Source organism: Ptychodera flava, chromosome 19 (assembly GCF_041260155.1).
Source record: "Ptychodera flava strain L36383 chromosome 19, AS_Pfla_20210202, whole genome shotgun sequence".
NCBI lineage: Eukaryota > Metazoa > Hemichordata > Enteropneusta > Ptychoderidae > Ptychodera > Ptychodera flava.
The window spans coordinates 17287959-17403466 of NC_091946.1; the positions used below are offsets into that span (position 1 = coordinate 17287959).

General features: G+C 36.8%; 2 protein-coding genes across 6 annotated transcripts; both read right to left on the reverse strand.

Annotated features, from left to right (window-relative positions):
* Positions 1 to 5567: 5567 nt before the first annotated feature.
* Positions 5568 to 62559, reverse strand: LOC139118750 (uncharacterized). Of its 5 annotated transcripts, none has more exons than XM_070682175.1 (24): positions 62216 to 62559; positions 49643 to 50024; positions 48113 to 48254; positions 46081 to 46200; positions 44686 to 44811; positions 41969 to 42085; positions 39014 to 39220; positions 38475 to 38687; positions 37897 to 38118; positions 33959 to 34168; positions 32970 to 33200; positions 32120 to 32338; positions 31112 to 31399; positions 27657 to 27809; positions 27004 to 27298; positions 26382 to 26485; positions 26046 to 26209; positions 25369 to 25482; positions 24998 to 25103; positions 24604 to 24676; positions 11107 to 11164; positions 10811 to 10881; positions 8543 to 8618; positions 5568 to 8007 (listed from the first exon to the last, which is right to left on the reverse strand). In XM_070682175.1, the coding sequence occupies exons 1-24, from the start codon at positions 62308 to 62310 to the stop codon at positions 7867 to 7869; spliced, it is 3927 nt and encodes a 1308-aa protein (XP_070538276.1). In that variant the 5' UTR covers positions 62311 to 62559; the 3' UTR covers positions 5568 to 7866. The 5 variants fall into 5 exon arrangements, with proteins under 5 accessions (XP_070538276.1, XP_070538277.1, XP_070538278.1 ...); XM_070682176.1 differs by lacking the exon at positions 62216 to 62559 and adding an exon at positions 56249 to 56570; XM_070682177.1 differs by lacking the exon at positions 41969 to 42085.
* Positions 62560 to 64338: 1779 nt separating this feature from the next.
* LOC139118748 (uncharacterized) lies at positions 64339 to 110069 on the reverse strand. Its single transcript, XM_070682172.1, has 24 exons — positions 109746 to 110069; positions 101121 to 101499; positions 99781 to 99922; positions 97637 to 97756; positions 96892 to 97017; positions 94217 to 94333; positions 87911 to 88117; positions 87377 to 87589; positions 84082 to 84303; positions 83093 to 83302; positions 81141 to 81371; positions 80347 to 80565; positions 78089 to 78376; positions 76225 to 76377; positions 75666 to 75960; positions 74936 to 75039; positions 74593 to 74756; positions 73740 to 73853; positions 73413 to 73518; positions 73010 to 73082; positions 72289 to 72346; positions 71990 to 72060; positions 70660 to 70735; positions 64339 to 70095 (listed from the first exon to the last, which is right to left on the reverse strand). The coding sequence occupies exons 1-24, from the start codon at positions 109829 to 109831 to the stop codon at positions 69922 to 69924; spliced, it is 3948 nt and encodes a 1315-aa protein (XP_070538273.1). The 5' UTR covers positions 109832 to 110069; the 3' UTR covers positions 64339 to 69921.
* Between the last annotated feature and the right edge of the window lie 5439 nt (positions 110070 to 115508).

Genomic DNA, 115508 nt, shown 5'->3' on the forward strand with positions numbered 1-115508 from the left:
CGTAGAAATTTGCCATAGTATGACTTTGTTCTAGAGACGACCGGCCGTGCGGTGGAACTTTGCAGCAAAGTTTCCATATCTGAACTGACGTACTTGAATGATAGGCACAGGAAACGATGGCCAATAAAAATGCATTCTCGTTGCATTTTGATAATAATGTATCAATCACAACGACACGGACATTATGCCTCCTCCCAACAGAAGGGCCAGGGTCTATTTTTAGCCCTGCTACAGTATATCTCAGTGCTGAAAATGCCATATTGTTGTCATGTTGTCATGGCGACTTTTAAAATTTGCATACAACTGTGAGAGTGAAACGGGTTGTTTATAGGTCGCAAAACTTTTGAGTCCCACTGTCGTCCATTACACCTGTTTCCTTGAGCATTAAAGGTGTGCAAGTATACACATCAAAAGACTAGAAAATTCACTTCATGGGCAGAACCTTGTAAAATAGCCCTTTCTTGTCTGGTTAACGAAAAATGATACCCCTGATCTAAAATATGCATGGGCTAGCAGCCAGTGTCATCGGCCTACCACATTCAGAACATGGTTGCCAAAGTGGACTACCAGGGAAAAAATTTCGAGCCCTGGGCAATATTAAACATGAAACATTTAACTTGTAATATTTCCCCTTGTCTTGGCCTGCTGGGTTTAAAAAAAATGTTTAAAGGTATACAGGGACCATGTTCAAATTTAGCCATTGCTCCCATGGAAAGGGGGATCTAGCTAATCATCAGAATCATAGAGTTTATGGGGTCACTCCAGGTCACACAAAAAATAATGCAACACTACATGGCCATAATTTTACTTAAGTTAAAGAATCAGAAATGATTTGTTTTCATTATTGTTCCTAGAATGAGGAAAAGAAATCAAAATAAATTATTATAAAATGAACATTATTATACGTCGTTAATCATAAATCCATAAATTAAATAAGTACCAGTGAATTATGTTTGAAATAAAACAAAAAAAAACTGTTACTGCTTCTGATAAATAATGGTACATTGGGTGATAAGGGGAATTGGGTTCATAAAATTAATTAGAATTAATTTTAGCACATAAAATTAATTTGAAGGCATAAAATTAATTCGATGAATGCATAATAAGTTGGTACTATACTCTATAACACTTATTTGGGATGACTGCATGAAACAAAATTAAAATGCTTGAAAAATTTTTTCTGGTCTATATAAAATTAATTTAAACACGCTAAAATAAACGGAAAACAATTTTGACAAGAATGGCCTCAATGTACATTATCTTTATTATTCTTCCTAGAATGAAGGCAAAGAAACTACAATTATTATTATTATTATAGAACAAACGTTAAAAGTTGTTACTTAGAAATCCATAAAATAAATAAAAAATACCGCAATTATTCGGTGTCGCTGAAATTTGATCAGAATTGGTATATACCAGTATGGGTTCCAAAGATCAACAATACATATTGTTTCTATCTGTTCAGTGCAGGAAAATTCTACGCTGATGTTATGACAATGATTTCTGCACAGTACAACCAGAAAAACAACAAGAAATATTTAAACCAGCAAAAAAAGAATGACAAAAGTAAATAAGGTCTGAAACTTTAGGTACTGGAGTTCAACTTTAGCAACATGCATAGCAGAAACAGTTAGTCCCTCTTAGTTGGACCATAGACAGTCTTCCCCCTCTACTGTCTATGGATTGATCTGGTCTGTTAATATGTAACAGTTCATAAACAATGACAGGAAATGACTCAAGCCTGTTTCAGACACTGGCCATCACTCCTGTACATTTGCAGGATTTCGCTTTTTCTTACCTCATATGCACATTTTTGACACTGACAAGTTCATTTGAACAAAATCACATCTCAACCCCTGCATCTACCTGTACACCAAATACTGAGATGGTAGCTTTGGCGGTATGGGAGCCTTTGTGTGTGACGGACATACATCCGCTAAAGACATACAGACGCCACTCAGACTCATCATATAAGCTCTTTTTGGTATTTATATACAAAACCAAATATGAGCTAAAAACAGTGAATTATGTTTTAGCATAGACACACTCAAGGGTCTATTGTTTGAAATAAAAAAAAAGTTGTGGTTCCCAAATAGGTTACCATGGCAACATAAAACAAAAATGAACATTGAGTTCATGCTGTGATAAATACACTTAGGAGAGCATTTGCATAGTTACTAGGATTACTTTTAATAGAATTTAAAAACAAAATGAAATTTTAAAACGCAAATAGGTTACTATGGAAACACAGGATAGGTAAAAATGGATATCATATTTTGTCTTTCTAACCTAAAATAATCCTTTGGTATAATATTTCTGTTGATTTAATGGATTTTTACACTGGATATTTGGTCTTTCTAACCCAAAATATCACTTTGATATAACACATTCTGTTGATTACTGGATTTTAGGTTGAATCTTTTAAAACACCGGTAATTTTTACTCCTGAATGGTTGCCATGGAAACTTCTCACATGAAAATGAGTGTCATTTTTTTGGTGTGCTAACCAGAAAAACCCTTATTATCAATTTTTTACATCAATCAATAGTTCTTTAATAGGAATTAGGGAAAAAGTAACATTTTCAATCCTAAATTGGTTACCATGGCAACTCGAAACATTAAAATAAGTCTGTTTTTTTGTGTTGTCTGACTCGAACTCCCCCACTAGATAATTTTCATAACAATCAAAGTAACTTTTCATGGGATATTAGAAAAACTGGAATTTTCAACCCCTAAAATGGTTACCATGGAAACATGGGGCAGTGAAATAGATATCATATTTGGTCTTTTCGACCCAAAATACCGCTATGGTGAAGTTTTCATGGAAATTGAACCTATTATTATTCGCATTATTATTTCTATATAATACTTATATTAATTATTATTATTATTACAAGATTAGGGCTATAAGTCTTATATAGAAATCTAATAACAGTTCATTGAAGCTGTGGGAATTCTGAAAAAGAGGTGTTGTTTATTTTAATTTTGTCAATAGGGCTGACTTCTAATTGTCGTACGTATATTCTCTCTGCCCAGTTAGGTGTTCCTTTTGACATCACTACCCTTATGAATATTCATGTACTTGCAAAAACTGACAGTCGCTGTGTCTGGCAGCGCGTGCTCACAGCTGCTGAGCTGCACAGCGTAGCCTTTGAATGCAGGCCCATCGTGGCAGTCGTGGGCGTGCACAAAACAAGGCACAACGACTGAGGAGAGTCTATGCCCGTGTAATTGGCCTTGTAAACGTATCTTCAGCATGCCATTTGTAGTTGTGGCGAAAACCATAAACCCTCTCACTATGCTGACGTTGTTGGTTTTATTTTGTTCATGTGCATTAAATGTAAGCAATCAAGGAAGTTTTGGGATGGAAATAGAGCAAAGGCATGAGTTTCCGCGAGATCTGTGCTACAAAAATAACTTTACGCATGCGCACTCTTTTGCAAGTGTAGTCTGCCAATATGAGCATGCGCGTGAATGTGTGGTCTGTACACTACGTCTCGTGCTATAATCATGTCGTTCAGCTTTGCATGTTGACAGAAACTGGATTACTGCAGAGAATACTTTTCAGGACATCACATGTGAGTCTCTAAGGTAACAAGTAGGACGTTTAGGAAATCCTTTCAGAAAGTTCACGCCGCCTGTGGCCATTTTGTGGAGTATAAGCTTATAGTTATACGTACCTGGAGCGTATATACAGTATTTCTACTGTACAGTGTACATATTGCCGGATAATATGCGATGGAATTTCGCGTTTCACGTCGTTCAATCATTCAGATGGAAATGCCGCCCTTCTCCAAACTTTGAAAAAAACAGGGTGACAGATTTGGAATGCTATCTCTTGTATTTTGATGTAATTTAATGAGAAGACATTTGTATTCGAGCATGGCTACAGTTTTTGATTCGAGAACTCTCATAATGGACCGTGGTTGTATTCAACAATCGAGAGGGCTAGGGTGAGTCGAACTTTTTTCTATGTCCATGTAGCACTTGTGCAAAAATCAGCGAATCAACAGGCCTTTGGCGAATCAATAAATGCATTTTTTACCAAGCTGAAAGGTTGAAAGATCCGTCCGTCACTTTAGGACGAGGTAGATAACTGCAGTCAAACCCAGCTGGGCAAATAATAGTGACTTTGTTCTGGAAATTACGAAGACGACCGGCCGTGCGGTGGAACTTTGCAAGTTTCAATATCTGAACTGAATGACAGGCACAGGAAACAATGGCCAATAAAAACGCATTCTCGTTGCATTTTGATAATAATGTATCGATCACAATGACACAGAAATTATGCCTCCTCCCGGCAGGAGGGCCTTGGCCAATTTTTAGCCCTGCTACAGTATGTCTCAGTGCTGAAAAGGCCATGTTGTTGTCAGGTTGTCATGGCGACTTTTAAAATTTGCATACAACTCTGAGAGTGAAACGGGTCACAAAACTTTTGAGTCCCACTGTCGTCCATTATACCTGTTTCCTTGGGTATTAAAGGTGTGCAAGTATACACATCAAAAGACTAGAAAATTCACTTCATGGGCAGAATCTCGTAAAATAGCCTTTTCTTGTCTGGTTAATGAAAAAAGATACCCCTGATCTAAAATATGCATGGTTTTAAAAAACTGTGGTTACCTAAATGATTACCATGGCAACATGAAACAAAAATGAACATGGAGCTCATGCTGTGATAAAGACACTTAGGAGAGCATTTGCATATTAACTGGGATTATTTTTACTGGAATTTGGAAAAATTTTGAAATTTTAAAACACAAATAGGTTACTATGGAAACACAGGACAGTAAAAATGGATATCATGTTTTGTCTTTCTAACCAAAAATAACCCTTTGGTATAATATTTCTGTTGATTACTGGATTTTTACACTGGATATTTGGTCTTTCTAACCCAAAATATCCCTTTGATATAACATATTCTGTTGATTACTGGATTTTAGGTGGAATCTTTGGAAAACTGGTAATTTTTACTCCTGAATGGTTACCATGGAAACATCTCACATTAAATTGAGTGTGATTTTTTGGTGTGCTTACAAGAAAAACCCTTATTATCAATTTTTTTACATCAATCAATTGTTCTTTAATAGGAATTTGGGAAAAAGTAACATTTTCAATCCCAAAATAGTTACCATGGCAACTCGGAACATTAAGATAAATAAGTTTTTTGTGTTCTCTGACCCGAACCCCCCCCCCCCACTAGGTAATTTGATTAATTTTCATATCAATCAAAGTAACTTTTCATTGGATATAAGAAAAAATGAAATTTTCAACCCCTAAAATGGTTACCATGGAAACATGGAGCAGTAAAATCGATATCATATTTGGTCTTTTCGACTCAAAGTACCCTTATGGTGAAATTTTCACGGAAATTGAACCTATTATTATTCGCGTTATTATTTCTATATAATACTTATATTAATTATTATTATTGAGCTCGAAAATAGTAAATGCAAAATACAAACAGTAGTACAAACAAAAGTGCACGAAACATATGCGTTCAGATCAGTAACAGAGTTTATTTGATTAATGACTTTGCGGCAAACGAAAATAAAGCAAAATTTGGCCAATGTCGCAGATGTGTGTGAGTGGCACTTTTTTATGCATTCGACAAAACCTTACTTATTATTTTATTCCATTGTCAATATTCCATTGCTTTCTTATTTCAATTATACAGTATTGCTTCAAGATCGTTTTAAGATTATTGAAAGTTCATTAATTGCAATTCTTCTCTCCGATCACGTAGATGTGCATAAAAAGGTTTGTCAAATGTTTCCTATTTCAATCTCCTCGTAATTCGTCTCTATCATGGGCTTTATCTTTCAAACAAGCTTACATGGTAAACATGGTTTGTACCTAAGTTTTGTTTTTCTCAAAAAAACCTAGATATCATAGCGGACCGATCTTTTCGATGTTTTAAATGTGACAAGCATATTTAAATGCTTCCCCTCACAACTTGACCATAAACCGCTCACAATTCACGGTATGCATGCCGCCCTAGTGATTGGTTGCTCAAGTGGTATCTTTGGGATATCTGTATTAGAATTAAAGAGATTGACAATCATTCAAATAGCGAGACAACAAGATATATGAAATCGATGGCAGGAAATGACATTCAAAGGGAATTGGCAAGCAAGAAGATCCGTACGCGTGCGTTGACTTTGTCACCGGCCACTACTTTTAACCCTCTGAGTTCTGTAATTTTGAACACTAAAATTTTAGTGCAATATTTCACCAATTTTTATGAATTTAAGAGCTATAGAATTTGTGTTCTTCAAAACATTATGGTGAACATATATCATAATAAATATATCACAATCTAGGCACTTAGAAAAAGACAACATTTATTGAAATAACACGATATATAAGAGAACTATTACAAAGAGGGGGAGGAATTAGTCTCGAAGTGGTTTCTACCTCAACTTCAGTCGATTCCTTGACCTGATAAAATGGTACGGAAGACAGTAATATGAAAATACTTCGGTGACATTTAATACAACGAGTAATGATTACGACAAAGCGTGCCTTTGAACAGTTCTTAACGTGTGTGGGATTGTTTGTGAAGCAGGAATTTTCGAGTTCAAGTGACGGAGGCAAAGACGGCGGCTTTATTTCTTCAAACTTTATTACAACAGCTACAATTAACTACTGCTACAATAACATAATGCATCAGTGGGTAGATGACTAATGACCAGTTCTAGGGGTGAGCTGTGCGCCCTGGGTGTACGCATACACTGTGTTGCTTACATACACAATACATAAACAATAGTAAAGTGGTTTATTCAGGCTGTGATATAGACGGTTTTGGTGGGAAAGTAAGAAGTGTCTTTGACTTTAATTGGTTAGAGTTGAGTCACGTCAGAAAGAATTAAAACTATGTGTAAATACAGGATATTAAGGAGAAACTGACGAGATAACAATCCGCCTTCATTCATAGCTATCTTTGCATAACGTTTCTCAACATAGCGTCCATAACAATAAAACAGACAAATGATTCATGCCATGTTTACAGATTGATTGTATTTAAAACAAATTAAACATCCTGATGCTATGTAGAATCTTGACAGTAAACTTCACATTGAAAAACGGACGAGAATCTGAAAGAATGTATGAAACTTCATTGTTATCGACAGAGATTGATCTTGTTAATTTTGTTAATATCTGTCCATAACATGTTCTATATGTGTCGCCACATATGTCTATTTTTAGGATATCATTCTGGTAATACCCTCATTTGACCGACGCATGTCTTATGAAATGACCAGTTTAATTGAGCATTACGTGTTAGCAAAATTGGACAAATTCTATGGAAGGGTAGTGATAAGTCAAGGAAATTTGATTGGCGTATATATTCTAAAGCAACATTTCTCTATATTATAGATTACCATGGATCGATTAACTTACTTTGTAAACCGAAAAGTGAAATTATTTAATATACATGTAACTGTTTAACTGATTGTTCGTGCTCTAAATCTAACAAAATTTTTAATCGCTATTTATTCTAATTACCATAGATTTCATTCCAGACAAATGTCTGAAAAATTCTTCAGGGCTTGAAAACCATTGCAATATTGCATTGATCAACGGATCATTGATCAGTGGAAGTAGCATTAAAGACTTTTAACCATGGGCAATTATTCACTGGATGACAATTCTTTCTAGCCAGACTGCCTCGACTTTGCGGTGCTCATAGACTATTTACGACAACGGCAAAGAATGATTGTCCCCCCTCTCATTTGACACATCTTTGGTGCGTAATAAGTGCACTGCAAACTCAACACCCGTGACCTTTAGACAATTTTCTGGTTATTAATGTCCTTCTGTAGGTCCATCTGAGTTGGTTATCAAGGTTCCTTTCTGGTGCTATTATCATCCCCTCGTTTCTTGCCTCTTGGAACAACCTCTTCGGCACAGACCCAGAATAAGTCTCATAAATTCACAGACCGTGATGACTGAAAATCCAACGTACAATCCGAGAGTACCGCCGATATCGCTCAGTAGGTCTTCCCACTGCATAAGTCAGGGCAAAGGAAAAACTAACATTAAAAGTTGGTTGACAAAGTCGTATCCGCTTTTCCAAACTTTCATAGCTATCTTTATAATAAAATAGCAACGGCGTAGCGCAATACCTTACCTTACAATGGCATGCAAATTTGTGTGCTTACTCAATTTATTTCTAATGAGTATATCAGATATATTTTCTTGTGTAATGTCTGTAACCCTACACAGCTTTTAGAGCGCACGTTTTGTATGTCCCTAACAAAGAATGATTGGCACTACATATACATTTACAGGAGACCTAGATTATAAACATAAATGTCATTAAAAAAATCTGTTGACAAAATTCTCCGCCGCGGAGCATGAGGCGATAATAATACAAATATGTGGTAGCAACCAATCTTTTAATTTAATGTAAGACTCTTCCAATGGGACTGACTCTAAAATTGTATTGGCTGTTTTGAAGGAATATTTCGCCATGTCAATCTTTCTGCCTGGAAACCCCCTCGAAGTTAAAGATATTGTACGGAACAGAACTACATCTTACCGTATGGGCGGGCAACTCCGACGTCAAGTCGTAATTCAGAGTTTCGAAATACACCCTTAAGCGGACTAGGTTAGCTCTAAACATGGAAAAAAAACCACGAAAACACGTATTAATGTTTGTAGAAATATATAGAGACATTAAACTCCAACCCTTTTATGTTTCTGCATTCCAGTAAAACACTATCGACGATTGCTTTGTAAATATCGATTTGCAATGTGATAGACCTTCTTTCTATGATGTATTGAGATTACACATCTGCGATATTCATACAGATAAACCTGCAATACATTATATGAATATAAATATTTGTATGCACGTACGCGATGTCTTTTTTTGCATAAACAATAATAAGTCTATGTAAGGACTCAAGATAGTGCATTTGCAAATATTTCGGCAACTTTAAAGGGACAAAGTCGCTAATTTTTTGTGAATTTGTTTGATACAAGATTCTACTTATATTGTTAGACATGTTGAAAGATACTGAATGAATGGGTGACTATGCATATATTCGACCCCGGTTTTAGACACGATACATGGTCATGACCATTAATTCATTTTCGCGATGGTTTCACTCACTGTGTCTAAAACCAGGGTCGAATATATGCATAGTCACCTATTCATTCAGTATCTTTCAACATGTCTAACAATATAAGTAGTTTCTTGTATCAAAAAAAAAATTCACAAAAAATGGGCGACTTTGTCCCTTTAAGTCTAAAGGTAGTAGACTACACAGGGGCTATGCAAAATTAGCCATGGCATAGGATTGCATGTAGAAATGTCAGAAAACATACTAGGAATATTGTCAATTTCCTGAAAAACTTTCAAAAATAGTTCATTGAAAGATGCTCTATTGAAAAAATGTAATACAATTACTATGTCACCTAGCTTGATTTTAGAATGCACCATAATTGTAGGTTTTCATTTGAAAAGCCGCAGATACAAATGTGCTGACTCGGCATTTTTACAAATTTCAATATATGGAAAAGGTGGCATTTTCGTTATTGGCTCAGTAACTGCAATGCCATTGTTTATATAGGAAATACTACATATAGTAGACGTTTTAGAATCAAATGTGTAAGTAAATAACAATATTCTATCAACATTCTTTTGTTTTCTTTGACAGGGTCAAATTTGCGAAGTTGTGTGTGGTGCTCAAATCATCGGGTAATGGGTGATTATCTTAAGCGAAGTTGTGTGTGGTGCTCAAATCATGGGGTAATGGGTGATTGAATGTAAATTATCTTAAAAAGCAGAATAGTAACATCCAATTTTTCTGGTCATATTTTTAATCCGCACCCTTACAGCTTCAAACGATGTGATTTCAAGAAAAATGGCAATAATCTTGAGTATGTATGTCCCTCTGGTACGCAGCGCTATCGAATTCTGTTCTCTCATCTAAAAAAGGGCAAACGAATCTTGTCGATAAAGTTTAATGTTCTTGAAAAAAACTTTGAAACATTTGTTTTTAACCAAGTATGCGCCATTGTTCTTCAAGATACACACAATTCTGCAAATTTTTCAAATTGTCTCTCTTACACAAGCATAGGAAGGCTTCTGATCTTAGTTTTCAATAAAAATGTGTTCATTCTGTGGTAAATTGTTCTTGACCTAAATCTCACAGAAACTACACGTTTTCTTCCGTTTCTGGTACGCTTTCCAAGAATAAATGTTCGTAAACACATCTTTATACCATTTGTCTTTAGCACTTATAAAGATATATCAAAATTCAGATCGATATTGACATTTTTGACAAATTTAATCTTTTTAAATTTAGGATGACTAATTATTTTCATTCGTGATTTGTATGTTCATCGTTCATGTGTAATTTGTTTTTTTTTACTTTTGACAGTTGTATGTTTGTGTGTAATTGTATTTTCCATACTCTGCAATTTGATATTTACTCCTGTTAGTCATCGAAGTAAAGAAATACAAAAGATAAACTACTACTTTTTTAAAAGATGAGGTTGACTGTATATAGTGGTGTAAGTGTAATTGAAAGCTAGTCGACTAATTATTGAATGTGCATACACAGCATATTTATATTTCAAGTACGTCCCTATTTCCAGTGAAAAGTAGGTGGCATTTTGTACTTAACCTTTGGGCCTCAGGATTAGACTGCAAGAACTCACTCTAAAAATGTTTGATGTTTCTGGGAATGTGTACAGCCACAAGGCATTAAGTTCAAACACAGCGAAAAGATTGAGTATTTCAAGCTACAACTAGATGCTTATTTTTGACTCGTATTGCTATTGAACTTGTCAACCTTACCTGGTAGTTTCCAAATCATACAAAATGCGAGTTTTGGGGTTATTGGCCCTCACTAGCTTGAGTAAATTTTTCTGAAATATTTAAACAAAGAAAATCAGTATATAAATTTAAGAGCATGCGTACCGTTATATTTCTAAAGTGACATTTTATATCATTGTACTATCACTTTTACGAATTATCCATGTAATACATTCAAAAACACAAAAACACTAATTTCTGTAGGTAGTGAGCATGCGCGAGTTTCCTGTTTTTATATTTGCAAAAAATTCATTCAATAAGATAAGACTTTCACTCACCAAATAAGCATGAGATGGCCACTGTGATTGCGATATCGTCATGAAGAATTTCGATTCGCTGGAATTTAAGTATTGGTTAAATGCCGTCAGTGGTGTGTGAAATAGATGACAAATTTACGAGTCATAATGGATTATTGGTAGAGTTCCATCTGTTGTGTTATGGGCGGTTACGATACTTATCATGAAAAGATGGCGGCGAAGACAACTAAGACGATGATAATGATGATGATGATGATGATGATGATGATGATGATGGCTATCATGATGATGGCTATCATGATGATGATGGCTATCATGATGATGATGATGATGATGATGATGATGATGATGGTGATGATTATGATTATGGTGATGATGACTATCTGATGATGATGATGATGATGATGATGATGATGATGATGATGATGATAGTGGTATTATAATTTTGCCGAAAGCAATTACAATTAGAATAAAAGAGTTTATTGTCACTGTGGTTGCGATATTAATATTAATATTGGTTATACAAGAACCCAATATATTTATACTGATGTTTATTGTTACCATGATATTCAACTGCAATGTCGCTACATTGAACTTGAAAATAACAAAGGAAAGAAGGACAGAATCTTCCAGGCGTAAGTCATATAATTATGTTGAACATATTAGGTTAAAATTGCATTATTATATTCAGCAGGTTCCAGGAAAGTTACCAACCAAACAAATTCTCTTAGAACAATCGCCACCAGACATTTAACCCCCCCCCCCTCTCCTAGTACCAACAACCATTTACCATCCAAGACATCTACCATCCGCATTATTTACCCCCTACAAATATGTACGAAAATGTGGCCCTGTCGAAATGATGTCAAGTGTGTCAAGTGGTACGTTCTAAAAGGGGCAATGATGTGTTTGGGGGCAAGAGATTAGAATGGGGCTCGGATACTTGGAGAGAAATGATGAAAAAATAAGGGAACCCAAACGCTCGGGAATACTTCGTTTTCAGCTCGTATATGGCTAACTCCTGCTTGGTACATTACTGTACGCCTCGCGATTGGATTTTTCTAAGTAACTAAACTTTCCATTTTTTCGAAACTATGCCTTCAGTGGTTCGAACTTGGCTTACCTGAACTAATAACCCCACTCTAACCACTGCACCACGCTGAGTTGTCTGCAGGTGTTCGTTTGAAAAGTTAATCTTGAACTTGACATTGTACATCTAATTATGCATTATATAACCCAAATTCTACAAATGACACTAAAATAACTACTATATCCTACAATAATGTCTCTATGTGAATCATTTAATTTGCTTTCCCTATACCTAACCTTAGCCCTGACACTGAGCGACAAATAGAATTTGTCTCTTGTTTGATTTTGACTTTTTTTGTCAAAACCGGGTTGTAAACGATCGCATCGAAAGTTACATACATCATCAATATCACGTTTTACAGACAGTATGTGTGTTAAATGTTTCATGAAAAATTTACTAATGCCATCAGCAACATATAAAATACACTGAATAAGGCTGACTACTTTGCGGAGGAAATTTTCAACTGATATTGTTCGCTTTCCGTGGCAGTCGAAAAAGGGACGGTGAGATTAGCTATTCAACTTGTAGGAAACATTTCACATAAAAAGACGATGTCTATGAATTTTGACAAGATGAGATGGCATGTGATTATAAGCAAGGCCATTGAAAGATTTTAGGCCAAAAAAAAAATGAAATGTTTCTGGTCAGCGCGCGCGTCACTTGAACAACAGCGCGTCACCCTTTTTTTTCCTGGTTTGAGGCCGGCGGCTGTGGCACACTACATACTGAGTACTATAACACCAAACCAAAACGGCTGAAGAGAAAGAAAATTCTTTGGGGCACATGATCAGTGACTGCATGAACAGTTTAAATGTTACTATATTGATAAAACCACAAAACTCAGTGTTATCCCCAGGCCATAGCGGTCCCGCTACGCTTTGGCCTCCCCCCCCCCCGCTACGCTTTGATTCTCCCCGCTACGCTTTAAAATATTCCCGCCATCCTTTAGTTCATACGCTCTGCGTAGCTACCAGCTGATGCATGCATTGTCTACACATAAGCGCTCACTGTAACTTTTAACCTGGTGAAAGAGTGGAAGGTGTGAAGTATGGTATGCATCAGATAAGTTGTCCGGAAGTGTTGAGAGGAACGTTAAAACAATAGAAGAATCGGCTGGGTTGTTCACAAATTTTCATTCCAGAACGACTACTACGACCAACAATAGACAGTATACATCGCGGACAAGTATTCACAGAGGTAGCGGTGTAGCACTAGCAGGGCCTTTGATCACATTCCATGCTTTGATCAACGAAATGGACCGCAAAAGAAACAAGAGTTGACTGGTGAGGTTGATTATGATTGTACAATGATGAGTTTTGTCTGAGTACGATCACGATCGCGATCGAGTTCACATTGCATAAATTCAAAATGGCGGCGGCCATGTTGGTCGACAGGTTTATAACGTGTTGACATAGATCCTGGCGTCGCGTGTGGTTCCACTCTGCAGACTCTGACACGTTCTCTGAAAGATTTTACACCTGATTTTCGAGGGATTCTAGTTGTACTTAGTTCATGTCTTGTGATCATCTTGGTGGTATTTTTAAAATCAAGAATCGAACGACGATGTTCAGTGGAAGTAGAAGTTATGCGGCGGGGGGGGGGGGGGGGGGCGTAGTTGAAATCTATCCCCGTGATGAAAAATTATTCACGGTGTTTGTCGTTCAAAAATGATATAAAACTCAATTATATTTGAATCGTGTAAAGCTTAAACTTGTGAATTTTCCTCTTTGTTGGCAAGTTTTGACAATTTATGAGCAATATATGTATTAATGAAACTCTAATCAGACGAACCATTTCTTGCTCTCAAAGTTTCAATCTGAATCTTCTGTTTTAATTAGGGTTTCGACACCATGGGTGCGAAACCCTATAGTAATCGTTCTGTTTTTTATTATTATTATTCTTCTTCTTCTTCTTCTTCCGCTTGCTTTGCAACTACCACGCAAACACCGTTGCACCTAGAGACTTCATATTTGGTACACAGGTACAACTCAGCAAAAGTAATTTTTTGGTCACATGACCATAACAAAAGGTCACGTGACCTTCACCCATTTTGAAAATAAACTTTAAATTGACCTAATTTGCATAAAAATAACCAATCAAAATTCTGTCCTATATTTTTGTAGACCATAGGGTTAGGCCCCTTCATGCTAAATATCAAGGTCACAGGTGTTGCCGATTTTTAGAAGAAGATTTTTAAAGTATTATTTTTCATATTTTTCAGTGACCTTTGACCTCCCCTATGGATTTACAAATGCCCATTATAGGCTAGCCAATAGAGCTAGGAGTCTGGTTCTTTTTTGACATAGACGATCATTGGCTGTTAATGTTCACCAAAATATTTTGGGTCAGGTCACGAGACCTTGACCTCATAATTATGCGCATATCTAATTCTAGGGTAACCAATAGGGCTAGAGATCCGAATTTTGGTACACAGGGACTACTATGGGATAGAAATCTATTGCAAATATGTCACGTGACCAGACCTCATTAATTATGCGCATATCTAATTCTAGGCTAACCAATAGGGCTAGAGATCCGAATTTTGGTACACAGGGACTACTATGGGATAGAAATCTATTGCAAATATGTCACGTGACCAGACCTCATTAATTATGCGCATATCTAATTCTAGGCAAACCAATAGGGCTAGAGATCCCAATTTTGGTACATAGGGACTACTATGGGATAGAAATCTATTGCAAATATGTCACGTGACCAGACCTCATTAATTATGCGCATATCTAATTCTAGGCTAACCAATAGGGCTAGAGATCCGAATTTTGGTACACAGGGACTACTATGGAATAGAAATCTATTGCAAATATGTCACGTGACCAGACCTCATTAATTATGCGCATATCTAATTCTAGGCTAACCAATAGGGCTAGAGATCCAAATTTGGTACACAGGGACTACTATGGATAGAAATCTATTGCAATATGTCACGTGACCAGACCTCATTAATTATGCGCATATCTAATTCTAGGCTAACCAATAGGGCTAGAGATCCGAATTTTGGTACACAGGGACTACTATGGGATAGAAATCTGTTGCAAATATGTCATGTGACCAGACCTCATTAATTATACGCATATCTAATTTTGAGTCCAGCCAATAGAGCTAGAGGTCTGATTTTTGGTATATAGGGATAACTTAGCAATACAATTTTTTTGACAAAATGTCATGTGACCTTCATGACCTTTGACCTTATATATACATATTTGGACATAACTAAGTAACCCCAAGTGCTAGACCCTTCATATTTGGTATGATGGGAGACCTTATGACACCACATCCTGTACCTAATTAATTATGCGCATATCTAATTCTGAGCCAGTCTATAGGGCTAGAGGTCTGATTTTTGGTATATAGGGATAGCTTAGCAATAAAAAATTTTTGACAAAATGTCATGTGACCTCGATGACCTTTGACCTTGAATATACCTATATGTCCACAACTTGGTAACCACAAGTGCTACAGACTTCATATCTGGTATGATGGGAGACCTTATGACACTGCATCCTGTACCTCATTAATTATGCGCACAATCTATTTTTTTTTTGCTCTTATGCTGCCACTTGTGTCGAAACCCGGTCATCGCTGCTTGCAGCTATATTTGCAATTGTAATTACAATACTGTGATGATTTATTTAAGTGTAATAAAGAGTTTCCATGATGTTCAAACTGCACACTTGTGTGTTACCATTGCATTTGTTGTGAGTGTACATGTATAGGATAAAGCCCAAGTACAAGGGCTCTTCTGGTATATAAAGTCCAAACCAACGATAAAATGTCGAGGCCGCAGGCCGAGACATTTTATCATAGGGTTGGACTTTATATACCAGAAGAGCCCGAGTACGAGGGTTTTATCCGACTTAAAAACTATCGCCCCTAACTGATATGTTTTCGTTTTCAATGTGTTTACGTCAACCGTCCCCTTTGTCAATGTAACATGTTTAGGATATGAATTAAAACTTTTATTTGTGAAATAGCCTTCCATGTAATGGAACATCTATAAATGCCCTAGGGCACATTAGTTTAAATGCCCTAGGGCACATTAGTTTATGTTTGTACCCAGCAGATGTTGTGTTGCAGCTTGTTTCCGCTGTGTTACCAAATTTGAATATTAAAACGTACCAGATGTCTACAGAATATGACATTATCACTTTTGATTGGACAGTACTTTACTATGGCGCTGTCATTCGTTTCTGGAATTTGGTGACCAAGGCTTTACGAGTAGATAAAACACCCTGAATTGAGCACTCTGATTGGTCAATCAACAATAGATAGTTTTTAAGTATGTGTGGATGCATGTGCAAGCTTACATCCATATGCAAATATAAATTAATGATATGCAAATGATATGCAAATAGCCGCTAAGCTTTGGCGCTTTAACTGACCCTGCTCCCTCCCTTGAGGAGGAGGAAAAAAAAAAAAAAAAGCCGCGTCGCCGCACCATTTTTTAAAGAAAGGCCTGACCAGAAACATTTCTTTTTTTTTTTTGGCTTAAACAGGTGTAAAAAAGTGTCGACATCTCATTTTCAAATACTTTTCGGTAACAGTGTGTCACCCTGATTCATATTTAAACTCAAACAAAAGTGGCACAGTGTCATAAAGATCCACATTGATCGGTGACTTGTCTTTGTGCGCAACTGTCGTCATCGACACAGGAACTGACAGATTGTATACAGTAGACAATTTGTAGTTGTTCAACTACGGAGTTTGTCAGAAGTACCAGAGGAAAAGTCCTGCACGGCCCTAGTAAAGACTTTAAATGACAATTACATTAGTCTAGTCGGAAGGTAGGGTTCCCATGCACCCCATGGATGTATTTTTTTAACCTACATTTTTGTAATCCTTAGGGTCTATATTTAATGAATTTTGATGTTCCCAAAATCAAATCGTGTCCCATGGGGTTCATTTGGCGCCATCTTTGCCGCCATTTTGGCCGCCATCTTGGATTTCAACAATGGGGTAGGGGTCACGTATTTACCGCTCGACGGAAACAGAAACAATAAAATACTATAAACCTTACATTTTAGAAAGCCAAGATCATGGCCTTTTTATTGATATATAACTTAATAGGGATTAATTAATATCGAACGTCGATTAGACTTTATATCGGCCTTGGCCGTAAATCGTAAAATTTGCGAAATTTCACACCCAATAATTAAGTTCCCGTTCCTCCAAACAATTTTTCATAAGGTATTTATATATTTTTTGGAAGAACTCAGTGCAATAAACAAGAAAAACAACATTAAAAGTATGTGTCTTGAGATTGAGTGGGTGCATGAGCTTGTTTCTTATTACGCGTTAAGCCACATATCCGTATGTAACATAAGGGGTAGGGGTAATGTTTCCCTTTCTGTTTCGAATCATGAATGATGAAACCATATAAATGTTACATTTTGTAAAAGTGCTGCATCAGACCTTTCTAAAAATATATAGATTTATGGGGATAAGTTGCATATTTAAAAGTTACAAAGCTTAAACCTTTCGGTTTGTGTCGATTTCAAGTGATTTTTAAGAACGAAATTACAACATATGGGGTAGGGGTAATGTTTCCCTTTTGCCTCGAATCATGAATTACGAAACCATATAAATGTTTATTCTTTAAAAGCTCTGAAATGGGCCTTTCCAAACATGTATAGTTTTATTGGGAAAAGTCCATATTTTAAACTTACAAAGCTTATGCCTTTCAGTTTGTGTCAATTCTAAGTAATTTTTAAGAACAAAATTACAACATATGGGGTAGGGGTAATGTTTCCCTTTCTGTCTCGAATCATGAATTATGAAACCATATAAATGTTATACTGTTTGAAAGCTCTGAAATTGGCCTTTCCAAACATGTATAGTCTTATTGGAAAAGTCCATATTTTAAAGTTACAAAGCTTATGCCTTTCAGTTTGTGTCAATTTTAAAGTGATTTTTTAAACAAAATTATAATATAAGGGGTAGGGGTAATGTTTCCCGTTCTGCCTTGAACCATGAATTATGAAACCATATAAATGTTATACTGTTTGAAAGCTCTGAAATGGGCCTTTCCAAACATGTATAGTTTCATTGGAAAAAGTTGCATATTGAAAGTTACAAAGCTTAAGCCGTCCAGTTTGTGTCAATTTAAGTGATTTTTTGAACAATATGCACAAAACAGTTAGTCCGTTGGCCAGGTATCGAAATCATCCCCTCTAAGGCATTTTACCCACTATGATTTTCTGTTAGCTAGTATTCTCAGCTGTCATAATCTGCTTATTTTCCATTTAACTGATGGTGTGTGAGAGTGTAACGACTTGTTTGTGAAGGGCTGTCACGCCCTCAGTAGTAAAATAGGAATTGGTTAGGGGTAACATATTTACCGCTAGTCGGAAACAAAAACAAAAAGTACCATAAACAATACATTCTTAGAAAGCCCAGATAATCCCCTTACCATTGGTATACAACTAAATGGGGATAAATCGATATTCAAAAATCGATTAGATTTTATATCGGACATGAAATGTAAATTGTAAAATTTGCTTAATTTCAAACCCAATAATTAAGTTCATGTTCCTCCAAACAATTTTTACAAGGTATTTATATATCATTTGAAAGAACTTAATGCAATAGAGAAGTAAAAAACATTAAAAGAGTGTATCTTCTTGAGACTTATGGGGTGCGTCGATTGTTTACCTAATATATGGTATGCCGTACATCCCTCTATACTTTACATTTAAGGGATAGGGGTATGGGTAATGTTTCCTCTCCTACCAAACGCAGCGAATAAGGAAGCCACATAAATATCATATCTCTGAAACACTAACGCAGTTGTTTTTCCAACAAGATATGGCTTGATGGGGTAAACTCAAAAATTATGCAGTGACAATGCCTAAACTCAAAAGTTTGTGTTACTTTACTGACATTTACTTGTTAAAAGGAACATAGAAATATACTCTATAGGCATTAAATAGCACTAAAAAGTTAAAATGGTGGTTAATAAAAGACGTTTTACTCATTTCAATAACTCAAATTAGGGAAAGAAAGTTAACAGCTATAATATGTCAAAATTATATATTCCAAACCCACAAACACTAAATTGGATGTCATAGTCGTCATGCAAAGTTGATATGACAGCAGCAACAATCAATCCCTTTTTTAATTGTATCGCGAGAGATATATAAGCAATAAAGCACCACTTTGAAAGGATACCACACGGTTTCGACCGGTAAACAACATATACGCACGAACTTCAGTGTGTATAAGGAGTGAAGGAGTGAAATGGTCAAAACCGAGCTCGAGTGGTGTACCACACTTATAGGGGCTGTTTATCGCTATATTATATCAGTATATTGAAACTTGTGATGAAAATACAAACAATGTGAAAGAAACCCACTTTGGAGATAGGAATGGCCAACTTTACAGTATATCGTAAATACATGCACAGTCACGTGACCGTCGGGCAAATCAGAGCTCACTATTATAGTGTTACTTTTAATATGATTGAGGTAAGCGACCGTTTACTTCCCATGGGGTCATGCTTAGAATGACGGGGAAGCCTAAGCCTATCTCTTCCAATCTAAGATTTGAGATATTTGACAACAATATATATGCAATTTTCATATTTTTCATAGGCCTAAATAACACAAGAAGAAAGTCATACTCAATGTTTTGTCCAATTGAAAGTCAAATTTTCACCGAAACAAGAAGAGGTGGCCATCTGTAAGCAAAACGAGAATTAATATTAGCAAAGATGGATATTAATTAAGCCTTTCCCTTTCCGATCCCAGTTACTCATACAACGGGGTATAAGCGAAAGCCAAGAGTATCGAATGTGTTGAAACCTAAGTGGCCCCTATTCAGTACCACGTAGCCTACAGGTACACCTTACAGAATACTTACCAGGCCAAAATACCGAGTGTTGAATTCCTTCAAAAGTGGCAACACCTGGAAAGACACTGCGGCACCAATTTATCACCCTGATCTCTAACTATTTACCTCTACACCCAATAAAGCACCGGGACTCAAGACAGTTGTACATCACAAACTTAAGAGAGCGATCGAAGACACTCGCTACACAGAACGCAGGATGGAAGGCTGCAAAGACGATTCTTCAAATAGGCAAAAAACGAGGCTAAAAAAACACAAACATTCACAGCAACGACGACAGGTCGGGTTTTCTTCCTATACTACGGTACAAAACCAAACCAAAGGGTCTTTCAAAGGCCACGCACTTCCCTTAAAGCCCGGCTCGAAATGGACTGGGATCATGATTAGTGCCAAGTATGGTTGGGCGTTTTGGGGCACGGCTCTGCATAATGAGTCTGTTGGTAACGGTATCGATCGTTCGCATTATCTGCGGATCTGTTTGCTCTCAGATCACGCTCAGGCTCGGACTAATATAGATACTAGTACGTACAGCCTTCGTTTCAAGGTTCGTTTCAGTCATGCCATGGCAAACACTCGAAATAAAAAAGAAAGGAAAACTATCAACTTAATCAAACAAGAGTTTGCTTGAATGAATTTACCGAAGTTTCAGGCCATATCAACGTTCGTTATGTGAATGATTTGGCTACTGACCGCCAAATACATACGGAATATTGGCGCCATCTAAAGTCGAATAATTATCAAAAAAGTAAAAAGCTTATATCTGGGCTTTCTAAGAATGTATTGTTTATGGTACTTTTTTGTTTTTGTTTCCGACTAGCGGTAAATATGTCACCCCTAACCATTCCTATTTTACTACGGAGGGCGTGACAGCCCTTCACAAACAAGTCGTTACACTCTCACACACCATCAGTTAAATGGAAAATAAGCAGATTATGACAGCTGAGAATACTAGCTAACAGAAAATCATAGTGGGTAAAATGCCTTAGAGGGGATGATTTCGATACCTGGCCAACGGACTAACTGTTTTGTGCATATTGTTCAAAAAATCACTTAAAATTGACACAAACTGGACGGCTTAAGCTTTGTAACTTTCAAATATGCAACTTTTTCCAATGAAACTATACATGTTTGGAAAGGCCGATTTCAGAGCTTTCAAACAGTATAACATTTATATGGTTTCATAATTCATGGTTCAAGGCAGAACGGGAAACATTACCCCTACCCCTTATATTATAATTTTGTTTAAAAAATCACTTAAAATTGACACAAACTGAAAGGCATAAGCTTTGTAACTTTAAAATATGGACTTTTCCCAATAAAACTATACATGTTTGGAAAGGCCCATTTCAGAGCTTTCAAAAGGTATAACATTTATATGGTTTCATAATTCATGGTTCAAGGCAGAAAGGGAAACATTACCCCTACCCCATATGTTGTAATTTCGTTCTTAAAAATGACTTAAAATTGACACAAACTGAAAGGTTTAAGCTTTGTAACTTTAAATATGGACTTTTCCCAATAAAACTATACATGTTTGGAAAGGCCAATTTCGGAGCTTTCAAACAGTATAACATTTATATGGTTTCTAATTCAGGGTTCGAGGCAGAAATGGAAACATTACCCCTACCCCATATGTTGTAATTTCGTCCGTAAAAAATCACTTAAAATTGACACAAACTGAAAGGCATAAGCTTTGTAAGTTTAAAATATGGACTTTTCCCAAAAAACTATACATGTTTGGAAAGGCCCATTTCAGAGCTTTTAAAGAATATAACATTTATATGGTTTCGTAATTCATGATTCGAGGCAAAAAGGGAAACATTACCCCTACCCATTATGTTGTAATTTCGTTCTTAAAAAATCACTTAAAATTGACACAAACTGAAAGGTTTAAGCTTTGTAACTTTAAAATATGGACCTTTCCCCATAAGACTATACATGTTTGGAAAGGCCAATTTCGGAGCTTTCAAACAGTATAACATTTATATGGTTTCATAACCCAGGGTTCGAGGCAGAAATGGAAACATTACCCCTACCCCATATGTTGTAATTTCGTCTTAAAAAATCACTTAAAATTTACACAAACTGAAAGGCATAAGCTTTGTAAGTTTAAAATATGGACTTTTCCCAATAAAACTATACATGTTTGGAAAGGCCCATTTCAGAGCTTTTAAAGAATATAACATTTATATGGTTTCGTAATTCATGATTCGAGGCAAAAAGGGAAACATTACCCCTACCCCATATGTTGTAATTTCGTTCTTAAAAAATCACTTGAAATCGACACAAACCGAAAGGTTTAAGCTTTGTAACTTTTAAATATGCAACTTATCCCCATAAATCTATATATTTTTAGAAAGGTCTGATGCAGCACTTTTACAAAATGTAACATTTATATGGTTTCATCATTCATGATTCGAATCAGAAAGGGAAACATTACCCCTACCCCTTATGTTACACACGGATATATGGCATACCGCGTAATAAGAAAACAAGCTCATACACCCACTCAATCTCAAGACACATACTTTAATGTTGTTTTTCTTGTTTATTGCACTGAGTTCTTCCAAAAAATATATAAATACCTTATGAAAAATTGTTTGGAGAAACGGGAACTTAATTATCGGGTGTGAAATTTCGCAAATTTTACGATTTACGGCCAATGGCCGATATGAAGTCTAATCGTCGTTCGAATATTAATTAATCCCTATTAAGTTATATATCAATAAAAGGCCATGATCTTGGCTTTCTAAAAATGTAAGGTTTATAGTATTTTATTGTTTCTGTTTCCGTCGAGCGGTAGATACGTGACTCCTACCCCATCGTTGAAATCCAAGATGGCGGCCAAATGGCGGCAAAGATGGCGCCAAATGAACCCCATGGGACACGATTTGATTTTTGGGAACATCAAAATTCATTAAATATAGACCCTAAGGATTACAAAAATGTAGGTTAAAAAAATACATCCATGGGGTTCATGGGAACCCTACCTTCCGACCCGACAATTACATCGGCAAGACAAACGAAACAATAGAGATTCTAAAATGCAGAGCCGCAATGAAACTCAAACCACAGAATATCCTTGCCAGGCAACAATCTTTGGTCAATGCAAAGTTAGTAAAAATATTTAAATACGTATCAGTTATGCATGATTTGGTGAGAGTAAATATGATCATGTAACACTTCATATAAATATCAACAAACCAGTATATTTAACTAAGAATTGCTGAGGCGTTCCCTTTGCAATACCCAAATTGATTCCTTTCAAAATTTTGTTTTCGTCTACTACTTAATTTCATCAGCTGTATATGGCGTTTCAGGAGACCCAAAAATTGATGACTTACAAGACCCTCACTAATTTACCGGAATGCGCTGCCGCAAGGATTGCCCAGTTAACGACGATCCGCAGTGATGCAGGAAGACAAAAGAACACTATAAACCACACTCCAAATGTGCCCCATCAATTCATGAAAGGTTTTACCATTCCTCATGAAGATACGCTTACAAGTTATGGGGAACAGTTTCTACAATTTGATATCGAATTGGCTACCCAGTGGCCACAATGCGGTAGGGAACCTATGGTATATTTTAAAATGTATTGTTGTTTTGCTAGGGGTATTTATAATCTGAAATAAAGATATAATAATAATAACAATAAAGTGAAGGCCTGCAACAGAAGTATATCAGCGGCAACAACTTTAGAGCTAACATACATATGACATCAGCACTTGTATTCGTACCAATAGCGGATGCAGTTAGGGCATTTGAAAATCTAGTCAAGAATTGTGGTGATGACGAACAAACGATTCCGGACTACTCTGCGACAGTTTATATTGGTGAGCAACGTCGGGGCAGAAGACGAGACCAATTATTTTGCCACAAATTGTGGAACGTTCATGATCGCAACATTGAAGACCTGCCAAGAATCAACCATGCCCTTGAAGGATGGCACAACCGTTTTACTCGTGCTATCGGCTCAGCTTATCCATCGATCTGGAAATTCATGGACTGTATCAGAAAGGAGCATGCGACTACTCGTATCACCATAGCACAAATTAAAGTGGGACAAGAGCACCTACTGTAAGAAATAAAAGAATACAAAGTCGCATAGGAGCACAAAAAGGTCATTGTTAATGATAATCAAAATAAAGAAATATAACGTATCTAAGGGGTGTCTCCAACAATCTTACCATGTCGTTTGAAATATCATAGAGTCTTTGCAACGGACAAACAAGATGAAACTGTTTGAAAGTGAAGATAAGTATCTCTTTTAAGAGAGAGGGGTGGGTAAATGTCCGGGTGCAAAATGTCTTTTATGGTAAGTGTCCGGTGGTAAATAGTCGGGGAGGGGGAATGGTAGGTGGCAAAGGTCCGGAGAATATATGTCCCGGGGTTAACTGGCCTGTTACCTAGGTTGCACGTGAAAGGTTAGTTAAATCACCAGTAAAGAGTTGAATTTAACAAGAGCTTCTTTCATTAGGGTAGATTTCTTAAACTCAATGTCCCTTCTTCACGTTGCAACACTGTTGCGATGGATATTATTACCTGTTAATAATTAGGCTCACCTGCAAGGCGGGGGACAATTGCACTCGAGTAAATCCTTCTGGTACAGGTAATAAATCAGTGTTTTGCAAACAACTTTATGGACAAACAAAAATAAACAACATATTAGACGTTAACTACGTAAATATTACACATGTTGTTTCTCTGAAGTATAGGCAGAGTTTGGCAATTATTTATTATCACAAACATAAGTTACAGAATAAAGTGGGTATGATAAAAGATAAGCAATATCAATGTGCTCTGCAAAGCTGATAATTAAGTAGCCTTCGGACAAGTTGACATAAAATTACGTCAAAAAGATTTGAGTATGTATAATTACATGAAAATGCAGAATAGATGTGGGCAATTCATACACAATGACCAGCCATAAGGACACGAATGCTTGCTAGACTTTACCTTGCGTTTCATTCAGGATTAGGCACTGCTGTGCATCGATGCCCAACGTGTCTGTGCAACCGCAGTATACCACTAAGGCATTCTGGAGGCACGCCTTCTCACATGACTGCAAGAAAAAGGAATTTGTCTTGAAAAATGGACGGGGCTACTGTCAACTTAAGTGACACGTTAAGCAAATTGTTCGTGTGATGGTCGTTGAATATTGTCAGCTAAAGTGTAACTTTTACATACACGACCTGAGGAGAAACGGTGGTTAAGATACAGTATCATTCTTATGCAGGTGTCCTTATATGGCGACGCCTATGAAAATTTCATCACTTCTGTTACAACAAAGAAAGAAAGAGTGACAGCTAAGAAATAATTCTTCTTACCGCAAGAGTGTATTGCTCTGACTTATACCTGGAAGCTACGCGATCCTCCAGGCCACTGTCGACCATTTCGTTTGTACAATTTCCATAGGGATACTTTTGACGATTAAGTTTACCCTGGAAGGTAAAGACGCCGTCTTTTATGATATTGCTACAATCTAAATAAGTAAACATTGGATGCAGCTTTGAAGTTTGTAGCAGCTTATGTTGGTGTCCATCTGTTTTTATATCTATGTTTTGGCTTTCCTGTCAGTCTGCCTATATTTTGTCTTTGTCTGTCTTTGGTTCTTTCAGTGGCTTAGCGACTTTTTGGGCTGAAGGTTAGCTAACCAGGAGGTTTCAGATTAGATACGTTATTTCATTGGCGTCTATTGACCATCTGGCCATATCCATAGATAGATAACCAGATCAAGACTAATAAGTCTCTATTACCATTTTTTAGAAAATGATTTGACCCTTTCACGGCTGAACTTGTTCGGTATTGCCTGTGCGTGTCACTCAGCCACCTCGTTTCGTGGGTGTAAGACGGCTGGTTTGCTAAAGAGGGCCTGTAACGGAGTCTAAAAAAGACTAAAGGGTGTATCAGCACATTTGTTTTGTGCTTCATGATCGTCGACAAGGCAAACGTGTCTCCTTTATAAACTTGATACCTAGTTTCTATATAAGGTGAGCAAACTTACCATTGAAAGCGATACTGACGTCACTGTACCTGGCAATGCAAAAAATCCTTGGTCTTCCGGGAAATATTGACTCCCTGGAGGCGTTATTCCTACTACTGCGGCAGAGTCTTGCCCATAAATACTCAAATACTCGTCTTGTTCCGTGAACAACGTCAAAGTCAAACCTAAATATGAACGTAATAAATCAATTTGCATTCTTCTTCTTCCTTTCACAAACTCCATGCAAGTTAACGTTGACGCATGTATGGTATCTAAGGAATCACTCGAAAATGCAAGAATAAACATTCAGACGTAATTGTCTCAATCACGGACCACAGGAATGCCTGTTCTGATTACCTTGGTCAGGTCCAGTGCCTGTCGATTGTCTAGTACTTTTTGGATCCATGTTAAAGTGAAAACAATTGCCATATCGTTGGTCTTGCGAAACTGTAAAATCCTTTCTGAAAAAAATATAGCGAAAAAATGTAAAGCTTACTGTCCAATGTCAAAATTTCAATCCTCGTTAAAAATCTTTAAATTGCAACAATGAAAAGGTTTATTTCAATGCTTTTGCTTATCGAACGACAATAGCCACCCATAATATGTACATTAGAACACTTGTAATCATGTAAGAGTCAATTTTATTAGTCTTTCGGCCATTTGATTTATGTTTCCCAAAAAAGACACAAGACATAAGATTTATGCAGTCTTGTGATGTACACTTTTTTATGGCCGTACGTTTAACTTGAGTGGCTTTGCCTGCAACTGTACTTAGGTTATTTTCTCAGTCGCACTGGTCGCATAGAAGCTTAGGCAGAAAATAACTGGTTTTAAGGTAGAGCTGTGCAGGAAAGTTATGTCTTTATGAGCTCTCTCTCTCTCTCTCTCTCTCTCTCTCTCTCTCTCTCTCTAAATACACCAACAGAAAAACAAGCAAACAAAACAAACAAAACAACACATTTAGCTCATTAATGCTTACTTTGGATCACACTCTTCGCCTGCATACGTACACTGTAGAATGAAATCTTCAGCCTGGTGACCTAACTCACTTATCTCACCAACGCTGAGTTTTAAAACCCTCTCCAGTTCAGATAAATCTGGCGATTTACTAAACATTCTAAATCTTGTCCAGTCGGGTGGATCTTCTCCTTTCACGCGATCAAAGTCGTGGTGCACGTAGACGTTTTCCTCGAAGTACTTGTAGACATCGATGTCATCAGTTATCGACAAAAATGGTGCGTTCCAGCCAGGATAGAAGTGAAACAAACGATTATCTGGACAAAAGCAAATCAGGTAAAATCCTTCAAACAAAGGACAAATTCAATAAAATAATTCTAAGTCAAATGTTCCCGAAACGTTTTAAGCGTTATCTATGATAGCTAAATACTCATAAGCTCGCTTCACCCTGTCGTAAGATTAAGGAGAAAACAAACGCGGTAGGTTACTAGTTAACAAAGGGGCGCTACATTTGCATATGTTGAGAGCGCTAAAAAACAATACTACGTGAAATGACTTCATTGATGTCTGTGTATGTGCTCAAAAACGAAGGCGAATCTTTTAGAATGATTCTCTGTTTATCATGATTGCAAAGCAACATCAAAAGTACTATAAGAAATCGGTGTTAACTCTTACTACTTGACTCTGTATTTGCACACTCAAACTCATCAAAACCATCAACACAGTCGACTATTGTATCGCATATCTGATAAGGGTAGACGCATTCCCCAGACGTACATCTGACGTAGTCAATTGGGCACTCCGTTTCATTGTCTGAAGGAATGAATGCTGCAAAAAAGAAAGAAAATTCAAAACAAAAACCTGCGATGACGCAAGCCATTTCAGATCACATGATAAAAACCAGATATGAACAGAATATGCTCACGTGTTTTACAACAGGTTCATTAATAGTAGTACGCTTCACAGAACAATGAGATATATGTTATCACTATATGTAGCAGGTTTTTTTAAAACTTCGCACAGTACTCTCAGAGTTTAATCACTAATTACAAAACTTTATTTAATATGCGAATGAGCTGTCAATTAACTTGACACTGCTCAATGCTTTATGGGACAATTAGATATCCATCAGATCAACATTTGTAGCACGTTTTATTTAATTTAATGCTGTAATTTTAGATTAATATCACTTATTAAAAAGTTCATTAAATACGCAAATAAACCCTACATTAACTTGACACTGTTCAATGATTCATAGCACAATGAAATATTTATAAAGTCAATATCTGTAGCAAGTTTCACCAAATTTTAGTGCCGAAATTTCAGAGTTATATACCTAATTACAAAGTTTATTAAATATGCAAATGAACCCTTTATTAACTTTATACTACTAAATGCTTTACAACACAGTTAGATATCTGTCGTATCAGTATGTGCAGCAGTGTTCATCACATTTGATGCAGTTATTTCGGAGTTATATGACTAATTATAAGACTTCATGGAATATGCAAATGAGCTAATTATTAACTTGACACTGCTCAATGCTTCTCAGTACAATTTGATATTTATCAGATCAACATCTGTAGCAAGTTTCATCAAATTTAATGCTTTAATTTTGGAATAAAATCACTAATTACAAAGTTCATTAAATATGCAAATGAACCCTTAATTAACTTCACACAACTAAATGCTCTACACCACAATTAGATATCTGTCGGATCAGTATCTGCAGCAGGTTTCAGCACATTTGGTGCAGTTATTTTGGAGTTATACCACTAATTACTAAACTTCATAAAATATGCAAATGACCTATTTGTTAACTTGACACTGCCAAATGCTTCTCAGTACAATTAGATATTTATCAAAACAATATCTGTACCCAATTTCACTGACTTGGGTGCTGTAATTTCAGAGTTATATACCTTATTACAAAGTTCATTAAATATGCAAATGAACCCTTAATTAATTCTACACTACTAAATACTTTACACTACAGTTAGATATCAGTCGGATCAGTATCTGCAGCAAATTTCATCACATTTGGTGAAGTTATATCGGAGTTATATGACTAATTACAAACCTTCATAAAATATGCAAATAAGCTATTTATTAACTTGACACTGCCTAATGCTTCTAACTATAATTAGATATATATAAATCAATATTGTTGCAAGTATCATCAAGTTTAGTGCAGGAATTTCAGAGTTATCTCACTAATAACAAAAGTTCATTAAATATGCAAATGAGAAGATAATTGACATGACACTCACAGTATCATCATAATGTTCTTAGATTGTCATCTGTGAAAAGTTTCATGAAATTTTGTGCAGTATTTCTTGCTATATGTCTACACTGTCATTACCGTCTCCATAGGGAAACCATTGTATGGAAAATTCGATATTGCATAACTTCATTAATATGCAAGCCACACTAACCAAAATCTAATCAGTTCTTGCAAGTAGCATATGGTACATGTCTACCAAATCTGACTTGAATCCGTTCAGGCGTTTTTGAGTTATCGTGTAAACAGACAGACAGACAGACACACACACACACACACGGACAGACAGACAGACATCGCTATGACAATAGCCCACGTGTTTACACACGTGAGCTAATGACATCAAACTGTTGCCAAGGACTTTGGTAAACTACTTAAAAATTGTGACTGCAAATTTTGTTTAAGTGCAATTTCATGAATGACTAGAAATGTTTAGCAATGGTAAAACCCTTGACACTATGAACAAGTAAGATAGTGCATGACGGACTACTAAAAGCTTAAGAAAGTATATGCTTAAGACTTGAAGGTAATGCAATTTTTGACCTTAAAAACCTAGAGCTGCAGTGGTATGAAAAGGGGCCTGATCCTTATCAAATGTACCAGTATGTTTTTCGAATCTCAATAACGTACTTCATCTTTGCAAAGACGGTTACATTTGTGTTGAAATGATAGCACTCTGTTTTTCGTCCAAATTTGATGCCGGAGGCATTATCGAAACATGCTGCTTGTAATACAGGTTTGCAAAAACGCTGATGTATTTTAAGGCGAAATCATACATCTTTATATGAAAGGCATACTACCTGGGCTGTTATTTCTATTTTATGACACATCGGGTGATATTTCATGTGTCGGCATAGGTGAAGGAATTTTTAACGTTCTACCCCTGTTCCGCTTGTCGTTGCATTATATAAGTAATTTAAAGAAAAGAACTTTTCTCCCATTTAGACCTTACTAAGGTTCTGAACATGGTTAGCAGGGGAAATTATTATTAATACTTCTAAAAAGAACGACAGATCATAGTCGAGAAGCTAGCAAAGTTGTTCAAAATAGAGGAAATAAAAAAATTAAAAACTTGCTCTACCGGCATTACCAATAACATGGCAAGAAGGAAGTTCCTCATCATACGATTACATAAATACAGAAACACTTCTCATCGCGTTAAAGATATCACTCTGGTTTGATAATTGAGAAGAGGAAGTGCGGAAGCATGCTGGGCATCGATTTCGAAGACGGCGATGATGAAGATGGTTGGTGAATTTTTCAACTGACTTGTTATGAAACCTAATTTCGTTAATTTTTTAAATTGACAACTGTAATACTAAAACATTGCTGTATAAATGGACTCTGTGAATAGCAACCTCAGGCTACATGACGGTATGTTTCATTGGCGCAATTTTACTCATATTAGTTCGCCGGAAATTATCAATGAAGTCTGTTTACTCTAATATTGGACTGACTAATGCGATAATTTTTGTTGAAGAAAATGTCACTTCCTTGGACCATGCCGTTTGCATAAAAGAAAGCTTATTACCTATTACACCATGCAGTATATCGATGGCGCTAATGCAGCGAACTGATGATTGGTCTAGACGTACAATTAATCGTAACATATTCGCAATATTACTACTCTTTATGTACTTTACACGTCATGCTAGGTTCAAAAGACAATAGCCTTTGCTTTGGCCTCTCGTCAGGGCAGGTCAAATGATTGAGACGATGATACGTCAAATAACTATGTGACCGCTGCCGTCAAATTAATATGTGACCGCTGCCAAAGTGCTCCCATCTTGCAAAAAGGATTAAAACAACAAGGTCAAATTAGGATTAAAAAGAGAATATCTTTTCATACCACTCATACGTAGTTTCTGATAATGCACGGTTCCAGGAGAGTGAACCACTTGTAAGCTATCCATCCCGACCTTCTTGCGATGGATTCTGCATGTCTTGGAATCATAGTGGAAATCAAAGGAGTGACATTCGTATCGTTTCCAATTTAAGCACTCAGAGAGACATTTATCCAGCGGAAGATTTGAGAACACGTCCGATGAATTGACAGGCAGTGCCTTTTCCTCCTGGGGTTCGAACATGGCAAACATCCGAGGCTTAAGGATGTCTATGGATTCGCTTGGTATAAACTCTACAAAGGAATGGAACAATTTTATCTGAAGAAGTATGTAGGTCAAACAGCGCAGCGGTATAAACAACTTAACTGCTGCGTAATGAGGATCTGCCAAGCAAAAAACAGAATCTAAAATATTAAACCTTGATTATGAGTGTGTTAATGAGTTGATAGAGTTATTCAAATGCGGAAAGTCCGTGGTTTACAGCGAACGCTATAATATTTGGAATACTAAAGTTGATAAAATTATATCAACATCCGCTATTTTCTTTCTAAGATTAGAACATTACTCCAAATACTGATAGGGACTTATCAACTTTGCCATCCCAAACATCATGCATCTACTGTAACGTTTTTGGTGTTATTCATGTCAAACACAGCTCTATTTGATGCTTGGAGAGTTCTTGAGATTATTATCGAATAAAACGACCGTATAAAATTTAAAACCATTCGAACACATTTTGTCATACTAAGGTCATGTTTCAAGGGAATTTCTGCATGAGGAATTTTCTGACAAATGCGAAAGACGCACTTGGTCGCATCAAAGAACATATGCTCGCTGTCCGAACGATAATTTTGTCCTGAACTTATATATGAGCTTCTCTTTCTGCATTTTAATAAATGGTGCCTTTAAAATAATAAAGTAAAATCCCAATAATATTTTGAGTGACTGTTGTACTAAACACAGCTGTGCACTGCAACTCTCTACATGTGCATATGATTAACTAGCAAACATACCCTTCGCATAGACTTTGACTTCGCAGAAATGTAGGTAATCCACTCTTTCAGGGTCGTTTTGAACGATGACATACCGACCCAAAATGGGAATAATACAGTCTCTGGTTATGGTCTTGTCCCACATATCCTCATCCGTTATCTGCCCTCCACATTGGATGTTTTTGGTTAGTTCTTCTCTATGGTAACCAATTCTTATTAAAGCTCCCAAAATTCTTGATGCTTAAAAGGTAGAAAGGTAGGATTGTAGTCTGTCTGTATGTCTGTCTGTATGTCTGTATGTATGTATGTCTGTATGTCTGTATGTCTGTATGTATGTCTGTATGTCTGTATGTATGTATGTATGTCTGTATGTCTGTATGTCTGTCTGTATGTATGTATATATGTATGTATGTATGTATGTATGTATGTATGTATGTATGTATGTATGTATGTATGTATGTATGTATGTATGTATGTATGTATGTATGTATGTATGTATGTATGTATGTATGTATGTATGTATGTATGTATGTCTATTTCCCTATTTATTCATTCACCAGTCGATCGATCTTTTAATGTGCTAGGCAGGCAGGTAGGTAGGTAGGTAAGTAGGTAGGTAGGTAGGGATGGAGGGATTCATGGATGCATAGATGCATGGATGCATGGATGTATGCATGCGTGCATGCATGCGTGCATGCATCCATGTTTAATAGTATGTTATATATCTATCCATGTACCTTTCATTATTTGTACATATCTGTCTGTCTGTCTATAGTGCTGTCTATTTAGCCATGAGCGATACGTATTGTGTTCAGTTTTTGCTGTGATGATAAGATATTGCTCTTAAGATAGCGAGACTTGATCTACTTACAGCAACAATCGTAACGGTTGATTATGACCACTTCGTAGACAGCATAAATTTGTAAGAGGTCTACAAACCACCACGCGCCCTTCTCATTGGCAGAGTGTATGCAGCTGAGACCTGACTCCAAAGCCGGGTTTTCATCACCATCGACAGCTCTGCCTGCAACGTGTGTGTAGTATGTACTGCTTTGCTCTGCCGGTTTATGAAGAGCTACGTTTGGTAGGTACTCAACGATATCTAGAAAAGAAATTTGCATAGATATAATGCAATCAATGATAGCTGACCAACGCAGAGTAATTCAGGCGAAGTGGTTGCAAAAGATAAATTTTCATTGACTTTGCGGAAAATTGCAAAAGCCAGTTTATGGATAAAGTTTTCTGAAGTCTCGGCAAAATTTTGTCAAATTCACTATGTACAAGTCTTGAAAATATTTTTTTAAAAAGGACAACATTTATTAATTTCAAATTAATAAAAACATGGATAGGGCACCTGCATCGAATATGGCATTTCAAAATGTAACATAATGTTGCTTCATTTTTGCACGACAGGTAAAATGTTTGAGGCTAGTGCAAAACCCAAAGTGCTTGGTTCAATGCATATGACGTTCAAGTTCAACATAAAGCATATGGAAACAATTTCGAACGAGTGACCTGCTTGACTAGTGTTTCGCTTATTCCACAATAGTTATACATCCGTCGGTGACACTCACAACTTGTAGCTTCTCATAAGGTAAAAGTTGTTTTTAAAGCGAAGGTTTATTATTTCCAAAAGCTCTTCCTTTCCTCCAGTGTACACGATAACCACAATAGCCACTATGTATTGGGCATAACTCTCTTTCATCTGTAAAAGTTGAACTTGCAAACTCATGCCATGTCTTAGAGTAGATAGATAATTACCGACACGAAATGATAAGAAACCGCAAAAAATACTTTTAAACTGAATATGATATTTTGCTGATATATTGCATGCCAGGAGGTTCAAGAACAAGTTTTCACCTTCGCCAATGACTTCGACTTCACATAAACTGAGATAATCGGTTTTATTTTCCAGTTGTATGGACACAAAACGACCTCTTAGGACGCATCCAACCTCTGCCGCGGCATTTGAGTCGATAGTGTCTGCGGTTATGGTTTCGCCGCATTGTGTATTGTTTACAATGACATCACTATTACCAATTCTGACAACTGCTCCGTGGAGACGATCACCTAACGTATAGGACGAAAAAAAGATGACTCGTACAAAAGTAAAAAAGTGCTCTCAAAATGTTATATATTATATATTCCAATGATTATGTATCAAATTGTCGAAAACAGTGGCCTGAAGCATTTCACACTTCAACAAGAGGTCATTGAATGCATTCTTAACTAGGCGGGGTGAAACCTGGTCCATGTGACTGTATCAGTTACACAGTCAATTCTACGCCCATTTTGATCATTTATCCATTAGAAGGTGGTTAGCAGGTAAACGTTTCTAAATAATGACACACATACACACACACACCACACGTATACTTACATATACACATAAATTATATATATATATATATATATATATATATATATATATATACATATATACATATATATATACACATACACACACACACACATATATATATATATATATATATATATATATATATATATATATATATATATATATATTATATATATATATATACTCTCCTACTCTACCTACTCTCTGTGCCCAAGTTCAGAGGTTGCCATAAAGCCATTATGGTGATAACCGGGAGGGCACATTGTATACATTTTGTGTGTGTATATATATATATATATATATATATATATATATATATATATATATATATATATATATATATATATATATATATATATATATATATATAAAATATACAACGCCACTGTCACCATACACGATGATCAGAAACACTTTATCGGACTCACAGACTCAACTTTTAACACATACCACAAGTACACATTCAAAACAGCCAAGCACAGAAACAGCACCACAGGACTTTCAAAATTCATATGGAAACTTAAAGATAACAACAGAAGCTACGATATCAAATGGTCAATCATTGACAGGGCTCCCCCATATTCGAATAAAACTAAACGCTGTAACCTGTGCATAACAGAAAAACTCCATACAATCTACTCAGACAGCAAATCAACCCTCAACAAGCGAACAGAATTCCTCTCAAAATGCAGACACAGCAGCAAATTCCTCCTCATTAATAACTGACCTGACATTGGCCGCAACCGCTCATTTGCATATGCATACCCACCTGCTACAATAAAAACAGACCTACTCCCGCCAAATCCCCACTCATGATGATTGCTTAGCGCATGAAACAGCCTGTAGTGACAACTACAAATTCACACACACACACACACACACACACACACACACACACATATATATATATATATATATATATATATATATATATATATATATATATATATATATATATATATATATATATAAACTAAATTGAAAAACACACAACTAACATCTGAGTGTCTCTGCACAGCAAATTTTGGGGGCTTGAAAAAATGACCCATGTAGGACTTGAACTCACGTCCCCCGAATTCAGTTTGGATGCTCTACCAACTGAGCTAACGGATCAGTTCAAGTTGGTTTGACGTGCGCGTCCTGTCGGCCTTTTTTCTTCCCCGAATGAGACCTCAGATTTACACTGGTTATTCTCTCGCAAGAGTTGTTTTAAGGAACGAAAAATTTGCTGTGCAGAGACACTCAGATGTAGTTGTATGTTTTTCAATTTAGTTTCTACATTAAATTTCCAAGCTACACAACTCTGGGGAACCTGTCATATTTCAATAACACGTTTCTAGTTATATATATAAACCTGTCATATTTCAATAACACGTTTCTAGTTATATATATATATATATATATATATATATATATATATATATATATATATATATATATATATATATATATTAATATATATATATATAAATATATATATATATATATATATATATATATATATATATATATATATATATATATATATATATATCGAAGTATACAGATGTCCTCGAGGGAAATTACAGTGCTCAATGCAAAAAAGCAGAGCGTTATAAATAAACAGATTACTCCAGTACAAAGTAATGAAATCTATTACTTAAGTTTCATGCATCTTGCAATCCTCAGATAGAGTGAAAGGATTACTAGCTCGACACTCTTACATATATGATCGGGACAAACCATTCTATTTGTAGGTAGTGTTAAAATTCGATAAATAATATTTGTTTTGGTGGCGACATTTTGAAACCAACTCAGAGCGTATATATATACACGTTGAAAAGAGGCTCACTGACACTCTGATTTATTTCTTGCGCACGACTTTTCGCTCTATAGCTAGCGTCTTCAGGTGAATCTCAAAAGTGTGATGACGTGTGATCTCAGTATGCCTTTAAATTGCAAGATAACAATGAACTTTGTTCGATTTAGCGTACATAGTAGTTAGTTGATGTTTTTGAAACCTTCAAAAATACATTCCCCGTGTAGAAGACTTTAAAGGGACAGTAGATGATGTAAGGATAGAAGTGCATTTCCATAAATAAACATAACATCACAAGGATTATATGTCAGAAAATAAACGTTGTCCGAACCTCCTTTGTGATTACCTGTAAAGCGCCCTCTATAAACTCAAGCAAACTGTATTTAGTCGGGTTTTCCTTTGTTCCCACTCGTGCCTTTTTCTATCACCCATAGCCAAGATAAGCCATAGCTTATCTGTTACGTTCCTTCTTGTGTGCTATACATTTCTTTCCAATTCAGATTGCAATGTTATATTTATTTAGTCAAATCCACTTCTATCCTTGCATCCTTCACAATATTTTCAAAATCTTCAACCCAAGCAATGTATTTTTTGAGGCTTCAAAATCATTCATCTAATTACTAAGTATGCTGAGTCGAACAAATTTCACTGTTATAAACTTGCAATTTACAGGCATACTGATATCTGTGCATTTCAGAACTCTCTCTATGTTCAACTGAAGAAGATCTGGCTAACGAGCAAAAGGTCGTATCCAAGAAATACATCTAAGTCTATGATGAAATAACCAGCGTGTCAACATGCTCCTTTTCCGCGTTTATTGATTTATTAGAGTGAATTTCAAAATAGTTTGGCATTACAACGTGCTTGAATGATAAGAAAAACGTTTCTGGTCATAGAAAATAACGCCAACTGTATTCATCACAAACGTTCTGCTTCGATTAATTTTACGACAATTTAACCTAATACGACGTTCACTGTGGTACAGTCAACATTGTCAGTGTAACCGCCCCAATTAAAAAAAACCCACCCTTACATTTGATGTTGAACATTCTCATATTACCTTCACATTTCCCGTCGATGAAACGGCATAGAACGCTAACGATAGTTTTTTCGGTACAGTGTGTATAGGTCGGTACAATGAGTGGTATTTCCTACACTCAACGTGTTTCTGTGAGTGAGAAGAGTGGACGTCGTATTGGGCCAGATTGTTGCAAAATCTACCAATAGGAGAACGTTCGAAATGGATGCAGTTGGCAGGATGCAGTTTATAATCACCCAAACACGTTGTAATTCAAAGCTGTTTTGAAATTCACTATAATGCGTTGTACAATCCACTTGGGATCTCCTGCCCTGCGATGCTGTTATATATATATTATATATATATATATATATATATATATATATATATATATATATATATATATATATATATATATATATATATATATATATAGTGTGTGTGTGTGTGTGTGTGTGTGTGTGTGTGTGTGTGTGTGTGTGTGTGATTAGATTCGAGCGCAGATCTACATTCACCCAGGGACCATAGATGACCGTACCATTCGATACTTAGGTGCAGAAATCGACACAAAGTCGTCGTCTTCATGAAGGGATGTTAAAACAAACGACGATAACACTCACCACAACAGTCCGCCCTGTTTGTAACAATGACACTATAGATTTCAAATTCTCCTCCAAGATCGACTTTCCACCAAGGCTGGTACTCTTTCTGAGTTTGCGTACAACTTCGGTCATTGTAGTTGTTACTGTTGTCTCCGTCCACTGCTTTAACAGCGCTGCCATACGCGAAGGTACTACTTTGAGTGGCCTTTTGGTCCAGGGCCAAATTCCAGTACTTCAATTCTGTTCATCACAACAATATTAAATGCCATTATATTTAATCGACCTCATTAGATGTCATAAGATATCCAAAGGAAACTTAATAAATAATGTTAGAGTATTTGCTTCGTTCTTTGCAGTCAGATTCAATAAAATCTAAATTCTTCTTTTCATGACATCTTGGCCTGTCAAATGTATCAACTGCAGTATTTCTGTTCTTGCGGTCGTTTGTTCGACAAAATATATTTGACAAAGTCGTCTCTTTATTACCTGTCTGATCTCTCTAGATAAATGAAATCTAACATTTCTCTCGGCAAAAAATTATTAATATTGTACGAAGGAAAGACTATGGGTCGAATAGGTGGCTGAAACATAATCACCTATACCCATAACGTCGACCTCACAGAGGCGCATATCTTCGGACTTGTCTTTGATTTGTATGCTTACATATCGACCTGCAATGGCTGACGGCGTGCACTTTATTGTAAAAGATTCGGCCTGGGTCTCATGATCCTCGACGCCAGTGTAACATATTGGGTTTTCGGTTACATGCCAGTCTAACCCAATTTTTATTTCACTTCCGGAAAGTCGTGCTGTAAATAAAATGTCGGTTTATACGATGTTAATGTAAGGGTTTGAAGATCTTAGGGCCATGATCTAACCTACAATTATGGCTTGCTTTGAACAAAACCAATGCATACAACACTAAACTTGAAATAAAAAACATGCTTGACATTTCTCAGTTGTTGAATTCGAATAGGCAGCAAACTTAATATCGAAAACTGCTTAAGATATTAATTTAAGGATTGACTTAACCGTTCTGACACTGGGCCCGCATACAGTGCATTCTAAAGTCATCAAACACATACGGCGTACAGTCTCTTTGTTGCTTTTGGGAACACCACAGAGCATAACTTACGGTTCCAAGTCGGCATGTGTGTGATTCTGATTTCATAGACGAGATAAGTCTTTCCAAGATCCACCAACCATAAGGGCTCATACTGTTCTTCGCTGTGTGCACACGTGGAATCATTGCCATCCACGGCTTTTTCAGACCCACTCTCCCAGTAGCTTCTTCCTGACTGCCATGTATGTTTATGACTAGCGACATTTCTTACCTCAGGCTCTGCAAATAAAGGCAACTGAAGGTAGAATGTGCCTTTGGGACAGATATTCGGACTCTAAAATTTGTTCGCACTGCGGGGACAAAGTTTAAAGTTCTTTGAATAAGAACAATTTTCCGTGTCTTAGTTTGGAAAAATCGTAAACTTTACTTTTCCCCATAAACTTAACACAGGGATGGTGGCCTTTCTTCGAAATATGGGTACTGGTAAATTTGAGGCAATTTGATTATCTAGTACCGTACTTCGCATGGTGACCGACCCATTCATTCTTTATTTTATAAGGAAAAGTTTGAAGTTTAATTTTGGAAATTTGAGCAAAAAAGTTAAAGTCTTTTAATATCGAGGCGTTTACTACTTGAATAAGATAAGAGACCCACTCTCCCAGTAGCTTCTTCCTGACTGTCATGTAAGTTTTTGACTCGCGAGAGCCAATCACGCCACCTGTGGTCATATGCTTTGATGCGCTTGCAACCGTGCATAACAGCATGTGATCACAGGTGGCGTGATGAACTGTGTGTACTGAGCTAGCTAAAAACAAACACACTGTACAGAATGATTTACAGGTCTGTCACTACTCTAATCAATGGAATATATCATGCAAATAAGCTTTGCATACATTTTACCTTTCCTGCTGTCATCGGCTGATAACCGATGAGTAAACGAGAATCAAGGCAGGTTTCAACCGGATTAAAATGACAACATGTGGAATAATCAACGGGTCGGTCACGAGCCACGTGGAAGGGAAACACATATTTGTTTGCGCACAAACTGGTAGTGTTGGATTTGCAGGTCTATCACTACTCTAATCAATCGAATATATCATGAAAATAAGCTTTGCATACATTTAACCTTTCCTGCTGTCATCGGCTGATAACCGATGAGTAAACGAGAATCAAGGCAGGTTTCAACCGGATTAAAATGACAACATGTGGAATAATCAACGGGTCGGTCACGAGCCACGTGCAAGGGAAACACCTATTTGTTTGCACACAAACTGGTAGTGTTGAATTGTCGTCGTTTGAAGTCGCCCCGTATCGTTTCGTTTTTCGGAAGTTTGGACACATATGTCACCCTAGACTTGCACCAAGTCTGTTTGCATGTAATTATCAAAACACAATAAATTGAAGGAATGAAAATCAGCAGACTGTCAAGCCAGGTAGTAGACTAGTGCTTAGATCGTGGGGTGAACGCCTTGCCCCCACATTGCCCGGAGAGTAACTGCTCTGACGAGACAAGCCAAGCGACTAGGGGCCAGTCTCAGATAACCATGCAAAAGTATGGTCATTACAGTTTTCTAACTTATTGTTGTAATGGGGGAGCCAGTGCAAATGTTACTCGATCAAGGCCTCATACATATCAACAGTGCAACGATGGTCAGGTCAAGTTCAACGTTCTACAGTCTTGAAGTGAAGTATTACTTTTTCATCATCAATTACTGCGCATGTATAATGTTTTAATGTGTATGAGAGTAAAATAAAGAGAAAGTGGCTGCATTACAGCTATTTAATGTAGTCTTTTGATGTCTGTTTAATTTTCAGTTTAGTATTATAGTAAAATTGTAGATGTTTTTCATTATAGTAAAATTGTGTTCCTGTTTTTTTCTGTTGCATATATTGTTGTTTTATTATGTCTTATGTGTTGACTTGTGGCTTCTTTTGTGTCTAAGACCCTAAATCGACAGGTTCTCTTAAAGTGGGTGTCCGTACTTAGTTCTTGTCACAAGGCTACCGTACAGTACACACAGACAATATATTTCAATTTTTGTGGCACAACAGAAGTCGTACGAATTTTTTTGTTGGTGCAATCGCGTCAATCATTTTGCAGCAACAAATTATTATCATCATGGAGGTGCGTGATCACATATATAGCAACATCGACAACGCCAGGCGACTTTCATTGCAAATAGTCACGAAGAATCACGTGAATTACTACGTTGCCAGCTTATGAGTAGTCAATCTAAGAACTGGACATGCAATCTTATTGATAATGCATTGAAACACAGAAGCCGCAAGACGAACAAGTCTGTAAATCTCCCGATAGCTCCACCACATCATGATCAGAAAAATCAGTCGCGAATACTCTATTACATCGCGTTCACAAAATTAGATTTTATTCACAGACTTCGACAATGTCTAGTTTGCTGCATTTTTCTTCCTTTTCGTGTTAGCTTAGCCATTCAAGTTTTTTTATGAAAATGTTGATAATGTTGCATTACTGCCGTATTCAAATTACATAACCTAAAAATAGGATGTTCGATGATATAAGAATTGTTGAAATAAATTCGCTTCGCGATACGTTAGCGTTACACGCTAAATTAATATTTATAGCATAACCATAAGTCCTATTCGGGGATAGTTTAACCTTCCCAGAGTAGGAATTAACCTCCTCGTATGATATAATAATAATTTTTCAGTCACGTGATTTACCACAGAAGCGGTTTGAACCGGTTTAACTATCACTTTCAAAATAGAAACTGTGTGTTTACGTGCAGATTAAATTGTAAGCAATAATGCTGTTTCGGCAAAACCTTTTTCACGATACATTAGTGGAAAAAAATCGCAAATAAATGTTGGGTTTTTAAAAATATTATTGTATAAGCTTATGGGGAAAGTATTAACTGGGTAACATTTCAGTTGTATATTGTCTCAAGAAATGCCTTTGGCAAATGTTATATGCTATGACGTCAATCTTGGTAGGAACTTTAAATAATACGTATTCATTTTATAAAGGAAATAGACATAGCACCTTACCACATATAATTCCACTTTCATCACTTCCATCCAGACAATCGAACAAATTGTCACATGTTTTCAGATTAGAGATACATTCTCGTGACATAAGACACTGGAACTCTTCTTCTAGGCATTCTACAAGTGAATAGACGATTCCCTTCATAGATTTGAATGTCTCTAAATAACATGATCACACGGCTCCTCATTCACACACACAAACACACATAAACACACGCACACGAATACATAAATACATGGATTGCATACATACACACATACATACATACATACATACATACATACATACATACATACATACATACATACATACATACATACATACATACATACATACATACATACATACATACATACATACATACATACATACATACATACATACATACAAACAATATTATAATTACAGTATTAGCATGGATAATTGCCTGTACTTTAGCTTAATATTGCATTTACAGATGAATACAGTAAATAACCCGCTGCTTGTATTCAACAAGCCTGTATTCTTGTGTACTCATTTGAGTCTATGGGCATTGTTCTATAATACAGGCGGCACAAAAAGGGTTAATTTATCTTTGTTATTATACACCTAGCGTCTGTAACCTATGGAGTTTCGTCGCACATTAAGTTTCAGTATCAGAAGACGCGGCGGAGTCCAATAACTTTGACGCAGAGTACAATAACTTTAGGTGTTATTGGACGCCATTTGACCTTTGACTTCAAAACACCTTCACGTCAACACGGAGAAAAAAGGAGAGACAATTTCACATTTTTTAAAAATATATACTTCTTAGCATTCAGTACTCCCAAATCAAATCGTGGTCAGTCCAAAACCTGTGAATTGTAGTGATATTATGCTGCTGACGTACAATTTCTACCGTGTGCACTGCGCAGCGCGGGTTGAAATTTTCGTTCTGCGCGCTTAGCGGACGCGCTCAACGCGTTCCCAGTCTGCTCGCGACCGCTCAGTACAGTGCGCGACGAGCATCCAAAAGACGCCTTAATTTCGATTTTTTTCTTGTAAAGTTGGACTAAAAAGGTGTATAATAATAAGGTTATTCCCAAAATACCGGGATTTATGTCCTCGCACATCGTAGGCTTCGGTATCGTCCTCGATGCTACGCGTCTCGGACAATACCTCCGCTGCTCGATGTACTCGGACATTAATCGCGGTATTTAGGAATAACCTTGTATTGTTGCCTTTGATGTAATACATACATGCATACATTACAATGATCTCCAACAGACGTGTTCAAATGTAATTTTGATATTGACAAGACAAAAACACACTTTTGCTTTACCGTTCTTAGATAGTGAAATTATCGGTCTAACATTCTACAAATATCAAACCACAAATTACTATTGAATGTGAAATATTATGAACACCAAAGGAATAATGAATTACTGATTTATGCGTCATTTTTTTATAAACACAATCAATCGGGACGCATTATCGATATGCTGAAATTATTTATTGAAGTTTGCTTGTCCTTCAGATAAACTTAAAATTTCAACACTATTACCATGTTACGCTGGTTGCATAGTGGTAGGCAAGAACAAAAACCAAAGCATTCTATATCCATACGATATCCAATATCAACTTTCACCAGTACGCCAATTGTAATCGAATCAACTCTACCAGCATTTCTGCTAGTCTGAAACCTTATCCACGGTAAACAAGATGGAAATAGCAGTTCATGAGATTAAAACTGGATGGCACTTGACAAACCAAAACTCAATGAAGGTAAAACCGAAGTTCTTGTAATACGATCTCACTATAACCGATAACCTCGTCCTATTGACCCCATGAACATCGGATCTTGTTCTGTTGAAGTTGTCAACTCTGCAAGGAATATCGGTGTGACATTTGATAAAAATTAAACACTATGAGCACATTAAACGGGCACCAGCTGTAACTTGTGGCAAGTTTTTCAGTATTCTGCTTCTGTGGATCAACTACCGTGTCTGACCCTTATCCGTTTGTCATGCTGAAATTTCGATTAAATATTCATTTTGTCAACACAGCTTGTATGTGTGTAGGGATCACTGTTTATTGTTTACACATGAATTCTAGTCCGGACTACACCGATCAAATTACTACCATCTCCGTCAAATAACCTATACTAGCCAATACCTAGCCAAGGAACTTTGTCACGTGTCGGTCCATGCCCTGATCACATCAAAACTACATTACTACACTCCTGTCTGATTTACATCAGCTTCCATTCTTCCACTTCAGCGTACCCAGAATTCTGCAACCAGAATTGTGTCTTGCACCAGGAAGTCTGACAATATCACACCCATTCTCAAGAAATTACACTGTTACCGGTACACAACAGCATCCAGTATAAGAATCTCCTCATCGCATTTAAAGCTCTGAACAACAATATTCCTTCCTACATATTTGACTTGATCCATCTTAAAGACTCAACCAGAGTTCTTCTGTTTAATAACAAAATTCTGCTTCACGTAGTACCACAAAGTAACGCAAAACGTAAAGAAATCGTGCTTTCTTACGCACAGCCCGCCTTCACAAAACCTGGAAAAATGTCTCATCATAAATGTGTCATTCACCCAGTCTTGTTTCTTTTTAAGAAAAACACAAAACTTTCTTGCGTTTTTGAGTTTGGCTCTATAGAAATCCATTTGATTGATTGGTTGACTGATTGATTTAATTATTAAAATGGTTGTCTTGGTTTTTCGAAATTCAAACTTACCGCCGCAATCAGTTTCATCTTCTCCTCCATAGCAGTTTTTAATTCTGTCGCAAACCTTATCATTTGTCAGACAGATACCAAGTTCACTGCCGGAGTCACATCTAAACTGGTTGGGACCACATTCGGCTAAGACCAAAAGAAAGTCGATGTATATCAAAAATGTGTCAAGTCTTAATGGTCCTTGAATCTTGAATAGGTAGTTTCATAATAACATTTATCAAACAACATATTAATATGATACATTGATACAACTTTAAAAGGATAAGGAAAGAATGCAATCATCGAAATTGCCAGTGTCAACAAAAAAAAATAGCACAAGAATCAGGATTTGAGGACTACTGCTCTGATTAGTTATAATTTAATATTTGAACATGTTCATTCAAATGACAGCTGCAATCATCGTAATTAACATCAAACAAAGGTAAAATTAGCACTGTTATTTTGAGCGATGAATTGACTGAGTCTATAGGTGAATACGATACGTGTGAATCGGTTGAGCTTATATGTATAAAGGCCTGTCTGTATTATACCAGGTACCTGTTCATGAGGGCTATAGAGCTCGTTTATAACCCAGAGCAGCGATGCGTCACAAGAACCATGCTATTCTCCGAGGTTGTGGGACTGGGGGTACAATTATGTGTTTGTGGTGACGCAAGCCATGGGCAGTAATAAACAGGTGCTACAGCCCGAATAAAGACCAGATTATAGTTATTTTGACACACTAAACACGCTCATGCTCTTCCATGTTACTGTTGTACGTATGCTTTGATTTATTGGCACTGAAAAATATATTAAGAGAAGTTTACTGAGCGATTCTCAAAAGTGGTGCCGATGTCTTCAGAAAAAGATCGAAGCATACATATTCGTAACATACACTATAATGTACTTAGTTGCACTTGAATATTTATTGTTAATGAGCACTTCGTCGTGCTCTAGCCATCCGCCTTAATTACTTTAAAGCCGCAGACGACATTAATAGAATGTTCATATGACCGGATACTTTTCCCTGGGGAAGTAGTCTTCGGAAAAAACCTCTGACGCCATTTTTTGAAGCAGGAGATAAGAGACTAATCGTGACTGCTTTCTCGCCACGTGACGTGTTCTGGGCAATTATGGCACGGTTTCGTGCTATACTTGTAACTACTTATCTATGTTAGTAACGCATGCATGTGTTCCTTTATTCGTTGTTTAATGTCTCCATGTATATCGACAGCTATCTATAAATGTATCACTACAGTTTCTCTCTTTCATAAATGCACATTTAAGTATTTCGTCATTCTGATTCACACATCAAAAAAATTTGCGAACATAAAAAAATGATTCTTAGAATGATTACTCTATCATATTAGGATGACAGCGACTGCCTGTCTCATATTCTGCATAATGACAACTCACGATAATTGCATTTATCTTCGTCACTCATATCGCCACAGTGATTGACACCGTCACAGACCAAATACGGCTTTATACAATGTATTCCATCCTGACACAGGAAATCTCCTTCCATACAGGGTGCTGAAAAGACCAAAACCTCAAATAGTGCTTATTTGTGACTCTATCGTCGAACAGTATAATTATTTAACAGTGCAAACTCTACTTTCGCACAGTGAGTAAATGCGACTACAGAATTACGACGACGACACGAATGTGATAAAATCAGACATAGGGGTGTCCATTTCACCTTTGTTTGTCCTGGCAGTTCCCGCCAGCGGTAAATTGCCTCACTACCTCTGAACTTCTACCATAGGAGATCGAGTCCAAATCTAATCAATGTGTATTGCACGCCATGAGTGTTTCTTGTAATTAACGTTCAAACTGTGGTCATGGGACAAGAACGTCAAAAACTTTCTCTGGTGCACTTGATCCTTTGACAAACAATTCATTTTTTTCCGAAAAGAAAATCACTGCAGGAGTATGTATCATAATGCATCAGGGAGAGTGTTGTCGAGTACGCCAATGCGTCATTCAAATTTACCAGCTGTGATAAAATAGTAATATACCAGCGCTAAAATGGGTGTTTGATGGTTTGGAAAAATCGCCTTTAAAACTAAGTAAATAATTGCGTACACGGGAATAACTCAAAGGGTGACGTAAATTTTTTTAAATTTTGCTGTTACGCCTACTTTAAAGGGGTGATCGTCGGAACTACGCGTGTGCGACTTTCTTGTTTTAAATTACAAACAATGTATTTCATGCATGATATCTATATGCATCACTTCAACATAGCTGCAACCTATGAAGTTTACGATATTCATTGTTAACAAACATGTTTTAACTTTCATCAATCGCCAACGTACCCTAGATACAGTATTTACATCGGTCATAGGGGTGCCTGGCAACCTTTGAGCAGAGTTCCGACGACCACCACCCCCATGTCCCCCCCCCCTTTTAATAGAATATGACGCTTTCGCTACTAGCGTTTTCACTCTTTGTCACCTGCCTCTACTACGTGGCCGACTACGCGTGCTAGGAATCGGTTTTTCGCTCGGGATTGAGTTCAACGCACTTTTGCGATAGCATTCCTGACCGTTAGCATTATATGGTATAGGGAATGTGTGTATCTTTACCAGATAATAATCCGGACTAATGAAAAGTGCGTCGCATTTACATTTTAAATTTCATCGCGCTTACTGATGACTAAGAAATGAAACATCGGGTGTTTATGCCATTCACGAGCTGCAGACAGTGTTCACATGTAACTCTCCCGGAGAAACTTGAACTTTGAATTCATAATCAAGGATAAAACTTAGGAGTAAAATGCAAATTTTGGATCAGAGCAACAAACAGACCAAAACGCATCGTTTAATGTTTACACATCGTGTTAACTCTTTTCTACGGGGATTATTTTCCAAGAAATGGAAGGGCAAAAAAACAAGACGATGAAAACTTATTATCTTGACAGCCTTTAAAATAAGTCAACTCAAAGAGAATATTAAAAAGAAGTATCATAAAAATGAGTATTTGAAAATTCTCCCCGAATAAGGTCAGACATTGCTGAATATTAAGGCTAATTATAAGTATGACCCACCGCTAGCTAGGAACTACCTACAAATCAAAATCTCAACGAGTGCGCGGAAGGTTAAGTTATATGCATCAATGCTGTGCACAAGTTTCGACAACGAGCTTGCTGACATAAATATGTACACGTTCCTTCGAAAACAAACTATATAAAAACACAGAAAGAAAGGTTAATAGATTAAACGATACATACAAACATGCATTCATGCACGCATACACCCATAAACACATACATACATACATACATACATACATACATACATACATACATACATACATACATACATACATACATACATACATACATACATACATACATACATACATACATACATACATACATACATACATACATACATACATACATACATACACACTTTCCGCACTATTCTGTTAGACTCTAACTTACTGTAATAAGGTGGAGCAAAATTCTGCTCAAGCAGCAACATTTCACTGTACTTTGAATCCCTCACGGCACTTTTCCGAAGCTTGTTTGTATTACAGATTGTCACAGATGGAAATTCAAGGGCTTTCTCCGAAACTAGGGTTACCTAGGGTTCGAGTAAATGAAATTAAAATTTGGAAAAATTTGGTTGACAAAAAAAATAACATATTATGAGCAAATATCAGGTCCAAAGGCATAATTGAATTAGATTTAGTCTAATAAACTAGTGATTGAAATGTTATAGACTTGTTATTTACATTTTTTAATCATAGCTTCAATCTTGAGTCATCACGTAGAAGTTCGTTCCTTAGGACAACAAAAAATGAAAGCTTTGAACTCGGTTTATATTTCATTTAGCACATGTTAAACATGAAAATGTTCATAATTTTCACTTTAACAGTAGTGATTGTTGGCACTTATAGATGCAAAACGCCTGAATAATGCTTGTTCCTCAAGAAGGCATCCAATAGCTTTAAATTAAAGTAGACAACTAATGATATGCACTCATCTAGTTTTTTATCTCCTGTTAGTGTGGTGGTATACCATTGAAGAGCAATTAAAAAACGCGCCTACTTGGCAGGGATTTTTTATGATTGCAGTCCTTTCACTTTTGCACCAAAAACACTTTGTTCTTGTCTTCATGCGAATTGACTGATGGCAACATTTTGTGCATTACCGTGTTCTCTAAATAAGGTCACATAAATTTTCGAAAATGCATATTTTTGTTGGTTTTGTTTTCTATTTGTGCTGTGAATTACTTAATACCCTGTGTTAACAGCGTCATTAGTCAGATATTACGCCATGACGCTTATTGCTAACATTATAGGACCTTTTAACTCATTATTATTAGTAGAAACGCTGACAGCATATCGTAAATTGTACTGTATCGTGCTTTAACAGGTATTTATACTGTTTGTTTATAGTCTCGGTATTTTTAATAAAACAAAACGGTTGGTGGACATGTTGGTGGACTGTTATATCACAATTGGCAATCTCGTACATTATCAACACATTTAGGTGATTTTCTTATTTGAATGCTTTATAGTTACAAGAAGTTTAACATGAATGCGTGGCTGTTTATGCAAATTTCTTTAACTTAGAGCTTTACAAAGTACATACGAATTTTTAGATCAGGCAATTTTCGAAAAGACGAAAAAGTCGACAGTTCAATCATTCAGGAAGTGCCGATTCCATAATTTTATTCACCTATCATCCAGCAAACGCGAGCAATAAATAAAATCGAAAATAAACATGTCGCCCGTACGGTCTCTGGGAGTGTTGAAGGTTTGCATGTAAGACCCATTGCACGGATCTTTTAACAACTGCTCGCCAGCAAATCCCATGCAAACATTGTTGTTGGCTGTCCTTTGAGGAACAGTAAACAATCGACTTCATATCATATGAAATGTAAGAAATGAGTAAACAATTACCCGCCTTCTTGTCCATGATATTATTTGTCAATAAATGAGAAGTAATACACTAATAATTGCCTACCTTAACATTGACATTGTATTCAAAATATTGTATAATCACTAAGGTCATCTGTACAAGCATAACACTCGCTGCCAACAAAACTATCGCTAACCACATTGAACGAGTGACATTCGACTTGGCGGTTGTAATCTGAACGATGCCGTGAGCTGTTGTCTCCCGTCCAAAATCTTCAAGCATGTGTTTCAACGAATCTTCATGATTCCCGCCTTTTTCCTCCGAAGACTTATCTAGAGAAGATAATTCATCGGGTTCTTCACTGGTATAATTTTCTTGGTTTTTGTGTAGATATCGGTTTAGATGTTTGCCTTTGTCACTTCTGTTGAAAGTTGCACTGTTCAGTGATACTAGAGGATATGGGTCACCCGGCCGATCATCTTGCGAACTGAAACATGTAATTTTTGAATCTTGTGTGAAATTTAATTAATGGTAGATATTATTTAATGTGTATGACTTAAATTCATGGGTGATATTGCAATAACATGTAACTGGTTTTAGTGTTAATACGCTTCATTGATGTAAAAATATTGTCATAAACAAGCTTGGATGTTGAGTGATAGAAAAAGTCAAAATCAAACCGTTTGAGTAAAACGATGATAGTATAAGTAATTGTCATCATCATCATCATCATCATCATCATCATCACTGATCGAGTGTTCGAGTCAGGACATTATGGTGATAGTCAAAACAGTAATCTCGGCAAATATTTGGCCCAACGAGCTGCAGGGGGGTACGTAAGGGGTGCAATATTGTAGCAAGGGCGCTGTCATTGTTTACGCCCTGAGGGTCGGCGGAATGACCTCGGAAATCCGAAATCATTGTGTAGGTTAGTATTTTTGACAGCTTGGGCTCAAGACCTAAATATTGCCCAAAGTTGCCACAATATATATCCGCGTGTGTGTTCGTCTGTCTGTCCGTCTGTCCACCCTTCCATAAAAGGTGTTGTTTAAGCGACAACCTAAAACCAGAGGTCATCATGGGGAGATCTGGGTTTGATTAGATTTTTAGTTGATGTGGTCTCCATAATTAACAGTCATTTGCATAAGTAATTATTTCGTGCATAAGGATATATTACAATCTGAAGAATTACTCAACCAAACTTGATGTAACTATGTCTTCACTCAAACTGTTATGTGGTCAAACTATGCCAAATGTCTGATGTGTGGGTCTTACTGCTTATAAACTAATTTGCATATTTAATGACTTTCTGTAATTAGGCTGCACATCAAAAATGAATGCACTGATTTTGGATTTGACCTCTACAATTTATGAATATACTCAGTTTAACTTATAGTTAATGTTTGATGTCCATTACATCCTAATTCCTAGCTCATTTGCATATCAATGCAATTCTGTACTAGGTCATCTGTCAAACTTAATGGTCTGCATTTGATTGAACTTTTGGTATACATTGGTTATGTTTAGATTTGTTCGCGCTTAAGTTGGATTGGTGTGATATTCATATGTACCACAATTACATAGTAAATACATATTATGTAAGCAGGCTATATATCAAAGCTATATGTCATATGTAGATTGAGTGAATTTGAGCAAACTTCTAACGTACAAAAGTTATGATAAAATTACGTTATACATGAAGTTCATGGGCATGACATATCAGTCGATTTGATCAGATTTCTGAGGTACAATCTAAGTTGAATACTTTGAATTTGAACAAGTACAACATTAATGTATATTAAATTGATTGATGGATGGATGGATTACCTCAATAATTTTCCCAATTATATGCTTCTACTACAATATCTAACTACTTTTGCTAAGTTGAAGGAATTAATTTGACTTCAAAAATGCGCCAGGTGACCTGTAAAGTGTCAGTAACCAATAAGATCATTGTACGCGTCAAAGGCTTAGTCCAATATTTAGTGTTGATTTTAACAGAATAAATATGACTCCTTAAGTGTTCCCATCATCTCAAAAGATTTCCCGGATTATTCTGAAGACTATCTGCTCCAACTGCTATATGCAACTGCTTTTGCATAATGGAAGGGATATTTTTGAGTTGAAATATGTGCCAGGTGACCTGTAAAATGTCACTTCCTGATAGGAATATGGTACACTTCCGTGACTTAGTCCAACATTTAGTATTGATTTGATTGAATGAATATGACTCCCAAAGTGTCCCAATGACCTCAAAAGTGTTTGCGGATAATTCTGATGATTATATGCTTCCACTGCTAAATTCACCTACTGTTACTTAAATTCAATGGATTTGACTGATTTAAAAAATGTGCCAAGTGACCTGTAGAGTGTCAGTTACTTTTAAGAATATGGTGCACTTCATCGGCTTTGTCAAACATTTTGCATTGATTTGAAGAAATACATTTGACTCCAAAAGTGTTCCATAGCCTAAAAAGTGTCCCCAGATAAATCTTATGGTTATTAGCTCCCACTGCTGTATAAGCTTACTTTCAGGTAATCAAATGGATTTGCTTGACTTCAAAACTGTGCCACGTGACCTGAAAAGTGTAAGTTATGAATATATATAATTATTGTAGACGTCTACTCCTTTGTCCAACATTTAGACTTAAATTTTAAAAATATCTTAGACTCTGTAAGTGTGCCATTACCTCAAAGTGTCCCTGGATAATTCTGTTGATTATACTAGTATGCTCCCACTGCTATATCCAACGATGTATGTCTAATTGAAGCATTTTTTATTCTACAAGTAACCTTAATCTTTTATTTTATATCTAAGTGCAATTATTACATAGCAGTTATAGCTATGACCTCGAAGTCGTACTTATCAACTAACGTCCCTATGTATCGCAGGTATATTCTTGAAAAACACTTGCCCAAGCCCTTGTTAATTCTGTTCCAGGCCGTAGTCCTGTGCTTTTATATCCAAATCGAAGTATTAAATAAAAGCAATCAGTATGACTTTAAAACATCGATATCACTTCAAATCTTTCCTCAATTTTAAGATACATTTTTTTTTCAAAACACAAGCCCCGCCTTAAACTCTTTTAGAGCCCTAATCTTGTATTTTTGCAACTGTCCCATGTCAAGCCATTTCTGATGGCATTGTGTTCCTAAAATGGATACAAGACCAGTAAAATTATCTATGTACCCGCGAAAATAGTCCTATGCATTAAATTGGCTTAGTTAAACTGATGGATCCACATTTGTGTAATAGTTGTTTGTCTGTTAACCATATAGCGAGGTAAAATAGAAATTAGCAGTCTCACGCACGACCAAGACTTTATGTTTATTTCAGGAAAACCAAGAGGGCTTTTATTTGCAGACTAACCTTAGGGCTTGTCAATACTTGATATTTGAGTAGATCTAACTTGCAACTCGCTGGTATATTAGGGCAATTTATGTCACCTATCGCTGAACCATCGGTTTCTTGTTACAAGGCTATGCAATGTGACGACGATGAATGACCGAAATGAAGTTAAACAAACATATGACTGTGATATCAATGACAGAAAAAATAGATGTATAATGTTTAGTCAGTCAAGCATGTTGTTCCTGTGTTACTCATCTCATATGTGTGTTTCAGGTCACTCTTTGTACACTGACAGCAGAATTAAATTTTGAGGTTTTATTGAAAATACTAGTAGACAGTATACGCGTGAATTAATTGGATAGTGCACAAGTAAAGAAAGTTCGCCTCTAAATGTGAGTGTATCATCAGAATTGTAACCCTTAATTCAAAAGGTGTGCACAATGAGTCTCGTGTCATGTTGCAACGTCAGGTTGAACGACTGGGCAAGATCTCGCAAAGTCTCGCCTTTCCTTTGGAAAAGGTCCTCGTAGAATAAAAGTGTGATTTAGGTTTGCAATTTGCCTTCAAACCAGGTAGCATAGGAGCAAGAGTACCAAGCTCAATTACCGATAAACCATCTCCCTTGTCACCCTTCAAATTTTCCATTTTGAAGTTATATATTATTAAGCTCGTTTAAATGAATTCTACAGCCGTCACCATAGTACTGTATTTCTATTCTATTCTGCATTTTAAATAATCGATTATACCACATATTTTGGCAAGGAATGGCCTATGAGACGGTATTTTGCTTTTTCAATGATACCAGAAACAACATGTTCGGAATGCGTCGACTTTAAGGTCATGCAATTACAATTCATGCGTGTGAGATTCCGTAAATTCTACAATTCCACGAGTTGCTATTTGAGTTTTATCTATAGCATTTTCTAAATGCTTGTCTTAAAATTCTGACTTTGTCGGGGGAAGTTCACCTATCAATAAAGGGAACGGAACTATGCAGAATGTTAAATTAAGATCGTTTAAATATATAATATCTCATACCAAAGGTATCCCACACATGTACAGCTTTAACCACGGCTAGTACTATTCCACGATAAATTTGAAAATAATTTTTAACAAAGCCTTCGTTCAGCAAGCTGAATGAAAGTATTCTCTCATGATCGAAGTCTTTTATCTTATTGTATGACTGAGTCTCGAATAATTCAAAGGTGTCTTCTGTCCATCAGAAACATTAATATCAGTTGGTAAATCACAATTTTCTGTACACGTTACATGAAACTTTCGTTCTGATTCTGATTTTAAAATCCTGTATTCATTAAAGAGCATGGATGGTCGAAACCCTTGATATTCTAATCTTCATATATACATTGTGCGTCTCCGTAACTTGCTAACATATATTTGAAGGGTTTTACTCTACTTGACATAGTCCGTTCATACAAGTTCAATGCAGTGTAGCTAAACTCACCATGTTTGAAATATACATCAACAGCTTCAATTTACGAAAATACAGAGTAGAGATAGAATGCGCCTGGGAATATATCGGGACTCTCGTACTTTAAAAACATATTTGGGCTTATTTCGAAGTTCATTGAGTAAATAAAGTTTTCTGCAGCTTGTTTTTGTAAAAATAAAAATTTTATTTTTCCTCATAGAGTTATCACTGGTATAGCAGCCATTTTGAATTTCAATTGTCGGTAAATAGCAGGTGCTTTTTTCTCATGCACAATTTTGCAGGGTGGCTCGTGGGTTTTATTTTTAGTTTCGAAAGTGTTAGGTTTAAGGTTTTCTTGCAGAAAGTTTAGGCATCTCTTTAAGCTACATAATGCCCGTGATCACTTTACTGTTGATTAAGTCTAGGTGATGTAAACTGAGATTCTGTTTGTATAAAAGAAAAAAAGTGGCGGTTGGAGTAATAAATGTAAGGTTCACGAGAGGCACCCCGCAGTCAGGAGTGAGATAACATTCTATTTAATGCCTCGCCCGTCCAATTCAAATCGTCCATTATCAGCCTGCACTCAGACAAAGCTACCACTTTGGGCATGGGAATACAGGTATATACGTTTTCATGGGTCAAACTTTATTATTTATTTACGCTTTTACTCTTTTAGAATATTACACAATTTAGAAGTGTTTCAAGGTTAGACTTTCCTTATTTGGATTTTGAAATAATATCGTGTCAAGCAAAAGTCATACCCGCAATTTCAGTTTGACAAATAATGGTTTCCACCAAGGCCTTCATGAGCTGGATGAGAAACAAACTGTGACGTCCATGGTTACATACCTGTATTATTATGCTACCTCGACTTTACTCTTATCTGATCTCTCGCACTGAGTGAAATTGGAATAAGTTTATTCAGTAGGAAAGAAGCTTGATTTATTCGACTTAACGCAAGTGCAAGTAAAAGTTTATTTAGAAAGTTTTGCAGTCGAGACAGACGTTTTCTCTAATTTAATCGCCATCATTTTCATGGTGGCATTTCCTCAATTCGAACGTCTGAACAAAGTCTAAACACGGCACTGGCGATGTATTCATTTCCTGCAATATTGAAATCGTCACACAATGTATGCCCTCTAAACACTGACTTCATTTGAAACAGATGAATTTTAGCAGATACTGAAATACTGAAATACAGTGCCGTTGCCAAGGGGTTACGATAGTAAAATCATTATCGCCACTAATACATGGTAGAGTAACCATTTTATCACGCTCCTGTAGACAGAATTTCCGCTAGCACCTGATAGGCTTAATCAACAGTAAAATGGCTACAGGTGTCATTAATAACGGATGCAGCAATTAACGTTTTGATAAGTTATTCCGAAAAAGTGGAAACAATTTACAGCAATATGATCATTGATATCCGGATAAATACTTCCACACGGCAATGTACTGTACGCAAACAAACATACTGATGCGACTTCAGCTTTCCTGTGCGCATTTCACATCCAACAATACAACATAACGCAGAATGTGAAAGTAGACTTAAGCTGGCTGAAACCGTCCAAGAAATTTCATTCTTTAATGAAATGCATTCTGCAAAGTAGTAAGTTTTTCTTGAATATAAATATTGCTAACTTTTGGACATGAGTATGTTTACAGAATAACATTCAGTACATTCAATACACGTTTAGTGCAGTGTTTATGGTATTTCCTCTCTTCTTCCCTATGTCTCTGAATTACCATTACTAGATAAGGCAGGCATTTTCTGACGATTAAGAATCCATGGTTCACGGCATTCGTTCCGTACAGTAGGTTTTGTTCTTATCTTGTCTGGAAATATTAAAGTGTTCATCAAACCTGTCAAAAATGTGGGTTGTTTCTAATGCAATGGGAAGAATCAAGCCATGTATTGAATTCTACCAACCTGTCATGTTCTCTGTGATGTGTGTGTCCATGAAGCCAGGATGCGCGATATGTTACCGGTGTCACAAAATGTTTACGCTGTTCCATGGTATTTCCTTCTTAGGCACTTATCAATCTTACAAGGAAAAAAACTCAGATCTAGCTGCTTGAATGGACCTATATAACGTGAGTACAATGACGTGGGTGAGCTTATTTTCTACAAGGGTTGTTCAGGATGAGTCGTGCGGCAAGTATTCGTATATTGAACTAATATCACTTAGTTACTTTCCTTACATCAGAGCGCTTCACAATGAATGGACAACCTCTGTTGCGTGGACGTTAATAATGAATTGCAGCGTTTCACTTCGAGTAAACTAATTTCCATAAATAACGCGTTTGTAAAGACCTTATAGGCGCCCTTTACCTCAAAGGTCCATCCGTGCTAAATTTGCAGTAAGATAGAGGGTTATACTAATGTCTGCCTAATTTGCATAAATCCAAAATGTCCGCCCCGGTATTATAGGTTCAATGCTTTTGGCCTCTTAATGCCCAATATTGGTCCGATTTTGAATTTTTTTTATTTCCATATACCTTGTATATTTTCATCATATTTTAGCCATGTTTACGATAATTCCAGTTTTTATTTTTAAAACAGGAACATAAGTCGGAATTTTACGATAAAAGAATGGTATTCTCACACACTATGTCTTCTAATCGATACTTGTTTCATGATTTTATAAGGTGCAAATGTCCGTTATGTTAAATAAATAAATAGATAAATAAATAAATACGTAAATACAAAAGGAGTGAAACAATGCTATATTTGCATAAATCCAAAATGGCCGCCCCGGTATTATTGAATCAACACTTATGACCACATATTGCACGATACCAGTCCAATTTGAACAATTTGTTTTTATTTTCTTCTAAATTGTACAATGTCTTCGAATTTCTAACATTTTGAGGGCATTTCCTATTGTAGTTATTAATAAAACAGGCACACAAGTCTGAATTTCAGGGTTAAACAGTGGTACACACACACACTTTACCCTCCAATCAATACTTGTCTAATTTTGCAAGATACTTACGTATATGGTGTGAAATATATAAATAAAATTGAAAGCAATCTCAGTATAACTAATATCCATTTTGTGTTTGGTTGTTATTTTGCCAATAACCTATTCCCTAATTCATATTAAAAGCCACCGGCTGAACTTACGCACTGTTTAGAACATTCTTTCTGTTGAGTGATAGAAAAAGTCAAAATCAAACCGCTTGAATAAAACGATCATAGTAAAAGTACTCATCATCATCATCATCATCATCATCACCATCACCATCGTATCATCATCCTCATCATAGTAATAATAGCACATGCATTGCGCCTATCCTTACAACATTAATGTCTATTTCATTGATTGATGGATGGATGGATTACCTCAATAATTTTGCCAATTATATGCTTCTACTACAATATCTAACTACTTTTGCTAAGTTGAAGGAATTAATTTGACTTCAAAAATGCGCCAGGTGACCTGTAAAGTGTCAGTAACCAATAAGATCATTGTACACGTCAAAGGCTTAGTCCAATATTTAGTGTTGATTTTAACAGAATACATATGACTCCTTAAGTGTCCCCATCATCTCAAAAGATTTCCCGGATTATTCTGAAGACTATCTGCTCCAACTGCTATATGCAACTGCTTTTGCATAATGGCAGGGATATTTTTGAGTTGAAATATGTGCCAGGTGACCTGTAAAATGTCACTTCCTGATAGGAATATGGTACACTTCCGTGACTTAGTCCAACATTTAGTATTGATTTGATTGAATGAATATGACTCCCAAAGTGTCCCAATGACCTCAAAAGTGTTTGCGGATAATTCTGATGATTATATGCTTCCACTGCTAAATTCACCTACTGTTACGTAATTGAATGGATTTGACTGATTTAAAAATGTGCCAAGTGACCTGTAGAGTGTCAGTTACTTATACGAATATGGTGCACTTCATCGGCTATGTCAAACTTTGACATTGATTTGAAGAAATACATTTGACTCCAAAAGTGTCCCATGGCCTAAAAAGTGTCCCCAAATAATTTTCATGGTTATTAGCTCCAACTGCTATATCAGCTTACTTTCAGGTAATCAAATGGATTTGCTTGACTTCAAAACTGTGCCACGTGACCTGAAAAGTGCAAGTTATGAATATAATTATTGTATACGTCTACTACTTTGTCCAACATTTAGACTTAAATTTTAAAAAAATATCTTAGACTTTGTATGTGTGCCATTACCTCAAAGTGTCCCTGGATAATTCTATTGATTATACTAGTATGCTCCCACTGCCCTATCCCACGATGTTTGTCTAATTGAAGCATTGTTTATTCTATAAGTAACCTTAATCTTTTATTTTATATCTAAGTTCAATTATTACATAGAAGTTCTAGCTATGACCTCGAAGTTGTACTTATCAACCAACGTCCCTATTTATCGCAGGTATATTCTTGAAAAACACTTGCCCAAGCCTTTGTTAATTCTGTTCCAGGCCGTAGTCCTGTGCTTTTATATTCAACTCGAAGTATTAAATAAAAGCAATCAGTATGACTTTAAAACATCGATATCACTTCAAATCTTTCCTCAATTTTAAGATACATGTTTTTTTCAAAACACAAGCCCCACCTTAAACTCTTTTAGAGCCCCAATCTTGTATTTCTGCAACTGTCCCATGTCAAGCCATTTCTGATGGCATTGTGTTTCTTAAATGGATACAAGACCAGTAAAATTATCTATGTACCCGCGAAAATAGTCCTATGCATTGAATTGGGATCCACATTTGTGTAATAGTTGTTTGTCTGTTAACCATATAGCGAGGTAAAATAGAAATTAGCAAATTAGTATTTCAGGAAAACCAAGAGGCATTTATTTGCAGACTAATCTTAGGGCTTGTCAATACTTGATATTTGAGTAGATCTAAGTTGCAACTCGCTGGTATATCAGGGCAATTTATGTCACCTATCGCTGAACCATCGGTTTCTTGTTACAAGGCTATGCAATGTGAGGACGATGAATGACCGAAATGAAGCTAAACAAACATATGACTGTGATATCAATGACAGAAAAAATAGATGTATAATGTTTAGTCAGTAAAGCATGTTGTTCCTGTGTTACTCATCTCATATGTGTGTTTCAGGTCACTCTTTGTACACTGACAGCAAAATTAAATTTGGAGGTTTTGTTGAAAATACTAGTAGACAGTATACGCGTGAATTAATTGGATAGTGCACACGTAAAGAAAGTTCGCCTCTAAATGTGAGTTTATCATCAGTATTGTAACCCTTAATTCAATAGCTGTGCACAATGAGTCTCATGTCATGTTGCAACGTCAGGCTGAACTACTGGGCAAGATCTCGCAAAGTCTCGCCTTTCCTTTGGAAAAGGTCCTCGTAGAATAAAAGTGTGATTTAGGTTTGCAATTTGCCTTCATACCAGGTAGCATAGGAGCCAGAGTACCAAGCTCAATTACCGATAAACCGTCTCCCTTATCACCCTTCAAATTTTCCATTTTGGAGTTATATATTATTAAGCTCGTATAAATGAATACCATGGTTATGTATTTCTATTCTATTCTGCATTTTAAATAATCGATTATACCACTCATTTTAGCAACGAATGGTCTATGAGAGGGTACTTCGCTTTTTTAATGATACCAGAAACAACATGTTCGAAATAAGTCGACTTCAAGGTCATGCAATTCATGAGTGTGAGATTCCGCAAATTCTACAATTACACGAGTTGCTATTTGAGTTTTATCTATAGCATTTGCTAAATGCTTGTCTTAAAATTCTGACTTTGTCGGGGAAAGTAAGCCTATCAATACAGGGAACGGAACTATGCAGAATGTTAAATTAAGAACGTTAAAATATATAATATCTTATACCAAAGGTGCCCCACACATGTACAGCTTTAACCACGGCTAGAACTATTCCACGATAAATTTGAAAATAATTTTAACAAAGCCTTCGTTCAGCAATCACAATGAAAGTATTATCTCATAATCGAAGTCTTTTATCTTATTGTATGACTGAGTCTCGAATAATTCAAACGTGTTTTCTGTCCATCAGAAACATTAATATCAGTTGGTAAATCACAATTTTCTGTACACGTTACATAAAACTTTCGTTCTAATTCTGATTTAAAAATCCTATATTCATTAATGAACATGGATGGTCGAAAACCTTGATATTCTAATCTTCATATATACATTGTGCGTCTTCGTAACTTGCTAACACATACTTAAAGGATTTAACTCTACTTTACACAGTCCGTTCATACAAGTTCAATGCAGTGTAGCTAAACTCACCATGTTTGAAATATACATCAACAGCTTCAATTTACGAAAATAAAGAGTAGAGGTAGAATGCGCCTGGGAATATATCTGGACTCTCATACTTTAAAAACACATTTTGGCTTATTTCGAAGTTCATTGAGTAAATAAAGTTTTCTGCAGCTTGTTTTTGTAAAAATAAAAATGTTATTCTTCCTCATAGAGTTACCACTGGTATAGCAGCCATTTGAATTTCAATTGTCGATAAATAGTAGGTACTTTATTTCTCATGCACAATTTTGCAGGGTTGCTCGAAAGTGTTAGGTTTAAGGTTTTCTTGCAGAAAGTTTAGGCAAATGTTTAAGGCTTTCACAGTCAAGGCGCGTACTACATTATATACTTGGCCACTTTACTGTTGATTAAGCCCAGTTGATGTAAACTGAGATTCTGTTTGTATAAAAACAGTGGCGGTAATTGCAATTAATGTAAGGTTCACTATAGGCACCCCGCTGTCAGAATTGAGATAACATTCTACTTAATGTCTCGCCCGCCCATTTCAAATCGGCCACACCACTGCAGAGACACTATCAGCCTGCACTCGGACAAAGTTACCACTTTTGGCATGGAAAACAGGTATATACGTTCTCTTTTACTCTTATTAGAATATTACAAAATTTAGGAGTGTTTGTCTCTTACCCTCTGCATATCATGGTTAGACTTTCCTTCTTTGGATTTTGAAATAATATCCTGTCAAACCCGCAAACTTTCAGTTTCACAAATTATGGTTTCGACCACGGCCTTCATGAGCGGGGTGAGAAACAAACTGTGACGTTCATGGTTACACTCGTGTATTATTACTCTACCTCCACTTTACTTTACTCTTATCTGATCTTTCGTACTGAGTGAAATTGGAGTAAGTTTATTCAATAGGAAAGAATCATGGTTGTTCGACTTATCGCAAAGGCAAGTAAATGTATTTTCAAAAGTTTTGCAGTCAAGACAGACGAATTCTGTAATTTAATCGCCATCATTTTCATGATGGCATTTACTCAAATCAAACGTCTGAATAAAGTCTAAACACGGCACTGGTGATGTACACTATAGTGTTGTTGACATTCATTTCCTGCTATATTGTAATCGGCACAAAATGTTTGATGCTCTCTAACACTGACTTCATTTGAAAGATATGAATTTTAGCAGATACTGAAATACTAATGCCGTTGCGAACTCATTTATGTATCTTATAATCACTCCAGAATTTCAGACTAATAGTGTGCACGGGGTTACGATGGTAAAATCATTATCACCACTAATACATGGTAGGGTAACCATTTTATCACCCTTCTGTAAACAGAATATGAATATTGCAAACATTTGGAGTTGAGTATGTTGCTAGAATGGCATCCAATGCATTCATTACAGATTAAACGAGGTGTTTATGGTATTTCCTTTCCCCTACCCCAGTCTCTAAATAACAATTTTAGATAAGGCAGGCATTTTCTGGCGATTAAGAATCAATGATACATGGCCTTCTTTCCGTACCGTGGGTTTTGTCCTGATCTTGTCTGAAAATACTAAAGATTTCATCATACCTGTCAAACATATTGGTTGTTTCTAATGCCTGGAGAAGAATCCAGCCATGGATATATTAAAATTAACCAACCTCTTGAACCTGTCATGCTCTGTGCCATAGTTGTGTCCATAACGCCAGGATGCACGATGTGTTACCGGTGTCACAAAATGTTTACGCTGCTCCATGGTATTTCCCTTGTCGGCACTGTATCGATCTTACATGGAAAAAGCCTAAGATCTAGCTGCTTGAGTGTACCTTTATACCGCGAGTACAATGACGTGAGTGAGCCTATTTCTGCAAGTGTTGTTATGTTCAGGATGAGTCGTGCGTCAACTACTCGTACATTTGACTGATTTCACTTAGTTAATTTCCTTACATCAGAGCGCTTCAAAATGAATGGACACCCTCTGTTGCGTGAACATTAATAATGAATAGCAGCATTTCACTTTGAGTAAACTAATTTCCATAAATCACGTGTCACTTAAGACCTCATAGTTGTCCTTTACTTCAGTGCTAAATTTGCACTAAGATAGAGGGTTAAACTCGTGTCTGACAATACCCACCACTTACAGGGACGCTTTTGTATTCACATTGACATTTTTGAAGTAATATTAGCTGTTATTTTATGAATGAAGTTGAATAAAAATATACAAAATTAGGGCTGAGGACAGAATGAATAAAGGGGAGGGCTAATGTCTGAATAAATATGCCTTTGCTATAAAACGACGCATTTGCAGTCATATGGACATTTTGAAGGCATAGTAATCGCTGCCTTTCAATACAAGAATGGATATGCAAAACACAGGAATAGGGCTCGAAACAGATTCATTAAGGGGGACTATTGTGTTTTTAAAAAAAATCCACCCTAGAGTAAGAAACGTATTTTGAAGTCACACTGATTACTGTAATTTATTACTTCACCATACATACATAGGTACAGAAGCGGGCTTGAAATAGAACTATTAGGGGAAGGAACAAGTGTTTTTTTCCCAAATTATGCCTACCCTATACAGACATGCTGTTGAAAATATGTACATTATTGAAATCAAACCAGTTTGTTGTAATTTAATTCTTCAATGCCCGAAAAAATTAAAATATCATGGATTTGATAATAATTAACAAAGAGAAGATTTATTTCATAAAAAATAGCTACCCAAAAATGTTATTTAATTATTGAATTTGAATAAAGCAATACAAGATTTTGGCTAATATTTTAAAAAGGTACCTAAGCGATACAGGCATGTTGTTGACGACGCGTACAGTTTCTAAGTCATACTAGTTGCCAGCTATAAAACATAACATCAGGGAAAGGCTGCAGTTTTTTTTTTCAAATATACCAATCCTTAAATTAAGGAAATATTTGAAGTCGTATCAGTATTTTTATGTCATATTGATTGAAGTTATTATTAACGTTCGATATGAAAATATTGGATTAGGTTGTGGAACAGAATTGACTAAGGGGAGGGCTAATGTTTTCGAAAAATATACCAACTCTATTGGCAGATGTTGTTGAAGACAGGCAAATATTTGAACTCATATTGAATGCTATTTTTTATTGAATTCTGTTATTTATTACTTAAAGTTCGATATGAAATACAGGATTAGGGCATGAAACAGAATTTACAAAGGGAAGCGCAAATGTTTTCGAAAAATATACCTAACGTACAGGTAGATGCTATTTGAAGATAAGCAGTTTTGAAGTCATACTAGTTGACGCTGTTTACTTTTCCAAATTGAATATAATTTCAAGATTAGGGCTCTAAACAGAATCACCAAAGAGCTGATGATCTTCAAAACTATTCCAACTCAATAGACAGATACCGTTGAAGACATACAAATTCTTGATATAAAGTTACATATAAGATTAAAGGTTAAGGTTACTTGTAGAATCAAAAATTTGCTTTACATTGGGTAAACAAAATTGGATATGGTAGTGGGGATGTGCAAGTATAATCATCACATTTATCTGGGGACACTTTTTAGGTCATTGGGACACTTTTGGAATCAATGATATTTGCTCAATGCATACGAAATGTTTGACAAATAAAGCAATGGAAATGTAAAAACTTGATTGGTCATCCTAAATATTTTTGAAAAAAACCCATTCCTTTTAAATACGGGTAGTTCGATATAAAAATGGAATCACATAACCATCAAAATTATCCAGGGAAACTTTTGAAGTCATGGACAATGAACAATTTTGGAGCCTAATCTTTATTCTTACTTCAAGAATATATTTTGGACAAAACCAAGAAGGTGTACTTTAGTTATATTAATTTTGTGACTGTACACGTCACCTGGCACATTTTTTTAGTCAAACGCATTCCTTTGATTACGTAAAAGAAGTTGAATAAAGCAGAGGAAGTACATAATCATCGAAATTTCCTTGAACACCTTGAGGTCCTTGGGACACTTTTAGAGTCAGATGTATTCTTGTTAACACAATACAAAATGTTAGACGAAGCAAGTGAAATGTATCCTATAAGTAATAAGCACTTGACAGGTCACCTGGCACATTTTTTTAAGTCAAAACAAACCCTTCAGTTCCGTATAGGTAGTTTGATATAGCAATGGAATCACATAACCATGGAAATCATGTGTGTGAACACGTGAGCTAACAAGTTTGTTGCAAGGCGCGGGGTGATATTTTACGTCTGTTATTGTCACTAGTGTCCATAATTGCTAACGATGTCCGATAACGTACTGACTGGTTGACGCAGCGAAGTAACACAAAACACGTGCTGTAACACTGGCCGTCAGTACGTTGATAGGCATCCATGCATTGACCAGCCTGAATAAATTACTGTGCCAATTCTTCGCCGCGAGCTGAAAGGTTCAATGATACAGTATTTTTGTGGATTGTAAACATGAAGTGCCGCTCAGAGAGACATCTGACCTGTAAGCAATTTTCTGCGTTTTTTGAAAATAACACATTTCATAAAGTAAACCAAGTTCACAGCAGGTAAGTAGCTAGATTCAAAATATTTTTTCCAACAAAAACAACAACATTCAAACACATGTACAGTCTTTGTATGATACAATGTTGTTTTTTTCAGAACTGTAAGGTTCAGAGTATCAACTACTACTTCTTGATCTCGAAATGCCAGGTATCCAGCTTGTGAACACAATAAGAATACATGTGAAGTGCATTAACATTGTTTACAATGAAGCTAAGAGCAAAATAAAATTTAATTGTGAACAATAACAATACAGAGTATACATAAGATGGCTGTAATTATTGGTATGTTAACAAGAGGAAAAGAACAAACTTTATTGACACAAAATAAAATTACTGAAAAAATCAGCAAACATTAGAGATACTTTGCTTTTAACATTAAATCCCTTATGTTTAAAAATGTGTATGTCTTTGTACACGCATAATAACTGACTTTTATTTCACAATTACACACCCTTCAGTAATGAATTCAGAGATACATTTAGTTAAGTCAATGTCCCTGCTTGATGTACAGCACATGGCATTAAAATGCATGAAATAATGACTTGTCTTTGCAATGCAAGCTAGTATTTTCCGTCCACCTATCATGGCATAAACTATATAGGTATAGCAGTGCTTAATTTGGAAATGCCAGGACTGGTGTTTAGTATGTAGGTTGACCATGCGGGCCTTACTAAACAGATCCTGATTATTTAATATACAAATCATGAAAAATGTTACCCTTACATATCTGTAATTTCCTGTAATTTTTTTGTCTTTACTAAATGCCGTAGCGATGTCTATCTGTTTGTACGAGTGTGTGTCTGTCTCTTTGTCTTTCTGTTCACACTTTAATCCAAGAACGCCTGAACGGATTCAAGTCAGATTTAGTAGACATGTATTATACGCTAATGGAAAGAACTGATTAATTTTTGTTAGTTTTGCTTGCATATTAATGAGGTATGAAATATTATTATTGCATATAATGGTTTGCTTTCCAGACAGCAATGACAGTGTCGACATATATTAAGAAAAAATTTCATGAAACATGCACAAAATTTCATGAAACATTTCACTGATGACAATCTCAGAACATTATGACTATACTGAGAGTGGCATGTCAATTATCTGCTCACTTGCAGATTTAATGAACAGAAATTCCTTCAACAAATTTGATGATAACCGCTACAAACATTGATCTTATAGATATTTAATGGTACTGGGAAGCATTTAGGAGTGTCAAGTTAAAAACAGCTCATTTGCCTATTTAATTAAAGTTTTGTAATTAGTCTTATAACTCCTAAAATACAATACCAAATTTGATGAAATCTGCTGCAGATACTGATCCAACTGATATCTGTCTAGGTTCAGAAGCATTTAGTAGTGTGAAATTAATTAAGGATTCATTTGCATATTTAATGAATTTTGTAATTAGTCATAATTCCGAAATTATAACACCAAATTTGGTGCAACCTGCTACAGATATTGATCTGATAAATACATAATTGTCGCTTAAAGCCGTGTACATTGTCAGGTTAATTAAGGGTTCATTTCCATATTTAATTATCTTTGTTATTAGTGATGTAACTCCGAAATTACTGCTTCTAATCTGATGAAATGTTTTATAGATATTGATCTGATAAATATCTAATTGTTCAGTGAAGCATTGAGCAGTGTCAAGTTCCTGAACAGCTCATTTGCAAATGGAAGTTTTGTAATAAATGACTAAACTCCGAGGGTACTGTGCGAAAGTTGGTGCAACCTGCTACATATAATGATCTAACAGAAGTCTTATTGTAAATCACGTGAGCACATTCAGTACAAATGTTTTTTGTTTTTATGGGTTTTTTCATTTGAATGATGTTAAAAATATGCAAATTAGGTGAAAAACATTACATTGTTCCCGGGGGATAACACGACTCAGGTTCTTTCAAATTGCAAATACGTACGCAAATTGCATTTTTGGCCAAAAAATTTTCATCATCTGCTTCTTCGAAAGTGCTCGTCAGAAAGCTTTGAATTCTAATACACATGTCCATAAGAAATCCTTCATTTAGATTTGTTGAAGTCGTGATGAAATATGCACATTTGTAATTTTAAGGAAATTTTTTGTTATTTTAAAGGAAAAAAATTACAGTGTTCTTACTCAAACAATATCAAATTAATTAGCAGAGATACCAGTTTAAATGGAAAGCCCACTGTTCTAGATAATCTCTATTATTGGTAACTGTTATTAAATTGTTGTACGTAGTCAATTTGTGAGCTCTCACTTTCTGTGTGGCAATTGAAGCAATTACGATAAGTGCCATTTTGGTCAAAAATTATAAATTCTTACTTAATTTCTTAAAAATGATAGCGACAGATAAAACGAAACTGATGGAAAAGAGACAGGAGCTCGGGTAATATACCGACAGACAGGAGAATAACGAAACAAATGTGAAACAGCTGATGATATTGTAATATATGCCTATGAATTTTTCAGGTAATATAATAAGGGTTCGTGGATGAACTGACATTCATCAACTTAGACTCTCTCAGCGCCTGATTATTTTTTGGTTGTGATGATCAAAGCAATGAACAGCTAATAACAAACAAATTTATGATTAAATCTAAATATATAATTAGGGAGTCTAGATATATAATGAAAGAGTCTAGAAACATTCCATGATAGATCTGAAAAAATGAATGATGTATTGACATGGCAAAGTGTTCCGAGCTAAAAATTTGCTTTCAACGCTTCCTTACACATACAAACTTCATAAAGACTCTTTTGTGTACTTTTACACTGTACGTACTCCGTTTTAATAATATTCCATAAAATACGTGCACCAGCTCGTGACAGAACAAACATTAAGGACACTTATTGCAAAGACATATATTTTGAAACGGACATTGTTTCACTATTAAAACAATGGATCGTAGAAAAGCGGTATAGAAATGCAACATGTAAAATTTTCGTTTTTGTATATAATCCCTTGCCATGAAGCTGACCTGTTTTAGACATATTTCTCGTAAAATTAGCTTGATTGAAACAAGTTTTCGCTTCCGTGATTCTATGCATAATGGGAAGAGACGCTATTAGAGGTCGTTTCTGACAAAAATGAGGACATCTTGTGAACTACTTCTCAGCAATTGGTCCAAGGCTATCTGGCAGATTACCAACTATGGTGTACAATCGTAGTACATCACGAATAATACAACGGGTTTTTTCGTATCTAGATCAATCAAATACAATTCTATTTACATGTGACAGTCATATTTAAATACTCGCCCTTACAACCTGACTATAAACAGTTTACAATCCATATACGGGGTATTCTGCCGTAGTGATTAGCCATTCAAGGAGTATCTTTGGGATAGCTATGTTAGAATTAAAGCGACTGATAATTATTCAAATAGCAAGACAACGATTATAGTATGTTAAACCATGGTGTCCATGAAGAGCGACCTTTTCATGAATTTAACCAAATCGGTGGCAAAATTATGACATCCGACGGGAATCGGCATAGAGCTCCGTGTGTTGATTTTGTGATCAGCGACCTATAACTTTGAGTAAATTTAATTTCCATGTGCCTCAAAACATTGAACTAATCTAATACCTCAAGTGACAACGCCCTTACATGAATTTCAACATTTAAACGTGGTACCAGTTTTAGTTACTTGTTTATACGTACATATACATATATAGAAAAAAGACGATATATTTATTAAAACAACACGATATACATTAGAACTATAAGAATTACGGTGAGAAATTAGTTTCTACCTCGAGAAGTCTAGTCCTTGACATAATGAAATGGTATATAAAAAAGCAATATGAACGTACATATAAATGACACTTAATGAACTGAGTCATGGTCTTGAAAAATTATGCCTCTTAAGTTCCTTACGTCGGAAAAAATACAATTTCTGCTCTAACATACAAAGACTGCACGAATTTAACAGTAAAACAGTCACAAAAATCATGTAATTTTTTAAGGTTGTTTGTATTTTCAAATCATTAAAGCAGTGAAGCTATATATATATATATATATATATATATATATATATATATATATATATATATATATATATATATATATATATATATATATATATATATATATATATCATGGTAAACACCACCTTTACAAACAAACAAGTATCCTAGAATAAGCTTTTTTCGACAGAGATTGGTCTTGTTGAGATCTGTTCATATTATGTTCGATATGTGATGCCATATATATCTACAATGTTTAGGATACTATTATAATGTATATTAGTGCTTCCATCATTTGACCGAGGCCTATTTTGTTAGATGACCAGTATGAAGTGAGTATTGCCTGTTAAATACTAGACTGATGCCGTGAAAGTGTATTGGCAAGACATGGAAATTTGATTGACGTGTATTCTGAAGAAACTTTAAATTACAATGGATCGATTAACTTATTTGGCGGACCGACAACTGAAATTATTCGACGCCATACAACATATAAAATGTTATGCTCTAAATCTTATGAAATTTTAATCCTGTTTTTATTCCAGTTACTTATGTCGTAAATTTCATTCTGGACGAAAAACTGAAAGTTCTTTATGGGTTGAATATGAAAACGACGACAATTACGGAGAGCACATCAATGGAAGTAACATGAAAGACTGTTAACCATGGACAATTAATCACTGAATGACGATTCTTTCCAGCTAGCGTATCTCGACTTCAATGCTCATAGACTAGATGTCGTTCCGAACATGGTGCATGAAGGATTATTACCCAAGGTGTCACAATGCCCCAGGTATCACGTGACACGTCTTTGGTGAGTAATAAATGCGCTGGGGGAGGGGAACTTAACATCTGCTACCTTCAGAGTGACGATTTTATGAGTCATTTATCAATAGTTCTTTTCCAGTGGTGTTGTCTTCCTCTCGTTTCTTTCCTCTTGCAACAACCTCTTTGGCATAGATTCAGAATAAGTCTCATGAATTCACAGACTGTGATGACTGAAAATCCGACGTACAACCCGAGAGTACCGCCTACATCGCTCAGTAGGTCTTCCCACTGCATAAATTTAGGACAAAGGATAGAAAACTATAATTAATTATAAAAGTCGGTTTATAATGTCGTATCTGTTCTCCAAAATATTGGTGGATAACTTTATTATGAAATGGCTACGGCATTACGTTATAAGCTTACTAATAGTTACAACAGCTTGCAAATTTGTTTAAATATATAACTCATTTCTTAAGAAGTATGTCAGCTATATTTTCTTTTGTAACGACAGTCAGTAACCCTACGCAGTTTTTGGAGCACACATGTGCATGTCCCTTAGAAAGAATGATTGGCACTTCATACATGAAAACAGGCGACCCTATGTCTTTTTGAGGAAAAACCACATTACTCTCGTCGGAAAAGTTGTTGACAAACTTCTCTACAGCATGAAGCGATAATACATCAAATATGTAGCACCATCCAATCTTCTAACGTAGTGTGAAATTCTTACCATGTGGCCCTTGGCCGCAAATTCCATGGCCTTTTTCGCGTCAAAATATACAGCTATATCAATCTGTCTGCCTGGAAGCCCCCGAATCTAAAGATAATGTACCGAACATTATTACATCTTACCGTGTAGGCAGGCAACTCTGACGTCAAGTCGTAATTCAAAGTTTCAAAATACACCTTTAACCGGACTAGATTAGCTCTGAGTGTAAACAAAACATACACGAAAACAAGTATTAATGTCTTCAAAAATAAATTCAGACCTGTTACTCCCCACCCTTTTGTGTTTCTGCATTTCAGTAAAACACTATCGAGCATTGTTTTATAAATATCGATTTGCATTGTCATAGACCTTCTTTCTATGTATTTAGATTATATATCTACGATATTGATACAGATACACCTGCAATACACTATCTGAATATAGATATTTGTACGCATGTACGCGATACCGTACATAAAATAATTATTGGTCTAAAAGGACTCAAGATAGTGTTATTGCAAAGATTCAGGTGATGTTAAGTCTTTAAATACTTTGTATACCCCCTGATCTGCAACGGCGTCGAATACTGTTCTCTGGATAATGTGGCAAAAATATTGTGGTAAGGTTGACTGTGCTCAAAAGAAATTTGTGAAACTTTTGGGTTTTTTAACTATATATGCGCCATCAGACAAAATTCTGCGATGTAAAGTTTTCAAATTATCTCCTTTACACAATCGTAGGAAGGTTTCCGATCCTAGTTTTCTATACAAGTGTGTTCACTCTGTAATAAATTGTTCTTATTTCACTCAAATCAGACGGAAAGTGAAAATAGTCTACGGGTATACTTCCGTTTCGGGTACGCTTTCCCTGAATAAATGAGCGGAAACACTCCTTTGTGCCACGTTCGTAAAGCACGTATTACGATATATCGAAATTAAGATCGGGTACTACATTGCCGACAGATTTAGTCTTTTTAAAACAAGGATTATGAATTATTTATTCATTAATTGTATGTTCACCGTATTGTTTTTATTTTCTTCGGTTATATGTTTGTATTTCATTGTATGTAATACTATTTTCTATGTTCTGTAATTTGGTTTTTTTCACCTGTTGGGCATCCAAATAAATGAATAAAATTAGATTAATTTTGAAAAATGAGATGGACTTCACTTGCCGGTGCAGTTGAAAGCCAGTCGACTAATTGTTGAATGTGCACACACAGCATGTTTGCTAATTGCAACTTTCTATCTACTTGTTTGTAAGTTCCTATTTCAGGTGAATAGTAGATGGCATTTTGTACTTAACCTTTAGGCCTCATGATTAGACTGCAAGAACTCAATCTAAAAATGCTTGATGTTTTGGAAATGTACCTACCATGAAGCGTTGTGTTAAAAGACAGCGAACAGATTGAGCATGTCAAGCTATGACTTGCTTATTTTTAACTCATATAGCTATTGAAACTGTCAACCTTACCTCGCAGTTTCCAGATCATATAAAGTGTTGGTTTTCGGGTTATTGGCCTGCACCAGTTTGAGTAAATTTTTCTGAAATATTTAAAGAAAGGAAATCACTGTTGACATTTTAGGACACGCGTGTCATTATATTTTTAAAATGATATTTTGTTAGTATTGCATTATAACTTTTTACGAATTAATCATGCGATTCATTCAAAACAGCAAAAACAATTATTCCTGTTGGCACTGCGCTTGCGCAAGTTTTTTGTGATTATCTTTGCTTAAAAAAACGTTCGTGAACATTGTACTTTCACTCACCAAATACGCATGCGAAGGCCACTGTGATTGCGATATCGTCATCAAGAATTTCGTTTCGCTGAAATTGAAGTATTTATTAACTACGTCAGTGGTGTGTGCGATATTGTTGCGTTCCATTAATTTAACTATGGGCGGTTATGATACCTATCATACGAAGAAGACGACGACGACGACGATGATGATGATGATGATGATGATGATGATGATGATGATGATGATGATGGCGATGAAAATGATGATGATGATGATGATGATGATGATGATGACAATGATCATGACGATTATAGAGGTATGATTATTATTGGTTTCCTGCCACGATGGTTGCGATATTCATGTCAACATTGATAATAGCCATGACATTTATATTAATGTGTTAATTTTTACGATGAAATTCATCAGCACTACTGCTATTTAAAAATAAAAAGGGAAGGAAAGAAAGAATGGTCAAAGTTTAAGTCATATATGTTATAGAGAGTAGGTAGTTACGATTTCATTATCTTGTTTTTGGCAGGTGCTTAAAATCCAGATGCTTTGAAAATGCAGATTCTACGTGAAGGGCTACGTAATACCGGTAATACTGCCGAAGCTTATGTCAATAGATGTAAGGAGTTGAATTTACAAGAGCGTTTTCCATTAGGATAGTTCTCATAATTGAATGTCCCTTCTTCATGTTGCAACTCTGTTGCGATGGATATTATTGCCTTTTAAAAACTAGGCTCACCTGCAAGGCGGAGGACAGTTGCACTCCAGTAAATCCTTCTGGTACAGGTAATAAATCAGTGTTTTGCAAACAACTTCATGAACAAACAAAAATAAACAACATATTTGACGTTAACTACATAAGTATAACACTGGTTGTTTCTCTGAAGTATAGGCAGAGTTTTTGCAATTATTTATTGTCACAAACATAGGTGACAGAACAAAACGATTATCATTGAAAATAAGAAGCAATAAGTTTATACGCTCTGTTAATGCTGGTAGTCATGTGTTTTTGAGATAGGCACGTTTTATCAAAATTACGTTATAATACTTTCAGTTTGTATGATAATATGAAAATACAGAAGTAATTTTGCCCATACACATAAGATCGCCAGATAGTAGGAATGGTACTTCCTCAATTTTACCTTGTGTTTCATTTAGGATGAGGCAAGGCGGTGCATCGATACCCAACGTGTCTGTACAACCACAGTATACCACTAAGGCATTCTGGAGGCACGCCTTCTCACATGACTGCAAAAAAAAAATTTGTCTTGAAAATAACGGGGGTACTGTCATCTTGTGGTCGTTGAACATTGTGAATTAAAATGTGACTTTTAGATATCAGACCTCAGAAGAAACTCTGTTAAAATACAGTCCATTTGCACGGGGCTCGACGCCTTTGCAAACTGCATCATTACTGAAGATTAAAATGAAGAAAGAAAAAGTGACAGCTGTGAAATAATCATTCTTACCGCAAGAGTGTAAAGCTCTGACTTGTACCTAGCAGCTACGCGATCGTCCAGGCCGCTGTCGACCATTTCCGTTGTGCAATTTCCATAAGGATACGTTTGTCGATGAAGCTTTCCCTAGAAGGTAAAGACGCCGTCTATTACGACACTGATATAGTCCGATTGAGTACATAAGAGATACAGCTTTGATTCTCGTCGCAACTTCTGTCTGACTATCTGTTTTGCTGACTATCTGTCGGCTTTCTATCTTATTGTAGATAATAGATACAGGTTTGATGTTTGCAGCAACATACATCTATCCGTCTGTTTCGATGTTCGTCTGTTGGCTTTCCTGTTTGCCTCTCTGTCTGTATTCTGTTTCTGTCTTTCTTTAGTTCTGTCAGTGATTTATCGATTTCTTTTGGCCGAAGTTTAGTTAACCACAGGAGTTTGAGATTAGATACGATATTTCATCACTACCTATTGACTAACTGACCGTGTTTCTTCGTGGAGAGATGATTAGATTCAGAGTAAAATACCTTTAATTAATTACCACGTTTAGAAAATAGTTTGACCCATTCACAGACCGACGTCGGCTACGAGATATGGCATTCTCCTGTCCTCACATAATCTAAGCTTAGTGTAGCCTTGTAAAGCGACACTTCATGAGGTATTGCCCCTGAACGTCACTCAGCCACATCGTTTGGTGGACATATGTGTAAGAAGGCTGTTTTTCTAAAGTAGACTCGTAAGGGTGTCTAGGGATGACTAAAGGGTGTATGACCACATTGGTTTGTGCTTCCTTATCATAGACAAGACAAAGGTGTCGCTTCTATGAACTTGATACCTAGTTTCTGTATAAGGGGAACGAACTTACCGTTGAAAGGGATACTGACGTCACTGTACCTGGCAATGCAAAAAAGCCTTGGTCTTCCGGAAAAAATTGACTCCCTGGAGGCGTTATTCCTACAACTGAGGCCGAGTCTTGCCCATAAATGCTAAAGTACTCGTCTTGTTCCGTAAACAACGTCAAGGTCAAGCCTAAAAAGTACACGTAGCAGATCAATTTGCATGCTTCTGTTTTTACAAATTACCATGTGAGTTGATGCATGTGCATGATAATAAATGAATCACTCGAAAAAATGGAAGAATCAGAAGACAAGAAGATAAATATTCCTAAAGAAATATCCACTGTCTACAGAAATGCCTGTTATGATTACCTTGGTCAGGTCCAGAGCCTGTCGATTGTCTGGTATTTTTCGGGTCCATATTAAAGTGAAAACAATTGCCATATCGTTGGTCTTGCGAAACTGTAAAATCCTTTCTGAAGATAAATAGCGAAATAGTATAAATCTGACAATCTTTCGATGCCTGACAAAATTGCCTATCCTCCTTCAACATACAAACTGTAGCAATGAAAAGGATTATTTCGATGCTTTGCTAATCGAACTTTGAACAAGACAATAACCATCCTTGATATGTACATTAGAACACTTGTCATTTAAGAGCAGATATTGTTATTCTTCCGACCACTCGATCTACTTTTTAATAAAAAGAAACGAAAGATTTATGCAGTTGTAGTAGTGCTGTCACTTTTTAACTGTCGTAAGCGTAAGTTGAGTGGCTTTCTCTGCAATTGCACTCAAAATATTTTGTAAGTCATACTGATCGCAAAGAAGCTTCGGTAAGAAAAACCCAAGGCTTTGAGGTAGAGTTGTGTAGGAAAGGCACGTCGACGTCGTCATGAGCTTTCAGAAAGGACTATTCTCCCTCCGTTACCGACAAATATGTACTCTCTCTCTCTCTCTCTCTCTCTCTCTCTCTCTCTCTCTCTCTCTCTCTCTCTCTCTCTCTCTCTCTCAGACACACAGAGAACAAAAACAAAAAAGCAGACAAGAACAAAAAAGCAAAAACAAAAACGCATACACCTTATAGCTCATCAATGCTTACTTTGGATCACACTCTTCGCCTGCATACATACACTGTAGAATGAAATCTTCAGCCTGGTGACCTAACACACTTATCTCACCAACACTGAGTTTTAAAACCCTCCCTAGTTCAGTAAAATCCGGCGATTTGCTGAACATTCTAAATCTTAACCAGTCGGGTGGATCCTCCCCTTTCACACGATCAAACTCATGATGCACGTAGACGTTTTCCTCGAAGTACTTGTACACATCGATGTCGTCAGTTATTGACAAATACGGTGCGTACCAGCCAGGATAGAAGTCAAACAAACGATTATCTGGAGAAGAGCAAAGCAGGCAAAATACTTCAAGCAATAGACAATTTGATCACGAAATGTTTCAGTTAAGTGCTCCAAGGAGGTTTTGCATTGGATATTGAACGTGGTTGATAGTTAAAATCGCGCGCAAATACTTAATAAAGTAACTTCATGGATATCAGTGTATGTGATCGACAGCAAGGCTAATCTTTTGTTATGATTATGTTTCTAATTATTGCAAAATAACACAAAAAGTACTATAACACATCGGTGCTTAATTCTTACCATTTGACTCTGTATCGGCACATTCAAATTCATCAAAACCATCAACACAGTCGACTACGGTATCGCATATCTGATAAGGATGGACACATTCCCCAGACGTACATCTGATGTAGTCAGTGGGGCACTCCGTTTCATTGTCTGCCGGAATGAATGCTGCAAAAAAATGACAGATTTTTTTGTCCAATTAAGATATACGTTTAAAATAGCATTTCAATTTGCTATGGTAGTTCAGTTATGCAAAAACACAGTCGAGGTCGACGTCATCTTAGACGAATTCGTATATCTTTGTTTGAAACGTATACTGTTTGATATGTTATTTTAATTTCTACGACACATTTTTTGAAATACCATGTGCCATGTGAAGGAATATTTGACGTTCAGTCCTGCTCTTACAAACAATAAGTAACATTCAGTCAGTAAACGACTTTTCTCCAAATACACCTTACTTAGTTTTTTAAAATGGTCAACAGGGAAAGTTCATATTATGCTTGTGCAAAAGAATGACGGCCCATTTGTCGATATGCGAGCTAATTGTAGCATAGCACACAGATACATTACGCACATTATATGGAACATGGCAATACATATTATGAGGTTATTACGAAAATACTGCAAAGGATGCACTCGGACATTGGCACCGCGCATCGCTTCGCGTCGGGCGATATGCTGCGCCAATGTCTGATTGCATTCTTTGCGGTATTTTCGTGATAACCTTATTATACACCTTATATTCGTGACTAGGGCATCAAATTGTCAGAGTAGTTGTCTTTTGGTGCAGTATCAACAATTTTCCTTCCGATTTTATAGCGGAAGTGTTGAACGCAAGTTGTGTGTGATTGCACTACACTTACGTACATGTTCTGGCACTCGTCAAATGGGTCCCTTGAAACCGTTCAACAGTGAACGCGCAGATACAGTCACAGAGGATGGGGCGCCTGGAAACCGTACGTGTTACGGAACTGGCGTTCCGTACAGGTTTTTTAGCGCACGCAAAATTCTATTGTTCTTGATGGAAGATGTATAATAAATAATGATATTTGACAGTAAGTTTAGTAAGTTTTCATTCGTATCGAAACCTGTACGTGTTGACCTCAATTTCACAGTCCGGTCCTTCACAGAAATAACATAATTGAAATTGCTTAAAAGGTGCCACTTAGGTCAAAGTATCTCGTAAGTATAACTTTATTTACACTAATATATAATTACTAACTAACAGTATGTTTCATTGACGCAATTTTACTCATGTTCGCCGAAGTATCATAAAGGAAGTCTGTTGACACTAATATTGGACTTACAAATGCGAAAGGTTGTGTTAGAGAAGATCTCCCTTTCTCGGACCATGGTGTTTGCATTAATATAACTTATTAGCTATTACATCGTGCGGTATGTTGATGGCGCAAATGCAGCGATCTGATTGGTCGAAACGTGAAAATAACCGTGCTCTTTTTGCGACGTAAAATGCTGTTTATATACTTCATACGTTATGTATGGTTCATAAGACAAACAAATTTTGCCCTGACCTATTATCAGGTGCAGATCAAATGAGTGAGGCTGATACGCCTCATAAACATGTGATCGGAAGCAATATTAGTATTCCCAAGGTAACGCTGACTAAGTGCGTCTATTAAACGCGCTTAAAACAAACCAGGTTAACCCTTTGAGCGCCCAAGTCAAGTTTGTCACCCTTATAAAATATACCGAAGTCAATTTTTGCCAAAATTTTGATAAAAGACTGTAGCCAAAAATCTTAAATAGATTACAAAAAAATACAGACATTGGTAAAATGTTGCAGTAAACTTTTGGCGGGAAAAATAACAGCCCTCAAAAGGTTCAGTTAGAAATGAAAGAGAATATCTTTACCTACCACCTTTACTGAGTTTCTGGTAATATACCGTTCCAGGAGAGTGAACCACGTTCAAGCCATCCATCCCGATCTTCTGGCGATGGATTCTGCATGTCTTAGAATCATGGTGGAAATCAAATGAGCGACATTCGTATCGTTTCCAGTTAAAGCATTCAGACAGACATTTATCTAGCAGCAGATCTGATAGCACGTCCGTTGAATTGACAGGCAGTGCCTTTTCCTCCTGGAGCTCGAACATGGCAAACATCCGAGGCTTAAGGGTGTTTAAGAATTCGCTAGATATAAACTCTACAAAGGAATGAAACAATTACATCATCAGAAGTATGTGAGTCAAACAGAGCAGCAGTATGAATTGTAACACACCTCATCCGCAGTCTGTATTCTAATTCGCCAATTAATAGTCACGTGGGATGCATTCTTTTTGTGCTGATCCACGTAAACGACGTCATCAGGCATCATTTGTTTGAACTGTTGCCTGCCAGGCATCAGTTCCGAAAAATGATGCCCGCTGACGAGGATGCGCTGACGTCAAACGACATTGACGCGAACGCGGACCGGAATGTAAACAAAGATGTCGTCTGCGGCCGATCGAAACGATAGTTGAGAAATTTCTCGGTTTATCCCACTCTCTGAAGAAGAATTGAATGCTTCGGTTTCCAACAAGGACTCGATACGGACAAAAACTATAATAATCAACGGTGTATTGAACGTTTTGCAGATTCTTTTGGGAAAAACTTTTTCAACTGAACCACTCCAACATATTACATTGTAGGCCTACATGCGAGAAGTTTTGTGTATAGTACGTTCTTATGCATGGCTACGGAGGAGGTGTGTTACAAAACACATATTGACTGGCCATGGGGGCAACAGCATACGTCTATAACCCCTCGGGTCTGTGAGTTACCCCAAAAACAGAATGTTTCCCTCGGCCTACGGCCTCGGGAAGCAGTCTGTTTTTGTGTGTGACTCACAGTCCCTCGGGGTACACACGTATGCTGTTGCCCTCATGGCCAGTCAATATGTGTATAATGTATGCTGCAGCGTAATGAGGTATCAGCTAAGTTGAAAACAGAATCTGAAATACTTAACCTGTCATGAGTGTTTGAATGAGTTGATAGAGAGTTATACCAGTGCATTTAAGAGTCTACAAATGAGAGACCAAAAAGTCCATGATTTACAGCGAACGCTACCATGTTTGGAATGGCAAAGTTGATGAAATCAAATCAACATCCCTTGCAATGCTCTGATCTCCCTTTGAAAAGGGCAAATAACTTAAGACTTCTGGTTTATTATACGTCCAGCTATGCAATCTCCCTGAATTATCTTTACACTGTGGACAAAACCATTTTCAAAACAGTCAAAAGCAGATTGAAAAAGTATTAAGGAGACGAACAAAACACATGCATTTTGCTTATTACAATGATAATGGCAACGATTACCCGTGCTGTTCATTGTTGAAATTTAAAGCCCCAGCAATGCTATCTTTCAATTACTTTTTTATTATATTTATTTTATATATAAATTGCAATGTCGAAACACCCAAAATTTGGTTTGTCAACTTATCATTGCAATGTGTAAAATGCATTTTTATTGTTTACATTTGAATTGTGGTCCGGACCAGAAATCACTTTTCAACAATATCAATGTGATTTACAACCATAGGGGCTGAGTTAACAAACTGGATACTATGTATATGAGCATTCTTTTGGGAGACGAATAAGGAATTATTGTTCACATTCAAAATAAAAATGGTGAAATTATCATTAAAAAATAGCATTACTGGGGCTTTAATTGGCGTATATAACACAATAAGGAACCAGCTTGCACATCGTAAACCTCACGTCTAAGTTTCCAGCTATTTTCATGCGCAGATTAGAACATTACTGCAAATATTGATAGGGACTTATCAATTTTGCCATCCCAAAGCTATGGCATCCATTGTAACGCTTTTTGCGTTATTCATATCAGACACAACCACTGTATTTCATGCCGGGAGAGTTGTTGAGATAATTTTTGAATAAAATGACCGTATAAGATTTTAATGCCACTTAGAACAAATTTTGTTATTCTAAGGTCATGGTTCAAGTATAATTCTTCATGAGGACATTGTCTGGCAGCGAATGCGAAAGACGCACTGGATCGAATCAAAAATATATGCTCGCCGTCGCAAAGAGAATTTTGTGCTGAACTTTTAATAAACGACTGTTTTACTGAACACAGCTTTGCACTGCAACTATAAGATAAACTAGCAAACATACCCTTTGCATAGACTTTGACTTCGCAGAAATGTAAGTAATCCGCCCTTTCAGGGTCGTTTTGGACGATGACGTAACGACCCAAAATGGGAATAATACAGTCTCTGGTTATGGTCTTGTCCCGCATATCCGCATTCGTTATCTGCCCTCCACATTGGACGTTTTTGGCGAGTTCTTCTCTATGGTAACCAATTCTTATTACAGCTCCCAAAATTCTTGATGCTGATAAAGGTAGGTAGGTAAGATTGTATGTATGTATGTATGTATGTATGTATGTATGTATGTATGTATGTATGTATGTATGTATGTATGTATGTATGTATGTATGTATGTGTGTATGTATGTATGTATGTATGTATGTATGTATGTATGTATGTATGTATGTATGTATGTATGTATGTATGTATGTATGTATGTATGTATGTATGTATGTTTCCCTATTTATTCATTCACCAATCGATTGACTTTAAATATGCTAGCAGGCAGGTAGGTAAGTAGGTAGGTAAGTAGATAGGTAGGGATGGAAGGATGCATGGATGCATAGATGCATGGATGCATGGACGGATGCATGGAGGGATGGATGTATGTATGCATGCGTCCTTGCATGCGTGCATACATACATGTTTAATAATATGTTTCTATATTTATCCATGTACCTTTCTATCTTTCTTTATTGTACATATCTGTCCGTCTGTCTATCGTGCTGTCTATTTAGCCATGAGCGATACGTACTGTGTTCAGTTTTTCCTGTCATGATAAGATATTGCTCTTAAGATAATGAGACTTGATCTACTTACAGCAACAATCGTAACGGTTGATCATGACCACTTCATAGACGGCATAAATATTTAAGAGGTCTACCAACCACCACGCGCCCTTCTCATTGGCAGAGTGTATGCAGCTGAGGCCTGTCTCCAAAGCCGGGTTTTCATTACCATCGACAGCTCTGCCTGCAACATGTGTGTAGTATGTACTGCTTTGCTCTGCCGGTTTATGAAGAGCTACATTTGGTAGGTACTCAACAATATCTAGAAAATAAATTTGCATAGATATTATGAAGGCAATGATAGGTAATGTTAATCGCCGCAGAGTAATGTGGGCGAAGTGATTTCCCAGAGACAAATTGTCATCGATTATGCGAGAAATTGTACAAGCCAGTTTATGGAATATTTAAGCAATAAAGTACACCAATCGATGGTATACCAAGAGATTTTGACCAGTTCACAACACATATGTACGAGCGACGGTGAGTGAATATATGAAGTGAACTGGTCAAAATGTCGTGTTATTACATGCCTCGTATATCGAACGTCGCGCGCTCCATAGGATTCAATGGTAACTCGTCGATGACGTCGCGGGCCGCATAGTCATCACTGGACTGAAAGTGAACCGGAACTATTTTCAACTTGAAAACTTTTGGATGCAAAAGTGTTGAAATTACATGTTTTGCGCAGAAAATCCGGTTTTTGGAAAATTTCGCATAAAAATATTGATTAATCGCATAACAGTAGTTATGTCCCCATTGGGAGGTGACCATTTGCCCTCCTTACGTCGGGCAAATGGTCACCTCCCCATGGGGACATAGTCCTATGTTTGGGCTATTATATAAAGTATTCTGTCGCTATGTGTGATATATTGCTTTATATCATAACAGTATATTGAAATTCAGGCATGGAAAGTCAAAAAGGGAGTTTTGCTCAAGCCGAGAGTTCGCGTGTGTGCCAGAAGTGGTATATCGCGAATATATCATGGTTCTTTTCACGCCTCGACCATTCAAATCGCTGTATTTGCGCCATCAATATACTGGTAGTAATATTTTTGAAGTCTCGGTAAATTTTGTCAAATTCGCTAAGAAAATGTTGAAAACTTTACGTCAACTATTTTCAAATTGGTAGAAACATGAATCGGGCGCCTATATCGAATATGACATTTTAAAATGCAACACTTATATTATAGTTAAATCATTTTATTTTTCACGACAGCTAAAAATATTTAAAGCTATGCAAAAAACAACGCGCTAGAGTCAGTTGCATCGGACGTTCAAGTTCAACACAAGATGAATGGACAGGATTTCGAAAGAGTGACCTGCATGACTAGTGTTTCGCTGATTCCACAAGAGCTATGCATCGGTCACATTCAGGAACAGTGGCTTCTCATCGGAGAAAAATGGTTTTTAGGGTGGTATGCGCCTCGTAAGTGAAAGAATTAAACTTTTGCTAAAACTTTCCCCTAGGAATATTCCAACCATTCTCTTACAAAATCACCGTGCAAATGTAGGTACTAGAAACAACAAATAGCCCAAGATTTGCCGATATTTAAAATCCACAATGGCAGACTATATGGAGAATTATAACATCTTCTAATTTCAAAAAACTAAGTAGGTGAAAGGTTTTCTAATACCGAGAGCTTCAAAATGAACCCCCACAAGTGGTATATCAGAAAAGAATTGTAAAAGTTTGAGAGTCCGAATATATGTCCCCGAGGCGCATTCTACCTCAAAGTGAAGATTAATCTTTTCCATAAGTTCACCATCCCCCTCCCTGTACACGATAACCACAATACCCAATATGTGTTGCGCATAACTCCCCTTCATCCGTTTACGTGTAACTTGCAAACTCATACCATATGTTAGAGTACATTGATAAATGGTAACAATAAATGATAAGAAACCTCAAAAACTTCTTTAGAGTTCAATATGATATTTTGCTACTAAATTACATGCCAGGAGGTTCAAAGAACAAAATTTCACCTTCGCCAATGACTTCGACTTCACATAAACTGAGATAATCGGTTTTATTTTCCAGCTGTATGGACACAAAACGACCTCGTAGGACGCATTCAATCTCGGCCGCGGCATTTGAATCGAAACTGTCAGCGGTTATGGTTTCCCCGCATTGTGTATTGTTTACAATGACGTCACTATTACCAATTCTGACAACTGCACCGTGGAGACGATCACCTAATAAGATGAAAAAAGATGACTCCTGTCAAAAAATGAGCTCAAAAACTTATAAATTCAAATGATTAACTATCATCATCAATCATAGTGACATTCCTGAAGAAGCGAGAAAAGGGTTAATTGTCGACTTTAGCGAGAACAGTAGCGTGAAGCATTTCACACTTCAACAAGAGCTTATCGAATGCATTCTTAACTAGGCGGGGTGAACCATGGTCCATGTGACTGTATCAGTTGCGAACTACTCTACACCATGAATTCTACGTCCATTTTGACAAAAGTATGTAGTAAATAAATTTTAATCATTTATCCATGTGAAGGTGGATAGGTGGTCCGCTCTGCTATATAAACAGAGAGAGGGGGTGTAGCAGTGCAGGACATCCCCAGTGTTTTGTACAACGGATTAATAAATAAATAAACGCCGAAAAGAAGCACGCTGACACCCTGATTATTTCGTCTAAACTTTAGCGTATACATTAGTATGATGGATGTTTTTGAAAATACATTGCTTTTTGTAGACTTTGAAAATCTAATGAATGACACACACACACACACATATATATACATATATACATATATACATATATATATATATATATATATATATATATATATATATATATATATATATATATATATATATATATATATATATATATATATATATATATATTGAACGCAGATCTTAATTCACCCAGAGACCATAGATGACCGTACAGAAAATCGAAATAAAGTAACCTTGACAACGAAGGGATCTTATAACAAACAATGAAAACACTTACCACAACAATCCGCCCTGTTTGTGACGATGACAGTGTAGATTTCATATTCTCCACCAAGATCGACTTTCCACCAAGGCTGGTACTCTTTCTGAGTGTGCGTACAACTTCGGTCATTGTAGTTGTTACTGTTGTCTCCGTCCACTGCTTTAACAGCGCTGCCAAACGCGAAGGTACTACTTTGAGTGGCCTTTTGTTCCAAGGCCAAATTCCAGTACTTCACTTCTATTCATCATAAAAATATAAAATATCATTACATTTAATCCGAAAGCTTCTTCGATAATAAGCCTTAACAATATGTGAATGATAGTAACATAAAGCGACCTCATTAGAAGTCTGACGAAAACCTAATAAATAATGTATTTTCTTTGTTCATTTTCATGCCGGAAAATGCCGAGAGAGTTTGACCGGTTAAGAAGGGCTTGACTACGCAGTTTCTGCGTAGTGAAGCTTCATTACGTATTCATGGTGACCCCTGGCCAGCTGTCAATAACTTTGGGGGCTTTTGTCTTTTGGCCTGCTTTGCATATGCGTCGTTGGACACGACCTGCCAATCACCCAGGTAGTCAATTAAACTATTAATTGACTGTTTACCGACCCAATTAACACTATCCAGCAGTATCAGTCATATTTTAATCGCGTGGCCCGGGTGGGCACAACGTAGGAACGCGTGTATTTCTGTGTGTACGTTTCACTTGTGGTGTTGTTTGTACCATCGTGTGTCCTTGTTTCACCTACAGCATTACCTTCAAGGTGACAGGCTTACTATTAATGTTCAGTATCATTGCACCGAGTTCTGCCCACGGTGAAAACCACCTGTTTTGCCTACTAATTACTGCCCGTCGCTGCCCGTCCTGAATGTAGCCTATCTATAGCTACAGTAATCACATAAATCATTTATCAGTTTTGATATATACTCCTAAATTGTAAGTTTGATCAAAATCGAGACCACATTCAAGGGCTATGCAGACTGTCCATGTAAGCACACACAGTGACAAGAAGGCGGCAAACACCTACTCACCAAGCACATCGAATCGGCGAAAAGAAGCATAAAAAGCTAGGCTTATCGCCAAAACAAACGCACCAAGCGCTAACAAAAACCCATACCAAGCGGCCCTTTTCAGGGCCACCAAATACTCCAAAAAGGGAACTACCAAAAAATACGATAAGATGACATAGAACACACAAACACTTAAAAGAAATAACAAAAATCGTACACATAACAAACAACTGAAACACAACATTAAATACAAAATAAACAATCACAGTAACGTAACAGAAAACATGGCCGTGGAAATAAATCAGCTATTTCCAAAGAAAAGCCGACAACAACATGAAATTCAACAACAACCTATCATCGCTCAAACTATGAAACTCCGAAAAATAGTACTAGGCAAAAGCCTTAAAATTCATTCGGACACCAACAAAACCAAACAGAATAAAACCACCTCAGGATTTCAACAAATAAAGTCGTATAATGTGACTACGCTACATCGTGAGACACAAACAATCGCAACAACACCAATTCAAAGAAAAGTCAAATTGGACTCCACGAACAACAAAAAAACAAAAACTTGAAAGCTACTACCTCCATGGCTATCTGAAGCTGCTAAACTCGCACTTCTAGAGATACCCATTCAAACAAGGAAACAAAACACGTCGCGTGCCAAAATAATCGCGATAAACCAGCTTGCAAACATTGGACAAATTTTGGGAAAATAACCCTTCGACAAGGGTCGGTTTTTCGTTATTGTCAACACAAACGATTACGTACTCGAATGCGAAAGGCAATTACGTAACACTCAGTATTATTACACAACAAGCCAGAACAAACAGTAAACAAAGTAAATGAACTATTAATTAAAATGTACGAGAACAAGCACATCAACCAGGATACTTGTAAGTATCTTGATCCAATAAACATAAAATCCGTACCCCGCAGTGGGACTTATTGCCTAAAAATTCACAAACCTCCGCAAAAATCTAAAAGACACACCAGTCAAAACAAAATTTACCGAAGTAAAGAAATATAGAACAAACAAACCGAACCACCAAACGGACTCACAACGTGACCAAAATTAATATACTTGCCTCGCTAATCGGAAAGCAAGACCACTAAAATGCATTAAAATAAATTTTCACAAACACAAACTAAGGAAAGAATCTACACTGCGACTGATGAGAAACCACACTCGGGTTTCGAAACGCAAGCGTCAAAGGCGACTCTATCAACTTTTGTAACAACATAGGTCCGGCTGCGTCTCGCCATAAGCTTTCCCCACACAAACAAAACATTACCGTACACACTAATCCAAACTTCTCTACAAATATCCAAAGCGAAACAAACATTTCATTAACACAAACAATCGGATAAGAATGTAGGAACACATTTTCGAAACGAATCAAACACAAACTCGACACAAAAACAATTAGGATAGTTAGGTGGGGAGCCTGTTTCACATTGTTTACATCTCGCTATACTGTCTATGATTCTAAAAATAAAGTCATCTGCCACTTTTTCTGTATACGCGGTTTGCAAAACTCATCTCTTCAATCGAAAGTCGGGCGATTTCATGGTTCTTTGGGGCACTTAAGTGTACGTCGAGCTTAAGGAATGTAGTTACATTCGCGATGTTTTATTCGAAAATTATTTATTCCTTCAAGGGCAAATGCACATAATTTATGCTGTTGGAAATACTGGCCGCTCATAAACAAGACAATAAACTCAATATATGTGCATTTTTACTTATATTGTCAAAGTACCACCGACACCCACAAAAAACCAAATGGTTCAGTCCAGGTATTTGCAACTCTGCCATCCGACTGGTCAACAGGAAATCAACCATAGGTGTCTTTTGGCACGCGTATACGCCAGTCACCTAGGCGACGGTAATCTGCACCACTTATCACCATCGGGAAGGTACTCCTCCCCATATACCACTGGTGATCCCACCTCAAGGCACTGCGTCATTCGACCAAGCATTGTTATTGTAATTTCCTGCATAAAATTAACAGCGAGGTCAACCGGTCAAACTCTCTCGGCATTTTCTCTCATGAATGATATTCAATAAAATCTAGATTTGACCTTTCATGACATGTCGGTCTGTCAACTTTATCAACTGCAGTATTTTTGTTCTTTCGGGCGTTTGTTCGAAAAAATATATCTGACGAAGTCGTCTCTTTATTACCTGTCTGATCTCTCTAGATAAATGAAATCTCTCATTTCTCTCGGCAAAAAAATATTGATATTGTTAAGAGGAAAGGCTATGGCTCGAATAGGTTGCTGAAACATAATCACCTATACCCATAACTTCGACCTCACACAGTCGCATATCTTCGGACTTGTCTTTGATTTGTATGCTTACATATCGACCTGCAATGGCTGACGGCGTGCACATTATTGCAAAAGATTCGGCCTGGGTCTCGTGATCCTCGACGCCGGTGTAACATATAGGGTTTTCGGTTACATCCACATCTAACCCGATTTTGATTTCACTGCCGGAAAGTCGTGCTGTAAATAACACGTTGGCTTATTACACGATTTCAATGCATGGGTTTGAACATCTTACGGTCATGATCCAACCTACAATTATATGTTTTTGAATAAGGCTAATGAATACGACAATACATTTTAAATAAAAGACACGATTGACATTTCTCAGTTATTGAAATTTAGTAGGCAGCAAACTTATAAAACAACTGCTTAAGATATTAGCTTTAGCATTGACTCAATTGTTTTCACTCTCGGCCCGTATACAGTGCATTCTGACAGTCATCAAACACTCAAGGCATACTGTCTCTTCGTTGCTTTACACCACAGAGCAGAACTTACGGTTCCAAGTCGGCTTGTGTGTGATTCTGATTTCGTAGACGAGATAAGACTTTCCAAGATCCACAAACCATAAGGGCTCATACTGTTCTTTGCTGTGCGCACAAGTGGAATCATTTCCATCGACGGCTTTTTTAGGCCCACTCTGCCAGTAGCTTCTTCCTGACTGCCATGTACGTTTATTAGTAGCGACATTTGTTACCTCAGGCTCTGCAAATAAAGGCAACTAAAGGTAGAATACGCCTAAGGTACAGATATTTGGACTCTAAAATTTGCCCGTACAGATTTCTGGTCTACCACTAATGGGGACAAATTTTAAAGCTCTTTGAATAAGAAAACATTTTCGTGTCTTAGTTTGTCAAAAATTTTAAAACTTTGCTTTTCCCCACACAGTTAACACAGGTATGGTAGCCTAGTGTGAAATATCGGTAAATGTTAATCAATTTGTTTATCTGGTAACTAAATTCACATGGTGACCCATTTATTCTTGATTTAATAAGTTGCTGTCATGAAGGAGAAAGTGCAAGTCTTTAAATGTTTAATCGAGGGAAATTTGAGCAAAAAAAGTCTAGGTCTTTTAATATTGAGGCCTTTACTACCTCAATAACTATAAATGATCAAAAACTATTATAATTTGCCTCTTGAATGGAATAAAACTTATGCCTCAATTATTTCAGGGGTCGTTCTCCATAATAACAGAAACCTCATTACCGAGTTTCATGCTAATTTGTCCACACATCTTTCTTTCACAAGTTTCAAAAGTAGACTTGGTTTAGGTTGGTGATCGGGTAAAATAAATTCATTTCAGCAGTTTTTTAATGCACTGATGTCACACTGTATCAAAAACGTTTGACTGAGATTCCGCAATAAACGTTTGCTCTGTCTTTTTGCTTGTGTGTGAACTGAGCACACTGAGCAGTGAATCCGCGCATGTCAATTTCTCTTGGAGTCACCGATTTGAGAGGCTTGCATGCGCCACCATACACCACAGGCGGCTTGATTGGCTGCAGACTACGTGACGTAAAAGCAAATACGAAATGATTGACAGGCCTCGCATTAATCTAATCAATAGGAATATACGATACATATAACTTAGCATACATTGAACCTTTCCTGCTGTCATCAGCTGATAAGGCGATGGGTGAACGTGAAGTCAAGGCAGTTTCAACTGGATTAAAATGGCAACAAGTCGGGCTAAGGAATCAATTGGTCGGTCAACAAAGACGATTACTAAGCACAAGCGTTAATTGCAAGGAAAACAACACCTATTTGTTTGCGCACAAACTGGTAGTGTTGAATTGTCGTAGTTTGAAGTCGTTTTATGTGTTTTGTGTTGACTTGTGACGTCAGAAATCAGGCATGACGAAAAGAAGTTGAGTCGTTTGTGTATGAAACACTGTTAACCTTTGATCTACCATTTGTCTTCAAGACGGTGTTCGTTCGCAGTTCTTGTCTAATAAGTACTGCACGGAATGTTGGCATTATGTTGCATCTTTGGCGGCACGACGAAGTCTTATGGAGTTTTGTTGGTGAGAATTCGTCGGCACACACTTAATTGTCATTAGAAGAAGGATACGTCTTACTCACCGGTTCAAACCGGTTTAACTAACCTGCTAATATCATGTGATCATCATTTGTCAGTCATTTGATTTATCACTCTGTCAGAAGCGGTTTGAACCGGTTTAGCTATCCCAGAGCTGGACTTATCCATCCAATGACATTCACTTTCAAAATAAAAACTGTATATATACGTGCACATATTACGTATTATAAGCAATGCTGCTGTTTTGACAAAATATAAAAACTGAGAAAAGAAAAAAAAATCGGAAATATATGAAAGCCCATATAAAGGGACATTTTTTGTGAGGAAAAAAAATTATTATCTCGTGCGCACGAGATACTATCTTTTGCGCACGTGAAAGTATCTGGTGCGCACCAGATAGCATCTCGTGCGCACCAGATACTTTCTCGTGGCCACGAGATAGTTTCTCGAGCGCACGTGATATTATCTGGTGCGCACGTGAAAGTATCTCGTGGCCACGAGATAGTATCTGGTGCGCACGTGATAGGAAGTTTCTCGTGCCCACGTGATAGTATCTGGTGCGCACGTGATAGTTATTGAACCTTCTAAATCCTAGATAAGGTGTCCGAATTTCTGATTGGTCATTCGTTGGCCATATTGGTTTTCTTCTATGTTTCTTAAGAATTGGCAGAAAATTTTGAAGCAAATATTGAACTTTGTTCTACCGCTTGTTTATCATCTCACTGAAAGGTTTGCTCTGCCTTTATGCTAAACAAAGTAAAGAAAGTAAAGACGGTAAACAATGGGAACTGTAGAGTTTGTATTAGTTTATTTTTGCCAGAGCAAATCGGATGTTGATAATTGCATCTCATCAAGCTTGCATCTGATTGACAGTTCAATTTATTCACCCGTTCACACTTTGCCGATTTGAAGGTTAAACCTCTTTCTTGTTCTCCTTTTGCAATTTGTTCAATGAGTAGCAATCACCCTTAGTACTCAAGAATAATTGTACTGAAGGAATATCATCTGCTCAATCATTTTTTTAAGATAATTTGGTTTTAAAGCTATTCAATGTACGTCTGGTTTCTGAAATATTTATCGATGTGATGCATGTTTTATTTCATGTTGAAACTATGCTTTCTGACTCAGTTGACATTGTATGAGTAACCCCCATTAAACGACACATTACCGATGTCGGATTTTTAAATGAAAGTATACTTCCTCCGTCCTTCATGGCAATATATGTTATTCATATCGAATGTTTGACACTGAGAGAAATCACCGATGTCACATTTAATCCAGGAAAATGTACCTTGCGACCAATATTATACCGTATAGAAGATGTGCAAATTTATGAGCTTTTGAATCTGTTGATAAAAAATAGTATCTGGTGCGCACGAGATACTATCTGGTGCGCACGAGATAGTATCTGGTGCGCACCAGATAGTATCTTGTGCGCACGTTATAGTATCTCGTGCGCACCAGATAGTATCTAGTGCGCACCAGATAGTATTTGGTGCGCACGTGATAATATCTGGTGCGCACGTGATAATATCTGGTGCGCACCAGATACTATCACGTGCGCACAAGATAGTAACTTGTGCGCACCAAATAGTATTTGGTGCGCACCAGATACTATTTCGTGCGCACCAGATAGTATCTCGTGCGCACGTGATAGTATCTGGTGCGCACTAGATATTATCATGTGGTGATAGTATCTGGTGCGCACGAGATACTATCTGGTGCGCACGAGATAGTATCTTGTGCGCACGTGATAGTATCTGGTGCGCATCAGATAGTATCTCGTGCGCACCAGATACTATTTAGTGCGCACGTGATGATATCTGGTGCGCACCAGATACTATCACGTGCACACCAGATAGTAACTCGTGCGCACGTGATAGTATCACGTGCGCACCAGATAGTATCTCGTGCGCACGTGATAGTATCACGTGCGCACCAGATAGTAACTCATGCGCACGTGATAGTATCTGGTGCGCACCAGATACTATCACGTGCGCACCAGATAGTATCTCATGCGCACGTGATAGTATCTGGTGCGCACCAGATATTATCACGTGCGCACGTGATAGTATCTGGTGCGCACCAGATACTATCACGTGCGCACCAGATAGTAACTCATGCGCACGTGATAATATCTGGTGCGCACCAGATACTATCACGTGCGCACCAGATAGTATCTCATGCGCACGTGATAGTATCTGGTGCGCACCAGATATTATCACGTGTGCACGAGATACTATCTGGTTCGCACCAGATACTATCACGTGCGCACCAGATAGTAACTCGTGCGCACGTGATAATATCTGGTGCGCACCAGATAGTATCTAGCACCACAAAATATTAAGAGAAATGAATAAGTGCCAGCGTGTTGCTATCATACGAGTGTGAACGTAATGTTATGATGGTTTCTTTTGCCTTCTGAATAGTTTAATCCTGTTTATCTAACACCTTGCGCTTACAAGAAAGTTCGTTGAATACAAAATTTACTATCTTGTGGGTCAAGAAGGTCAAAGCTACAATAGAATGTACATCATTACATCCTTCTTTCCTATGACACACTCGGAAAGTAACAGGCTTATCATATATTATCACTTTATAATGACACAAATTAAGCATCACAGTAAAGTGTTTGAAACATCGTTTAAATACTTTAACAGGTGTCAGAATCGATGGAAAGACTTATTGTTTGTCCTCAGGGAATATGTGATAAGAAGAAGTTGTTGTTCTTAAAAGGATGTACATGTAGTACCCTTTTTTCTGTAACGATTTTGATTGAAAAGTGGAATGATCGCCACACAAGGTCTTTGAACTTCACGCGTACCAATATTCCATAGAAAGACTACAGTCGTCTAAGCAGCATTGATGGAAACGAGAGCTTGGAAGTTGTTATATCAGCATACACAGAGGATTTATTTTTGCACTGTAGATACTACGTTTCAAAACGAATCCAACATCTCCGCGCAATGTCCAGTACGGACTGATAGACAAAAATGTCTTTGAAAACTATTCATACACATGAGATGAAGAACAATTTACTTCATTGCTCTATTGAGATATCGAGTGCACAGATGCTGAGCTCAACCAGCTGAGGTGACACATCGAAAATTAAATATTTGAGTAGGTTTTAACTCATGATGATCGGAAACAGTGGTTTTCCGCAGTTTATACATGAGTGTTACGCATGACAATTTACATCTTGTAAACTAACTAGTACGGTTTATTTTCGTCATAAAAATATAAAAAAGCCTCACATCAGTAACTTTTTGTACCCTCGAACATACAAGTAATAATGAGACAAAGATGTGTCAATAAAATATATTACACCGAAAGTGGGGAGGTGTTTTCCATCATGAAAATGAAACAGGCCATGATTGGCTATATTCAGCCTGACATCGAACAAAAGAGGGATGGATTAGAATAAAATCAATTTTCAACCATCGCTGAAATGAAGCGGTATGCGTGCCCAATACCATACATTATAAGTACAGCTGTATTACACTGACCATGGAACATCAGCCCGGTCAGAATGTAAGCTTATAGTTTTACAAAAATGAAGATTACGCGAAATCAGACCCGGCATCCCACAGAAATATCATAACATTGTTATAAATATCATTCTCATGCAAAACTAATTAGACGATATTAACATAAAAAAACCAACACGACAAAATATGTAGAAACATTTTACACAAATATGATAGCTCTGCAGCACGACTAATAATGTAATGGCAGCCCATTTACAAAATATATTTCTTCGTTAAGAGGACAAGATATCGGCTAAATGGCAAGTCTGGATATGCATAAAATAAATCGGAAAGGTATTAGCGAGAAAGGACGTCAAATTGGCAAATTTATTCCGGCATTGTACATTTACGCAAACATGGTGGTTGTGTTAACCACGTCGAAAGAGAGGTATAATTTTTGGTTTGCAATTAGTAATTTGATATGCTCAACAAAAAATGACACAATTCATTTCTAGATTTTAACGATAAATTCTTTAAACAACATCAAGGCGTATTGCACAACGAGTGAGCCAAATGATAAACGAGAGGTAGAATGAAGTTCAATATTTGCTTCATAATTTATTTTCAAATGCACAACAAATATAAAAGAGAACCGATATGGCCAGTGAATGACTAATTAGAAATGTGAGCACCTTAGCAAGGCAATAAAAGATTCGATAACTATCTGGTACGCACGTGTTAGTATCTAGTGCGCACGAGATACTATCTTGTGCGCACTTGAAAGTATCTGGTGCGCACCAGATAGTATCACGTGCGCACCAGATACTTTCTCGTGGCCACGAGATAAATTCTCGTGCGCACGTGATAGTATCTGGTGCGCACGTGATAGTATCTCGTGGCCACGAGATAGTTTCTCGTGGCCACGAGATATTATCTGGTGCGCACCAGATAGTATCGCGTGCACACTAGAAACTAACTATCTCGTGCGCACCAGATACTATCTCGTGGCCACGAGATACTATCACGTGCGCACCAGATATTATCACGTGCGCACGAGATAATAATTTTTTTTTCCTCACAAAAAATGTCCCTTACGGGCCTACATAAAAATAAATGTTGGGTCGTTTTAAAATATTGTTTTCCACGAGGAAAGTTTAACAATTCAGTGTTCAAGATATCGTTTCAAGAAATGCAATTGGCGAGTTTTAGATGCTAACGCACGTGTTTTTATATCTTTATAGAGCATTTATATTTTTCCCATGAGGGTAACAGATTATTTACATTGACATAGCGCCTTACCACATATAATTCCACTTTCATCACTTCCATCTAAACAATCGAACAGATTGTCACATGTTTTCAAATACGAGATACACTCCCGTGAGATAAGACACTGGAACTCGTCTTCGAAGCATTCTAAAAGAGAAAATAAGATTTACTTCATAGACTGAAATGTCTTTAAATAATATTATCGCACCTCCGGCCCTCATTCAAACACATACTAAAACACACACACAAAATACATACGTATACATACATACGTACGTATACATAAGTATACATACATACATACATACATACATACATACATACATACATACATACAGACAGACAGACAGACAGACAGACAGACAGACAGACAGACAGACAGACATACATACATACATACATACATACATACATACATACATACATACATACATACATACATACATACATACAGACAGACAGACAGACAGACAGACAGACAGACAGACAGACAGACAGACAGACACAGACACACACACAGACACACACAGAGACATATAGACAGACGCACAATGTTATAACCGCAAAAAGATGCGTTCATGTTGTTCTTGTCGTGATATCGATATTTACAAGCCAGTTGGACACTTTTGCTTCAAGTTCATAGACACTGAAATTGTGTGTAGGCCCGATAACATTCTGCACATATTTATATTTATATCATACCAGTATATTGATGGCGCAAATGCAGCTATCTGATTAGTCGAGACGCGAACTGAACCGTGGTATATTGGCGATATACCATGGCTTGCACACGCGCGAGCTCTCGGCAAGAACCCAATTTTTTTTTTTTTTTTTTTTTTTTTTTTTTTTTTTTTTTTTTTTTTTTACATTCTATGCGAGCATTTCAATATACTGTTATGATATAATAGCAATAAATCACATCTAGCGAAGGTATACCATCGCTGGATGTGCTTTATTGCTTAAATAATCCCCCGTATTCCGAACGAGTGTGGCTGCGTCGCGGACTCGTGATTTCCCGTGTAGCGGCCGTATCGGCTCGGAGGGATACGGCCGCTACATGGGGAATCACGAGTCAGCGACGCAGACACACGAGTGAGGAATACGGGGGGATTACATATTAATCACATGCATAAACCCAGTTTTCCGTGAATAAACCTTTCAGGAATGATAATTACTTGGAAAGAACGAGAGGTAATATTTTACAAGAATTCATACGCTTGTGTTATGTGGTCGTGGCTGGGTCACAGCTGACTTGACTGCGCTCAGTTCAACATGTCGAGGTTAACTTCGAGCACACCGAAGCTGCTCCTATGGATAATTAGCGTCTCTCGTAGGGCTTTTTCTATGCGAATCAAGCGAAAATAGGAAAGACTATGGATTTTTAATGCAAGGTATTTATTTGGTATTTACAACAACATCAATTTGAGTGAAGATTCATTCATAAAATTATTGTGGACGTGCAAGCGGGACGCCGGACGTCGCGAACTCAGCCGCGGCTACCGAGAACGGGCAATTTTTGTCAATATTCGAACATCATTCAAAGAATTCTGCTTCGCAAAGTTTGTATGAAATTTTCAAACTTAACAATTATTATGTTTTATGAAATTATCAAGTGTATGTTTAATATTTTACGAATAAAATGAGCTTGTTTAAATATAATGAAGAACGGTGTTCGGCTCTGACTCAATCAGTAAGACTACAAGCAACGAGTCTTTCTTATAGCTCAGACGCGAGACGACGGAAATTTAACAAATAGGTACAATACAGGAAACATGATGCACAATATGCATGGACAAAACAATAGCTTGCATCTTTAAAAGCGCTGATAAACTTGTGAACTCGTCGCTCTTGAAAAATAAAATAGCGTTTCTTCTGATGAGTCTCAAGTCCGGAGTATCGTCATTGCTGTCAAAAATGATGAACGCTCTTCGCTTCCTCGGCTCGCCCCGGGGGCTCGACTCCGTTGACTGCCGCGGCAGCATTGATCGTGATGTTGAACTTGAAACCCGTCATATCAATGTTGCTTCAGAAAACATTCTTACTGCTGCAGGGATGATTGACACGTGTCTTGAATTATCGGCTATGCTTATTTTGTTGTTTGATGGACATCGACAAGGGCAATTTTGACGAGGTAGACAACACAAAATGCCGGTAACATAGCGTATTGAAATGTCAGCGGTGTAGAAATCAAACGTTTCAATCGCAAATCGACGAAAAAGAAACACAAATTCATAAAGATTCTAGTATCGACGATATTTTGTATTTTACACATGTATTTTAATACTCCATATTTCCGTATGCTTCATTACCCTCCCACTTTTGCATTTCAAGGATTTGAAAATTAGTTCTGAACAGTTGATTTTTTAGTTTACGTTTTTAAGGTAGTCCGGGTCCAATATCCACCACGTGTGGAATATGGATTCATCGTGGTCAAATACCTATAGTGTGACGTCATAATATAGGGATAACTGGGTCTATGTATGTGATAACCAACAGTAAACGACTGTCGAGTGTGAATTATTATGAACAGCAAGAAAATATTTAATTAGTGATAAATAGGTCATTTAGGCATGAACACATAATTGATCAGGATACATTTATCGGTATGCCAAATTAATTTATAGAAGTTTGCTTTTCGTACAGGTTAACTGAAAATGACACAACTCTGTAGAAGGTCTGTCTTGGTTTTAGATATTCGAACTTACCGCCGCAGTTAGTCTCATCCTCCCCTCCATAGCAGTTTTTAATTCGATCGCAAACCTTATCATTTGTCAGACAGATACCAAGCTCACTGCCCGAGTCACATCTAAACTGGTTGGGACCGCATTCGGCTAGGACGAAAAGAAAGTAAGTGTACATCGTAATTGTGTCGAATTTTAATGAGTCTTGTCGATGATTATTCCTTGAAGAGGCTTTTTTTATCATGACATTTATCTAACAACAATTAATGTAAAACAATTTTCAAAGAATAAGAAACGAACGACACCATCGAAATTGCCAGTGTCAACAGAAATTGGCAACAGAATCAGGATTTGAGGACTAATGCTCTGAGTTGTGATAATTTCATCTTTGAACCAATATATTCAAATGATGTCCGCCATGGCCGTATTCATATTTAACATGGGTGAAAGTGGCACCTTTATTTTGAGGCACGAATTGACTCTATGGGTCATTATGTGCGAATCGTACTACTTATTACTGGATACTTCTGTAAGTAACGCATTCATGTATTTCTGTGATCATTTTTCAGTGTATTTATGTATATTGATCTCAGTCTGTAAATGTATGAGTATTGTGATTACTCTTTCATAGGTAATTTAAGTACTTTGTTTATCTGGTCGATACTTTTGCTTACATAAATAAAACGATTCTAAGATTGATTAGGATATCAGGGTAACGACAGAAGAAAGTTAAGTGTGCGTGTTTTAGATGACGTAATAACCGACTCACGATAGTTGCACTTATCTTCGTCACTCATATCGCCACAATGGTTGACACCGTCACAGACCAAGTACGGCTTTATACAATGTATTCCATTCTGGCACAGAAAATCTCCTTCCATACAGGGTGCTGAAAAGACGAAAAAACACAAATAGTGCTTATTTGTGACTCTGTCATCGAAGCAGTATGATCCATTAATAATACAAACTTTAGTTTTGAAAAGTTTGTAATTGAGAGTGTGCGATTGCACCATGACACAAATCTGCCTAAATTCAGATGGAGTAATGGGGTCGTTTCCACCTTTGCTTACCTTGCCGTTCTCGTCAGTTGATAGTAGCCTCACTAGCTCTGAACTATTGCCATTGGAGATAGCGTTCAAATCTAATCAATGTGTATTGCACATCATGAGTGTTCCTTGTGATTTACGTCCAAATTCTTGTCAAGAGACATGACCGCCGACACTTTTCACACAATGCACTTTGTCTTTTGACATGCGACACGGTCTTTGGCGATAAGAAAATTACTGCAGGAATACGTATAACAATGCAACAGTGAGTCGACGCGTCATTCAAATTGCGAGATTACCGGCTGTGGTGAACAAGTAATCGTATATCAGAGTTAAAACCAGCGCTGAATCAGCTTTGAAGACATGTCAATGATGATGTGCTTGGCGATAATTCAAACAGCGGAGTAAACATTTTCAAATTTTGATGTTAAGACTGCTTTTTTAGAATATGGGGCTTTTGCTACCAGCATTGTCATATTTTAGTCATCTGCCTCCCTTCTACTCAATCTCCGACCAGAGATTATACAGATGCGAGCGGATAATTATGACCAAGCTAGCCAGTCTTACCAAAAGCCACACTAATCTCTGCTACAGGCGACATTTTACAGCCACTTTTTGGGATATTTCACGATTTCCATAACGCCAAAAAATTGTTTCTGGTCATTGAAAGTCAGCAAAAGGGTGCGGCTACACGGGTTTTTTTTTCTAACAATACTTGTTTGGCACTATTGATGCAACAGTTATTGTCTTTTATCGCTGGCTGCATAATACTTCCGTTTTCTTTTTAGCATTTTTGGACATGCAAACAGTGTTATCAAGGATAGTTGTACTTATGAGTATATAACACCCCCTCCCAAAAAAAGACTTGACGCGCAGGCTCTGAATTGACGCGTATGGTGACCGGAAACGATTTTTTGGCCTGCTATACATTTTCCGTCTTTTTTATATTTTATATTTCGAACCAAAAACAAAACGGTAAATAAAAATTCATTAGTTTCAATATCGATCCTTGAATCCGTGAACACGTGCAAAATGTAGACCTTGTTCTAGGTTACGTAGATGTGAATCGACGATTCAAGGTAGCTGCCTCGGCGGCAGTCAGCTTTGCGGACGCGTTTTTCAAAGTTATGGCAGATTATGAATTTTTGTTCACTATTGTACGGAAGTGTTATCACTAGCGGGACAGCTTCTCTTAAAATCTGAGATGCCGATCATGTTTATTAAGCCACAATTTCGCGGCAGCTTCTTAGACTGTTAGTAGACTATGGTATGGGAACATGCACGTGCGCCCATACATCCATCCATCCGTCCATCAATAAATAATTGCATGCATGCACACATACACAAATGCACGCATGCATACATACATACATACATCATGCCACATACATACATACATACATACATACATACATACATAAATGCACGCATGCATACATACATACATACATCATGCCAAGATTCCCCGGCACAAACGCTGTAGGTTCGAATCATTTCCATATGAAAAGATACCTTACTTGAGGTGTGAACTGACTGTCAATCGGTGATTGCTCTACAAATATCACGGGTGATGTCATATTCATAAACATTGTGATCTTTTGTTCTACTTGATCGGTAGTTTATTTACTCTCTGGGGAGTCATAAGCCGTTAATTCGGCAATGCGGAATTTTTCCGCTCTCAGGGGATTAGTCTACCTACATGGTTTGTGCCGGTCAATCCCCTCATGATACATACATACATACATACATACATACATACATACATACATACATACATACATACATACATACATACGTACATACGTACATACGTACATACATACATACATACATACTTTGCGCAGTGTTCTGTTAGAGTCTAACTTACTGTAATACGGTGGAGCAAAATTCTGCTCAAGCAGCAACATTTCACTGTACTTTGAATCTCTCACAGCACTTTTCCGAAGCTTATTGGTATTGCATATTGTAACAGACGGAAATTCAAGGGCTTTCTCCGATACAAGGGTTACCTAGGGTCCACGTAAATAAAATGAATATTTAGTAAACCTTTGTTGACAATAAGAATTTATGATAATATTAGAAAATACATGGTCCAAAGGCCAAATGGATTTATCGAAAATCTAATAGAAGCGTGATTTACATTATATAGACTCGCGATTTACATTTTATAGTCATACCTTAAAACTTTCAGTCACCACAATCAAGTTCGCGCCTATGGACTGCACACAATGATAGCTTTGAACATGTACTTCATTTTGCAAATGATTAATTATTAAAGCTATAATTAATTTGCACTTTAACGTGGCCACCCTACCGCTGAGAAGCTATTGTTGGCAATTCTTGAAGCGAAACGCATTAATCATGCATGCTCGTCAAGACGGCATTCAATGGCATCACATTAATTTCCTGCGCACATTGAAATAGACTTGCTGTTTCACTAAAATGTACGTTTTCCTAGTTGCATATCTTCCATGAATGATAAAGCAGTTACCAACGCACCTGGTTGGCAGGCATTTTAATAGTTGGAGCATATTCGTACAATCGTCATCGTTTTGGTTGAATGCTGTCAATTTTGCGACAAAATATTGTGTTAATGTCTTGAGCTCCATACGTGCTGACAAAGAGCAAAATTTTGTGCATGATCGAATTTTGAGCACTAAAATCCCATAAATTTCCCATAATGACAATTTTTATTGGCTTTTATTCTCTGTTACAAGAAGTTTAACATGAACGTCTATTGACCAAAACAACCGGAAGAAGCGACCGGTTGTGACTACATTTCCTTCTAGTTTCAGCTTTACAAAGCCTTTATTTATAAGCATGCTCAAAGATCAGGTAAATTTCGAAAAGGCGTAAAAAGCGACTTGTCAACCGTTAAGGAAGGGCCAATGTCACAGTATTATAAGTCACCTATTATCCATAACTAAAAGCTGAAATACACATATCGCGTAAAGGGCCACTGGGGATGATTATGACGTTTGTATGTAAGACAATTTAACGGACCCCCAGCGACGGTTCGCTAGCAAATCGCCTGAATCATCCTTTTTGGCTATCCTTTGAAGGACAATAAACAATAGACCTGCTGAAGTGTGACAAAACTAATGAGTTCAAACGAAATGTATGAAATGACTGTATTACTAATTAATTTTGTTGTCCATGAGATCATTTGTCAATTAATTAAAAACAAACAAACTAATGACTGCCTACCTTAACATTAACATTAAATTCAAAGTATTGAACCAGCAATAAGGTCATCTGTAGAAGCATGACACTCGCTGCCAGCAAGACGATCGCTAACCACGTTGAACGAGTGACGTTCGACGTGGCAGTCGTAATGTGAACGATGCCGTGAGCTGTTGTCTCCCGTCCGAAATCTTCTAGCATGTGTTTCACCGAGTCATCATCCTCCCCGCCTTTTTCAGCGGCAGACTTATCGTGAGAAGCGATTTCACCAGTTTCTTCACTAGCATCAGCAACGTGACCTTTATGATATCGATTTCGGTGTTTGCCTTCATCATTTCCTTTCAGGGTGGTGGAGTGCAGTGATAATATAGGATATGGGTCTTCCGGCCGATCATCTTGCCAACTGAAATATGACGATATTAACGTCAGTGTATCTTTTTAAATTCTCGTGAAATTGTATTAATAGTATGTCTAAGAATGTATTGATGTATAAGAATGTACACGACGGGAAATATTTAAAAAAGATGTATTTCATGTTAATATCAGTGAGCTGCATCGATGTAAAAATGTTCACAGATTCATGTTTCAATGTTGAACATCAAATGAATATATCATAATAAAGTCAAAACCAACCGTTTTTTGATAATTAAAAGCAAAATTATCATAATCCCAATAATAATAAGATCACTCTTCAAAAAAATATTTGCATGGGGTTATTTTTGGTAGAAGCGAACAAATTTCATGGGCGTTTTGATGCACCGTCTTCATAACGATTTAAAATAAAATGTCAAATGCCATTGAAAATGGTTTAGAATACAATAGAACCCTTATGAAGTTTTTGATAAGGGTCCTGGGTTTTAGTAAGCAAAACCGATCTTTGTACTCATGCAGCCTTTTTCATGGCAACAATTTGGTGGCCAGAACTATAAGTGTATTGAAAACCCCACCAAAAAGAGCTTTTATTGCCTGAAAATTTAACAATAAGAGTATCTAGGATTAAAAAGATCAAATCCAATGACCACATCACCACTATCTGACTTATTTCCATGGCTACCAGTTTGGTTTTCAATATATCATTTTTGCCAAATGCCAATGAAAATGGCTTAAAATTGAACCAAGCTTTCAAAATAGGTGCCAAAAGTAATATCTATGCACCTGCAGCCTGTTTCCATGGCAACCATTTGGTGGTCAAAAGTATTAGCTTTTCGAAATCCCTGCCAAAACCCTCCGAAAAGGTTTGATCAGACCAAACTTTAACAATAAGACCATCCAAGGTTTGAAAACTCAAATGCAACGTTCATTACCACCTATTTCCATGGCAACCATTTCGAACGTCAGCGTGGCAATGGCAGATTCTTTGCATACTGTGGCTAAAATTAGTGCAAGCTATATGAGATATGACTTAGCATACCGTACACATGGCCATTATATAATCACGGTCATGGAATTATTTTATTGCATGTAGATCTGTTTCAAAGTACTATCAAATTAGTTAAATAGCTTAAAACTTGTAGTACACTACATATCTTTAAAGTCTAATTAGTAACAGCCTTCTAGTAATAATTTGGGAAGTGGCTATCTATGAGACATGGCTCAGCCTAGTACCCTATACACAGGCCAACATCTCACAAAATAGTTTGATGATCGACCCAAATTATTTTTACTCCGTGCAGGACATTTAAGAAATATAATATTTGAAGTTTCGATGAAAAAAAGTCTCATGATAAATGTTACAGAACCAATAAACTAAGTGACTGTGACGGAATACCACTACCTCATTGTATGATCTATGGGGTACAGACGTTAGGAGTGCTGAGGTGATATTCTGCAGTTGGCTTTCCCGAGCAAGTGAAAGTGACTTATGTACCCCACAGATAATGCGCTCGAGCTTGTGGGGTCTGTTAATTATTGTATACAATCCCTAAAATTAGATGAAAATGGACAATCGTCCGTTAAAATATGCTATCAACAGCGACTACCTTTTCTCATTTGCACTAAATACATGTAAATGCTATTTTTATTTTGCTGGTAGCAATGACGTTAGCTTGAGTACATACGCAATAATTTGCATATCCAGTTTATCGTTTTACTTCATATTTTCATCATTAAAAGCTAACAGAGTAACGATGCATACGTCATCAAAACACTTTGATAACACGTCAGAGGTTAATTTGTCAAATGTTTAACATTGCATATTGACATCATTTGGATACTATGCTGATAGTTAAGGTTAACATTTAGCCATTATTTGATGAAACCAAATGCTTTTAATTGTGATTTGCACCAGATTCAATATTGCTTCTTGCACTACATAATTTCGTTGGAACAGATAAACTTGAAGTCTAATGTTTTGTTTAGGAAGAGTTAATCTACAGTACGTGCTTTACTTATTTGTATACTTCCCTAAAAAGCGCCATAGTCCATCCACAAGGACCAATATTTTTCAAAAATTAATTCCAGTTGCATAAGACCTACAAAGTGTTGTACATAATACAACACCACGCCCTTGCAACTCTTGCCATACGTACATACCAGTTCACCAACCAGTATAAATATATAACAACAGAATAGAAATGGTGCCTTCCTGTCTCTGAGAAATTGATGTAACTATGCGATTGACCTCAAAATGTCTAACATGTAGATATATTAAAGAATTAATCTATAATATACCATATGGTACGACATGCCTTGAGGTGACTTTGATGCAGGTGATCATTGTACACAGAGAGGCGATAGAAAATATATCGAAAAACGTCTGGTATCCACACTTCATTACGGACAAAAATAATCAGCCCGCCATTCAGCTTATAGTGAAACGGCTTATAGTGAAAACTCTTTCACTAGTTGACTGTGTGTATGATCAAATTACATGTTGGCATGGTGTTCAAAAGGCAAGTGCTGCATTAGCTGGGGAATAAGTAGGGAACAGGTTCAACGCGACATCGTAATGGCCATATTATATATGCTGGAGGTTAGTCTTTTCGTTAAAAGTCAACTCACTGTTCAACATACATTCGACGATATTCTCGAATATCTTTTCGTGTAAATTTCATCTTTATAATGCTCATGTCACGCACCGTTCCAAAGTTTGTAACTCTTCTTTTTAACATTTGCAGAAAAGATGAGAATTTTGAACCAAATCACTGAACAACGGGAAACCACATTCCATATTGCGAGTGTAGCCGTTACCCTATAGGTTGTAAGACACGTACACGGGCCAATTAGGTCCACAGTCAGTCACGCCACAAGAACAGAGCGCACTGAGAGTTACATTCATTATGGATATCCTAAGCTATGGGTCCAAAGCTGAGGTGTTTTACGACTTTAAACCCCTCGACCAAAGCTATCGGATGTTTCATAGACAAACGTCCAAGTCCTCACGCAGCACCCTTTGTTTAAGCTTGTTTGACAACAGAAGTAGTAGTATTTATTTATTATTATGACCTGTAACTCTAAAGTTGCCCAGCCCTATGGACTTATAAGTCACCATTCATATTTTAACAAGTACAATAACAGAAAGTGACGAATTGAAAGATAATCTATACAAGTGAATCAAATCAAATTAAAGATACAAAATCTCTCCCTCTATAAAAAGCATTTCCAACAAAATTTGCTGGCTGTCTTACAGGACCAGAAAAAATATTTACACTTCTCTTCATTTGGCGTCTCCTGAATAGTTGCAAAAATTTTCCGAGAGGTTATTGACTTATTTCATCATTTTGTTGACAATAAAAAAAACGACTTTCATCCTCAAAAACATTCATGCTACAAAATCTACAAATTCAATCATTTAGTGGTTCACATCCTAATCTACCAGCTGCAATACGAAGCGGTTGGATACCCATACGTAACTGAGCAATTAACGACCACTGACTTTGGCTTAAGTTAAGCATTAAATATTTTACACTTTGTAATTTAACTTAAATGCAATATACATGTAAGTTCGCTTTTTCGGTTATTGTGAATATTTTCCAACCACATTTTCTGCAACATTTTATCCTTAATTACATTAATATTCAAATTAAAAAGTTCATCTTCATGCAATCAATACCGTCTATGATTTCATATATTTCTGAGGACCACTGTTAATTCAATGAAATAATCTCATAGGGCCACTTCCTTAGTTATTTACGTTCATCTACATTTGTCAAATGTTTCCACAATCTCAACATATGAATATTAAGAAGTCTACGATTACTTCATGAACTCCATCGTATATCGTCCATAACAGCTGGGAGAGGAGAAAGTCTGTGTATTACAAGAAAAAATCAGAGCTCTATTTTGAACTGAACGATATTTGGACGATATTATGAAAAGTTTCACTCCCAATTACAAATTATCAACACTCGTTGACAGCTTGGCTGTTAGGAACTTACCATGAGAATGCGCACTAAAATTCACCAAAATCTCTCTCTCTCTCTCTCTCTCTCTCTCTCTCTCTCTCTCTCTCTCTCTCTCTCTCTCTCTCTCTCTCTTACTCTCTCTCTCCTTCAATAGATGTAGCATCCGTTATAAAGCGATCATTTTGTCAGAACCCATCATTGCCATTTCAAAATAACAATGATGTCTCCCATCTCTTTATGGTCAGATATGCGGCTTTATGCAAGGGTACCGTGTTAAGCCACTTCTGATAGCATTGTTTTTCACAAAAGGATACTAGACCAGCAGAATGACATGTATATACCCGCGAAAATAGTCCAACGCATCAAATTGGCTCATTTCATCTGATGGATCCACAGTGTTGTGGAATAGTAATTTGTCTGTTCAACATATTGCAAGGTAAAATTAAATTTAGAAATCGCAGGCACCAACAGTCGACATATCTTTTTATGTTAAAAAAAATAGGCTTTATTGTTAACACTGAGCAAATCTTTTGCTCTCAGAACAAAAGAGGGATTTCAATTACCATTTTGTTTGTAGACTAAACTTAGGGCCTGCCATCACTTGTTTTGTAAATAGACATAAATTGCAAATAGCTGGTATATTAAGGCAATTTATGTCGCCTATCGCAAACAAATTTACTTCTTGTTGTAAGGATTTACAAAACAAGGGCGCTGAATGACCTAAAATGTAGTTAAACAAACAATGAACGTGTTATGAAAAGCAGAAAAATAGGTGTATGATTTTTGTTCAGTACAGCGCGTTGTTGCTGTACTACTACTCTGTTATATTTAGGATCACTTTTCGTACTGTAAAAGCAATATTCAATTAATTGGAGAGTGTGGGGGGTTTTGTTTTAAATACAAGTAGACATTATTCGCGTGAATTGATTGGAGAATGCACAACGTACATTACGGGTTCCTTTATGTAATATTTTTACATTTCAGTCACATTTGAATTCTGGCGACCTACATAAAAAGTTACAACCGAAGTGTCACAGAGTGTACCTAGCATGATATCACTATTAAGCTTTATTTAGCACTACAGATTGTACGACATTCGGAACGTCAACCGATGCTTCTGCACGTAGTCAAAATTATTGTGGTATTTTTTTTTATTTTCTTGATGATTTCCACGAATTTAGACAAGCTACCTCAAGAAGTATAATTGTAAATTAGCAAACATCTTGATATCAGGTCATTTTGTAGATTTTGCACCAGCACAAGAAGTACTTGCTATGATTCCCTGACATGAACGGAATGTTGTGGTCTCGTCCCACGTTTTATCTGACGCCACCACAAAGATTTCTCTAAACCATTAAGAAAATAGACCGATTTAAATAGAGAATACAACGAGATGCAATCAATAGTCTTCGCATAGAGAAATTAATATTTCTTAAAACTTACAGGAATTTCGCTTGTTTCTGAGAAAAAACGCAGCAAAACTACCTGGAACGCACAACTAAACCAAAAATTCATAAGTGAGCACGGATACGCGCAAGCCATTGCGGGCAGTCAGACTTACGCGTAATTACGTGTAAATAAACCTCTCTATTATCGATCATTCAATCATGCCATTAATACCATACTAAATATATCGTTTACATACCACACTCGAGGTTATAATTGGTGTTCTCTTTATTTGGGTTAAATGTGTGATAATTAGCCAAACTGTGTTTTCCTAACACATTGTTGTAGTACTGCTGATGTGCAGCGTGCTCGTAAGGTTATTTCTGATTGGTCGATTGTCACTATTCACAGCAACTTAGGGAGCCTATTTGTATTATTCAATTAGAACGGTAAGATTCAGCCAACCAACTGGATAACAGCTTCCGAGACACTGCACATTAGCCTAGTATCAAGATGTATGACGAGGCGTATCTAGCAAACTATTCATTTTGCAAAAACAAGCGTATATAGACTTCATATGAGTATAAGAAAATTTAATTTGAAATCCCGCTAGATTTTAATATTCTATGATTCACATTGTTACTTGGCAACCCCCCTAACTGGTAAAGCAAGTCCAAGAATGTGTCATCTTTAATGTAAACATCAATTGAATAGCTGGTGCGCAACTTGTCTCAGGTCATGCTGCAACGTCTGGTTGAACTATACGACAAAATCTCGCAAAGTGTATATTTTCATAGGGAAAAAGTCCACTTGATAAGAAAATGTGTTTGGGTTTGCATCGTGCTTTTCAAAAAAGGCAGAAAAAAGACAAGAGTACTAAACCCGGTTAGCAAGAAGCCAGTGTCACTTTTCGCCCTCCAAATTTTCCATTCTGGAGTCGCCCTCCAAATTTTCCATTCTGGAGTTATCTTTTAAATTCCTGGTAATGAATTCCAAGGCCATCAACCTGGTGCTGCATTTCTATTCTATTCTATTCTATTTTAGCATAGAATGGCCTATGAGAGGGTATTTTGCATTTTGTAACGATACCCGTAACTCCATCGAAGCCTCTATAAATTGACGAATTAAAAAAAACGTACGCGGAATAAGACTTTGACATCATGAAAATATAAATTCGTGAGTATGAGTTCTTGCCAATTCAACAAATACATAAATTGCGAATTTCATCAATAGCATTTACTAAATCCTCGTCTTAAATTACTCCTTTGCTGTTCGTGTAACATTCTGACTTTATAAGGGAAAGTTCGGCTATCCGTACAGGGAGCTAAACGATTGGCACTTTAGCTTAAGAACGTTAACGTATGTAATATGGTACTCCATACATGTATAGCTTTGACCTCCGGCTAGTACTATACCTACAATAAATTTTGAATTAACATTTTAGGGGTCCTTGGTTCAGCGATCAGAATGAAAATATTTTCTGCTGACCGAGGTTTTCTATTGTGTTCAATGACACAGTATCACATAATCAAAGGGTATCTGCAATCCATTAATAACAGTCTGAATATCGATGGATACATCAATTTTCTGTTTGACGTTCCATGAAACGTTTGTCTTGGTTCTAATTTAAAATTCAAAATTCATTAATGTACATGGATGCTGGAACACCCTGATATTCTGATCTTCATACATGTGCATTGTGCGTCTCCGCAGTTTGCTAACACGCCTGGATCTCCGTGCGCCTCGGATGCACCGTCTATGATTGAGGAATTTTGCTTAACTTGACATTGTCTGTTCATTAAAGTTTAATGCAGTTTGGCAAAACTTACCATGTTTGAAATATTACCTCAATAGCTGAGTTTACAACACTGCAGAGTTACCGTAGAATTCAGACTCCATATTTAAAAAATACACTTGGGCTGATTTCGAAGCTCATGGAGTAAATAAAGTTTTCTACTGCTTATGTGATCTCATATGGCCACATTTTGAATATTGGTGAAGATTGGTACTTTGTTTATAGTATACAATTTTGCACGGTAGCTCCTGAGTTTTCATTCTTTACAGTTTCCTTCCAGAAAGTTTGAGGAAAAGTTTAAAGGTATACAGTCACCTGTAATCTAAATATGCCCATATATGGTCAAAGGGGCGTTCCTTGGTATTCAAAATGCCCAAGTGAGGGCGCTGTTTTTAAAACGCGGCCACCCGTTTAAATTCTGTGATTGGTTAGATTTTGTCTTTCCATGGTAACTGTGGCAAAATTGGAACAGGTGACAGTAAACCTTTAAGTTTACTGCCCAGGCGCTTACTACCTTAATAATTGGTGCAGTGATAAATATTTCATAAAGGTCTATCGAAACGGAAAATTTTACAACAATATGATCATTGATATCCGGCAAGAAATACTTCGTCTTAATAGGTGAAAGGACAATGTACTCGCATAAAAACACATTTAAGCGATTTCAGCCGTCTTGCAGGCACTTCACATCCAATGTTCCAAACTAACAGAGAATATTAAAGTCCACGTAAGCTTGCTGAAAGCCGTCCTAGAATTTCATTCTTTTACGAAGACCATTCTGTGAAGAAGCCTTAACTTACGATTAATGTGTTTCTTAAATATGAATATTGCAAACTTAGAGAGATCAGTATGTTGTCAGTACATTCATTACAGGTTTAAATGGGAGTGTGTGGTATTTCCTCTCTCATATGTCTCTAAATTGTATTACTAGAAACGGTTGGCATTTTCTGATGATTTCTGAATCAACGACACATTGCGGACTTTCTGAACAGTAGGTCCTGTTCTGATCTTGTCTGAAAAAAAATACAAAATAACTTCGTTGAACCTATCAATGATTGTCGGTTGTTTGGGTGTTAAGTTTTTCTATTGCGGGAAAAATCGAGCCATGTATAATATTCTACCAACCTGTCATGTTCTCTGCCATAGTCGTGTCCATAAAGCCAGGATGCACGATACGCCACCGGTGTCACAAAATGTTTACGCTGTTCCATGGTATTTCCCTTACACGCGCTACATCGATATTAAAGAGGAGAAAAGTCAGGTCTAGCTGTATAAGTGAACGAGTATACGGTGAGTACCATTACATGAGTGAGCTTATTTTCTTCGAGAATTGTACTGGATGAGTCAAATACTCGTATGTTGGACTAATTTACCTGGTAAAATTCCATACGTCAGAGCGCGTACCACAATAAATGGACAACCTCTATTGCATGGATATGAATAACGAAGTGGAGTATTTCACCTTGATTAAACTAATTACCATAAATGACGCGTCACATCGTTGGCGTCCCTGTGAGCGATGTATCAAACGTTACAAACACAAGTACCATGATGTGACTCGTTACTTTGAAAAAAATATGCATGGCAGATAGCAATTATCCATTCAAGAGGGAACATTTTTATTGCAAATGTGCTTTTCATTTTATCTGTTACAGAATGGAGTAATTTCACATGTGCAATATACTTCCACATTTCTAGATAGAGTTACTTTTAATGTATTTTTCTTCACCTCAGCAAAACAGTAAATATCTGAGCCCCAGTTACGTTAATATTCACAAAATGACTGTATAATGTGTTATAAGATATTGTAAGATAAGAAAAAATGAAGTGATGCCTGCCTCTGTCTCCCATTTTGTGATCAACGCAAACGATGAGTCTCTGCGATAAAACCACAGCTTGGCCCAGTAGGGAGTTAAAGTTTCTATTAATATCACTTCTAAGAATAGACGAACAAAACTAGCAAGTGTTTAAAAAACGATCGACACAATTCACTTGATCAGGAGCATTTTCATCTGAGATCTAATGTAAAACAATGATTTAAGAGAGGAAAGGAAAAAAAATAATTTTCTTATCTGAAAGGCTATTAACCTCTTCCCCTATGTGTATGTACCTGGTGTGTCTTGACCCTGCTTCGTGTAATCGACGGCTTGATTAATTTGTTCAACACCGTTTTGTGATAACCCTAACAATAAGCGCCACATCGATGAGAGTCTTATTAGCGGTACAAGTATTCTAAGCAATGTGTACGATGTAGGGGAAAAGAGACAATGAGATCACGAAACATGATGTTGCCAGTGTACACTTAACATAATATGAATTATGAATAGAATCGGTATTGTTAGTAACAGGCTAATAACGTTGAAAACGGGGGACGTGGTAAACGGTGCGTGATCGGGAGGCATTGTTTCCATGAACGAAAGAGCGATTATTTATAGTCTCCTGCCGCGAGGGCCTTTAACCTGCGTATTTAGGCAATTATATTTTATTAAACGCTAGTGTGGTCTATTATTCGGCGTAAAATAATTCCTGGTTGACATCGATTTATAGAAACAGGACGCAAAGTCAAAAAAATACGTCTGCCACATGGCTCGGAGTGATATTTTACGTCTATTGTTACGCGGCTGATGATTGTCAGTCATTTCCACCGTGGCTAACGCCTAAGGACCATATCATGTGGCGATTTCAAATCAGGCACTTGATGCCAATAGCAGAAGACTAACTCAACGAGCTTTTTCTTGCCAAATTATTGGTAGCAATGCCACTAATGAAGTTGACTATTCATACGAGCTTTTAAGAAAGCTAACATTTAAAAATGTGTACAGGGACCGCTGTGACCGACGATTTATGGACTGGTTCGCGCGGCGCAGTCAATGGAATGAAATACGTGCTAAGTGTATATATTGAACCGTCAGAACGTTTAGGCATCCATGCGCTAACCGGCCTGAATAAATTACTGAGTCAACTCTCTGTCGCCAGATAAACGGATGATGGTACATTATTTTTCCGGACAGCAATCATGAAGTGTAGCCTAAAGATAAATCTGCCCTGTGACAAATTATTCTGCGGTTTTTTTATAATGATGTATTTTATAAAAGTGATTCAGGCAAACGGAGCTGAACAAGTTGCACGGCTGTTGTTTGCTCTGCGATATTTTGGACATAAATAGATGCTCAGACGCTCAAACTACGTTCGTATAACACAGTTTAGGTTGCCTCTGAGTCGGCTCTGTCTTTAAAAAACAATGTGAACGGCCTTTATTAACCCTTTACAGGTCTAATGCCGGGCCTTCGAGGTGGATTCAGACATGGCATAAATTTGCAAATGGGCCAAAATGATGTGTGTGAACATGCGTCTTATAACGTCGCAGGCTAGCCAAAGGAATCAATGGTAACTCGTCGATGACGTCGCGGGCCGTATAGTCATCATTGGACTGAAATTGAACCGGAACTATTTTCAACTTGACAACTTTTTGATATAAAAATGTCGAAATTTCCTGTTTTGCATAGAAAATCCGGTTTTTGGAAAATTTTGCATACGTAGTTGGCGAATACACACATCGCCAACAGTAATTTGTTTTTAAATATAGCCATCCGATCAGTCCAGGTAAAAATTTCGCAATTGAAGGTAACGATGAAACGAAACCGATGTAAAAAGAGACATGAACTTTTCTAATTTACCAAAAGACAGGAGAAAATCGAAAAAAAAAACCTTGTTAGCCTTAGTCTCAAATGTGAAGGAGCTGATGACATTGAAATATATGCCTGTAAAATTTTTCATATGATTAGGGACCTTTGATGAAATGACATTCATCAACTGCAGAGAGTATCTTAGACTTTCTCAGCGCCCGATTACATTTATGGGTTGTGATGGCCAAAGTAATGAATAGTTGATATCAAGTAAATTTATGATTAATTATAAATATATAATTAGGAGTATGGATACTTTTCAGGATTAGTCTGAAAATATGAACGATGTTTTTACCATGACGAAGTGTTACCAGCCACCACTGAATATTTGCTCTCAACGCTTCCGTACACAGACAAACATAAGAAAGACTCATTTATGTACTTTTATACTGTATTAACTCCATTTTAATAATGTTCCATTAAATATGTGCACCAATTCGTGACAGAGCAAACATAAAGGGCACTTATTGCAAAGGCATATATCTTTGAAACTCAGCGTTTCACTGTGACAAAAAATCGATTGTAGGATGGCGATATTGAAAATAATAATATTTAACCCGCGACTATAAAAGCTGATGGGTTTAAGATATTTCTTGCCAAATTAGCTTGATCTAAAGACGTTTTCGCTTCCATGACGTAATGGAAAATAGGAAGAAACGCTACTGGATCGATACTGGCGAAGAAAACAACGACAGTTTTGTCCCCTCACTTATCAGTCATGCATAGCAAGCATATAATTGGACAATTTCATTGATATTGTTTCTAACAAACAATGAGGACATCGTCTGACTGATCGACCCAAGCGAATGCAAGCAATGTTCTTGAAATGGTGTTTGGCCTCGTCAGTGAATACATTACATAATCATAGCAAAGCCTAAAATAAACTACTCACGTGCAGTCTGGATTTCGCTTTGGCAATGCATTCCTTTCAAGATTGGTAGAGCGATAGTCTAGTTCCCTGACCAGTTTCTATCGCTGGCTGAGATGTTAACGAAAATAGGGTCAGGTATGGGCTAATGTTTCAGTCAGAATTTTGACTGCATATTAATAAGCACAGTCACCTGACAAGATTGTGTGATCAGAACATCTGCACAGTGGCAAGTTCGGAAATAAATTAACGAAAACATCGAACTTTGAAGTTATTTGCACGGCTTCACTTTTAAGTCTCAGACTCTGTTCTTCTATGATGGTATTTAGTTTAAGTGACGATTATGGTCTATGATTTTTTTTCACAGACGTGAACTGGTGACCATGGTGACCTTCGGCATGTACGGCAATGACTACAGAAGAAGTGGTTTTTCGTTTTTCATTCAATGTCGACATAGAATGCTTGATTCGGGAAACTGGAGGTAAAATGACTCAATGGGCATACTTAATCTAAATTCGAAGGTAGCTCCAAGTTAGAAATAAATTCAACGGAATCACTGTACTCGTACTATTGACCAATGATAGCCATGCTTACAATAGCCCATACCTGACCTATCTTCGTTAGCAGCGCACTCAGCGGTAGCAATGGCTCAGGGAAACAGACTAGGTGGTACGCTAGCCCTCCTCGTCACCGTGATTGTTTCCGAGCAGGAGCTTCACGCTGGAATGAATAATTACCTGGTTTGATAGATTTTTGAAAGACATCTTGAACTGTAACAAGGTGAGTGAGGCAAATATAACAGCATGGTGGATACGTCAACTCTGGTACTTTTCTTTGACACTTATCAAAAGATGTATGCCACCATTGAAAACTGAAACAGACATACCGGAACGTCAGAATATTTATTTTAACGTTGACATTTGGGAGCAGGCCGATGGTGCAGACTCCTTACACCTGACATGTTTAGTTGCTGCAGTGGAAAATTCGCACTTATTTCTGGCAAATAACAAACACATAACAAGCTGCTACTCGTCTAGTCTGTGTGTCGAGCCATGTCAACGACATAGGGGTCACTTATTATGTTAGCGACATCATCAAAACTATATACAATTACATGTAATTGTAGATAGTTTTCTAAATTATACAAAACGACAAACATTTACTTTGTGTCGCTAGAGCAGCAACAATAGAGCATACTACACTGAAAATGGATGTAGACAATGGCATTATATCATAAAGTATGTTGTGTCGAGTGATCGGGGTTAACAGTGCGCCAGTGACTGATTATTTAAGTCTGTTTGTGGCGCTATCATGGTGAGGTTTGTAGTCCCGATGAATAAATGTGACAAGAAATATAATTAAAACCTCATAAAATTTCATTCGTGTCTCTATATAATTATTAAGGTTACACTTTTCTAGTGGATTAGGCATTTAGTAGTTACATAGAGAGAGTTTGAGGCCAGCTTCTTTGCTCACTGTGAGTTTAGAGAAATACCACGTTGTGTGTACAAAATCAACGATGTGCTCGTGTGACAAAACAAATTTGAAAGTCATGGGACGAGTTTTTTGTGCAATAAAGCTGCTCAGTCGATTCCGCAGACTTTATCAACCTCACCCACCTCACTTCAAATATCTAATTTCACTTCTCAATGCCAATTCATAGAATGAATGAATTTGTTTGTTGCAAATTTTAGCTAAACAGAAAAACCATTTTGCCCGTTTACAATCTGTGTAATCATTTTATTTGCTTTCTGGCTGGACAGTGTGAGAATTCTACAGACAAAATAACAGTAACTGAGACGTAGTCAAAAAATCCCAACAACAGTGATCGCATCTTGTTATATTTACTCTAATGAAGATGTCTAAAGGTTCACTAAACTATTGAATTTTCTCGTGAGACATTCTTTCTAATTCTGGATTTCAACATTGTAAGAATCTAGACAAGACTTGATTTAGCGTGATAATCCAGATGGCAAGCAACATCTTTAGAGTTAAAGCGTCCCTTTATTTCGAAATGTAAAATGTTGAAAAGTCAACGATACATAGGAGATATCATCAAAAAGTTGTCTGTAAATGTCAAACAAATTGTAAATTATTTATTGAAAGATGTCAATTATATTCAAACATAACGAAAAGATATGTTTAACAAGCAGATAGTTGAAACTGTCGACCGAGGTAAGCATTTTACATGCACGAAGGAAACTTTAGCTATACATCATGTTCATTTCCTACTTGAAGGTATACAGTCACCTGTAATCTAAATATGCCCATATATGGTCAAAGGGGCGTTCCTTGGTATTCAAAATGCCCATGTGAGGGCGCTATTTTTAAAAA

Coding starts and splice junctions, on each gene's coding strand:
- LOC139118750 (XM_070682175.1), bottom strand. CDS start 62,310: ATGGAGCAGCGTAAACATTTTGTGACACCGGTAACACATCGTGCATCC. Junction 38,688..39,013: donor ACACATGCCGACTTGGAACC/GTAAGTTATGCT, acceptor TTTTATTTACAG/CACGACTTTCCGGAAGTGAA. Junction 11,165..24,603: donor AATTGTCCCCCGCCTTGCAG/GTGAGCCTAATT, acceptor CTTAAATTCCAG/CGAATCGAAATTCTTCATGA.
- LOC139118748 (XM_070682172.1), bottom strand. CDS start 109,831: ATGGAACAGCGTAAACATTTTGTGACACCGGTGGCGTATCGTGCATCC. Junction 75,040..75,665: donor GGCGAAGAGTGTGATCCAAA/GTAAGCATTGAT, acceptor ATTTATCTTCAG/AAAGGATTTTACAGTTTCGC. Junction 73,519..73,739: donor CAGAGCTTTACACTCTTGCG/GTAAGAATGATT, acceptor TTTTTTTTGCAG/TCATGTGAGAAGGCGTGCCT.